The sequence below is a fragment of the Rhea americana genome, unplaced genomic scaffold (assembly GCF_003343005.1).
Source record: "Rhea americana isolate MKP2758 unplaced genomic scaffold, rheAme1 scaffold_194, whole genome shotgun sequence".
Classification (NCBI taxonomy): domain Eukaryota; kingdom Metazoa; phylum Chordata; class Aves; order Rheiformes; family Rheidae; genus Rhea; species Rhea americana.
This window is the reverse complement of record NW_028186083.1, coordinates 1,147,922-1,278,599: the sequence shown is the minus strand read 5'-3', so window position 1 is coordinate 1,278,599 and position 130,678 is coordinate 1,147,922. Positions and strand designations below refer to the sequence as shown.

At 37.0% G+C, this 130,678-nt stretch overlaps 3 protein-coding genes and 1 long non-coding RNA gene across 6 annotated transcripts in view; 2 read left to right on the top strand and 2 right to left on the bottom strand.

The window, feature by feature from the left end:
- APPBP2 (amyloid beta precursor protein binding protein 2) overlaps positions 1 to 13,492 on the top strand; it is a 22,370-nt gene extending 8,878 nt beyond the window's left edge. For both annotated transcript variants that reach the window (XM_085302930.1, XM_085302931.1), the window contains exons 2-13: positions 1,505 to 1,593; positions 2,528 to 2,679; positions 3,373 to 3,496; positions 8,620 to 8,788; positions 9,553 to 9,642; positions 10,106 to 10,173; positions 10,252 to 10,357; positions 10,692 to 10,816; positions 11,014 to 11,099; positions 11,505 to 11,695; positions 11,932 to 12,097; positions 12,888 to 13,492. In XM_085302930.1, coding sequence (XP_085159056.1) covers positions 1,505 to 1,593; positions 2,528 to 2,679; positions 3,373 to 3,496; positions 8,620 to 8,788; positions 9,553 to 9,642; positions 10,106 to 10,173; positions 10,252 to 10,357; positions 10,692 to 10,816; positions 11,014 to 11,099; positions 11,505 to 11,695; positions 11,932 to 12,097; positions 12,888 to 13,141 — 1,620 coding nt within the window. In that variant the 3' untranslated portion in view covers positions 13,142 to 13,492. The remainder of the gene's footprint in view (positions 1 to 1,504; positions 1,594 to 2,527; positions 2,680 to 3,372; positions 3,497 to 8,619; positions 8,789 to 9,552; positions 9,643 to 10,105; positions 10,174 to 10,251; positions 10,358 to 10,691; positions 10,817 to 11,013; positions 11,100 to 11,504; positions 11,696 to 11,931; positions 12,098 to 12,887) is intronic.
- Positions 13,493 to 23,988: 10,496 nt separating this feature from the next.
- Positions 23,989 to 29,823, bottom strand: CHCT1 (CHD1 helical C-terminal domain containing 1). The gene is made up of 5 exons (XM_085302945.1): positions 29,716 to 29,823; positions 28,797 to 28,925; positions 27,609 to 27,784; positions 27,005 to 27,104; positions 23,989 to 24,171 (listed from the first exon to the last, which is right to left on the bottom strand). Exons 1-5 carry the CDS (start codon positions 29,821 to 29,823, stop codon positions 23,989 to 23,991), a joined length of 696 nt encoding a protein of 231 aa, XP_085159071.1.
- Positions 29,824 to 45,736: 15,913 nt separating this feature from the next.
- Positions 45,737 to 128,294, top strand: USP32 (ubiquitin specific peptidase 32). Of its 2 annotated transcripts, none has more exons than XM_085302929.1 (34): positions 45,737 to 45,889; positions 70,096 to 70,223; positions 75,849 to 75,954; positions 76,532 to 76,650; positions 81,570 to 81,729; positions 92,479 to 92,610; positions 94,017 to 94,124; positions 94,885 to 95,000; positions 95,440 to 95,502; positions 97,341 to 97,424; positions 100,049 to 100,110; positions 100,224 to 100,326; positions 100,991 to 101,036; positions 102,239 to 102,414; positions 103,167 to 103,307; positions 106,196 to 106,313; positions 108,683 to 108,837; positions 109,996 to 110,077; positions 111,921 to 111,995; positions 112,594 to 112,732; positions 113,013 to 113,118; positions 114,331 to 114,504; positions 115,022 to 115,196; positions 115,864 to 116,015; positions 116,751 to 116,862; positions 117,436 to 117,650; positions 119,048 to 119,232; positions 120,749 to 120,835; positions 121,779 to 121,899; positions 122,579 to 122,770; positions 123,379 to 123,673; positions 124,122 to 124,555; positions 125,285 to 125,377; positions 125,913 to 128,294. In XM_085302929.1, the coding sequence occupies exons 1-34, from the start codon at positions 45,832 to 45,834 to the stop codon at positions 126,084 to 126,086; spliced, it is 4,686 nt and encodes a 1,561-aa protein (XP_085159055.1). In that variant the 5' UTR covers positions 45,737 to 45,831; the 3' UTR covers positions 126,087 to 128,294. The 2 variants fall into 2 exon arrangements, with proteins under 2 accessions (XP_085159055.1, XP_085159054.1); XM_085302928.1 differs by having other exon boundaries at positions 100,991 to 101,183.
- LOC146597020 (uncharacterized) lies at positions 70,948 to 73,839 on the bottom strand. Its single transcript, XR_014895585.1, has 2 exons — positions 73,625 to 73,839; positions 70,948 to 71,203 (listed from the first exon to the last, which is right to left on the bottom strand). It is a non-coding gene; the product is annotated as an uncharacterized LOC146597020 (long non-coding RNA).
- Positions 128,295 to 130,678: the final 2,384 nt, after the last annotated feature.

Sequence of the window (130,678 nt, the reverse complement as noted above, 5' to 3'; positions counted from 1 at the left end):
AAAGGTAGTTGTACTCCTCATTTTTTTTAATATAAAGGTAGTTGCACTCCTCGTTTGGAAGTTGCTCATAGCTGTGAAACCTGCCCAGATAATACAGCCTGTCTTACTGCTGGTAGAATATACTGGTCCTGGACACTGTGTTTGAATGKCTTAAGGAACACATGCATTAAAGATTAGGATTTTTTAAAATAACAGCCGGCACTGAGAGATGCAACATCTGGAGACAAGTGCCTGTGAGAGGCATCACATCCCGGTGTCTCTGCTGTTCCCCAGGGAGCTACTGCCTCACAGGAAGAAAAAATGGGATCCACAGCATTTGTCTTCCTTTAGAAACAATGTCTCTGTTCCACTGGAGTTCATAAAAGCATTCTTATATTGAGAAAGAAAAATACAATCTCGTAAAGCACTCTTAACAAGTGGTTGTCTCTCTTAAACACCTAAAATAAACACCTAAAATAAAACGGTTGTGCTGAAACAATCTGCTGTTCCACGTAATCCAGCATTGTGCCTCTGACAGACTTCAAGATACTACTCCAAGCTCCAGGTTTAATATCCCACAATGGATTTTTCTGCCATATCTTTGAATGATTGCTTTTGTATCTATGTAAACTCTTGGTATTTATACTATTGTATAGCAGAAAGTTTTGCAACTTAGCTGTGCTTTGCATTATGAACTCTCTCCATGTTTTGTTTTTGTGAACAAACCAAATAGCATAATATGTTTGCTCATCTGCAGATACAAATCACTTTGGGCATAATAGTAGCCATTGCTTTTAATAAATGTGCAAGTAGATTCATGTGGGTTTTCCCATTTGCTCAAGCAGGAATTATTTTTGTGAGCTCAAGTGTTAATGGGGTCAGAACTAATGCCTTGTCTTTAACTGTTTGTATTGGTGAGTCACCAGTTGCAGAACTTGTGAGCCTTTTTATTTGTTTACTTAGTTTTTGTTATAGCCTTTGCTCTAGAGGCCTGCTGGAGCTTTCTAGGATCACAGCATTATTTWTTTTTTTGTTTGGTTTTTATGCTGGCTAGCTTTTGTCATATATTTCCACCTACAAGTCTCCTAAAATCTGTTTGTGCTGTTGTGTGTTAAGTTCTGTGCCATTTTAAAAATGTATTCAAAGCATCTGGTATCAAAGAAGCTGTATACTRTAGTATTTGCAAACTTTTTAAGCTTAGACGTTGCAGTGTTTTGATGGTGCAGATAGATGTAGTAGACATTTGAAAATACATTAGTGGATAAACACTTGAAACCATTAATTAATGGAACTCTTTGTTTTTTTTTTTTTTTTTTTTTTTKTTGTTTTTTAGAGTTTTTAGTTTTTTAACACTAAAGTGCTCTTGAGTAGAGTCAGTGGAACTATGACTTTTTAATGTTTAGGTTGGTTTAGTTTGATAGTTTGAAGTCTAGATTTCATCGTAAGTAATCTTTAGAATTAAGATAAATTTACTGTGAAAGCTTGGAGTCTTAAGTGTTTAAACATATTCATATTTTTCTTTCAGCTTTACCAACAGGGCCGCTTATGCCAGCTAGGTAGTGAATTTTGTGAACTAGAAGTTTTTGCAAAGGTGCTACGAGCTTTAGATAAAAGGTAAGTATTTTAATGTATTGATAATTCTCATTTCAGCTCTTAYCCCTTGGTCTGGGTTATGGATTTGAAAAATGTCTCTAATTTTCTTGGTCTTCTAGCGTATATGATAAACATAGGAATATTTCTTCAGACTTTCAGAAGAGCTTTCAAATTGGTGTCTCTCCTTCTTCCCCCCCCCCAAAAAAAAATAAATAAATTATTTTTAAAAATCAGAACTTACAGATAAAGGCACCAAGCCATCTATGGTACTTGGTTCCCCAAATGCTTTCTTTAGTAATGCCATTCAGTCKAGGCTAACCAGAATCCTATCCTTTGTAACCCATATTGAACAGTTAAGTAAAACTTACAGATCTGTCATTATTTCCTGATATTTTAGCTCATACTAGTTGTATAGTTACAAATTGGTAGGATCTCCTCAGTTTACAGATTTTTTTTTCCTATCTTCTAATATTCCATTGTGGTGTTATACCCATAACTGGCTTTTTTTAGATTCCATTCTTTGTAATCAGAATGAGCTTTAACATCCGTGATGTTTATGGCTACCTCACTGCTCGTTTATGTGCTCTGTCTTTGGGAGTTGTAGGGTAAGGGTAAACCTGAGACTTTCCCCCTAAGTTTTAGCTGAAAGTATTGTTTACTAGTTTTAGTAATGTGAGTTGTTTGCTTTTTGCTTACACTGGAGGATGTCCTTGTAAAGAATTATGTGTATGCTCGCTTATTTGTTGAATGGTCCAACAACTGTAATCCATTAGCCTTGGGTTTGACAATTACACTTGTATTCATCTGTTTTTGCTTTGAGAGAGGTTTGGAGTTCTTTCTCTGATTCATTACTCACTTAAATTCATGGTACTCAAGAGTGAACTGATTAGAATATTTTAAAAATTCATATATAATCAAATTCTATTTTCTTTTTTCTTCTTTTCATTTTCTCCAGGCATCTGCTTCATCACTGTTTTCAGGCTTTGATGGACCATGGAGTAAAAGTTGCTTCTGTACTTGCCTATTCTTTCAGTAGACGGTGCTCCTACATAGCAGAATCTGATTCTGCTGTAAAAGAAAAAGCAATCCAGATTGGTTTTGTTTTAGGTAACTGGAGATGATAAGTTATTAAGTATTATGCTTTCTTTCATGCAAGCTTCAGTTAAGCTAATACTAATTTTTTTCAGTGTTCATGACTGGTTCCTCTTAAAGAATGTGTGTGTGTTTGGAATGTAATTTTTAGAAAACTACTTGATGTCTTAAGAAAAATGTATTGGATTTTAATATATAAGAACTTAAGGGCTTATCTTTATTATAAATATTTAAGATTTAAGGATTGTTTGTAGATGTGATACCTAAACAATGTTAAGACTTCTTGTATTGTTAATATTGGTAAGCATTTCTTGATAAAAAACTTGTAGGAAAAATATCTAATACCAAAAAGTCATCCTCAGCTGAAGGAGAATTCTTCCACTTTCCTCTTTCATTGTTGTTAGTTCAGGACTGAAGGACTGGAACTCTTGGCAGAGTTCCCATGCATAGTTTGTAGTTATATGACATTTTGTAAAACTACTACTTAAAAACAGAAGTGTGCTTCCTTTGCGCTCTTTTTCTCTCTAAGTTGTTTAGCAATGACTTTCTGTATTTTGATATGGGAAATAGGGAACTCATGTATTCCTGTTTTTATCTTTATTTGCAATGAAATRTCAGATGTGCTCTTTTCACAAGCTTTGAGCAAACCATTGTTCTCTGAAAATAGTGTATTGCTGCTCAACATTCTGTTTGTTCTTGAATTTCCAGGGGGRTTCCTATCAGATGCAGGATGGTACAGTGATGCTGAGAAGGTATTTCTTTCCTGTCTTCAGTTATGCACCCTTCATGATGAAATACTTCATTGGTTTCGTGCAGTAGAGTGTTGCGTAAGGTAAGCTCACCTTTAATTCCTATACATTTTGCTGTGAAATAACCATTAGTATATGTTACTAACTGCCTTGGCATCATCAAGCTTCAGATACTCTCCTCAGTATTCTGGTTCACCAAAGAACTTTCCCAGTTAGAGCTGAAGATCAGAAGTGCTTCTTCTACATAGATCCCTGGATTTCCTACTTATAAACTGGCAGCACAGTGGAAAAACAGTTTTGCCTTCTCTGTGATGTAGTGCAGTGTAGATAGCAGGTGCTGGCCAGCGACAGTGATCCAGTATCTCTGTTTTCAAGGCTTTTTGCTCATGAATAGATGTCATGTGTTGATGTTTGCTGAAGTTACATTTAATAAAAGTACTCACTAAATCCAAATACAATTGCAAATGATACAAATATGCAAAAATAAAAGGAAAGCATAGATTCCTGATACCAGATCCAAAGAGTTCTCTTGGTCTGTGCTGAACTAGTTAACTGTGTACTTAGGTAAATGTTCAAATGTCCAATTCTTGTGGACACCTTCATCTACAACTTGGAAAATAATTTTTACTTTTAGGACTCATGTTTGGTTTTTGTACCTGTTCTGTTTACAGGGGCTTCTGTTCAGATTCAAATTTCACTTGGACAGCCCTGGAAGATTCCTCTCAAAAGGAACGAGTGATAAAGTTTTCCTAATACTGTCTGTGTTCAACAGAACTGTTACCAAATCATATTTTGAGGCGAATTGTTCTTTCCCATCTAGTAAAATGATGTCCAAACTTGAGGCTTTTCTATGAACTGAAGTTGTCTCCTTTGTGTTCTGAATAACACAGGGACCTAATTACTGACTCTTAGTTAAGCTCAGATAGTACGTTAATTGCTTATTGAGCTGTGAGAATAGCTTTAAGATGACAGAAAGCTCCTTCATCTTTTAAGCGATGTTGTGGCATTTCATGTTTAAAGTTTGGAGTTTTGTGTGATCAGTGTGATCCTAATGATAGCTTAAATGACTTTCCGCTGCTGTATTCCATTTTTACTTTGGTAGCAACCAGTTGTGCCTGTGGTAGTATCTCCGTTATATTCAAAAGTGCAATTACAATAGCTGGATTTTATGATTGATAGCTAATAATGAAAGAGCACTGCTTAAAACTGCCTGTCATACAAGCTAGGTAAAGCTGAACTGATGCAGTATTTCATTAAGCTCTTTGAAAATGCTGAAGCCTTTTTGGATTGTTTTTGTTCTACGTGAATCTGATCTTTAGAAAGTGGGGTGTGTTTAGTCAGCAAAGCTGTAAGAAGCTCCATCAATGGAATACAAGGAAACAGTACAAAAACCAAACATGTTTAGTAAAAGGTCTAAGGAATAAGCTTTTCCCAGATAAGATGTGTCAGATCAGACTTGTGCATGACTTCCTTACTGAACTGTCAAAGCTATTAACGTTATGGCTGTTTATCTAGATGAGTTTTATGCTGGTACAGTCTGTGACAAGTATCCAAGCAGGTTGCACTTTTATTGCACTTAGAATGAAGTTTTCTGAACTGTAGATCTTAATTCCATTCGTGTAGAAACACTCATTGTTCTTGTAATGAAAGCTGATGGCCTGCATATAACATTAACTCCCCCTGGGCAGCGGTATAAATGAGGAGACACTGCTTTATGTTCAGGCATCTCAAAATCAAGTAACAGCATAGTTCAACTGGAAATRTATCAAATGAAAAGAATGCAAAACGCTTTCAGAAGTGCTAAGTATGTAAATYTGAAAACCTTTCTATGGGGAGAACAATAATTATTCTCAGCTTCAAAGTTAGAAGGCAGTAAGATAAACTTTTGTTTTGACCATGTAATCTCCACAGTAGAATATCCTGTTTTTAACACTGTGTTTGTGTTGGAGAAATAAGTTAGATGGAATTTTAACAGAACACAATTTAAGGTTTTTGCAGATACAACAGTCTTAAAAATCACTGTTCTAAAAACTAGAGTCTAACCTCTGGTTTCTTCTTTTTTGTTGTTGTTGTTCTTGCTTTTTAAGGGTGATAGTAGATGCCTTCTTTCACAGGCATCCACAGAACTATTAATACTTAACTGTTATAAAGAATGTTGTAGGATAAACAGTTTGTAAAACATGGGCTACACAAAGATTAGTAGTTGTTAAGCATGCAGGGATTCTTCAGATACTTTGTTTCTGTATGTTTGAAAAAAAGTTTCCTCAACAGGTGAGTGTTAATAGGCAAATAAATACATAAAAATGCAGTTAAGCTGTAAGGAATAAGCAATAAAAAAAATGCCAAACACAAAATACAAGATCATTAGTAGAGGTAACAAAAAGAAAGAAGTAATAAGAAATGTGGCAAGGCAATTGCACTCTGAGGGTTAAATTTCTGTTTGTAGGGAGACCATACATATCTTGCTGTGTTTCTGTCCTTAGTTATACTTAACCATGTCTGTGCTGCATCATAAGCATCACTTTTGTACACTGAAATCAACTCCCTAGCTTGCTTTCTAGGTGTTTGTCTTGTAGCCAGAGTAAGGCCATCTTGTTAATGCAAGATGACTGTTAGTGTTCCTAAGGCTAGCGGTAAAGAGGAAAGGAAGCTTTTGTTCCAGAACAGGTATTAGTTGCAGTCTGACAAATCTAATGAAGTTTGAGACTGAAAACTGTCTTTTAATTAAAAACAATCAAACAATGACAAAAACTGATCTGAACGTAGCATGCAGATTCTGACTGAAACTGAAAATTTAGCCTTTTCACAGGTGTTATTAATAGAAAGCAGTTTAAAAAGGTGAAGAAAGTTTCATGTTATCTGGGCATAAGTGGGATTTTTCTTTGCTGCACTAGTGGCAGTAAAATTATGGAGAAACTCAACAAAATTTGAAAATGTGAGATTTTTTTTCTACAAGCTTGTATACTTTCTTGCTTGTGTATAAGCTCCTTCTAGTTTGCTTGTTTTCGTTATATGTTAAACAACAAAGCACAAATGCAAGATCTGATTCTTCTAATTTGTTGTTCTATATTTGATAATAGTTTTGATTTATATAACTATCCTGTTTTTTGGAAGAAGAGTTTGATGTTTTTAGGCTTCCTGAGATGATGTGTAAATGTGTGGTTCGTAYGCTCTTGAAGAATGATTTTATTTTGCAAAAAAAAGGCTGTGCCTGAAAGGCTAGTATTGCAGACAAAGAACATTCATAGTTATTAGCATAAATGTCCTAAGGCCTCTACTCTAGCTTTTGTCTTTATCTTCTAAAATTTTGTTAGATTAACAAGAGATTTACTCAAAAAAAACCCAAATAACAAAATTCAGCTTGTATAGAGGATTGTGTTAGGTTTACCTTTTTTTTTTTTTTTTTTTTTTTTTAAATAAAAAGCAAACATCTGAAGCCAGAAGTTGGATATTATCTTTCCTGAGTGTTTATCTAAATTGCAGTACTATTCCTACTAGTCTCCATCATTCCATATGACTCGGGCTGAGTATTTTTCGTATTGCATAGCAGCTCCCAATTGAATGCCATAGTCAGAATAGTGTTTCCCTCTCTTGGGAAGCTGTAATTGATTACTTGGTCTATGTAGCTTCTTTTGAATTCCTGTCTCTCATACTTGAATGTTAGATGGTTTTTCTGCCTATGACCAAGAACTCAATCTTAGCATTTCTGCATCACATTTAGTTCTGAGACCTTTTCCAAGGAAAAATGTGGTCATTGTGCACATTTACCTAAATTTCTTGTGTTTAAATGGTAGGGATTTGCAGTTGAAAAAGTATACCTGTCTCTGTTCTTTAGCCTGCAATGGGTAAGAGAACAGTTCTGCCCTTTAGGTTTGGTTAATGCACTTTTCTAATGCTTCTCTTTTAAAGTAAATAAGCATCAGCTTAAATTTACCCCCAAAGTATTTTCTTTTCTTTTAAATAAATACCAGAAGCCAGAATTGTTACTTGCCTAGAGAAAGAGTATATTTTAGCACTGGTGTGTTTTGTCTGCATTTGGCTGTTCTGCTTCCTGAAGCTTCTGTTAATCCTTCAAATCGAAAGGCAGCAGGGTTAAAATAGGAGATGCAACAAGAGGAGGGAGAGAAGGATGAGATTTTTTGCTTAGAATTATTGTCAACTGGGCCAACAAAGTCTCTTCTGCTGTGGATGTCTAAGGGTCAAAGCCTTATGGATGGTACTGAAATTAGTTGGATCTTGTAGCTACAAGTGAGTACTGTTACTCCCTATTTAATCCAAAATTTCTCCAGTAGCCTTGCCCACCTAGAAACATTTAGGTGGGTACCACATTGCTTCCACCATTCAACAGGTGTGATGCAAGCAACTGTCATGAGAATCGAAGATAAGCTGTCCTTTCTCTCTTAAAGATGCTTCTTTCATTATCTCAGAGTACAATCACTGTTGCCTAATGCTCAGTGTGTTTTAAAACATGACTGTGTTTAGCCCAACTTTTTAATTGTGCTTTAGTATTAATGCCAATCAACAATATTGACCCATCTTTCCTGACAGACCAGAAGAAAACATTCCTTATTTGCAAATGACACTTTCTCATGTAGAATGGATGTGGTTGAATCGCTCACAAAATAACTTGTGAAACTCTGTACTGCTTGAGGACTGAGGAAAAAGCATAGGGATGTGTGAAAATTAGCTATCTCTGTACTTATTCTGTGTCTATTTCAGTTTACTGTATTTTGGAAAGGAAGCAGAGGAAGAGATKTAAGGCAGTGTATCACTGGTTTTAGAAATGGGTTTCTATCAGTGTTGAGAAGAATGGATTGTATGAAAAATGTAATGTGAGGCCACCATACTAAAGTGGTTCGAGCATTGAATATATAAAATTACATCTAAATGTAAAATCATAAAATCACTTGACATCTGCAATGTTTTTTAAAAAAAAAAAAAAAAAAAAAAAAAAAAAAAAAAAAAAAAAAAAAAAAAAAAGAAAGAAAGAAAAGAAAAGTCTTGTCCTGCGAGACACAAAGCATGGAATACTGAAATAATACTCTCTAAATAGCTTTTTTGTGTTACGGAATTCATGGAGTGTGTGTTTGTTGTGACAGCCCTGTTCTATTGTGTGTATAATATCAAGTATAGATCAATGGGACTACTGTATATTGAAATGGTTTATACAGAAACCATTTATACAATCTCTTTACATGTTCCTAAGGTTGCTGCATGTTCGAAATGGTAACTGTAAATATCACTTGGGAGAAGAAACATTCAAGCTAGCTCAGTCTTACATGGACAAACTTGCAAAACAYGGTCAGCAAGCAAACAAAGCAGCACTCTATGGGGAGCTGTGTGCACTGCTTTTTGCCAAGAGTCACTATGACGAGGTGAGTAGGGTTAGTTTGTTTTTCTTCAGGAAACCAGTGATGAAATTGGCTAGGAAGTTTCAYGCTCATTATTCGCTATATCTTTCTAGATAATATTCCTGATCTTTTTRTTGGTATCTACGTGATGCTACTAGAGGAATACTCGATTTACTGACTTGTTTCTATTTGCTGTTATGAGTTAGAACCTATGAACTCTTAACAGTACTTTGAACAACATTTCTAAATGATAAAATATAGGTTGAATTGATGAAGTATAGATTGATAGTGTATTTCAATTACCTGTAAGTGAAATACTACAAAAGGCAGTTTTATCTATTTTTTAGAAGATAAAAATGAAAAGCAGAACAGAAATAGCATTTTGTAGCTATATTGTGTAGCCTGGGACTCCAGTGTTACTGCTATATAAACTGTRGTTTTCTTTTAGTTTCTAAATATACTGACCAGGAAGCTGTACTTCACAATAGAAATTGTAAAGGTTACTTAAAGATTATAGAACTTTTCTTTTGTCTGTAAAAGCTGGTAATACATCTGTTGTAATAACTATTTTATGCTAACTTAGATTCTTTATTATTTGCAATATTAACTTTACAGAAAATGAATTCTAAGTCTGTTTTTAAGACTTAGCTGGACAAGTTTAGTCGAACATAAGCAATTTTACAGATATGTAAATATCGACAGTATATTCTCAGAGCCAAGTAATATTTTTGTTAATGTTACAACACAGTGAAGTTCCACTTACTTATGCTGGTAACTTTGTTCCACAGGCTTATAAATGGTGTATAGAAGCTATGAAGGAGATCACARTTGGTCTGCCTGTAAAAGTAGTAGTAGATGTTTTACGACAAGCTTCGAAGGTGAATTGAAGATCTTTTGTATTTCTTTTGTAACAAAATTACTATCAAGAAGGGTGAGGGTGGGTAGTGCCTCCAGAACACTTAGATACCATAAGGCTCATGAAATAAACCTGGCTATCATATTTGTCTGTTTGGTCCAGTTCAGTCTTGTGCCAGTGGGGTTTTTTCCTTCTCCACAAAAATGAGTAATGGCTGCTTAAAGGAACATCATGACAAAGTTAACATTCTGTGATGAGGTTGTCTGTTCCCATGTTTGAGCTAGACTAGGTAAACTACTACCTCTTGAGTTAATGTCATTTATGTCAGAATAAAATATAAGCTTGTTAATATGTCACTGGGGAACTTTTTCTTGAATAACTGAAAAGTCCTTTAGTAACCATTATGATATTTTGAAATGAAGAATAGTAATTAGCAATTGGGCCAGTGTCTGCTGGAGACATATATACTTTATTTTCTTRTTTAGGCTTGTGTTGTAAAACGTGAATTTAAAAAGGCTGAACAGCTGATAAAACATGCAGTATATCTTGCCCGGTGAGTAGTACCCCCAAAAATGCCTTTTAAAGTTAAGYGTAACTTTCCTCAATTTGTAATGCAAGTATGTTTCTACAGGGAGCATTTTGGAGCCAAGCACCCCAAATATTCTGATACACTATTAGACTATGGATTTTACTTGCTCAACGTAGACAATATATGCCAGTCTGTTGCAATCTACCAGGTATGCAGCAAGGCTAAATGACTATCTGATATTGATAATCTCTCAAATGTTTCTATTTGGACTCACAGCGAACTCAGATAATTAATAGTTGATTTTAATTACTGTGAAGCTTGTTGCTTAAAAAATCCTTTGGGTTTGATTTTCTTTTTGCCTGACTCTAAAATGGCTTTTATGCATTTATGTCCTGTAAATATTCTATAGATATGGACTAGCCAGTAGGGTGGAGTTTGTTTGTTTTCATTTATAATAGTGAGAGGGATTCAGAAGGGTTTTGGTGGGRTTTTTTGGTTTTGTTCTCTGTATTGATAAAATTGTTCACTTTTAACACTTTCAGACAGCTCTTGATATCCGGCAGTCAGTATTTGGAGGTAAAAACATACATGTAGCCACAGCTCATGAAGATTTGGCTTATTCTTCTTACGTTCACCAATACAGTTCTGGAAAATTTGACAATGCACTGTGAGTACAATTGTTTGAGGTATTGGCAGCTAATTTAGTTCTGTAAATGGGAAAAGATGTTCTTAAATGATGTAGATTTTCCAATTAGAATTTAAATGCATCTGTTTGTTGTACTTCTGTACTGGCTTACTGCTTCTAGTATTTTTACTAGTCAGCTGCTAACTTAAATCAACATGCGTACACTTAAACTCTTTCAGATTCCATGCTGAACGTGCTATTGGTATTATAACTCACATTCTCCCAGAAGACCATCTTCTCTTGGCATCTTCCAAGAGAGTTAAAGGTAATATTCTTTATTGCATTACTGAGACGCTTTAATATTTTATCAGTGGAAATCAGTCATTCAGATATGCTGTGGTGTTCCCTAGCAGAGGTAGCGTAACACTTCTTTCTTTCTGCCAGATGAAGCTTGCTCTRGAATACATGGTAGTCCTCAATGTTTTCTGTCAACACTGTAAAAATATAAAGAAAACTTTAAACTTCCTGAAAAAGGAGGTAAAAATATTGAATATGAGAATGTTAGGAATTAGCTGTCTGATCATACCTGTCTGAAAACTGTTTGAAGTAAACATAAAAACTGATTAGGTGTCTCCCAAGATGTCTTGGGTAGATGGCTTTCTKCTGCCTACAGTTAACATCTCTCTGTGTTTAGAGCACAGTAATAYTGGTTCTTCTCTCCTGTACCCAGCACTTATCCTGGAGGAGATTGCAATAGACTGTCATAACAAGGAAACTGAGCAGAGATTACTTCAAGAAGCTCATGACTTGCATCTGTCTTCACTCCAGTTAGCTAAAAAGGCTTTTGGGGAATTTAATGTACAAACAGCAAAACACTATGGCAACCTTGGAAGACTGTATCAGTCCATGAGAAAATTTAAGGTAGGATTATATGTTGTAAATGTAAATAAGAATTTTGAGAATTTGAAAAAAAATTGATAGTTTTTTTTTTTGCTTTCTTACTATTATGTTATTGTTTTATGTCTTTTATAAAATACTGTGGATTACTAAGCTGCTGTACAATTACATTAAGTCTTACAGTTTTCTAACTTTTTTTTTCTTTTTATGACATGATGAGTGGTGTCTGTGACTGACTCATATAAATTGGATTCCTGTAGGAAGCAGAGGAAATGCACATCAAAGCAATTCAGATTAAGGAGCAGCTTCTGGGTCAAGAAGATTATGAAGTTGCCCTGTCAGTGGGACATCTAGCTTCTCTATATAACTATGATATGAATCAATATGAAAATGCTGAAAAGCTTTATTTGAGATCCATAGCAATTGGTAGGTACTTCTTAAAATGTATGCTGTATTGCTGTTGTGACATTACAGGAAACTAAAGCCTTTTAATGAARGACTTAATGAATTGCAACATGCTTATTTGCATATGGGTTCAATCTAAACGTAATTATTTTTCTTGAATGTTCTGCTAGGGCTTGAATTTTGGAACTGTTATTTTTAGTGCTCCATCAGAACTCACTCACTGTGACTCTTGAAAACATTGAGGAAAAAATGACCAAGTAAAAGCTTGAGTATTAGTCTTTACACTACGCTTTGGAGTTGTATTTAGAACTTAAGTTCAGAATGTAATTAGATTTTGAAAKAAATGGAAGATTGTTGTGTCTGTCAGCCTTTGTATATCATAGTTAAAAATTTTTTTTCTTGCCCATCTGTCATTCACGATGAACTTACCATTGCAAATCAAAGCTCAGTTTTAAGGTGTTCTTAGTTCCTATAGTTAGCATATACTGGTTGTTACGACAAAATACATAATTGGAAGGCAAAACTCTGAAAACCAACATCAGTGCTTAAAGCTGATCTTGGACTGAAATTAGGACACAAAATAACTGACTTGTTTGTATGACTGGTAGATTCTGTGTGAATATAGCAAGAAAAAGGTTGATAGATATTTATGCCAACATTCAGAGAACTTGCATGTTGCTCCTGTTTTTCATTTGCCCTAACAAAAAGATGATGATTTTACTTTTTATCATATAATTTTATCAGTGATGTGAATAGCACCATGTTATGAGCAGATTACCTCTTAATTTTGTTGTCTTTTGGATTTCTTTAGGAAAGAAGCTTTTTGGTGAAGGGTACAGTGGACTTGAATATGATTACAGAGGTCTCATTAAACTGTACAATTCCATTGGCAATTATGAGAAAGTTTTTGAGTACCACAATATTTTGGCCAATTGGAACCGGTTGCGGGATCGGCAGTTCTCAGTTACAGATGCTCTGGAGGATGTAAGCACCAGCCCTCAGTCCACTGAAGAAGTGGTTCAATCTTTTCTCATGTCTCAGAATGTTGATGGACAGAGTAGCTAAGGAACTTGGTCAATTAACCGGTTAAAGGTTTTTGTTTGTTTGTTCTTTTTTTCCCCTCTCCCCCCACTCCCACCCCCCCAGATTACAGGGGAAAGTCATACTGTGAAATCTAAACCATGTAGTTCTCTGGGGGCTGGAATTTGCATTGAAACACTGGTCCAGTCTACTGAAGAGTGCCCATACGGATGGATGTGTGTTAAATTTTTATCAGCATGTGTATGGCATGTTTAGTTCGACTCAGATTTTGAACTTGGTATTCCAGAAAACCCCTTCTTTCTCTCTTCCTTCAAAAGAAGCTACTTTGCAGAAAATCTGCAAGAACACATTAAATAAAACTATTTGAGTCCAAAAGAGTTGCATTCTTATTATGAACTGAAGGTTTCATCAAGAGCTTGCTTCTGACAAATAGAATAAATGCTGTACTGTAAGAAATTTATACAAGAAAAGTCTTTCTCTATAYGCATTTTAGCAGAGTTTAATCACAAACATTAAGAAAAGGGAGAACGCCCTAGTCTTGGCTGCTGCCTTATGAAGAAAAGTGGCAAAGAACCACTTTGGAAAGCAACATACTCTTTGTGAACCACAATAGGTTGTTAAGCAAGGAATCACTGTATGTTGTTTCTGATCTCCTGAACTGGACCAGTGTTCATCTGTAAGTGATAGAAGATCCAGTAGACCAGCAATCTTAGTTTTCTTTGGTACCAACCAAGAGTGCTAATCTTCATAACAGGACCAGGAAAATCAAAAGTGGACCAGCCTACTAGAAAAAGTTTTGGACCAGTGGCTTTAATTTAATATTTCTGCCCCTGCATTCACTTTTACGGTAGAATTATTTCATTTAGATGTATGATCAGTGCAAAATTATATTCATGTAATAGATACAAAACTAGGAAGTGAACGTTCTTTAGCAGTTGCGATGGCATGTCTTTAACTAGTAAGCTTGTACAGATATTAATGTCAATGCCACAAGTGAAAACTAGAAATGCTTAAATATTTGCTGCAGCCATCTTATTTTCCTTTTTGAATGGGCTTACTCTAATAATTGAGGCAGTAACTTGTTTATACCAGCTAATAGTTTTGTATTACAATCCAGTTCAATTTTATGTTTCTGGAGAACACAACTTATTGTACAGTTTGCAGGGGTCAGTGGAAAATGCCAAAAAGCACAACAGGTCTTTTTTGTGATGCTTCGTTTCTACATTAAACAATAGTACAACAAGAAACTGATTCCTTTATATTAATTTAAAGAGCAGAAGTCAGCTATAAAGATCCTTTAATAATGCCTATCTTACTAGCTTGTCTTAGTTTTTCTTCTATTTTGCAGGGGGGCTGCTTTGTTGTGTGGTTTTTTGGTTTGGGTTTTTTTAATGTTGAGGTAATACTCTATTTGAAAGTCTGCGTAACATAGCAAACTAGAAACAACTCACTACTGTTACCTCAGTTCTTATTATAGTGGCACAAACAGTGCTTCTATAGTTAGGATTCTGTCAGTTTTGGGTTTTCTCCCTTCCTCCCCTATTTTCAGGGGTTTATAACTTGGTTGTGAAAGTTCAGTCCAAGTTGAGGCTCAGCAAGGAAGGTTCCTACAGGACTTGGACTGGATGTTTTGTTTGGGATTTGTTTTTTATTTGTTCATAAAATTTGGGGCAGGAAAACCTGCCTGAAGGTCTTCAGGAGAGTGCAGAGAAGAAACAGAAATTTCAGACACTACCTTGAGTTTACTGACTCTCTAAAGAACTGAAGTGTTGTAGGCAAATAGTTTGTATACTAGTGCCTTCAAGTATCTTTTTGAGGGGAGAGGCTGAATAGTACCAACTTTTAAACTCTAGTTATGTAATTAGTGAATGCAGCTTTAATGATTGCATACTCGGAATATTTTAAATGAAGCAAAAGGAAGTAGTTGCATAAAAAAAAAAACTGTGGTATTAACACTTAGGCTGCAGTATATCCTAAAAGGCTGTTCAGTTAAAATCACCTTAAAATTATGCATGGATTTAAATTCTAATTTCTTCATAGCAACTTTTGTTGCTTTTGTAAGTGCTTTAGATATTGCAAATGTATTTGGCTTACTACCATGCAAAATGTATTTAGCCCTCAATGTTCGTACAGCAGGGTGCTCATGAGTTATAAAATTTCTGAATTCTTAATTCCTATTACAACTGTTTAAACTCAAATTAAATGGATAATACTAGTATCAGAACTTGAGCTGGGGGAGCTTTAAGATTGTCCTGGACAAGTCGTATAACTTCTGTATTGCGGAAGCGTTTAAAAGCCTCAAATTGGGTACATGGATTTATGTTGTCTGAAGATACCATTTGCTTGGGGTTTCCAGTCTTGGGTCTCTGCTGCTAGTTTTTGGCAAAGGAACCTCAGAGCTCCCAAAGTTTCATTTGGAGCAGGGCACGTTAGTTAAGTGATACTAGGAAAAATGCTCTACATGAACCTTCCCCTCCCAACCTTTAACTCTCTATGGTTTGTGTCTGTGTTTCATTAGTTGCCTTCAATTTATGGCCAACAGGAGAGCTTCTGATGCAGGGCAGGTTAGGGAGGTGTTATGCTTCTGTTTGATAACCAAGCACATCAGTTAATTTAATTGGTTATTTTTTTTTCCTGCCTTATTAAACCTGCTGGCTGGATGTACTTTTCTTTCTTGCTTAAAGCTGCTTCATCAGCTTATTATGTACTTTGTATTTAGGGCTTCTCTGGAAGGAATTAAGGTCCTAAAAATCACTGAACTCTCTTTGATAATGGGCTTTGGCCAAAAAACATGACTTTGGCGAGTATTTGCAGTGATCCTTGTAGGACTACTTGCATGCCTTTCACATGACTAAACAAAGTTTTGACGTGACTGTTGGGTTGAACTTCTCATTGTAGCACCTTTGCAACTCCAGTCATGCCTCAGCATGTTAATTTTGGTGAAAGACAGCTGTGGCTAATTGCTAAAGCTTTCAAAGCACGGGAGGTTGCAGAACAACTTCGTAGCTGCCTACAAGATGCCTTGTTGCCTGCTCTGCATGGTGTAGTGTGCAACCTTGACTTAATGCTGTCCCTGCTGCAGATGCACTCTTGATGTAATATTATTAACTGTCATTTTTCTTTGGTTTTCAAATCTGTGTTTTAAATTAAGTTCTCAGAAGAAATTAGCCTTCTGTGTTGGCACGTGGGCCCTGTTTGAAATGCTGTGCTTTCAGTCATTACCCTACTCTGTTGTTGTCTCTGCTGGTACAGCTTGTTYGGTATCTTTGAGAAAGTAGGAGTCTAGTGCAGATGGGTAACTATGGACTAAAGTAAACGTACTTTCAGGGCCATATTGCCAGAGTAAGGTATGTTCCTCCATAAAGATGTGGACAGCTCCCAGATGATTGCAGTAAATTTGCAGGTGATTTGTAAAAATTACTTCAATAATATTTCGTGACTTCTCTACCAGGCAGAGCTGAAAGAGCAGAGCGTGTGTTCTCCCGTGCCTTCCTCCTCCTGGTAAATCCACACCGTGTGGCTCTTTAGTGCAGAACTTAGAGCACAAACCTGGCACCTTCCTCCTCCCAGTGTTAGAACTGAGGAATTTTCTTCCTATCTTACCCCCGAAACAAGTCTTTCATGCCTGTTTGAATGCAAGCATTGGGGAAGGGGCTATATGGGCAGCCTTGCGTGTTGGGAGAACTGATGCCTCCTGTGACTCAAGCAGCCAACTATGAAACACTAAAGTTGATTATTGGCATTTTGTATATGCACAATGCACCTACCAGTATCTTAGGAGGTGCTATGTGGTGCTGGCATTAAAAGGGAGACCTGAGGGTGAGAATCCAGTGAAATGCATCTTCAGAATTTTATCTTTTGAAGGTAAGTAATTTGATCACACTACAGTAAGTCTTCACGACTGTTGAGGACAGGTATCACTCTTGGAGAATATTTTAATAATTGTTTAAACCCTTATTATTTTATTTTTAATATAAGGTTGTTTGGATTATTTTCATGTCTGGTTTTAATGCAAACACTTCCATTTTAAAAAGAAAGGGGAGAAGGTGATGATAGAATTTTTCCACTATTCTTAGGACTCAGGCTAGTCTGTGTTCTTTGGTTTTATTTTGTTTTTTCCTTCCAGCTAGAGTTTATGGAAAGGTGGAAGTACATGCAGTGTTTAAGAACTGACAAAAGAGAAAGGGAAAAGTTGCAGAAAAGTGTTTCAAAATAAGTATATCCCTCAGTTACTTGAAGTACAACAACTAGTGACTATTTGGCTCCAAGCAGTTGTTTTTTTATGGCATGATATTCGTTATGACCATCAAGTGTCTGCTTCTGTTTCGTAGTCTTTATGTGCACTCTTTACTTTGTATAGATACCTGTTGTTTTAAGACTTTTCTTGGTTTTGCACACAGGGTTTTTGTTAAATAATTTTGAAGTTTTTTTTTTTTTTTTTTNTTTTTTTTTTTTTTTTTTTTGAATTCTAACTTATTAGGAAAATGTTCTTAATTTTAAAAAATGAAGATTTTCTTTAAATGTGCTGCAGTCTAAAATTTGCTAAAGGTGCCATTGCGCTGCTTCTTGTGGTACAGAGAATGCACATTTAACTTAATTTCCTTTTTATAGTCATACAGATTGGTAGAGTACAAAAAAAGGAAAATGCATCGTGCCTAAAACATGAATGAAGCTATTGACAAAAACTTTACTTAAYTGATAAAGATGAGATTTGACTTCACAGGCTAGCAGCAGATAGGATGGAGGAGGCCTTGCTGTTACCAGTTTCTAGGCAAAAAATCTGTTGCCTGTGCAAAAAGTGTATCCAAAGCTTTCCCCCCTTTTCTCCTCCCTGTGTTTTTATAAGAAGAAAATTACTAGCCAAATGTTGTTTGCAAATCTGAGTATTCATTGTGAGTGTTTTCATGTTTGACAAATGGCCTGTTGCATGTTTTATTTCTTGGCCTTTTGAGGATTGTGAGAAGCAGGGAAGAAATTTCCTTCGCTTAGAAATAAACCACGTATGGAAAAACTGACAGCACCGGTAATGCTTTTGTCTGTAAATCTCAGGAATGTTTTAGGCAGTGAAACAGGTTTCCCTTCAGTGATATAAGGTGCGTGCTCTAGGGTCTTGTTTAACAATATTTCATTGCAATCCTAGGTATCTATAGCATGAGTGGCCTTAGTGGGTTTGTTGAAGTGCACATTTTTTTTTCCAGAAATAAATTTTAAGATGAAAAAGATATATACTATAAAAATATATAGAGATATTTAGAAACTTGGTTTGTGGTGCACAAGTTCAGTGTTGGATCACTAAATAATTGTCGCAGGTACAATGTGTGTAACTTTTCTTTTATGTATATTCCTTTATGGGAAGCAATGTTGCCATGGTAACTACAACTTGACAATTTCTTTACTACTTAATGATGTGAATGAACTCCTACATTTTATTGAATATTACCAGGCTCAGTACTATTTTTATACTTTATTGAACTACAGGGGATTTTAATTTAATAGCATTCTAAAAAAGATGTTGCTTGAACTGTATAAAKCAAACTACTTATACAAAAACACCTCTAAACCAGAATCTCTACCTGTAGTGCCACAGTCATTTATATGAAAGTACCTTGATCATTACTAGACTTTGAAGACCACCCTACTTGTGTCAAGACTAACGTTTCATACCCTACTTCTCACAGACTGCAGTGCCCGACATTATTTGTAACCATCAAACCATACTATGTTTGTAACCAGCATTGTGATATTCTGTAACTGTATTGCTAAAATGAAATATTGACCTAATAAATATAGTGTTCCTGCATTTTGAAGTATTTGCATTGAATTCAGTTAAAACTTTGCTTTTGGAAAATACCCGCCTTCTCACTCCCTCCTATCCTTGCTCTACCATAACTCGTACACAGCTGGTTTCAGATTTGGCTGTCGTATCTGYGTTGTTTTGAACGTGGCTTCTGTGATGCTGAAGCTGGTGTGCAGCGGGCTCAGGCGGCAGCGAGTCTGGCGTTGGTTGCTGCTTTAGAGCTTTTCTACCAGCGCTACCTTTATCCTCACGCATTCAGCTCCAGTGTGCGCTCGAGCTTGCTACAGCCGAGCTCCTCGCTCGGTCCCCGGAGGCGCAATAAAAACCATGCGCCGCTTCTGGAGTGAGTTAGTCCATCTCGGACAACCAGCAGCTCTTCGCTACCCGTTGGAGCAGGAGCCTTCCGGATGGGAGGGCGGCTCGCGCGGCCCCTGTTTGGATCCGTTCCCGGGAGGGACAGCAGGTTACACGCTCGGTCTGCTGCGCACGTGGTTTCCTTTTATCCAGTTAACTTCGGAAGTATTGAACAAAAATACTTTTTGGGTAACATCTGATTAGATCGTTGCCATTACTGGGGGAAGGAGCTTGCAGAAGACTGTTTAATCCATCTTGAGCAAAATGATTTGGTTTGCATAAAACTCTGGTTGTGTATCTTTGGGTTTTTTCATCATAGCTGACCCTCCTTATCTTTTGTATTTTGATACTCCGTATTGAGTAGTAAATGTGATTGCTTTTTTCACAGCAGTTGAAGTAAAAACCTGAAAAACTTAATGGAACTGGTTATATGGGCTGTAAGCTTTGATGCTTTTAGTTTCTTAATTTTGCTTTTATTATTATTATTTTTTTTAATGAGGCTCTTTAAGCAATGCACTTTAAAAGCAGATAAAAAAGAGGCAGTATTTATAGTTGAGGAATTCAGGCTTCTCATCTGCAATCAGCTTTTGGGGAAGCCTCCTGATGTCACGCAATCCCAGCCTGCGTTAGAGGCTCCTTCTGAACGGCGGTCTGGAGCCTTGCCATGGCACAAGGGCCTTGTGGCAGCGGAAGACTACTAAAGAGGAGACGAGCACCTTGTGCTTGTACAAAGGAAGAAATAACACACACACACACACACACACACACACACACACACACACACAAAAAAAACAGGAAACCTGTTGAAAATAGAGGTATGCGGTCACCCTGTTGATTTTTGGAGGAGTTGGCAAATTGAGCTGGGTAAAAGCTGTTTTCCAGCAATGACTTTCTTCCCATAATTAGTGTGAACAAAATCCCAAACCTTGAAATCAGCAAGAGAGCTCTGGGATAACAAGTACAGCACTTTGGGCAGCTTCTGATACTGCCAAAACTTAACCATAATTTCCCTGAAACGGGCTGGAGGCAAACTTGCGAGGGACCCAGGAAAGGGCACGTTGCACCGCAGCAAATGCCGCCTAGTGCACGGGAAGGCCCTGGTGTGTTTAACCCTGCAACTCCTTCCTTTAAGGTTGGGTTTGGTTCCCCTGGACTCTCTGAAATGCCGGGAGCTCTTTCTGTCTAGCAGAAAAGCAAGTGCATCCCTCCAAGGCCGGAGACCGCGCGTGTGCTGGCGATAATGCAGATCCCGAAGGGACTGGCTGCCAGYAGACGTCGCTGCTGTGGGCCTGCAGGCAGCACGAGTATCTGTTAACTTCTGACATCTTTTCTTTCTTACTGAACAAATTTTTTTCTGCATCGTAAATTATGTACTTTACTGTCCTGAACTTGTTTTAACTGTAAACAGTGGCCTCATTGCATCTCTTCAGGTTTGTGTTTTGTTGAGGGAATGTTTTTTTGCTGGARGAGCAATGTTTCGGCTGATTCTATRTTATGCATTGGCATTTTACAAAATGCATGAAAACCTTGCTTTTTCTTAAGAGCCAGAACCAAGATTGCATAATGCTTCCATGAATTTGCCAATGCTGCATTTAAATGGAAATGATAAACCAGCCAGCGTTAGGAAATGTGCATTGAGCACTGGAACTCTTGCAGTTGAGCAGGATTCCTTCAACAGTCCTACTGCTTGCCAGCCTTCAACATTAAACAGCAGGAAAAAGCCATCGCTGTAATATTGCTTTAGGGTCATCAATGTATTCAACAGCTCATACAAAAGTTTTTTTTCAGAATATGTTGAGAGTAGGGAAGCTCAAAGATGACATCTCTCCTATTGCCTCTTTTTGACCTTCTTACCCRGGTCGTTGTTCCTGGCAGAGCTTTGTTTATCTTGGGAGCTCTCCTGTCACTTCTAAAACCTTCAAGTTCTCCTGGATAAATTCAGGAATGATCCAGGATTTGAGCAGGCTTTAATCTTGCTCAACTTCGTTTTAAACAAGTGTGACATTTTGAGGGCATACAGCGTTTTTCTGATGCAATTGCATGTGATGTTATACTTGATTTATAGAGTGTATGCCATAGAAAAAGCTCCAAACCTTTAGCTGATGGAAATATTCTATAGAATTATCATAAGAAATTCTTCACGTTCTGCTCACCCAGGTCTGTGCTGCACAAATAGTTTTTTTTTTTTTTTCACTGCAACCCTTGATAAAACAGAATTGCCCATGCTGCCTCTCTGTTTGTCCGATATTGTGTGCAAGGAAACCCTCAGAGAGAAGTGGCCTGGTGAAAGCGCTCTGTAGCTTCCAGCTCCACTGCCTCTCTCGAGCGGTTTTCTGCCTCCGCTTTGCAGAGGTGCCCAGGTGGATAGTGCAGCCCAGCACCTTAGCCCTGTCCCAAGGCTTCTGAACATGATCCAAGAGGCCCTTGAAAAGCGAGACTGTTTTTTTTGGAAAAATTCTGAAAACCGCTGGTAGCCGCTGCTCTGCARAAAGGGTCTAGAAAGGACTGGCCTTGCCCTGGGCCTGGTTTGGCTCAGATGTAAAAGCAATAACTGAAGCCATTACCAAACCATCTGATTTTTAGCATGAGGGAAGGATCTTACTTATGAACCTGAAAACTTCCACGATGGACTGTTGCCAGTTTTGATGTTTTCCTAAAACCTAGATTCTGCCCAACAAGTCTAGCCCACCCTGAAACACAAGCCAGTCAGTTTGTTACTATTTTCTTTTCTAATTATTACTCTCCTTAAGCGCTGGTTCGTGGATGAGTCTCTTCCCGGAGCAGTGAGACGCAGGCAGCCCAGTTTGGATCAACGGGCAGCAGCCACGGTGCCTGCCAGCAACACTGACATTTCTGTTGGCTCATGGCTGTTATTTGCCCAGAACAGTTAAAAATAACGAGCGTATGTGTAGGCGTTATAAAACCTTTTTTTTTTTCTTTTCTTTTTTCTTTTTCTTTTTTTTTTTTTTTTTTTGTTCTCACACCACAATGTGCTCAGTAAGAGGTCACCCCCTCTTTCGGTCTCCCCTGTGGCTGTCGAGCCTGTGGGCATCTGTGTGTCCAGGTGCGTTTGAGTAGCGCTGAAAGGGAAGGGACCCTGCCCTGGCTGGAAGAGGGTCACTTCCACGGGAACATATACGCTGTCTGTTTCATCACAAAAACTGCTCCTGAGTTATTTGGTTTTATTCAAAAAGAAAGATGTAGTAAAGGTAGATCTGACAGCTTAGATGTCCTCAAACAAGTCTTGATGCTGGTGCACCGCTGTTAGGAAACTCCAGAGTAATTATAAATAGGATCATGCGGTTTTAAATCGCACACTTTCATTTTGCTTGGGTGAAGCTGGTTGCTATGCCACTGCAAGTATTTTAGTATTTTTGCGGTTTGGGGAAATGGTGAGGACTGCTTTCACTGTGTGTTTTGTCCAGGCTGCTGGGTGATGGTACTGCATGTATCRATTTCTGACTCTCTGTTGACCTCCGAAGGTGTCTGTTAGAACTCTTTAAAAAACAAAACAAAAACAAAAAAACAAAGTAAATAGCAGGAATAACTCCTCTGAGGCCTGAGCAGCAGTACATCCTAAGGAAGCTAACACTGTTATACCCGTAGCTGTCCTTTGGGCTCTTTACTGAGTGGATGCTGCATATGGTTCAATTGCACAAATACCTCGTTGTTAGAAATGTTTGGGAACACCATGCAGCTCGTGATGCCCGGGGATGCAGGTACTCAAGCAGAGAGTAATCCCAAATTCTCGGTTTCCATTTGTTACACTTCAACTGCAGTGATTTTTAGCATTTCGTGCACTTTTAGTCTTCACTGCATTTGCCCACATAAGAATTGAGTGTCATCTCTGCTGGCTTGGTAGGTGGCATTTTCTCTATTTTTATAGGGAGCAATAAGCAGCAGAGGCTTGTCTGAAGTCAAGGAGCTGGCAGGGAAAACTCCRTACCAAGTTTTCTAGATCATGCTGTCTAGCTACCTCGTTTTTCAACTTTGAATTTATCAGTTTGGATTTAAGTGCTGTAACGTATTTTTTTTTTTTTTTTTTTTTTAAGAGAGAGAGAGATAAACAGAGAACTCGGAGAAAAGAGATGGAAAGCGGGATGGTTTGTGAGAACTCCCACAGGACATGTGATTGCCTATTTTCGAGCTGGTAAAATGCATATGTGGGACAAGCCCCGTCACTGGCCAGCTGGGGCACCTGCTTGCGGCAGAGCTGAGCTCTTCGCTGGCACTCCTAGCGTCCCTTTTCCATTCCTCCTCCAGGGTGTGCGTACACCAGAGTAAACAGGTTGCCAGTGACTCTTCTTAGCTAATCCGCCCACTACAGGTTGGTCTGCATTTTTGCTGCAGAGCATCAGTGTGTGCTGCTTGCACTGAGGTGGGCCCACAAACCACAAATATGTTTTGAGYGTCCACACTGGTATGTAAAAACATGCTAATTAACATCAACTGGCAGTGGGCAGAGGCAGGTGTGCCTTTCCCATCCTCCTCCCTACCACCTTCTGGTATTGTAGCCCTTCCTATGGCAGTTTATCTGTTTCTCTGTTTCTATGTCTGCTCTGAGATGGCAGTCCAACCTGCCCGACTTCTTCAGCTCTGCTGCTGTCCATCTTCACCTCTCCGTTATTTTGCAAAGATGCTAAGTGGTGATGGGTACGCTTGGCTAGTTAGGGAGATGGTTCCCCAGGCCAGCACCAGCACCCRCCAGCCACGCTACCTTTCAGGCATCGGTCCTGCTGCTGGGCACTGCTTTGCAGGAGCGTTTGTGGCGGCTGTCTCCTTGGGCAGGGTGTCCCTGCGCGTCGTTCGCACCCCTATGGAGTCCCCACACATCGTAAAGCTTCCTCAGCTTTTCTTCAGGTACTGGAGCTGAATCTGGGTTTTCTGAATGACAGTATAATCGCTTAAGGAAAAGAACAAATGACACTTTTTAAAAGGAATTCACGTGAGCAGATACCATGCCCTAATTGACTCTTGCGAAATAACTCTTGCTCAACCCTGGCCCCACTGGGCAGCAACRGCAATGGGATGAGACATTGCAACAGCGTCTTCTCAGGTGCTTGCCCCTCGCACCCGCTGTTCAGCTGTGGCCRGGGCGGCACCTGTGCTCTCTCATGCCGGGGCTCTCCGTGCAATCCCTGTCTTGCCCCAGGTATGCAGCCACCCAAAATCCACCAGCCGAAGATTAAACCCGGAATCCTTCATGGTGTTCCYGTTGTAGGGAAATGTTACCATTTTCCAGATGTTTTGGTGGTCATCAGTAGCTGTGATGCTGCCATTTTGCTGCATATTTTGAGTTTGGGCTCAAGCGTGCCTAAAAAGACCCTGGTGTTCAGCCCCAKCTCGTAGGGGAATCCCGTGCGTGTTCAGCCCGTGTGGGTTGCCACTGGATGTCACTGTCGGTTTATGGTGGTGTCTGCGCTGGAGGCACCTGCTGCTGCCCAGTTGGAGCTGGGAGCAGAGCTGCAATGTCCCGCCAGGATGGGGCAGCACAGCATGGCCAGGCACTTGGCCGTGGCAAAATTAYTCTAACCACCTTGTGATGTTATCAGAGTCCCTCTATAGAATCTCATTTCGGGGGAGAGGGGGGGTTGTTTTCGTGTTGCCAGCAGTCATGAAGTTTGACATTTCTCTAAAAATAAAATAATAATAATAAAAAAACCTGGGTTTGCAGGTCTTAAAAAGCAAAGAAATAATTTTGGGGGGGCTGAGGCATGCAGCTAATTTCTACTTCAAAGGAGCTTTTTGTATTGTCTGAAAGTAAGCACAGCTCAAAGAAAAATGTTACTCTGTTCCAATTCTACCACTAGAGTTAGATCTTTCGTGGTATTTCCAGTACTGAATCCTAGAACTAGAGGATGAGACCCACTGTTTAAATTCTTTTTAGAACAAAAAGGCTGAAAAGCTCAAATGCTAGGGAAGGGAATGCAGATTTTTGATCTTATGACTGGTGAGTACAGCTAACTAACTCGCTGGCTATTCTGCAAGCCCCCCCCCTTTTTTAAGTTATCAAATTAGCATGCTGGCAACCTCAATTGCAAGATACACAGTGATTCTATATTTTTATGCTCACTTATCTAAATAACGAGGTGTTTTCAAACAGCCTATTTCTGTTTTGCAGATAGGTGTTTCCAAACAGCCTATTTCTGTTTCGCGGTGCTGCTCCGATCCGCAGCCGGTTGTTTATGATTTAGCAGGGAGCTGACTGCTGTTCCCTTCCTGCAAAGGGCAAAGATGCTTATTTTCTCCCACTTGTCTTGCATAACAAAAGGCATTTGTCAACTGTTATATAACGGGCTGATTTGTCCCTGCTTCTACCAGCCTTTTTGGAAGCAGACTAGACTGCAAATGTTACGCAGGAATATCTAGCAGCCTTTTCTTCTGTGCAGGCTCCTGTAGGTGCTCGTCGGCAGGCACTGATGCGTTCTGATGGTGCACGATGCAGCATGACTAATACTTGTCACATACAATTTGATTTTTCCCTTTCTGTCCATGAAGAGAGAGAACTGTAGCGTGGGGCTCTGTTTTGGTTGTGTGATTTATTTTGGGCAAGAGAGGGTGTTTGTGTTTTAAATTTCATTGTAATACTTGCTCTTTAGGGGGGTTGTAAAGACCTAGCATGAGAGAAACGGGCTCTGCTAGGTTTGTCCTTAGCCAATGTCATGTCTCAGCGCAGGCYGAGCCTGTGGGAACGGCAGTCCTGGAAATGGAGCTAACTTGCCTGGGTAGTGTTGAGGAGTTGGAGTTACGGGAGTGAGAACATCCATTGCAGCCTGGCTTCCAAAACCTGTCGTTGTTATTTTAATATTCCCAATTAATCTTGTGTGTCTCATGCTAGCAATATAGGTTTTGTTTTGTTTTTGTTTTAACTATAGGTTCCTCTTTGTTGGAAGTATCATTTGTTTGCTTTTAAGGCCAGGAAGACTTTATTTCCCCATAAAGTGAAACCAAAAGCTGTATGGCTGGTTGTCCCCTTTCTCTCAAAATGGAAGAGAGACAGCTGTTTACCTGTAGCCTCAAACTTATTTATTGCTTTATCACTGCCAGATATTAGATGACTACAGTTCTCTCTTTAACGAGAAGCAAACAGTACTACGGTAACTGAATGAGGCCTTGTCTGCAGTGAAGTCTTCTAACTTACTGGAAATAGTTTCATAGTTGGCTCTAAAATTCCTTTTATTTTTTTTTATTTTTTTTATTTTATTGTTTTTTGCTAAAGTATATATTTCTTAAAGACCTTTGCACTTCCTGGAGTACTTAGCCTTTGGTCAGGAGAGATATTTCTGACTGGTCACGAACGTGCTTAGCTGGATTATTAACCCTCTGGAGTTTATATTCTCAGGAAACCAACCACTGTAGTTTCCTTTTTTCTAGCAGGTGTTGAGATACAGAGATTAGAGCTTTAGGAAGCACAGCTTTCATCAGAATTACCTGCTTGTTTCAGAATATAGCTCTTTCATACAAAATAAAACTAGGAATAAAATTTGTTCTGTAATGCATGACTGGCTGAAGATGCAGACACAAGCATGGTGGGARGGGATCAGGTCAACAAATAATGTCCAAAGCCATGAAACACTGCATAGGAGACAACACTATGGGTTCCTAGGCCCCAGGCAGTCACCTCAGGACTTCTCAGTAGGAATAAAGGTTTCTCCTTTAACATTGTCCAGCCATGGTATAGATAGCGTTTTAAAGCAGGAAGACCTCACTTGTTACTAACTTTCCTGTTTGCTTACCAGAAACTTATCCATTTGGTTGTTCTTGGCATATYTATACAGTCTGTGTAGTTGTCTCGCATCCATCTCCGAGAAGAGAGAGACATATCTCCACAGCATCCTAGGGAAAGGGCAATCTGTTGCCGTTATGWGTGATTTCAGACTATTTCATTTCCTTTCTAGCGCTTCTTGACAGCCCCGGGTTGTCAGCGGTGTACCCTTTGCACAAAGGTTTTTCGAAAACTTATAAACTTGTGAGAATTATTCTTCCCTAAGCACATGAAGGATTACCCATTAACTTGGGTGGCCAAACAGCAACCCTTGCACTTGCCAAGCAATGTTGTTGCCATGCAGCTCATCGAAACCAGCCTTTCTTTGGATAGCACTAGGTGCTGCTTGGCCTCTGCTAAAAATACCTACAGGGAAACGCTAGAGCTCAGTATCTCATCTCTGAGCATCCAGCACTTAGAGTAAAAACTACCCGAGTCTTGAGCCAAGTTGCTGGAAACAGAGGGGTCAAATTATGTATCTAAGTGCCTAGGTATAAGGAGCACAGCTAGGAACCCTTCAGGCGGGAATATTGCTGTTAGGGCACCGTTGCTGCTGGGGAGGAGGGTCACCTTACTTCTTCCAGTGCTTGACTTCCGAGGGTTTGCAGTGCTGCTGAAGAAACATGTTGATGTGGTCCCCGAGTAAGGTCAAGCTCTCCTTAGTGTACTTCAACTTTTTCACTTTGGTGATGTGCTGGGGCAAGTACAGCTTCCGAAGTGATTTTTTGAAAGGTCTCAAAAACTCTTTGCACTGTGAAGGAAAACAGTTCAATGTGTTGAGATGGATATGTTTAGCACTCAGATATTCTCCTTTAGTAAATAAACAGATTAAATAACTGTCGGAAGAAACATCAAGTGAGCCCTGTGTTTTAGTCAGTGTCTTCTGGGTGGACATGGAGTAAAGAAARTGGATTTGGGCTGGGATCTTCTGCAGCCTGCTTTGCATGCACAGAAGGATCAGGCCTGCAAGTTTCAGGTTTGTTCCTGGCACGATGCCCAGAATGAAGATTGTCAGATGTGAAAGCAAAAGGGAACTTAAGGATTTCCAAGACTAGAGATTCCCTTTTGACATCATAGGGCAAAATATACAGATTTCAGGCTGGTAAAGAGCAATGGTTCTGCAGGGAGGGGGAAGGGAACCTCTGCTCACACAGTTCTGCTTCCTGTGGCTGTACCCTGGAATATGTTGCAAATGCTAGCACATGACAGGAACTCAGTATGCAAAAACAAACAACAGGTTCTGGATACCCTTTTTATATATTTTTTTTCTTTTCTTTTTTTTTTTTCCTTCTCCTATTATATGCAGTCTGCCAGGACTGTGGTTATATGTGGTTATGCCACGATGCAATAAAAATGGAAATGAGGTGTCCCTCTATAAAGATTCTATAGGAACATTAGGAAATTGAGCTTTGTGATTGCAGTGTAAATGATCGAGATCCACCAAACAATTGAAACCAGGGTGCACGTGGCATTATGTGAATAATATAGCAGTAAATGTTTCAAAATACTCAAGGTATTTGAAGAGTGTTTTTGGTAATGTATTTTTGTTAATTCACTGAAAGACACTATGATACTCAGTTGCCTAGAAAACAATGCGGAGATTTAGAAACTGTCAGATGTGAAAAGCAGCTACAGAATGATGTGTTTTGTCACTCTTTTTTTTGCTCCCTTTCCCAAACTTCTGGGTTTTATTTGCTTATTCCCTCAAGAGAACTTAATGCTACCCATTTTTTTCTGGTGTTAAAATCTATTTAGTATCTCACAATTTTGAAGGTGTCTTCATCAAGGTCGTCTGTGCAGCAGATGAGCTGAGTTCTGTCAGGTGGAGCGCTCAGACTGCCGTTTGAATAGGTTGTCTTACTTGCTGTGCCAAGCAGATCCTGCTCTGTGGTCTGCAAATTGCCAAAACCATAGATTAGTCTTTCAGTRTATGCAAATCTTGCATCCTCTGTTTAAAAGGGTGCCAAGGACAAACCACATCCTAAGGCTCAGAAGCACTTCTCTCTCTATCTCTTTCTGTGTCAAAAACATTTCAGATTGGGGTTTCAAAAGTACTTAATGAAGCTAAATATTCAATTCTAATTAAAAGTCTATAAGAATTAGGCACCTACTTTAAATCCATTTTGGAAATCCTACTTTTATTAAATTACAAGGCAAACAATGGTCACTCGTTCCTAATGGCATTAATCAAATAAGAGCTGGCATTTACTTAAGTGCAAATGCATTGGCTACAATGGGCTCATTGTAATGTGTTGTACTCTGTTTCCTGCAAAACTTTCATTGATGTCAAAGGGTACCAGGACTGACCCATTACAAAGCCAGATTAAAAACAAATAATAAAAACCCTCGGCCATTGAACTCAGTACTTCCTGGTCTGTGGGTAAAATTTTCCCTTTTTGCGAAGGGAATGGCTATTTTCCCCAGTKTCAATGTCTATGTAGGTAACTCCTCTTTTGGAAAGTCAGGATTATATAACTAACTYGAATACAAGCTTATGTTGCTTTTTTAAACATGCTAAAATGTGTAGGAAGAGAAGTTTTCTTCTCTGATGTGCTCTACTCCCCTAGAAGATTACTACTACTTGCAAATTTGAGCCCAAGCGCCATTTCAGAGAGAAAACTGAAGCTGCGCTTTGCTTGTGCCTTCCCTCTGCTCTGCACTGTTCTCCCCGCCCGTGCTCACCTGGCCAGCCCTGCTCCCGACCAGCAGCTCGCCCATGCCCACTGTGGCTTTGTCCTCCTCCTCTTCYAAGCCCATCGTCTCTTCACGAGCCTCAGGGCCCTCTTCCATCCCTGGAAGGGGCCACGGCTCTGGTGTTGGGGTGCCGCCATGGCAACCTGGGGCCAGTTCTGAGTTCCACCGGCCCTGGCGCCCAGGACCCCTCCAAGCCCACCGGCAGCATGGAAACGCGTTTCATTTCGGAGAAATAAGCAGAGAACTCGGGGTTTTCCCCATGCTGTTGGTAATCAGGATGTTCAACGCTGTTGGCGGCTCCTGCGGACSGAGCGGCGGAGGCGTCCCCTTCTTGGTTTCTTCTGTACCTTGGGGCTGGAGAGCTCAGCTTGCAGTAGGAGTTTCCTGGCTGTAGGTACTCTCCATGACCTAGAGAGGGGGATGACTGGCAACGGGTAAAGAGATCTAGGACTGTTCCAGGCTTCTCAGTCTAATACTTTTCCCCAAAACCTGTTTTCCTTTCTCATTACTCCTGTTATGGGGACTCCTTTTCCCCCCTGGTTTCTACCCTGCATTCAGGGATTGGGCAGACTCCAATTTGGGAATTTTGGGGCTGTTTGTTAGTGCTACAGAGACTGCTGGTTATTTTGTGGATTATGTCTTTGTGGCTGTTCAGAGCTTCACAGAAGCATAGGCCCTTAGCTTGGAGGAACATGTGGTGGATCAGCCAGGGTTGCAGGGTGAGAATCAGCTCTGGAGGATGCCATTTCCCACTTTAGGAGTAAAGTAACTCATGGCCTGGCTGCAGGATGCCACATGCATCTGTGTGCTACAGAAACRTCCTGGGTAGTATTTTTAAAGGAGCTTGATGAAACTGAGATCTTGATTCCCATTACAATTTAATAGAAGTCCAGGGATATCTCCTTCACATGTGGTGGTGAAAGCTGGCCTCTGTGAGATCAAACTTTTCTGGGTGATGTCCAATAGCAAACTCTCCTTTTTAAAAAGAGTAAACTGTATTTGCCAGGAGGAAGTCTGGAAAGGCTTGGAGTAAAAGACTTTTTTTTAATTTTATTTTATTTTTTTTTAATCTTAGAGACTTACTTCAAGGATAAATGCTTTCAAAAAGAAAAATGTGCTGAACTCCTGTCATACCCTGACCAGTCAGACAAGTGTGGTKGTTTTGTCCCTTGTACAATTATGGCAATCACTGTGGCTGACTCAGGCATCCCAGGTCATTCCTGGTGCAAGGAGTCATCTCCAGGGCTGCGCAAAAACCTTTGCTCACCAGGTTTTTCCTGAACAGGGCGGTGCTGAGGTAACTGGTGCCCTTCTGCCTCGTGGCAGGAGGGGGGATGCCTTAGGTTGAGCATYTTGGGGCAACTCATTTTACCTGCAGAGATGCTGAGCACCTGTAGGGTCCCACTGAGCTACATAGCTGTTGGATGTAGTATCTGTGGAAAAATACCCATTTATGGACCTTRGAAGAGATTCAAGTTCTTGTTTTTAGGCTGCTGTATGGAAGTTTGGCCTTTATGTGTTATTGAATTCAGTAATGACAAATATCCATCAAAYTGTGGCCCCCTTCCCCCTTGGCATGTCTGTGGATCTTTTCTCTTCCCTGCTGTGTTCTGCCTCCCTTGTGCCTGCAGTTTCACTGCAAGCTTTGTGCCAGAAGAGCCTTGCCCAGGCTGGTGCTGAGCAGAGGCAAAGACAAGCAGCCTTTTAATGCCTTGCAGGTAGGTTTGCTTTGGCCATTTGAGGTATGTTACACCTTTTAGTCCGTAGTTGGATTTTAAGATATGCTGTATATTACTTTACACAAAATAAGGTCTATGTAGCAGAGTGAAATCGTGAAGATAGCCAGGTAAGTGTTCCTATGATGGCTTCAGTTCGGTGATTGTGGGGACTGTGTTGGAGGCTGTTTGGTGGAAAGAGATGTTGAAAGTGCTGCTGATTTCTCCACATGTTGCGCGCAACCTGGAGCACACCCTGCCACTAGATTTTCTACCTGTAATCATAGCATCCATCCTTGGTGTGGCAGGCAGCTCCCTTTTTTTTTTTTTCTTTTTCTTTTTCTTTCTTTCTTTTTTTTTCTCCTGCTAAGGTCTACACCAAGAAGTTGCCATCTCATGACCTCCCCTCCCAGACTGGGTGATATCAAAAAAACAGCATGTCTCTGGCTAACAAGAGCAGTGAAGCTGCTGCCTGCAGCATGGGCTTTTGTGCAGCTTGGCACCTAGATTAGAAGCCGTTCAGGAGCCCTAGGGACGTACGCCAGTTGCTAGCACAGGCGTAACCCATATTTGCATGGCCATATCTGTGCACTTGTGAGATAACAGCTTCCACAAACATGCTGTTACAGCGTGGAAAGGCTCTTTTGTTTTATCACGTGTACACATCATTGTTTTGGAGGATGGAGAAGGCCTTGAGTTCCCCTTGAAAATCCCATCTTTGTTCTATGTTTTTGGTATATGCCACACACAGACAGCACAGCCAATGCAATACATATACAAGTAGGAGGTAGAGATGAACTTCTCTGGACATTCTTCATCTTAGGATTTCCTTGAACTTAAGAGATGTCCATTAACCCAGTTCACAACAGAGGCAGTGATCTTACTAGTCTTTTCTGGAATTACTTGATATAATAGTAGAGCAGGAAAGGACCTGAAAGGTGAGGCTTTTTTCCACTCTTGAACTCTGTAATAATGTTCAAAGCTGTACTCTGACCAATGAAGCTGTAAGTTTTTCCTGTCTTTTGGCATTTTTTTGGTAGCATTGAGTCAGATTTCAGTTCAGTTTGTTCATCACCTAGGGTCTTGTGAATGAACCTACTCCTACAAAGATCAGCCACAAAGAATGCCTTTGAGTCTGTATCCCTGCCCTTGCTCCTCTGGAAGACAATATTAACTTCCACTTTGAAGCCTGTCCTGTTTGGAGATGGCACAAATCCAGACCACATTTATGGAGTAAATCTATCAGATTACATTGCTTGGTTAAAGTCAGTAATCCTCTGTGGAGGGTAGAGGATGGAGGAAAGTCAGGAATGCAAGTAGATTGCACATCTTATTTCTCTTAGTGAAGAAAAGGGAGCCCAAGTGCCAATCAGACACACAGTACTGTAACAGTACACCTTAGGGAAAATTTTTCGTTTTCCCCTGACAGCTCTTTTGTGAATAGTAATTTCTACCATTTATTGAGTGCCTTAGTTTTCAATGAGCTGTGAAAATGCAAACATTGACTGAATTTTCTGGTGGAGCAGCTCTTCCAGTGCAGGATTATACATGTAGCCAAAAAGGAAATATTTGTGAAGATATTCTATTTATGCTACTGTTTGTTATTTACTATTTTATGCAGATTTAGTATGGATACCATGTGTGATTTGATGAGTCAGGTTGCCTGTGCTATACACAAGCATCTAATGCAATCAATATTTGTTTAGTGATAGGTCACAGGGAATGAGAGCTGACAAATGCATACAGATGTACAGGTATTTTACATTATATTGAAAATCAGCTGAATGTACAGGTGATTTAGTTAAATATAAAAAACAAATTGAACATTACCAGATTTGTTTCAGTGTAATACCGAAAAGGAGTTGTAATGAGGAATGCTCTTTAGTAACCTGCTCCTACCAAGAGGGTGGTGAACGCTTCATTTGATAGAGTGATTAATGATACGTGGTGCAACTGCTTAGCATATGGGGTGGAGGCTTCACTAACTGGAGGTGGAAATTCCTTTCATGGTGCTTCACCATGATACAAGCTTTCACAGTTGGTTGGAGACTGGTCTTCTCCCTGAAGCCTGATGCCAATAAATACAGCTCAARTTAATAAATCTTGTATCAGTGGAAGAGATCCAAAAGAGCATTTGGGCCTTGCTCTTGTTTGTATGCGATGTTATTAAAGGTGTCTTAAAACATCACAGGAGCCCCTTTTTGCTGAGTTTTGGGAGTTGTTAATTTAATTTAACAGATGTGGTAAAGAACACAAATATTACTTATGTCCAGTGCCATATAGGTATTAAGCATGGAGCCATAAATACATTTGCATCCCTTTCACCATCTTCATCTTTTCTTGAAAAATCTGACCAGATGTGCAAAATATTTTCCTACTGGAAGATGCAGCTAGCTAAATCTTCAATAGTACCCGGTGCTACTAGTGACTAATCTCATGTGCTGGATACCTTCTTGTCAATAGTTGCATCTCTTCATGTTTTGTGCTTCCAGCAGCTTTGTTGTTGAGTTTCTCTCTTTAGACTTCCARCCAGGTGTTAGTGTACTTATTAATGGTGTTTGCTAATCTCAGGTTTTTTTAAGCTGCCTGGTGTTCTGAGAAACTGAAAGGGCTTTATCAGCTTCCTCTGTGCTTTGTGACTTGCAGCCTGTGAGAAACAGAATAGTTAAAGGCCTTCCTTCATATTATACTTGGGAATTTTTGAGGATTTTATGCAAATTGAAATTTTTCCGGTATGAACATGCCAGTATTAATGGCATGTTCAAAAACCTGCCCCTTTGCTGCTGTTCACAAAGTCTATAACAAGTTAAGTATCTTTTAATATCAAAAATGACTTAAATCCTTCTGTTAATCTGTTGGATCACATCTTATCAACTGTCTGAGGCAATAACTGCCTTGCTTATTTTCCCCTCCCTCCAATAAACTTCAGAACCTGATAGAGCAATGCCTATAGAGATGGACACCTTTAAGAAGGCTGTCCTCAACTTGGTTATGCCTGCCCAGGCTTCGGGGCACATAGTGGGAGCCAGGGCTGCAAGGGTTGCAGAGCTCTATCTGCCCATAGTAATTGTGTTGTCCTCGTTTGGTGCCTGGTGCCCTTCTCAGCATCCCACCTGGTGCTTCCTGGCTTTCTCCTGAGCCCTTGCCTGTGCACACACTGCACTGCTCCGGTGACTGATCTTCCGTTGAAGGGTGGGGGCTGCTGCTTGAGCTATTTTAAAATTCTTCTTAACATTTACTACAGATCTTGGATTTTTTTTCAGGGGAAGTTGGGTTGGGGGTATTTTTTTCTTTTTTGGGGGAGGGGTTATTTTTATGAAAAAGGAAATTCCCTTTTGGCCTACAGAATGCATCTAATTGAGAAAAGCAGCTTGACTTTTCCTTTCTTAAAACATTGAACAGCATCCTAGTGATTAAAAATAATGCAGAAAAGACCAGCCTTTTTTAATGTGATGAGTTTCAGTCCCTTGTATTTATATTGCAGTGGGATAGCTGTAGTGAAATGTAGGCTATGGTGAGAGAGGCAGAAGGAAAAAAAAGCACTGTGTGTCGTTTAATTTCTCCAATGTTCTGATTCCCTCCTACCAGCCTGGAAATGCTAAACATGATCCTTTGTCTGGCATATGGGGATTTGGAGAATTGTTGCTAATTATTGCAGTTATGCTATCTAGCTTAAATGGCTTAAATAATATATTAAGTGTTTTCATGTTCCTTCACAATAAGCTGGAATGCAAAGAGGTGCACTTTATGTTGTCTATACCTTATGGCAGGCAAAGCTTATATAATGCTTATCTGTAGGAAAAAATAAAAGGGTTTTGATGATGTAGTGATCATATAATTGCTGGCTAGGGCTTTAGATGATAAGATCCTGTTGCGCTAGGTGCTGTATGGGCACATGGCAATGAGTGTCTACCCTAGAGCCTGGAGACTAATTGCAGGACAAGGGCAGTGGGTGGCTACAGAGAATGGTAGGGGTGAGCAGCCCAGGATGCCAGGTGAGGATCCTGGGACACGACCGGTCAGAGTGCTGTTGAGTTTTTGCAGGTCTGATAGCAAAGGCAAAAAGCATCAGATCTGGAGGAGTATCACAGAAAGTCATAATCTATCTTATTTAGGTAAAACTCCTGTTATTTTAATTTAAAATTTAATATGGAATTAGGTAGAGGTTAATAAAAATTGTATCTAGAAGTGGGAACATTTCATGATCTAAAGTATTGCTTATTAAAAAAACAAGAGAGCAAGAGAGAGGGAGGCATTACGCCTTACTCAAGAATCCTTTCTTTCCTCTTTTTTTTTTCCTGGAGCAATAATTCTCTAAGTCATTTGTTTTTTCCCTCCCACCTCAACAATTCCAAAATCTCTTGCTTGAAGATCAGAATTGTCTATTAACTGCAATTGTATCTAACGATTAAATAAAATGTGAGAAGAGCATGCTGTGAACACCTTCTTGCTGCATCTAGTGTGATGCATAATTATGAAGAGGCTGAGCAATGCCAGCCAGAGGCTAGCATCTCATTTCATCTTGGGGGCAGAGGTACCACTTCAGAATGTCATAAGCCACAGAGGGAATTTGTGTCAATGATTAAAAAAAAAATTAAAAAGCACATATTTTGACCCAAAATCTGATTTAGTTCAACACAGCTCCCTGTAAACTGGCAAGGACTATTAGAATATGCTAGTAATTAACACAATTTCACCTATTTGAAAGTAAGGCATTGTGCAGACTTTGCAGATTAATCAAAATTAGGTATGGTTGGCGCTGTTTTCTCTTGTAGCTTAAAAATAGGGAGGTGAAATTTGCATCAAACCTTCAAGTATAATCTTGCAATTATGACTGGGGAGAGAGTGTGATCTGAAGACCTTCAGTTTCCTAGCTGTGACATAAAATTAACAGCTCCCTTTATTCTTACTCTCTTTTAATCTTCCTGCAGAGTAGCAAGCAAAAAGGACTCCCTAGGCTGACTTCAGTGAAATGGAGGAACCATCAGACAATAATAGGGTATAGACTGGGATTTTTCTGTTGGTATTAGCTGTGTAACATTTGCACAACATTTTGGATGCTATGAAGTGATATATATCTAGAGCTAAAAATTGAGAGATGCTGTCAGGGAGATAGGAGATGCTGTTTAAAGCCATATTCTGACTGGCTCCATGAAATATCTCAAGGTCATACATGCACCAGCTTGCAAGGATGCACAGCTGGTACCTCATCTCCAAAAACAGCAGTATCAACTAGAAGGCTGCTAGGTAACTATGTGGGTAAAAATGGAAAGATAAATTGAAACTACCTGAAAGTGGAAGAAACAGCTGGGAAGTGATAAGGGGAATGATAGAAGAAAGTCTTGCCCATCATCATGGTGTCCAAGTGCTTTATAACAATTCCAAATTGCTCCCTTCCTTGAATGTACCAATTTTCTCTTTCAAACTGCAATGATTTAGCAACCTCTAGCCCCTCTGAACTGGAGTTCAACTGCTAAGAAGTGATCAAGAATGTGCTCAATATGCCAGACCTGATTTTTATAATAGTAGATTTAGTTGAAAGGAGCTGCCAGGCCAAAAGCTTTTGTACGAGTGACTGGGCTTCTAACCAAAGGGAGAGTGAGTGTCAAAGAGTTTTAGGGATCATTTCATTATATTATTATATAATAACACATGCAAATACTTAACATGGTAGGCAAACAGTTCAATTAACCACTAATGCTTCTCCTTGCTTCATGGGAACAATGAACTCCATGCAAAAATGGGCAAAGCATAAAATGGAAGGAGCTATTTGTCTGGTAGTGATATGTTATGGTTTGCATTGAGAGTTCTCCGTAACACATCAACAGCCACTGTGTGTGCAGCTGAAATGACAGCTAAACAATCTGGACATCTACATCCTGTTGTGGCTGATGGCCGTATTTAGGGGATGAGGTGTGATATAGTGGTTTGAACAGATGGCAAGCAGTCGGACTGTTGTGTTCTAAGCTTCATCAGCAGTTCTTCATCGACTCTGCACAGATTATGGGCATCATACTAATTTAGATAATGTCACTATTAAGTGTGACACTAAAATAGAGGTTTGTTATTTTAGTGTCCTTATTTTTCTTCCTTCTGTCCCCGACCCGTCCGTAGGCTCTGTAATGTCCTTAGCTCAAACAGGGATTGTAACTTTTRGATCATAACCAGTGGTACTGGGTGCATGCCAGCATAAAAATACCCGTGTGTCTGCGAGTAGGCACCGCATACACATATGCATTTGTGGTTGTCCAGAGTTCTTTTTGCTATCTGTGGTGTGAAGTCACTGAACTGAGAAATCAGTCTGCTGGCAAGGTCATGATGGCTGACATGTTTTTCTGTTTGCAGATGTCRTTTGCTTGTTCAGTGTTTATCGTATGAAACCTTCATTAGTAAATAAGACACTTTGGCCTTCCATTCCAAAATACGAAGTGGAATCAAGGAAGGGCAAGTATGTGCTGAATTACATGAAGGCACTTGCTCCATGGCTTTTGTTTCATTGGGCTGTCCTGCTGTTTTGAGATGCTCTTTCCATTGCATCAGCTGCTGGCAAAATGTTCATAAAGTTGTTACATGTTTTATGTTTTGGTGTTGCCTTTTTTGTATACAAAAATCAAACTGCTGAGATGATGTTAGAGGCCGGTGTGCAGCAGCTGCTGATCTGAGAAGAAAGGAGCTCTCTCTTTGAAAGGGAAAGCTGCCTTGTTGTGCCGCAGTGGTAAACCGCTGCCTGCTGTGCACTGGGTTTGCTGTTGCACTCCAGGGGCAATGCAAGCATCCTCTTTCAACAATGTAATTTGGACTTTTCTGAAATGGGGTCAACATTAGTCACTTCTTGCAAAGCCACTCCTTCCATTAGATCTTCTGTTATTAATTATTTGTTCTTATTGTCACGCCGCTTCTTTTGCTGCTGAGAATGGTACTGTGGAGAAATCCCTTACTTCTATTTCTAATGAGAGCAGTTTTCTGTCAATGAGAATACAGAATTGCTTTTATCAAGCATATTTCTTCTCCCATTGTTTCTTGATGRCAGATATTACTCTTAATTTGCAGAGACACAACATTTGAGATGGGAGATCTATGTCCCCATCAATATTTTTGTGTTGATAAATCACAGCATGTTTCACTTTCTGAATGCCACGCTTTTGGATTTAGGTCTGCTTTTTTTCTTGTCGCAGTTTTCTTCAATGCTAGCAACAGCCTTTGCAAAGCGCTAGCGTTCACTGCAGCAGGCTGGTTAATTCTATCACACTTTTCCCATATGCAGCATAATCAAACAGGTTGATAGAAAATCAGCAAGGACGTGATATATAGGAAAAAATTTCTAATGCATTTTGCTTGCTTGACTTTCATTAGTTGTGGCACCTGGGATTGGAGGAAAGTCACCAGTCTGCCAAAATTTTTTTTTTTTGGGGGGTGGGGGAGTTAACTGTTCTTTGTGGGCCTCCAGTGTAACTGTGTCACCCTTCRACACACAAGGCAGCTTTACTAAGCAGAACATCAAGAGTGGAGTGTGCCTTACCCAGTTTTCTTTTATGCGCTTCAGTGAAAGTGGGGGGCACTCGCCTACAAATCTTAAAATAGATAAGAAAATGAAGGTAATGTGCCCGACTTTCTTTGGTTATGTAGATAATGCTATCAACAACATGAGTTGAAATTATTTATTGAGTGGCAATATTAGCAGCAACTCTGAGTGGCTTTAAATCTGTTACGGACTGCCTAAATAAAAGGTGTAGCCTAATCCAGAGGGAAGTGGCTGAGCAAAACTATTATTTAATCCTCTTAAGGGCTGGCAAAACTAAACAAGAGAGCCCACAGCCGAAATAAGGCATGTGGGATGCTTCCATCTACCTTGCCATCCTTTCCTGGAKAAGCTCGGGAACAGCCCTCTAGACACATCTTCCCATATCTGCTACAACCTGATGCACAGGTACGTGGGTCTTGCGTAGCTATTGCCTGCACAGCTACAGCTGCTCCCTTTGCATTGCGTTGTTGCTAGAACCCAGCTGTCTGGGGTGGAGAGCTGGACCTTTTCCTTTTTGTCCTCCCCACCCTGCTCCTGCGGCACCAATCCAGCAGGAAAGTTYTGGGCATCTGCTGCTTCTGGGAAATTGCAGGGGCTGACTGCTAATGCAGGGGCAAAGGGCCTGGCCATGTCCCTCCTGGAGGAGGCAGCAGTGTCAGGGTGGTGGAAGGGCAGATGCTTGAACACAGTCATGAGAGTGCTGGGAAGTGGCTGTTGACTGGAAGAACTGTAGGGCACGTGTAAAAAGAGAAGTGCCCTTGTACTAAAAATAAGGGGGAAAAATCCAAATTGTATTGCTCCTGAGTCCCCCGGATACACCAAGGTGCAACCCTGGCAAGCACTGCCTTCGCTAACATGTCTCTTAACCAAGGAAGGAGGTGATTACTAAGCGTACAGAATTCAGATCTGAGTATTTAGGATTAAAAAAATAAATATAGAATTTGTTAAAAGTATTGTGGGAGTTCCTGTGAGAAAAAAATAATATTAAGACTTCATTTTTTCCTATCTGCTGTTAGTCACAAGCAAGGCTATTAAAACTGAATTCTAAAAGTATGAAAGTCATTTTCTTATTTGCCTTTTTTTTTTTTTTAATTCAGTTTTGACCATGAAAGGCATGCGTGCCTATCTGCCTTTTCCCTGCACTGTTCTGTTACAAAGTTTTTGTTGGCAAAAGGGTTGGAGTACAGCTTATATGATAACAATGTGGCATAGGAGGAYTCTGGTAAGAACTGGCTTCTTTCTTCCTGTCCCTAGTTGCATGTAAAGTTCTAGCGAATTTCAACCTCTAACTACTATTCAAAACCATTTGTTTCCTGAAAAACATGGGATGTGATGAAAGTTGCAATTTGCATCTGTTGTTCTTTTGTCCTCTGAGGAAACCCTGTTTGTATTCCCCCTGCCTCTGATAACATCAGAATTAGATTGGCAGATAATGACCTGAGTATTTCTCTCATTCATCAGTTAAATATAATGCAGAAGATATGCAAGTTTAGCTATGAACACTGCAGGCCTGTGATAAATGAATACTTATATCTCTTCCACCTTTCACTCTTTTCAAATATTTGAGATGCGTGCTGTTGCATTCCGTCTCGACAATCCATGAAGCAGCAAGGTGCAAAAGTTGTCTYATGCTTGTACAGTACCTAGTGCAGGATGTTTCAAACTTGCACTAGTGGCAATAAAAAGTGCATTACAGATGAGAACCATCTCTCACAATTCTGTACCAAGTTTCCTTCCAGTCAGGTGAAGATAGTTCTGTTAGCTGTGTCTGTGTCAGAGTCTGGGGATCTACATTTCAAAAGCACTTTAAATGTCTTTTAAAAAAAGAAATCCTAATGCAGTGAGTAAGACTTACTTGACAAGAATCCATTAAATGCAATTACAAATTCTATTTTTATGTTTCTGCTGAGACCATCTGAGAAAAGTAAGTGTACATGCTTCTAGCATGTACCCAAGGTAGATAAATAAATAAATAAATAAAGGTTTTAAATGCCTGGGGTGGACTTCCCCTCCCTGTCTCCAGTTCTCTGAAGCATGAGAACAGATAAGGAACGGGTTCTTAAATATGACAAACTGAAACTCTGCCCCTTAGTCACTTAAACAAACCCTAGAGGATTATTGTGCTTCCTTCTAGCAGATTTGATTTGGATGACTAGCTGTTCACTTGCTGGAGTAATTAAAACCCAGAAAATTCCTTTATTGGGGTCCTAATATGCAAATGCCTAATGATGACCTATCTCAAAGCAAATTTTAGTAGAATTCTGCTTTATATAATTAATTTGTAGTAATAACACTATACAAAAAATAAAACTAAGTAATGATTATGGGGAAATATTTATGAGATGTTGGGAGACAGAAAATTTTTGGAGCTATGAACTGCTATTCTATGGAAGAAGGAAAACAGATCCTTTCTTTGATCTAGGCCTTTTACATGGGTCATATCAGTGTCCTAGCAATTCCTCCTTCCCCTCAGGCTATTTTTTTTTTTTTTGTCTGTTGGGCCATTGCTTCCTATACAATTTTTTAACTTTACTTTTAGCTCTCTTTGTTTACCTTTTCTTATCTCTGTGCTAAAAAGTCCTATCTGGTACTAAGTACAAATATGAAAGAATATCCTAATGTCCTAATGTTTTATATCTTTTAGATCATCCTCAACATAAAGATTGCCATTATTCCAGAGAATGGAATATTTACATAGAACAGTATTATACACYTACAAATTTTTAAGTAGTTTACAAAGATCAGCTGATGCTTAAAATTTTATCGTGGGTGGGGGTAGAAGGGAGACGCATGTTGGGAAAAGTAAGACAGGGATTTAAACACAAGTGATAGAGCTGGGCCTAGAACTTAGCTCCTGTTCTTGTCTTTAGTGGATTTTAACCCAGGAAATCTTAAGGACTATATCACTTTTTCCCACAAGTGTTCTTGATTCACTGTGGTATTTTCCTCGTATTGACTCATCTTGTTTGAACTCAGTTCTTACCAATGCAACCTCAGAGATACCTTCTCTTCAGCAGATGCCCTTGCCTGCCTCTCTTTGCTTTCTGCCCACTTCAGCCTTGACCCGCAGTTGAAGTCTGGAGGTTTTGGGGTTTTTTTTCCCCCACTCCTGCCAGCCTGCAGACTATGCAACACCACCTCAGTGACTGGCACCTGCTCTGCCATGAGAGCAATGTTGCTGCACACCTCCTGCAGCACACTTGACACTCACGCAAAGCCACTTATTAGAAAAAATTTGCTAAATGCTTGTGGATTAATTTGTGATTAGTGAATAATTAAATAAATCAAAGCAATCAAAGGAGCACGTGGCCAGTTACAGCTGCCTATGTAGCACTCTTCCAACAAAACAGAGAGCTGAACTCATCTAATACAGGTCTAAATTTACTGTATCTTAATTTGATTTACCTTTGACATAACATTTAAATAGTAGCAACATTTATAATTTTGTGCTCCTCAATAACGCTTCATTAAAAACTTACTGCCAGATCTAATCCATGGTTAGCATACAAAGTCTTATCTCTAGGTACCTGCTTCAATGCCTCTGAGAACATGCTTAATTTAATCTGAACAAAGATGCTGCCATCATAAGCCTCCAGTTTGATTTTCCAATCTAAAACATCTTTGTTATTAAATTTGGTGCAAGCCATAGTGCATACAATGGATACTGTAAATTATTTTAAAGTACTTTTCAAGCAAAATTCTGCTGCTTGTTAGACACTATTTATGGGGCACAAAAGAGATGTCACTCTAGTTTGGGGTTTATTAAATGTCATACAAAAATGAAGTATTAGCCTAAACTTAACCAGTTTTGAAAAGCAGCAAGCTTTAATGCAAGTATTTTCTTTCCCAAATRTTTAAGTATATACAGATTTATTTTTTWWAAAAAAATCTGACTTATTTACTATTGTTCCCATCTACTCTCCTTCCTTCCTGCTAGTCAGTTGTCTGTGGCTATAYTTTAAGTTGGGGTAGAAGCTTCATACTGGAAAGCGGAAAGAAATAGCTGGGATGGCAGATAATGATTTGCAATTACCATTTTAGAGGTTCATCTTATGATTTATCAAGTGAAACAGTTGCCACTAAAAATAATCTCTGCCTGAGAACAGGTTTTGCGTATGCTACAAGCACAGATTCTGTCAAGGCATAACAAACAAAAAAGGGAATAAYTTTGTAGAGTGTTGGTGATGCCTTATCTGAAAAACGGAATAAAACTCTGATCTGAAACTCATATAGAAGGAGTCTGCTTATAATTGGTGGAACATGCACTTTTTAAAGTGAGGCAACTAGAAGAGCCTAACTTGCCTGCTCTTCTGAAGTGAAAGCTGAAAGSAGATTGGTGTCTGAAATCATACAAGAAAAGCAAGCAACTACTTGAGGGTAAAGCTTAATGCTGGCACAAACATAAGCTGTCAATTAAYAAATTTAGGCTGAAATTAATATGAATATTCCTAATCATTAGAGGTCTAGAACAGCTTTCTAATGTGAGTTGTAGGGACAAAAAAATGTAATGGCTTTTAAGATGGAATTCTCTAAGTACATGAAAGGACTTATAAACTGTGGCAGTTGCAATAGCATCAGATGGGGATCGTTGTCCCAGMAGGTCTCTTCAGTCCTATATATCTCAATGAAACAGGCAAGAGTGAACATTGTGTTGCCTGAGCGTGTTATGTCTGAGGTATGCCTTGTTACTTTCAGTGAGGTTATGAGTTCAAAAAGAACAAAAAAAGTAGGATAGTGAAGAAGGGAGTTTAGACAAGGATAAATTGTCAATAGTCATGGAGAAATCAGTATGAAAACTGAGGAAATTAGTGTGAAAACTATGGACAGCTGTCTTACAACACCACTATGGCTGCTTCCTGTTCTAAYTGCTTTCTGTAACTGCTCTATCAGTTTGGGTCTCACTGTATCTCAGCACAGCTTTTTGCTCCAAGCAAAATGGACTCTGTATCATTATCTTTGTAATTCAGAGGAACAACCAAAACAAAAAGATTATTACCAGGCACAAGATGACGTGGGCGCACCACAGCGGAGTCAGGAATTAAACCATATCTTCTCAGTTGTGAGTCAATACTTTAAAAAAGTGATCCATCACAAATGAAGTATGGTACAATGAGCACCATTGTTAGAGGCTGYGGAATACTTATTTAATCACAAGATTAAAGGGAAAGGCTTCTCCAGCTGTTTCTGATATTATTGCCAATTTATGCTTATGAGCATCAAGYTGCCATGTTGTTTAATTCATTCTGCCAAGTATTTAAAAAAAAATCTGYATTTAAACTGAAGTTTGTTTGAGGGGAGGGGCTGTAAAATGTATTGAGAAGAGATATGTAAAGGAAGCGTAAGAATAAGAGGGTATAAGGGAACTCGAAAGTCAGGTTTAAAAGACTAGTATGTTTGAACTGGCTGTGGATGAAGTATGCTCCCAGAAATTTCACTTTTAAAAAACACCATTTCCCTCCTCCCTCAACTCTCTGATCCAGAGAGGCAAAAGGYTGGTTGTGGCAGATGTTATGCATGAGTGTAGCAATTACTTTTGTTGTCACCAATCTAAAGTAAAAGACAAATCAGATGATGGCAGAAAAGCTACAAGGAGGATTTACAAAGCTAAACTCACCTCCAGTGTTTTTGCACTTTAGTAGTGTTAAATGGGGACAAATTTGGCTTTCAAGCCAAATTCTCCATGAACAGCATTCCTGTCATTGCATATCAGATACGAGTTTGGCTGGAATGTTTGCTGTCAAATACCTACGCACAGACTTGCATCAACGAGGAACAACTTCTGCTTGACCTTTCTTTTAGCTCTGATGTGGTAAGATCATGCTGTAAGGAAACTGAAACTCCTCTGGAACGACGTGAAGGTAGTGTAGTCCCAGGCTCTGCTCTTGTACAGGAACTATCCCTGGAAGGAGCTGCCCTTGGAAATGCGTGTTCTCCTTCCACGTCCTTTCTGCTTGGGAGTGACCCAGCGTACAGAACTAGCCTTAACATCGTATCAAAGTCGCTTGGGAAATGCTCCCGTTCTGTGCATTGGCCTGAATACAAAGAACAAATATGCTAAAGGACAGCAAACAATAGAAGTATTTTTGATTGTTTTACAATTCGCTCTGTGTGTGTTTCAGGCGCTGAAAGGGCGTTTTCTTGCCGGACCGGGCTCTGCCCACTGCCGCGCCACACCGGCCGCCCTTCTCCCTCGAGGACTCTGTGAGACCGGGACGCAGCAAGCGCCCAATTTCGAAGCGGGCGTGGACGCGCGCGTGGGGGGAGAGCGCGCCTCCTCACAGGGCCTTCCTCTCCCTGACGGACGCCGCCGGAGGGAGCCGGCGTCCCTRAGGCGCTCGCCCCGTTGCATAAGCGCAGCCGCCCGCGCGCGCTGCTCCCGCCGGCCGCGCCTCACGGCCGCCCCCTCCGCCCGCAACCGCTGAGGCGGGAGGAGCCTCGCGCCAGCGCCGCTGCCATTGGCGGGCGGCGGGCGGGAGGCGGGGCCGGCCTCGCGTCACGTGAGGCGGGTGGCTCGCGCGCCCCTCTTCCTTGGCGGGCGCGTGGCGTCCGTTAGGAGGCGCCAAGGAAGAGGCGCGCGCGCGGTGGTGAAGGGGGGGGGGACGCGGGGGAAAGGAAGGGCGCGCGGGCGGCAGCGGCGCCGCCGCCGGGCCGTAACAGTCCTCCCGCGTCACGTGACGCGGCGGCGGGGCGGGCGGGCGGTCTGCTCACGTGACCCGCCATGGAGGCGGTGGCGGCGAGGGCGAGCGGCCGCCTCCTCCCCGCCCCCCCCTCCGCCCGCGCCCTCCGCTCCGGAGTCGCGAGCGGCGCAGCCCGGGCTCCGCGGCGCCGAGCCGGCCGGCCGGGGGAGGCCATGGACTGAGCGGCACCATGGGCGCCAAGGAGTCCCGCATCGGCTTCCTCAGCTACGACGAGGCCCTGCGAAGGGGTGAGGGGGCGCGGCGGGGCCTGCGGGCGGGCGGCGGCGGGTGCCCCCCCCCGGCCCGGCCCGGCCCGGCCCCTTCTCGGTGGTGCCGGGGCTGTCAGCCCGCGGCGGGGCGAGGCGGCGGCGCGGCGCCGCTGGCACCACCATGACAGACCCCGGGCGGAGAGGCACTTGCGCCGTTGCTTTGCCTTAGGCTCCTTCCCCGCCTCTTTCATTTCCTCCTTCCCCCTTCCATTAATATATACATTAAATATAGATATATACATTATTTTAACCGGGCGGATCCTCCCGCTCCAGCTGCCTCCCAACCCCGGTGTCGCCCCCGCCGCCCCGAGGCGGGCGGGCTGGCGAGGGCCGAGACTGCCGGACCCTGCCGGTGCCTCGCAGGCCTTTGCCGGGCCCTTCCCGGCTCTCCGAGCTACGGCAGGGAAGCGGCGTCGGGAAGCCCTGGAGCGCCGGGGCTGCCTCGCTTCTCCTTCGGCAGCGCTGCCTGTCAGGACGCTGCTTTCGCGCACACAGCGGCTCCTCATGTTTACTTGCTGCTGGCCATGACAGGGAGTGCAGGACCTGCATCTCTGGGTTGAAAGGTAGATGTGGCTTGTGCACTGGATTGCACAGGCTGTTGTGTTAATCTTGCTTYTAGATTTTCCCCTGGAAAGAGGGACTAGAGGAGGAAAGCACAAGCACGTTAAATGATGAACGCTCGTAGCTGCAGGGTTCCAAGACGACAGCAAGCTGCACCCTGTCACCTACCTTTCTCTAGAACTGATATCTAAGTCCAAGGACAAAGAAGGATGGTGATTAATTGGTAGTAAATGGTTGGCAGGGAGGGTAATTTAAGAAAAAATATATAAAATTGCTGGTTTGCTGTGTATTGTTGGGATGTAGTTTTAGCAGTTCACCTGTTTGATATTTACAACACTGGTGAAATTCATCAGCTCAGAGCAACGCATGGCTGCCCATTTTTTTCTGCTTGTGTCTAGGAGGCATATAGTGATTGATGGAGGCAAATTGGGAGGAAACACTGAGTACCAATTGAAGGGGAAATGCAAATAAACATGAAATAGTATGCTTATTAAATCTTTTCTAATTTCTTTTTTTCTTATGGTGGAGCTACTTAAGGATATAATGTGAAATAGGAAACGGAGCAACATACTCTGAATACTGTCAAAAAGAAGAAACAAATATATGACTCACACTCATTTTCATTATAGGTCTTCAATATAGCCTTGAAACATTTCACTTCTAGTGGAAGTATATGAAGTCTTTAAAAATATGAATGTATATCTTTTAAGGAGGAACTGAAGTCATAAATGTAGTCTAGTGGTGTTGTAAAGTTGAATATAACAGAAAGTGTTTGAAATAAGTTCTAGGGGGGGAAATGCATTCATTTGGTCATGCCATGTCTTCCAAAGTTCATAAATAAGAAAACATAAATGTTTTGAATTTTAAAGTTAGGTTTTTACTCATATACTACTTCAAAATCTAGGAAGCTAATCTAGAAGTTTCATAATGAAAAGTTTACTTTACAAAAAATTACTTTAATTACTATTTCAAAGTATTTTGCACAGCAGGTGCAATTTTTTTAAATGTTATTCTATCTGTATGAGGCTTTTAATACTGTTTTTCTGTAGAACAGAGGTTCTTTTAGACTCTAATAGAAATTCATGTTTTGCTAAATAACTATGTTGTTTACTTAGCTAGTGAATCATTGTATGTAGAAAACAGGCTAGTTACCAAAACATCATTTGTTAGGGTCATTCTCAGTTGCACAAAACTGCTGGTTCTCGTGGCATTTCTGTGGATGCAAACAGTGAGTGAGGGCGGCTGAATGTACAAATATATGTTGAGAAAACCTCTAAATATATTTACATGTAATTATATGTACCTTCTTAACATTTTTGTACTGGTTATTAAAGGATTGGAAAGTTTTATATTATGTAATATTATACAAATACTTCAACTATGAATTCTTCCTAGGTAATCAATAGCAGTTAACTATATTTCCAGAAGCAGTAATCATTCAGAATGCTCTAATCATACTTTTGAGACACTAGTTTTCATTTCAGTTGTTCAGAATATCTGGAAAAATACAACGCATGCTGCTGGTTCTGTAAAGTTTACAAAATAAGGCTGATTTTTAAGTTGAGAGTGGCAGCAATTTTATTTATTTTTAATCTCATTTTGGGAGTAACCAAGAAAAGTGAAGGTGAGGAGAGCTTTTGTGGTTAAAGGCTGACAATATAAATAACTGTTGCTGAAATGTGGGTTCTGTTCAAGGAGATTAAAATGTGATGGTTGTCTAGTGGTTTATTTTTATTTTATTTTTTTTGAAAACACCCTGGAGCATGAGACAGGGCTGTGATTTTTCTGCTCTTGGGCACAAACAGCCAGAGCTGACTGCACTGTGAATGAGGTGCCCACGTGGATGTGCATGGTGAAATTGTCTTGTATTTCCCAGCACAGATTACATGGAGTCCTGTTAGTCTCCTTTTTTCATTCTGCTCTGTAAATCTGTGTGTGTTTGTGGTGCTTTGGAGTCAAAGCATGGGGTACTTCTGAAACGTCTCATGTTATGAATACTACTGAATTATGGTAAACTTTATTTTTGATAGCCAGAGGCACTGCTCTGCCTGTTGTTCTGGAAAAGGTTATAGATTTTGACTGTGCAGTGATCACTGTGTGAGCTCTCGCTGGCCCTGAAGAGCTCACTCTGAGGATGATAGTCCTGTTTAAGGAGGTGAAATCCGTGTGCGGTTTGTTATAGATGAAGTAAAAATAAGTGCTTTCACCAGTATCTTATGCACAGTTTGGAATGTTTCGTGAATTCAAGTTTGTGATGGTCAAAACTGTTAATACGGCTCTTGGATTTGTTGCCTTTTTTGCTTAGCTCTAAGGTCCAGCAGCCTTTTCTTTTCTTACAACAGTGCTGTAAGTCAGGCAGGCTTCCCTAGCTCAATCACTATCCTCTTTTGGTTTTGGTGCCTTTTTCCAATGTACTTTTCTACTGCCTTTCTCTTTGTTAGGCTACGTGACTGCTCTCTCTTTTGAGAATTTCCCAGTGTTAGGTCTTGCCTTATGCTGAGTAGATATCTGTCTGAAATCTGCCTTATCTTCCACTTGTTCTTCCAGCAGCCTCAACACCTGATTCCTTAAAGGGCTGTCTTTGGGTCCAGGTGACATTGTAAAAGGAAGAGCTTTCTCTTACAATAACATCAGCTGTAGTGCAGCAGCTCCTGCTTTATGTTGTGTTGCATAGAGAATACTTTAGTAAGGATTCCTCRAGAAAGAGGTGAGTACATAGCATTAGTTGGTGGCAAGTTTATTTCAGGTCTTGAAGAAATTTATTTTCCAAAAATTGTTAATATATGCTGCATATGTAGCTTTTCGAGCATAATCACAGACTTGGCATGTAAATTTATAAAGGTGCTTGAAAATTATGAGTGAATGCTGCTGAAAGAAAGCAGGTCATGCTAACTCACACTATTTTCAGCTTATATGTGCTAAATATTTACTCAGGTAACCACTTTAACAAAATAAATGTTGGTGAATGATCATGGATCAGTAAAACTTGTGCTGGAGAGGAAGGCTGGGTTTTCCATAACTAATCGGCTAAAAGCGAAGGAAAATTGCTCTTGTGTGYGTGCTGGGATGAAAGAAGGGGATATCGCAATGACATCAGTGTAGTCAACAAGCACAACGTTCAGAGAAATGAATGACTATTGATAGGTCTGTTTCATTGTGTTTTGAGTTTGTGCACAATGTTTTCYAAGTAAGAAAGAGCAAATGTTGTGCTGTCTTTGGAAAACATATGTGCAATTAAAACACCTGCTAGTATAGAGGTGGAGCTTACAGAGTGTGAGTTTCACAGGATTTGCCTCTGAACAGGTCATGAAGTAGTATTTTCAGAAGTCAGTTTTCCCCAGTTTGTGTATCTCAAAGGCGCTATCAACCTGAGGACAACACCACGCCCTTCAAAACAATGAAAGCCTGCTGTAATCCATAGAAATGTTGCTCAAAGCTCTTTCCAGCAATGGCTAATATTTTATGATGGACAGAGGATAAATCTTGCTAATGACCTTAGAAAAATTGCTACATTTGTTTTATTTAAATCAAGGCGTGTAGCTGGTGCCTGAACGTTAACATCTTCGGGCATACGGATCTAATAAATCTTCTGATAAAAGGATGATGGAAAACTTGTGCAAACATATAATCATCTGTTTGAGTTTGTCCTGATCTCAACCTAGTGATCAATTTGTCCTGATTTCAACATAGTCCGTGGATTTTCAGCCATAGAGCCCATATAGGAGACTGCTTTTTGTAGCTCCTGACTAGGAAACTAACTTTTGAAATCCTGGATGTGTATTTTTTTATATAGAAAATGAATAGGGATGCATTTTAATGGTTTATTGGATTTTCTTATATTCCGTGGAGGCAATTGTTCTATGTCTTTTTTTTCTCATCTCTAAAARGCAATACTTGAATACCTGAGTAGATGAATGTTCTCCTGCTGTTCTTCAGGACATCTTATTTTTAGGCGTACAAAGCTATATCCTTATGTTTAAGGAGGTTTGAATGATGTGATGAAAATGCCTAGATCTCTCTGGGTGTTTTTGGTTGGTTTGTTTTTCTGCTATCATAATTAATAGAATCCACTACTGAGACAGTCTAGATTATTCAGGCAGACTTGTTATGTCAACCGGTATCAGATGGCTTTAGGGCTCTGGCATATGATTAAAGCAGGTATGAATGCATAGTTTCACACTTCCTGTTTATGTATCTGTAGAGCTGAAAGTAGTCACTCAAATTCAGAGTGGTAATTATTTCACAACTTTGACGTTCAGTTCTGATGCTTGTCTTGGGAGGATACCTCAGTAGTCTTAGTTCAATATGTAATGGCCAAGTGGCTTGAGGAATTTTACTTAAACTGCCACAAACTGATATTGCAGACTATTATTAGAAGAGAGATTATTTACCTGTAACTCTTCTGCAAAGTCACAGTGACCACTTTCTCTCCTTTTACTTAAGGTTACAAGCTTAGMAAAATGAACTAGATCAGCGGTTTTCAATCTCTTCTTATTTGTAACTGCTCAAGTTATTGGCTATGAAATGAGAACATTTGTATCTTGAATTTAAGTCAACTAATAGTCAGTTTCCTTTCCTAGTACATTTTGTGGACTTTAGAAGTTTTTTATGGAATATTGATTGAAAACTTCTAAATTAGAGACAGAAAGCATAGCRTTTGGCTCAGCCTTCTGAGAGTGCTGTGGTTCTGAAAGAACTGATTTTGACCACCCTTTGGTRGTACCTTTCAGTGATTTTTTTTTTCAGGTGATTCCCAGGTAAACCTGTATCAAGTATGGCAGTAACTTGGTGAGTAAATTCTCAAATGTTAGATGTATGTGTAATGATGCAAGTTGGATAGAAGAGGATTTTAGAATGCAGGCATTCCATAAGCAARGTTTGGTTGAAACCCTTAAAACCTAGAAGTTCTTTGAAATTTGATTCAGTAAATGCTGGGGGACATCTGATTTCTCACTTGACGAAATGTAATGTGTCCCTAAGCAATAGTACTATCTTAATATTAGATGCATTTTTATCCTGTCAGCAGGTGACTAGAGATTCAAATGAAAGGAGTCAGGAAAGCTGCCAAGCAAATGTAAATAGATATTATCATTTCAGCAGTAGATGCTGGAAGTTAAAGGATAAGCTGAACAAATCCTCATTTTGAGTAGTTAAATATCTTGGTGTAAACTAAAAGTACACAATCAGACAATTATATATGTATTTTCTTATATTCATGTTGTAGAGTAAAATTGATTACTCAGAATGCTTTTTCATGTTGCAGAATATATGCCTTTATTTTTCTTAATTTATATAACTCTTCTGCTTTGTTTTTCATATTTTAATCAATGAAATCAAGTTATGCAGGGACMTTTCTTCCTAATTGGTTTCATTCTCTAGTTTTTACTCTCTTAATAGCAGTGTACATGTATATATAGTGTGTTTGTAATATGTTTATATAGTATGTATGCAACATGTATATATATTTAAATATAAATCTCCAGAGAAATTGTGCAACTTCCATCCTTAGAGATTTTCAAGATCCAACCGGACAAAGTCATAAGCAATCTGTTGTGAGTTCAGCTGTAAGCACAAGGTTGAAGTAGATGACCTCCTGAGAATCCTTTCCAACCTGAGGGTTTCTGTGAAATATTTCTGTTTATCTTGAATTTTGTAAAGTCTTGTGTTTATGAAATATAACTTCAGGRGCCTGTTCCTGCCTACCTGACAGTGTCCTAGAGAGATAACAAAATAGACAGAAATTGAGAAGCTTTTCAGAATGATATGTAGCGTCACTAATGAAATTTAAAAGAAAAGAGGACCACGTGAATTCTGTTATTCTTGACCTGTATCAGGCKCTCTGGCCTCTGGCACTGTGGGAGAAATCAGTAAAACAACCCTCTTCCCAGTCTTCTGTTCAAAGGGAAGCCAGCCTACTGTCTCATCTCATAAAATAACTGAAGCATTCAGTTCTTTAGTACTCGAAAAAATGAGATAGTATTTAAAAAATGCACTTGTGAAGGGATGACAAGCTTTGTAAGAAAAAAAAAGAACATAGCATTAACAAGTTATGTGATTAGGTGAGACAATATGTCTACTTAAGTCTGTAAATCAAGAGTATTTGTGCAACTGCTGCTTTGTGATACGATTGATTTTCTTTTTTTTAATATATAAATATATATATATGAAAAAAATCAGACATTTCTTATGTCTGTCACTTTTAAATGACAGAATATCTTCTGAGAATTGAGTATATATTTTTGGTTAGTGAGTGAATTGACATCCTAAATAATTTGGTGTATGGGGAGTGTTAGATTAGTTATCCTTTAGATCTCATGAGTCTCACATCCTTGAGGTTTTGCGGTGTCTGTATGACTTAGCTACTAATTGTGTTTAAAAGAATCCTACTATCTGGTCCAAAAAGTTCTAAATTCACTGAGCTTATAGAAAAGAAATGGAGGAAGCATAGAATAGAAGTGTTGTACTTCCAAATGCTTTAGTTGTTTTTGTACACTAAGTTATTTCCAGGACTGTTGGAAGCCAGAGCTATTCAACTGTTTTTTATTAGGGCCTACTGGGTTATTTAACAATAATCTATTAATTTTGGAAGATCTGCTCAGCAGGGAGCTGTGCATCCGCTTAAGTCCTGGTGGCCCAGGTAGATGCTGTGCTCCTCTTTGGAGCTGGCAGGGTTGTTTTGATGCTGCTGACAGAGGAACAGGGAGTGCACTAAGGCTTGGTGTCTTGATGTGGGGCATTACAGAGAAAAGTACTTTATCCTGGGCAGCTGGGAAGTGGTGTTCTTGAGGAATGGAAGCATGAGAGGTTTTTCTACCTGTCCTTCACTGATACTTCTYTGCCTTAATTTTGTAATGTGTGGTGTACTTGCCATTCACTTAGTTACTGCACCATAGGTAGTTAGCTGCGCTAAACTGTATGCTGATAACTTGCAGAGTTATTTTGACTAACATACGGGGTTCAGTGCAAGCTACTGTGCAGCACTTGATTTAAACTGTTAAGTCTTCAGGTGAACTCCAGTTAAGTGTTCGCTGGTAGCTGGGTCATACAAGGAATGAACCAATGCAATGGAGAGTGTTCTAAAGGCATGTGCAGCCCTTCCAAGTTTTACCCATGTGTTTTGGTATGGCATTATACAGTCTAGTCTTTGATATTTTTCATAGGAAAAACTGCAGATTTTTCAAGTTTAGGTTCCTGTATAAGCAAGAAAGTTTGGGAGTTTAATTCTAAATAAGCTTTTCATTTTTTAAATATTTTAAAACAAGTTACTTCTTAATTTGTTATATAACTTGAAGCATTTGCTTTTTCTTTAAGATATACTTAGTCTAAATGACTATGAATATCCATGTGATGTTGGCAGTATTGAAGAACTACAAAAAGCATCTTTAACATTTAATTTTCATATGAAAAGGTCGTTTACATAATGAGACAATGAAGCCTTTGGGCAAAAATGAATGTAGAAGAAAACTCCATTAATGTAGATTCTGCTGAAGAGTTTGAAAGGGTTTAATTCACAAAACTTTGAATACTATATTACTGTTAGCACTTACTGGAATAAAAATATTCTGCTTGCCTAAAGAGGGGCAAAATCCTAATGCATATTCACTTTTTTGACTTCTTCAGGGACATCTTGTTTTTGTTAGTGATGACTGTTTCTGTATAACTTTAGTCTGTTCAGCCTAGCTGTATAATACTTAGCATTTCTCTTCTACCTAAAGAATCTTAACACCTCTGAGAAGTGGGTTTCTTACTAGCTTGTGTTTACAAGTGAGAAGGATTTTTATAGCCCTAGGTAGGGACAAGTTTGGAAAGAGTGCGTCTATAAACAACAGTTATGTTAAACTAATACAAAATCTGGTCTGGGTTTCTGGTTCTTAATCAGGCTGTAAGTGTGGTCTCAGATCTTGATTTGAAACAGAACCTGCACTTAGTTTTTATAGTGATTTGACCAAATCTGTTTAAAAACTGATGCAGGTTGTAATCCATGACAGCATTATTCCTCTATGTAAATCATTAAGTCACTTTTCATAAGGAGAATAAAAGCAGACAATGCATTATTTTAGTGTAATCCCTGCATTTAATTAACGTTGAAAATGTGACTGACTTTTAGGAGATAGAGATGTATATTGGTTCAATAAATTATTTAATAGTTTAGAAAATATACGCTAACATGTGCAACGGGGACTTTAATTTTAAGGCAAAACAGAATATGCCTGAGAGGCCTGAATGAATTACAATCAAGGCAGCTCATAGTGACCTGGATTTATTTACCATTGTATGCATTACTTAATAAAAAAATGGCAAAAGCACTGAAACTGTTACCTCCACTAAATCACTGCCTCTGCTGAAATCATTAGCTATCGTGGATAAGGTGACTTGGCATATCAAATGACACACTGTGATCTCCAGGGATTTAAAATTCTCCTTTCCCTTCCCCTCTTATCCTATCAGAGCACATAACAAACCTTTGCTACAACATGAAAACGTGCTGATGAGGCTAATAACTTACTGTGCTTACCACGTAGCATATTTGTGGCAAAACAGCAATCTCCATTCTGGAGTGGTGCTTGCGAGCCGCACGGGTTAATGCGTTTACCTGTGCATTAAGGCCGAAAGCAGGGCAAACCACTCAGGGTTGCTGGGAAGGGAARTCACTGACTGGGAGAGGAAGCTAACAGGATAGCCGCTTGCTTGTAATAGGTAGCCTTAGGAAAACTGAGAGGACATGCAGAAACATCCTCTGGCCTTACACCTTGTCCAAATACTTTAATTTTGAATTTTAGTATGATTTTTAAAGAATTAATGATACCTTCTATAACTTAGAAAGTGATTCAACTTCTCTTCTGGTCAGGTTCTCTACGGTCCCGTGTAACGAGCAGTAGAGAGGGGCAGTACAGAGCTGATCTGGAGTGAGGCGCTCAATCATCAGAGTGCCACACTATGTTTCTAGCCATCAACTACAAAGGAAAAAGGAAACTATACTTTCCAATGTCTTACGTAACATTTATTCTGATGATGATTTTTTTATGTTCAAATGCTGAAGGTGTTTCATTTAGTCCTGTAGATAATAGCTGATTGAAGCTATGCAAGGGTGAAAATAAAGATCTAATCTATCTCCAAAGTGAATTCCAATGTAAAATTTTGTTTTTGACTTTTGTTTTTGGCTAAAGAAAGAACTTCAGTGATCGTGCAACATTAGATTTTAAGCTGTAGAAAAATGAATAAAAGTAAGTAAAACATTATTCTGTGCTTGCAAGTTCTAGAGAGGCTTTGCCCTTGATATTTCAGGAATAACATTATATTTGTATAGAGTCTGAATCGGACCCTGATTGGACCTGAAAGCTGTGAGGAGAAGTAGTGTCACCAAAGTAAGGGGTAGTTATGTTTGGCTTAAAAAATATTCCTTGTCCTTTAACGGAAGCACTAGCTGCATCTTTCAAATTCATCCTCACCAGACCTATGTCTTCTATCCAAGTTGCATAGATTTTTTTTCTTAGCTGATGGTTTTTCAATTTACATCCCTCTATACAATTTAATATCAAGTATTCAGTATTTAAATGTGTCTTTACACTTGTTTGTATTTTGAATTGGTATTTTCTGATCTAAATTTCTAGTGATGATGCTCAGGTTTTGTCTYATGGCAGGTTGCTTTAGCAGGAAGTCACGATCTGAAATTGATAGTTATATGTTACTGTCATGATGGCACTCTGCGTATAATCATAGGACTAATTTAATTGGAATTTTGTAATTGTTTTAAATGATCAATGTGATTACATTGGTTCTGAAAACTGCTTTTAAAATTTTGAAAACATAAATGAAAAAATTTGGAAAAGCCTCAAACTGGAGCAGAGCAGGAAGTGCCAGATTTAGGAAGTCTGTAGACAAAGAGAAAATAAACGTGAAAGTGTTGGGATAATAATTATGAGCTCTTCAGTTTTGCAGATTGAGTTTTTTCTATAAATAAACTTTAATATGCCACCATGAGTCTATTCTGGGCTGGAGAAGTACTTCCTTTTAATCCGTATTTCTAGTAGTTAAGTGATGCCTGGAACAAAATCTTACTGTGTTGGAATTTTTCTAGTGTTGTAAAGAATTTTACCACATTTCACCTAGCAGTATGATGCAGTTAAATCCTGGATTTGAGTTTAAAAATTAGAAAAGTGGTTTTGCCTTTCAAATATCTGAAACAGCATTGCTTTAAGAAAAATAATCACCAGCAGTTAGTGCAGTCAGTGTAGCCTGCTCTCTATTCTGTGATGATGTTAATGGAGGGTGTTATCGATGGAAAAGTAATCCAGCAACTTTTTGGTGTCTCTTTACCTTTCTTGCAGATAATTATGGGATTTTTCTTTTCCTAAAGAATTACAATCAATCTTTTTGCAATAACTAATTACCTGCCTTTTTGCGTTACCTGATGCTCAGGGTTCTCTTCTCATCACCTTGCTTGAAGAGTGGTTGTATAACACTGTGTTAACCATTCTTATTCCCTGAATATTGAGTAAATTAAGAGCAGAGATGGGTTAAAGAAGGAAGGAAGCATAATAAATGCTAGCACTAATATAGAACACTGCTAGCTAAATATCTACAAAAGCTATTACCTAAACAGAGGTTAAAAAGCGGAATATAAAATATTTGATAAATATTTTTATAGAAAATGTTCATAATTTATTATGCAAATATACTGCCTTTAATAGAGACTTTAATTTTCGTGGGGGATATCTGGTAGATTCTTCAGTGGGAGACTCCAATTGCTTAAGCTATTCAGGGTGTTGTAGCTCTTCAGGATTAAGTCATTCTAATATCTCTTCTATTTCTATACTTCCTTTGTGAAAAGAAGTTGGTTCTGACCATACCATCTGAAGATGGTTTGACAGAGAGCATATTAGATGGTGTATCCAAATACATGTTGTTTTTTTTTTCACTTAGTTTAAAATTTTGGAACAGTAACTGTTATCCATCTGGATGTTTAGAATATGTTGTGATGCTATAGAAATGCTTATAAAATTGAAAAGCACAGTCCAAGCTGGTATCTCTTGGTTGTTAATCATACAAATTAATGATTATTCTGTAACTTTACCTATTGATATGATGAATCCTTAAGTGTCTAAAAAGTTATCTGTCATATTCCTTTATAATTCTTTGAAGTTCCTGTGTGAGAGTTGTAAATATCGGTGGGCTATACAGTGCAATTACTTGAGAGTCAGAAATTTGAGAGTCAAGTGGTCAGATAATGTTTATTACTGGATGTCAAAATGTGACTTCCAAATGAGTAACTATTTTTCTAATTGCTTTAGAAATTAAGACCGTCTGAATGGTCTTTGAATCTTTTTTCATTCTTCCTTTGTCATAGTACTTTAGTATACTGAACTAGAGCTCACTTTTTTTTAACTACCAAAGACTAATCCCTGATTAAATGCTGGATCAAAACTATACCAGCAGTCATAAATTATTATTCCTTCCCTCTTTCCCTTGTTGTTTTAGTACACATTTATTTCAGTAAGTGCAGTGAATGGAATATCAGCTTGTTCCTGATTTAAGACAAGAGTTCTTGTTAAAAGAGCTATTTGCTAGTAAAAGAGTTAGCAATTCAATGATTATAACTAGATGTCAAAGTTAATTCTTTTGTAAAATGAAGGAAAATTCACACTTTGAGAAGTGCTATGTCTGAATGCTCAATAAACGAAGAGGGACTTATGTGGTGAATATTCATTACAGACAAAATTAAAAACTTGATTGAAAATGAATTTGCCAAATCCAGGTAATATAGAAAATAGACTATCGTGCCAGTTGTGTAAGTAAAATCCTGGCTTAAGTAGTGTCTTAACAAATTTTACATTGATGGTGAAACTTAGTCAATGTGAAAGAAACATCAAACAGATGGAAGACTCACCTTTCCCGGGCAGGAACCCAGACTGTTGGAAAAGAATTTGAGCCAATCTTCTATTGTAGATTTATCAGATCAGTAGTAGCTGGTAATCTTACTAAAACTGATAGTCTTCCAGTTATTAGTCTACAAGGAGGTAGAAAACAAGGCCTTCCTACAAGGCTATGGGAAACACTGCTTTCCTATACAGAAGTCACTGATTATTCTTAATTTTCAAGCTTAGTCTAATTATTTTATCAAGGAACAGTACCATTTTATAGTATAGATGCATTAAGAATCTGGACTATTGGAAGAGAGGATATGGAATATTTGTTATATTAGGATTTATTTTGTAGCAAGCTCCTTAGGTGTAGTTTGCCTTTGCAGTAGTGCCTTAAACTTATTTCCAGAGTATTGCTTGTACCTAAAGAAGACTGAATTCTCTTGAGGGACTATTGTTACCTTTGGTTTTGAATTTAGTAGTGTTTCTTTGATAAGAGTTATATAATTTTGTGCATCTTAACAAGTGTAAGTATCTAGATGATTTTTCTGGTGGTAATAAAATGGAAGGAACTTTTCTGAATCAAGACAGAAGCTGTTCTTCTCTGTGAGAATGGATGACTTTAGTCTATTTGCAAGCAAAGCTGACAGAGTGCCAGCACAGAAGAGCAGAGTTTTGCTTGTGTTCTAAATCAAGCTAAATATCCATTCTAAATATTGAAAAGTTTGAAAAATTATCATCCTAGAAAATCATGTACCAAATATGTAAAATATGAAGAAGCATCAGAAGAATACAGTAGTAGAAATGGAAAGGAAAAAAAAAAAGGAATGAAGATGTTAGAAACTGAGCAATGAGCAAGCAAAACTGAAGTCTTTGCTCAGATGAAGGTAAGCATCCAAAACATAGTTCCTTACTTTGAGGGCTTCCCTAACCCGCTAATTCATTTTTCTGCATACTTCAGTCTTCCCTTGGGAGGAAGAGGAGTTCAGGACTCCTGTGGATGTGTTGCAGCAAGGAACTGTGCTGTGCTGCAAGATGGCTTATGCTATATGTTTAAAATTGCTTAAAACTTGTACCTTCGCCTCCTCTCTCTTTGCTTTCTGCACCGTTTCCACACTTGGCTGTGCTGATCATCCCTTTTGTAGGGGTGGCAATAGTTTATTCAGAGCATCTAGAGCAATACCAACACGTCCTTTTGGAGGAAGCGATATGTGCTCTGACAAGGGCCTGTGGCCTGGAGAGGTGGCATCCCATGATTAATCAGGACTGGAAATATCTTTCTTCCATCACTAGGAAGGAGTTTACCAGTTCTTTAATTGATACAGTAATTGCTTTTGCCCTTAAGGTTGCAGTCTGTTGCACTTAAATTGGCAATATTATGTGATAAAATTTACTTTGATCTCCAGAGGCTTCTGAATTTTCAGGTTCTTTCAGCTTTCTTCTGTGGCTTACAGGGTTGGATTGGTAAGCATATAAAACTAGGCTCTTTTAATTCTTGAGGGTATAAAATATAGCCAGTAAGCTTTAGCTTCTCTGATGGTGGGAGGATTATTTCACTGTTGGGGCTATTATGTAGCAATTCCCATCCACACTAGTATTATGGGGAAGGTTGTCACAGAACCTGTGCTGATTAGCTTTGCTTAAAGCAAACATAATCCAAATAGCAATGTGACAGTGTGTGCCCTGATGGAGGTACTTTACAGATGGATAAAACAGGCTAATAATACTTAATAACATTCTTTTTTGAGGATGGTAGCTGTGAGAAGTAAGCTCTTTGAAGATTAAAACTGTCACATAAATGCTAAGTATTCATGTTACAGAAAATTGGCAAATCCTATTGTAATAACTAAATCTTCTTCCACTCTCCTCATGCAAGATGTTAAACCTTTGATATGCATTATGGTTAGGTCTAATAGAACCAAGAGGAGCTTTATCCACGGGATGAGCCTCTGCTACCAAAAACCAAAGAATAGATACACAGAAAAARGTAAAAATGGCTTCAATAATTTGAACTTTAGAAAAAATACCCAAACTGGGTTGGTGTTATCTTTAAATTCCTGTTGCACATGGTTATTAGTAAATGTCATGTTAAGACTGTTAAGTCTTTAATGAGATGCAGTGTGTAGTTCAGATGGTGCCCTTCTTGATATTCTGGTCATGAGAGATTCCTTAAAAGAGAGCTAACTGTTTTGGTTTTGGAGGTGTGTGAGTGGGGGATTTTGTGTGTGTGTGTTCCTCTCCCCCCCCACCCCCCCCCCCAAAAAAAAAAAAGGGGGGGGGGGAAGGAAAGAAAAGAAAAGAAAAATATTATGGTGAGTTTGAGGGTGGGGTGGGGAGGGAGAGCTGCCTTTTTCTTTTTTCTTTTTTCCTTTTTTTTTTCCTTTAGTCATAGATGGTTCATTTATCTCAATTGCTTTTCCTGTTTGGAATTACTCCTAAACATGTTTTACATTACTTGCACCTTTTACCTCTTTGAAGCTTTTTAGTAATTGATTTGGTTCTTGACAACTTCATAACCACAGCAATTGAATCACAATAAAGACTAATAAAAAAAAGTAATAAAATTTTTGTATATAACTAGGATGAAGATTCCTGGGGGAATAGTGAGCAAGTGATTACAGGGAAGATAATTGTCTGGTTAGAGAATTATATGCCCTGTGAGTTTGATATTGAACCTGTAAAACTGTCACTTAAAAATCAAAATACTAGAATTATTAAAACCAGAGCTTGAAGTCAGGAACAGCCCAAGATAGGTGAATTTTGCTTTCTGAAGGATGTTCAAGATGTCTCTTTATATAAATACTCAGTTTTGGTAATTTCTAGTATAGAATTGAATGTTATGAAATGCTGTTGGTTGCAAATAATTACTCACCTGTGTGGCATGGGTTTTTTTTTGTGTGTTTATTTATTTATTCTTTTTTTTTAGGCATTGACATAGCAAGCTGTTTTTTATCCAGTGGTGACATTAGGAATTCAGAATGTTTTCCCCTTTTGTATAGTATTCTGGACATTTTGAAGTTTACAATTATGGGGAAAAGGTACYAGCCCTACTAGATGTATTTTTAGATGCTTTAGTCAAATGAGCTCAAAGTTTCTTGACCACTCACCTTAACTGAACTTTTTATCCTGTTTTTTCCTCCTGCTTATGTTTTTGTTTGATTTTTCAGCACTGCTGATGTGTTGTGATATGCTACTTAGATTTATTCTTTTAATGGTCACCTGTAAACAGGAATAATTAAATAATTTGACAGCATGAAAAGAAATTAAAGTATTGTAGGTTTTGATTATCAAGATTTTATCAGCCTTTTCGTGCTGTTASTGCTACTCATACTAATCAGTGATGATTTGCCTGTCAGTTCTATTATTTAGATGTAATCACAGGTTACCAACTCACTGATTTGTTTTCAGCAGTCTCTCTTTTTATAAAACAAAGGAAAGAAAACAGATGTATTGTTTCTGTGTCTAGTTTATTATAGATTATGTTAATTGGCCATAGGTTTATAGTAGCTATGGCAGRTTAGCTCCACCTAGTCTCAGTTAAACTACTGGGATTCAGTCCTTTTCAGAAATTAAAGCAGCTCCCTTAGTAATAGTTTATAGTACTTTTACAGAATATCTCAGTATTTGGGAACTATATGAACCTTTGTCAAACATCCATTTTATGTAGACTAGAATTTATATTAATTTTAGTGGTGAGACAATTAAGATAGGGAGAGGTTAAGTGTCTCTTGCCTGGGTGTCTCAGAAAGCTGATGTGAAACCATTAGACTAATGACTTCAAATGCTGTGGTTTTATTGCTATCCCTTTCTTGAACAGACAACCGTATGCTTTTGAAGGCTGTATCAACTTTTGACTTTCACTTCGTAGCATTTTAAGCAATTTTGTTTGGATTCTGAAGGTAGGGGAAGAAGCATTGTAAAGGAAGATATTGTTGGTGACTGCTTCTCACTTCCCTAATAAATATTAAATACAATTTTAAGATGTATTAATGGTGCTTACTCTCACTGCATATGTCACTGGCAAGGTGGAGAGTAATTATGCTGTGTAAGCTCTAACAAATCCTTTAAGTCTGACTAACCATTTCTTTTTAACCTTTAGAAAAACACGTCCTCCCCCTTCCCCCCAATTACTATTAATTTCTTACGATTCTTACAGTTCAAGTATGAACTGTTCCACCTTAGGCAGCAATGGTTTCCCTTAAACTTCGTGTTGCTCCTCTTCAGTGTGTCTGCAAACCTTTGAACTTCTTTGCTAGGGAACTGGAGAGCAGCCATATGCTGAAAGGTGGGCTGTTGGTTCTTGCTTTAGGTGCAAGCTAGTTACTAGTGCCAAGCAGAAGTGGTGGTTCATGGCAGTTCTTACATTTTTGGCCTCAGTGTTTTTCCTACTGTTGCATCATTAATTTTTCAGGCATATTTCAACTACTTTGAGTGTTAGAATGAAATATACTGTTGAGCTAACATGTAGATACGTTGGATTGGACTCATTAGTCTCTACCTTAAGAAACTATGATGGATTATGCAATGTAGGCACTTCCAATAGTGAGGRATTGCCTTTGATATAACTAATTTCTTCTAGCTCTGTTCCCAGGCAATGAACAAGCAAATATTATTAGGTGAATTTAGTTACATAGACATATTTTTATGATGACTCCTAATAAAAAAGGTTTACTAACAGTCTTGTAACATCAGAGCAAATTTTGCTGAGATAGATACTTGCTCCCCACCTTGTCAAGTTTTAAACAGGTGTTTGTTGTATAAAATTGCTTTGTAATGTGCCCTTTCTCTTAAAGTGATAGAGATTGTGCTGTATGTTTAACCGCTTATTACTCTCAATGCATTTTAAAACTTTCCAAGATAAAGGAAAGGAGGAGGATGTGGGATTAGTGCTACAGGATGTGGGGAAAAAAAGCTTCTAAGATTAATAGAGAACATGTCTGCAGAACATGATAGAGCTCTACTGTAAGGGTTGATTTCCTCTGGCTTGGTGTAGTTAAACATARTTTAAGATACTTCTAACAATGTTACTTTAACATTGCACATTTTGCTTGCTCAATCTGTAGTATCTGTTGCCTGAAGACAAACTTTTTGTGATAAGTAAATTACTATTTTATGTTTTATTTGGGCTATGTTTTTTTTAATACAAAATAAACTTTAAAAATGAGAGTAGTTGAGCAAATGTAAGTGTTGCAGGATTTGTCTTAGGCTCTTCATATTATTAACTTTGATTTTATGCACTCCTGTTAAAATTTTAAGTGGGATGAGGAGGAGAGCAGTAACTTCAGCTGTGTTCTGTGTCTCTTTTTTAAACAGTGTATTAGATATAATGTCCCGTCTGTGGGTATCTAATATCAGGCTTCTACGTAAACATTAGGCTTCTACATTTGTAGATGGTGTCTTCTCAGAAATTCAGGCCAATTTATATAGGTGGCTGAATACGCATTTAAAAGTSTAGAGTTGGGCATCTGGCTTGAATAGTTTGAGCTATAGTTTTATTCTAAAAGGAATACTCTGGAATGACTTGGTGATAAATATGTGGAGTGAAAGCGGGGGAAAGAGAGCAAGTACCAGCATGAGATTGTTTTACTGCACAGTTGCTTTCAGGAGGCGTTACACTAATTGTTAGCTGGACTGTTGTTTATTTAGAAAAAAACAAAGTAGRATTGTAAGTCCATATAAACAGCATTAGGTTTAAGTAACACCATTAGACTAAAAATATTCTCTGCAATTAGATGAACTGGGGGTTTGTTACAATTACTGTGGGTTGGAATGAAATCTTTAGCTGAGGTTGCATGGTTTAATTTAAACTTTATTAAACACATTGGAGCTCAGGTGTTCCCTGGAGAGTGGGATGCAGCACTGTTAAACTGTCTTTCACACTTTTGGAAATCATCCAACAGAAGTAGCATTAAGAAGGTTTCTATTAGTGAAGTCGCCTTGATAAAATGACAGTCTGTGACTTTTCCTTTTGTGGAAAAGACCTTTTGTTTCAATAATGTTATTTGGAAGCAGGCTTYCTTTTAATAAAATATTACTTTTGTATGCAGCTGACTGAGTCAGATATAATTTTAAGAAACAGAATATAGTGTCTAACTGTTGAAGCTTTTTAATATTTTGAATTAGAGCTTCAAGACTATAGAAGCAAATGTCTTGCTATGATGTGTCAGGAATTAGGTGTGCAGTTCCAGTCACTTAGCTAYATTGCTTTCACTACAGTAATACTGAGGTTGTGCTATGTGTTTTTGGTAGGAACAATGTAGAGAAAGTTTCTGCTGTGTTGACTATCATAAGCTTATTTTGGAAAGTCTTACATGTTCTGGTTTTTCCACTGTCAGRTTATGAATACACCACAGTATATCTGAAAGAGTAGTGTCTGTCTGTATGTATAAYGAAAGTGGCTTGTGAACAGTCTTTTTCTGTATATTTATAGATGACTGTCTTCTGAAAGTGTTTAGTTGGACTGTGCCTTTGGAAAGTGTGAATGTACTTCATGAAGGAACTTCAATGTATGAAACAGAGTTGTTATTTTTAATCCTACCCTTAGGTATAAATGTAGTTATCTCCATGTTTTTGTTTGCTACCACTCAAATACCTATTTATATGTTATTTATTAYTGTTTTTTAACAAATGCTTCTTTAATTCATTTGTAAAGTTGATTGACGAGGCAAACGTTGGTCAATCACTGAGCAAGCATTTAATGAGCCTTCTAAGTCTTTGATTAAAAAAGGGAGAAAATWGTCTTAAAATTCTTTCTTTATACCTTTTCTTCTCTTTATTTCCTGCTTCCTCCCTCTAAAAAGAGATAGAAATAAAGAAGCATATCACCAGTGAATACAACTAAGTGTGACTTAGAGTTGTAGTCTGGAAGCTGAGGGCCAAGGTTGACATCTGCCTGTTAATAGTGTAAAGCTCGCAACAGGTAACATTTTTGGTCTTAGTTGGACTACACATTCAACAGAAGAATTTGTGGAATTGAGGCAGAAAAGGTGACTTGTGGGTGTATGTTTCATTTTTTTAATTATTATATTAGCAAATTGCTTCTGGAAATGTCACTTTCATAAGATAAGTTTTAGATTTATTTCCTCTCTGCAAGTCATCTTGTTCTACCACTAGGCCAAATAATTGGCATTTTGATGTTGGCATTTTGCGTTCAAACATTTTATTCATCTTCCAGGGTTAAAAATCRTTGATAACATCTTTGTTTTCCACTCTGCTTGTTTCAATAGTATTTGCATGTGTCTGGATCTAAATGTATAAAGAACTTGTTTTTATAGAGCTTGCAGATGATTTCAAATGGCCTACATTATTCATTTTAATGTGTCTCTGGGAAGGAATGAAAATAATTATCTTGCTTGCGATTCTATGACCTGTTTTGTAGTTTCTACATGAAAACARTAATATTAAGCAATCTCTAGCACTACTAACTTGCTTTTGAAATTAAACATAGACTAACAATATCAACTTACAGTCTTTTTTTAGGGGATATACTGGCAGTTCTTTTTGAAGGTGTTAGTAACATTGGTTGAACAGTCCTCCTCTTCCCCATCTTCTCCCCAACACCCGACTCCATCCCTCAGGAGGACTCCAGTATGGTCCTTATTATAAGCTAAAGAATGTTAAATAGAAATTTGGTTGTGGGAAATAGGATTTAGCCAACACCGGGAAGGGCCTTAACATCTTGTAGCAGCTTRGAAAGCCTGAGGCATTGAGAGCAGTGCAAAAGTGGAATCTGAAGTATGGAATTTYCTCACTTTTATGTAAGAGAAAAATGATACTCAGGTGTGCTAGTCTGTTAYGAGCTCATTTAGATGCTTGAAAATCATATTGAAGGTCAATTTTAGTTTAGTTCAAATGAGTTTTAGGCATTYTGAGTAAGTGTTATGCGGAGGTAGGGTATCTCAGGTTCTGTTAGATGCTTAAATATGCAGCACAATAAAACAGAAATAATGATACAGTGAGACCTGTTTGCCTAAAGGCTTTTTCTGTATTGTGAAACTGCAAAACAAAAAAAATCTACTAAGGTTAAATTAATTCACTGCTCTTTGTTACACTGAAGTTCAGCACAGGAAATATTGGTATAAGCAGTTCTGTCACCAGAGAGGTAGTTATGTTTCAGTGACTCCTAGAAACACGTAACTTATTAAGCACTTAAGGATGTAAGGTAGTATAAAAGAGTTCTGGAGTACTGATATAGGCTACAGCTTAGGTTGCCAAATTACAAGTTGCTTTAATTTCTACTAATACAGATAAATCTCAGAAAGGAGTGATCAATAAATTTAATGAATATGAAAATACTTGGCTGACTAAAATCACCAGTTCTAGCACATTGCATAAAGTCAGTTGATGTTTATTGGATAAATAAAATTTTCCATTAGAAGAGTAACTGGAAGTTTTACATGGCTGTGGGGTATTGTATGTTTAAACTAATTTGACAAAGAAAATAGTGCACAAGTGTAGCTCTGCAAGACTCTACCTGTGTTCCTGGTGAGCAGTTTGTATTGCTGTTGCAATAACYGGGAACACCAGTGACAACAGCTGGAAAGTAGCTAGAGTTGTATGAAGGGCTCTGCCCAGAAATGGCTGATTGCCAGCGGGGCTGCAACACTGCTGTGCGGGTGTGCAGCCCGGTTCCCGCAAGCAGAGCCTCCCTCCCTCCCTGCTCCCCACCGTGGTGCTGCRCTGCGGAGATGCTGCAAGGAACGGGAATGGGAGACACAAAATGGGTAGTCAGAAATCAATACTAGAGCTGGGATTTTTTTTTTCATTTATTTTAAAAATACTACTCCTAATACGTAAGTAATAAGATAAATGCTACTATTAATTTTGTTTCCTAGTGGAAAAAAGAAACTGTGGTCCTAACTTGAAACACATTGTGATAGTGCTAGGACTCTTGAAAGGAGAGGGAAAGGGAAAAAGAAAATTTTTGTGCAAGCAAAAGAAAGGAAATTAGATCTCTGGAAAAAAACAGATTTTGTTCTTAATCAGAAGGCTCAATTATGTGGCTCTTATCAGAGCATACTTCTCCAGTTAAATGTGCAGATGGAATGAGGCCTAAAATATGTAATTGTTCAGGTTTGACTACAGCTTGTTATGTTATGAAAGCTTCTAAAATTGTTCTGGATATGTATTGAGATATCTTTGAGGGTTTCCCCCCTCCCTGCTTTTATGACCAAAATGCTTTTGTGAGGAGGAAAGAGAAGTCAATGATAGGAAAGTCCCACAGAAGGTTTCTGTACAACTTCAGCCTTAATTAAATGCTAATCTTTTACCGACAACTGTACGTATACAAACTTGCCTGTTTAACAAACAGAAAAAAACATACTTAGTATTCAGATTCAGCAACATAATATGAGTAATTTTTATGAAAAGTCTTTGCATTTTACTGTGCAGTCAGGAAACGAAACCTGAAATATTGTTCAACTTGTATGATTGAATGATATAAGAAAACTGATAATGATAGGATGCTATATGCAGCAGCTGTTGTTCATGTTTAAAATTTATATTGCAATAAGCGATAAGTAGGTTACTTCAAAGTCTGTTATAATGGGTAAAGCCTTAAGCATTTGGTTAGTTAAGATTTTGTATATCAACTTCTTMGCTGAATGACCACAGAAGAGTTTCGATTAGTTGATGAGGAGTTCAAAAAGTATTAGTAGAATGGAAAGAAAAAACCCTAGAATTCCGAGTCCATTTTTATTGAAAATGGATGTGTGTGCATATAATAAAAATACAATAAATTAAAAAGAATTATCGAAGAACTATTGCTTAGATTTTTGTCTGAGACCTAGATTGTGTGCTTTATTTGCCAAAATACTGAAACCAGTATCTTCTTTTTATTGGKCCCTTTGGAAATCTCAGGTTTTTACTTTATTGAGCATTACGTGGTGGTTTTTTGTTCCTTTTGACTGAGGGTTACTGCAGTTATGCTGCGTGTAAGGGGTGGGGGGAGACGTCGGGTGAAGTCTCCCCCTGTGATGGGAAGATCTCTTCTGTTAATTTCTTCCACATGTTTGTGAGAAAGGCTGAGGCTTGAGGGTCACTTACTTTGCAGAATCTTTCTGCCTCCCATTTCCTAAATTCAGAAGAGCTTGGGGGTAGGTGGATGGAGAATGTCACTTAAAACTGTAAATATCATGTCTGAGAGTCTGTTTCCAATTAGGTAAGGAAATTCTCGGAAGAAAACTAATTGATGTGCCTAACAAAGTGTTCTAGCATTTGTTAAAGCATCACATTTAAAGTCATAAAGAAAGGAAATGAGTATATGTACAGATGTTAATATGAAATGATGACATTTAAACACCATATATGCCAGGTAACTGTATTAGATCAATACTCTTCTGCCATATAATTGAACTTTATTTTATCAATTTTGATGGTAATAGTTTGGCTATGTCTTTTGCCAAATTCATACTTATTGGCAGCACCAGTGCAATACARGCTGCACTTCAGGTTTATTTCTTAGACCCATAAAATCTTTTTTTTATAATAAAATTTGRTGAAGAAAAAAGCTGCAGCCCAAATCATTTTTTTTACAGAGTTGTAAAGTTAAGTCACTGGTCTGTGTAAATATTGACTAGGATTAGAAYGAGAAATGTTTTAACATGATTTATTTTTAAAGAACCGTTTTCTCTTTTGATGAATTCATTAATTGAAATGTAAAAGTTTGAGTGCTGTGTGAAGTTTGGAGGGGTCCTGTTTTAACATGGCTCGCCGAAAGGCTGACACCCTTTTGGGCATGTCAGTGTTTTTCTGTCTGGCTTCTTGTTTCAAGGGAAGRAGAATTGTCTTATTATAAATACAGGTAAACAGCTATCGCGTACAGCATAACTTCTTTAGGCTCCTGGATGGTAAATAGCTCTTTTTACAGTGTGGTCCAGGATATAGTATGTTATTTTCTGCAACTTGCTTTTCACAAAGCCCTTAGATTTTTTTTGGTGGGATACTTGAAAGCATACTTTATGCATGTGGAAGTAATGCAGTTCCTTTCCTTACTGTGGTCCTCTGGGGCACAGTTTATATATACTTGCAAAATATGATATAGAGCTGATTTTTCAAGAAGCTAATGGGCAGATATAAAGGAGATTTCTTCCAACTTTTCATGTATACAGTTTGTAAACATGTTTGAAAAGGCTGTAGCTCGTAATCAGTTTTTGGCTGTGCAAGAAGGGTGAAGAATTACATTTAGTCTAAAATTTAGCTATAGTATTCCTGTTAAATTCATGCTTCACTGTACTGTCTTATGAGCCTGTAAGTGGCAATTAAATATTTTTTTCTATAACAAAGTAGACTGCTTGCTAGATAAGTGCTTGAAGCATTCTGTTGGAGCCATGCGTAGTAAATGTTGACCACTGTTGGTTACAGATCACTTCTCTAGCCTACATACAATGTAAAATTGAATGTAAAACTAGCTTCCTTTTGCRTGACAATGATGGTGGTTAATTTGGAACAGGCATTATAATATGGTATTGTAGTTGGAGATAACCTGTGCAGTGAACTGTTATAATCCTTGATGCTAGCTTTAGTTCTACTTGACTTCTCTCTCTCTCTCTTTTTTTTTTTTTGAAGACTAGATTATTAGATTTCATTTTTCCAATAGCCAGATTTTTCCACTAGTTAAGTGAAATCAGGCATATATTTTTTTCTTTTTTTATTCCAAGGTTAAATATGTGTAGGATTTGAATATTCTTGAGCTATTACATCTTTACTGAATGCATCTCTCTCTCTCTCTCTTCCTCTCCTCCCTCCCTCCCCCACTCAATGCAGTTACAGACATAGAACTAAAGCGACTGAAAGATGCTTTCAAGAGAACTTGTGGACTCTCATATTACATGACCCAACAGTGCTTCATCAGAGAAGTCCTTGGTGATGGAGTTCCTCCAAAAGTTGCTGAGGTAACCTCCTTTGTACTTACCTCTTTTTTTTTTTTTTTTCTTCCTGCAGATGTGTATGCAGGTGATAAAGTACGTGCCTAGTTAGGTACACAGCTAATTTAATTTCTTTCCATTTTTCATGCAGTATCAGTCTTCATCCTTTGTCTGAGGATAATGTGCCAGGCGTGGACTGGGCTATTACTCATGTGCTTCACTGAGCTACTGGCTCAAACCCAAGTAATAGGTCATCTATCAAGTGAATTACACCTAAATATCCAGATGTAGATTTGGGGAAGTGAAAGGTTGGGAACGGTTAACACTATATAGAGCTCATATAATAGAGGACTTTATTTACTGTGGAGGTATACATGCTGCTGGTTTCTCTCAGATTCTGTTGGCTTTTGCTTTGTTTTCTAAAGTGCAGATTAATCTTTACAAGCTCTTAAAAATTTTATTTATAGTAAATGTATAAATGAACTGGAAAATATCCAGAAACAAAATATGTTACATGGGTATAAATATTGTGCATATAAAATGAAGTAGTAATACTATCCTGCACACATTCATGTTTAGAAAAATATTTTCTTTCATAAAGTTGCCTCTGATTTGAGAAAGAATTTAAACTACTGTTGCTAGAGAAAGAATAAGATTAGCCAGACCTTTCAAATGATATTTTGCTCCATGTCACTTCTAATCACAGCTTCTATTTCTGGTATCTCCAGTGTTACTGACCTCACAGGCAGCATACAAGTCTTCCAGTTTTATTTAGATAATGTGAGTAGTGAAGTATGCAATGCAAAAGGTTTAACAGTGTGAAATATAGTCCAGTGATATTATTTCGTTGTGTRGTTTGAAGACTTACTAAGAGGAATAGCTATTTTATTTGTAAAATAAAACAGCTCTTCTAAGCTGAATCTTTTCTCTGTTCTTTTTTCTCCTTTCACTTCACTCCCTTCTCACTTCTCTTCAAGTGTTAACAAAGACAGCAATCTTACTTGCTTCTGTAATATAGTTGAGAGCTTGATTAATGTGGATATTCAAGTACTTAACAGGAAATACTATAATATATATTAGTACCTATCAAATTAAAAGAAAGTGTATGATTTGCCCATAATTAAAGTGTAACTTCGGTATTAATTTCTATACATGTTATCTGTATGCTTTTACTGTTAGTAACCCTTACAATAAAAGTAAAAATGTCTCCTGCACTACATATGATTGGTTTGAAATAATTTAAGATGTCTAGAATTTTAAATTAAGTTCATTTGTACTTTTGTATCCCTTTTATTCCAGTGTTAAGGATTAACTTATTGCTTGAATGGTATAAACTTTGTGATCAGGAATAGAAACTATGGATTTTCAAATGCTGTCTATCAGATGATAGACTGTTTTAATAAATCTGTGCTTAAGGACACAGCTTTGGTGAAGATTATCTATTTTAACTGTCAGTTCTCAGTTTCCAGTTGGTGAAGTAAAATTAATGGAAGAGTCACAGTTGTTCTGATATGATCTCACCATTTGGGGACATTGACATCTCAAAATTTCAGTACAGATCATGATGAACTTCTAGTATTCATATTTAGCCAGTATATTAACTATATCTGTGAGCTTGAATATTGTAAATTTGGATAAAAGACAAGGTTGGCTTCTACTCTTGTTGTAAAAAGAAGTGAATACACTTAATTTTTAGTGGACAAAAGATGAGAGGTGTAAAGTTTSATGGGGCCAGACTCTTTTCAGTGGTGTGATAGGACAAGAGGCAACGGGCATAATCTGAAACACAGGAAGTTCCATCTGAAYGTAAGGAAAAACTTTTTTCCTGAGGGTGACTGAGCAGTAGAAAAGGTTATGGAGTCTCCATCCTTGGAGACAGTCAAAAGCCGTTTGGACAGGGTCCTGGGCAGTGTGCTGTAGGTGACCCTGCTTGAGCAGGAGGTTTGGACTAGGTGATACCCAGAGGTCCCCTCTAACCTCAACTGTTCTGTGATTCTGCAACAAACTCTACAAAATATCATTATGGTGATTTGSTGCTCTCAGCAGTCTATTTCTAATTTTACTGAAGGTTTTCATTTTTATTTGTAGTCTGCAGAATATAAATTGTCTGTACTTAACTCGTTCAGTACAGTGTGGCACCTTGTCTCAATCCCATCAGTGAGTTAAGGTTAAATGTTAAGAGTTGCATAGAACTGTTGACTATTGCTATACGTTTTTCTTTTTTCTTTTTCTTTTTTTTTCTTTYTTAACCAGTCCTGCTCTTGAGTTTATGGGGCAAAACAACCATAGTCAAGAAGTCTTGGAAGCCTGAGAATGAGACAGAGAATGCCATCTTCATTTACAGTGCTATAAGTTAAAACTTATTTAAATCAACATAAATTCTTTGAGAGTTATAACAGTGCAAGTAATTAGAAACTGAGTCCTGTGACTTCTCCTTTCTCCAAACTCTTAGGTACTATATAATTTTAGTCAAATCAGCATTTTTTTAAATAGAAAAGAAAACATGTGGTTCTACTTTTTAGTTATCTGTGAAGGATAACAGGTTAGAAAAAGCAATCTTTTATTATAAGTTGTGATGGGGAAACAGCAATTTCACTGCTTCATTTACTCATGTATCTCTCTCTCTCTCTCTTTTTTTTTTTTTTTTTTTTTTTTTTTTTGTCTTGGAAGTTCCATTAATGTGAAATATAATAATTCTATCCCATTTGGGGTGCTAGTGGTGGGGGTTTTTTTTATTTTGTTTTGTTAAGATCAAAAGTAATTATATTAAGACTTAAACTGTAGTGTTCAGCTGGGCAGCTGAGCTAACTGTGTATTTTTAAAAGTAGTTATGATTCCAATCTTTAAATTACTTATTTTCATGACTGAAGGAAAATCACTTACATACATAGTATAGCCTTGAAGGCATCTTATGAAATCGGAATGATTAGAAAGAGAAAGTGTGGAATTCAAATCTCTGCCATGACATTGTCCGTGAAGCATATACAATCACTGTGTCCAAAGAGAGCACAAATGTAGTTCTAGTAATTTAGCCCCTCAGTATTTGTAGTGGATTAAACTGAAGTAATAGAAGAGGATGATCTGAACATCCTGTGGAAAGTTAATCTACTAGGGCAGTACTGTGTCTTAAGCATAGTAGAATGAAATTGCAGGTTCTATATAGTGTCTCCCCTAGAATGGGATCCTTCTGTATTATAAGCCTAATTTAAATTTACTTGCCTTCAGATATCTTGTAATAGTCTAAAAGTATAATAATGAAAGTTGAAGCTTAGATAGAAGTTAGATAGACCAGGAGAGGATGGACCTACGGTAACACACAAAACTGTATCTAGGTAACTGTTTCCAAGGAATCTATCCGATTCGGTGTTATGTCTGCTAGTAATTGCGATGGTACTCAGGTGAGCAAGACTTTTAAAATTTTTTCCTACYTTGTTGCCTGATGTACTTTGAAGGTTCTGCTCTGCTTCCTCTGGATGGAATGGCAACACTGGTAGGTTTTCCACAGCCTGTAAGCGAAGCATAAAGTGCAATTGCAGTACTTAATATAATATAGCTATTTTGTCTCAAGTATTTCCTTTTCTTGTTTCTGCCACTACAGTGCTGTGTGGCTTAGCTAGATCTATCTGTTGCGGTGCCCTTGACAGGCCCATAGCTGTCTTTGCCCACTTCCAGTCCTGTCTTAGTTTTTACTTGAAATGGAAAACTACCTGAGATAGAGCTAATGACTCACTCATGTGACTCTRGTATTCAGCTGTCTCTTCCACCCTTTCTTTACTTGTGCTGTAAGATTGAGAATTCTGGTGGCAGCATTGACGTTGCTGTTATTGGAGGTTATGGGGGCCTTTTAGGCCCAGAATCTTTCTGCTTTTAACTTACTGACACCTCGTAAAAGCCTCACTATGGTGTTATTGCACCTAATTACAGTGCTTCCCTCTAACTGCTGTCAGCACGGTCCCATCATGAATCAGAAGTTTCTGAAGTGTTTCAGCTTATGCTCACTTCATGATTTACAAATATTTTATTATTGTAAATGATTAAATTAATAAGAAAGTGAAGCTTTCTCTTACTAATAACAAGTAGTGATCAGCAGATGACCTCAGAAGTTGTTGTTTTTAATRCTGCAGGAAGATTTCATTTTCTCTGAAGTTTCTTTCCAGTCTTCAGCTGTTTATTTTGAGAGAAATAAAATCTATTGTAACAAATGTAGACCTAAGTTTTGCTTTATCAGTGTAGAAGGCACAAATTCTGTTGAAGTACTTAACAGATTTCTTGGCTTACAGTTAGAGTAACAAATACTGATGCCTGTCAGGTCTTTGGCAAACAGCCTGCTGGCGTATAGACCTGTGTGAATGATATGGTACTTTTGTCTGTCTTGGTTTGAGAGACATGGAAATTTAATTTTGCAAAGGACTTTCAGGCTGTTAAGGATTGGTTTCCTTCTTTGTAATGTTACGCTGTCCGACTCCTTTGAGAGGCCAAATTGATCAAAGATTCCCCTTGATTAAGCAAAATGTCCTACATCAGTGTGGTAGGATCTAAATGTTCTTTTGCAATTGAAATGTCATTTGTTTTTCATGAGTTATTTTGAACTAGTTCTACAGTTGGTTTAACTCTGGATACTTACTTCCACATTGAAGTAACCCACTTTCAGTGAACTGGGTTAGCGAAGCCCGATAACAAAAATGATTAGTTCAAATCCAACTTGACTCCCTGATTTCATTCATAGTCCTGTTACATGAATGATTGTTTTCATTCAGGAAAATGGGAATAGGAATAAAAAACAATAATGCTTGCTTTCATATAAGAAAATAAGAATAGATTGTTTTTTTAAAAAAGCAAYGCTTGCTTTAATATATGGTTTAGATTAGCAATGAATGGGGAGGGAGAAGCTGGAAAGTACTAAAATACAAAACAAAACTGCAGAACTGTTAATTTCCGTGTGTGTGTTATTTATGAGAGGATCTAATACACTGGTAGGTTTTGTGCTGTAAAAAATGCACAGTCAGAGTTCTTCTGTGATACCTTATTCTCAGTGAAACAAGATCAACTTTTTGTTTTATCCTGCCTCCAAGTTAAGATATCAGTCTCTCATCAAACTGTGTTGCATTGTTTTATGTTTCTTAACTATGCCCAAGAGATCTTTTTTAATTTTATTCTATAAAGAGGAATTCTGTGTATAATATTTCTTATCTTAGTGATTTATTTCATGTTCTCTTGTGTGTGCATGTTTTCCATCACGGATGCTTATATAGCTGAAGGTAAAATCAGAATTATAAGCAAGTAACGAAACTTGCTGGGGAAACGATTAAATGACACCTGTGAATGAACAAGAAACTACCTTCATTGGAGGATTGTATTAATTTCTTTTATATGACTATTTATGAAAAATATCTGCCTCTTAACAAATAAGTCTGAAATTTCTCTCCTGAATTTTAGCGTGTCCTAAAAAAATGGTTTAGGATTATAGGTACTGGGAAAGCGAATGCAAGTGTAACACAATTTGGTATTATAAGCGTGTTTGGTTGAATGTGAGACAATAAACCCAAAAACAGAGCACTGGTGTAACTTGTGTCTTTCAGTGTCGTCATCTCTGTTCTCCCCATGTATTTTCCCAGTTAAAGATTTGCTAACTTCCCTGTTCTGTTCTTCTAGGTTATCTATTGTTCATTTGGGGGAATATCCAAAGGGCTGCACTTCAATAACTTGATAGTTGGATTAGTTCTACTTACAAGAGGCAGAGAGGAAGAGAAAGCAAAATGTAAGTAGTGTAATTTACAAGTGTAAAAAGAGTATAGTGTAAAATAGGTTTTCATGAAGCAAGCTTGTATTGTCATGTGCTCAGTAACTATTTTTGTATGTGACCACCACATACATGGTTGCCAATGCAGTATAAATTTTAGACATTGTTAGCGATATATCTTGAAATTCAATGCATTTAAGTTTCTTGTACGTAAAGTGGAATGTTTGTTATTTCATCATGAATGTAAATRTTAAGATTCTACAGAAAGACTTGAGCATTGCGTGTGGGCAGAGAAGGGTGGACAGCACTGATATTTTTCAAAATGAATAAAATCACCAGCCTACTGACTTCTGTTGTTTTGTCATCTTGTTAATCTGACTTGATAGTATTTACTTTCCCTTTGATTTGTGGGTAATGGTAAAAGAAAAAGGAAATATTTCTCAACCTAAACTTTGAGCTGTATTGGAGTTGAATGAGTCTAAAAGTTTGTAGTGCTTTAGTCATTGCACAGTTTTTGACCTTATCAGCCACTTTAAACTTAATGTTTGAAAAATGTAACTGCTGTAGTTGCTTAAGCATTTCTCTTCTTCCTCAGACATTTTCAGTCTCTTTTCTAATGAATCTGGGAGTTATGTTGTCCGTGAAGAAATGGAGAAGATGCTGCATGTGGTTGATGGGAAAGTCCCAGAATCACTCAAGAAATGTTTCTCTGAGGTATTTCATAAAAGTTTTAGCCTGCTGCATTTACAAAAATTGAAGGTCATTGTTACTTTGAGCAGTTTGTTTACCCTATGCATGCAAATTGACCTTGTTCAAACAGAGTATAAGTTTAGAGTTTTTATCTTGCATCACATGTGATTTGCATTGATGTGAATAGCAGTTTTGTATATAAATGTAAGTGTAATACGTTTTACTTAGTATGCTAGTTTGAAAGATACCATTTCCTAAGGTTAATTGTGTTACCGTATTTAAAAATTAATATTGCTAATGGGATTTTCTTGATTATTGTGGGCATTTTGTTGCAACCAGGAAAGAAATCTTGAATACAGATCTGAGAGGGGAAAGAAAATGTTCTCACAGGTATAAGAAAGCCTACCAGCAGTCATTGTTTAAAAACAGGAGTTTTGGAATACAATCCTAGAATGAAATAGGTCAGAAATGACCTCTGAATGTCTCCTGTCCAACCTCTTGCTAAAAGCCAGGCCCATCTACAGCAGAGTGCTCGAGGCCTTGCCCAGTCGAATTTTGAACATCTCCAAGGTTGGAGATTTCACAGCCTGAGCAACCTGTTCAAATGTTTGACTGCTGCCATTGTGAGTATTTTTTTTTTCTYATGGTCTTTTACCAAATGAATCTTAAATTTCATATGTAAAACTTTGCACTTTATGTGTGAAAGCCATCTCTCTCTAACTCTTAAATTCAAGAAGTACCTGCTAGTGATAAGTGTAACAGTCCTTGAATAGATGGCTAGGCCAAGAGTCTGTGTTTGAGAGCACTTTACTATTTCCAGTTACATCACTGATTTGTTGCATTCAACAGAGAGCTTTGTAACTTTTGTATCATTGTGTCTGCTACAATATATATATTTATGGTTTAGGTTGGTTGAGAGATGTAGTCTTTGAAGCTCAGTGAACTCCTCCCCTAAAATGGGCTGTATTATATTTAAATATTCACTGATGCTTCTTTGCCAATACTAATCCTGATGAATTGTCAGGTTTATTTGATTCAATTCCTGTCCTTTCTTGTCAGAGGAGTATAGACCAGCAGAATCTAGACATTTCACTGAAAAGCCGTTTGAGAAGAAGCTTCATTTGTGGGTTTCAGAGTACTTGATTACTTAAATTTTAATTGTACTGTATTGAAGATAACAATAACTTTAYGCTAGAAGATGTGTAAAAGGCATTGGCCGAGGCAGACTCATTTATTCTGATGGCTCCATGGGCRATGATTACAGTCTTCATTCTTGGCTGAAACCTCGAATCACATGTGTACTAAAGTCCAGTTTCTGGAGCTGACCCACTTCAGTGTTTCCTATTTATAATTTCCCATCAATATGATATGATCAATTGTGCACTAAAAGTTAATTGCATACTGTCCAAGAAATTTAGAAATACTTTATGAAGATGTTGCAGAAAGAGAAGTATCTATGTGACTTGATACCATTTTCCCTTTCAAGAAAATGCTCTATATTGATTTTCTTTGAAAATTAAAATAGTGTAATAACCCTCTCAGGAGAACTTGCTGGCCTGTTAATCATACTAAGTCATTGCTGGATAGTAAGAAAGTTTTATGTTCCTGTTGTAGTAAGGCCTGCCTTCCTGCTGTATGGCAGATGAGTTTATGCTTTCAAGGATGATGTTTATAGGGACTTTAATTCTTTCCTGCAGAATTATTACATGTACTCAACTAGAAATATGAGCTTTAAAATATATCTGCCTTTGTCTCCCTCTTGTTTCTGAAACACAGGAAACAAATTCAATAGTGGTATCTGTGTTGCGGTAGTTGCTTAAGTTCCATCATGGCTCAACTGTAAACATTGCTTGTTTGAAATGTGTTGTGTTCCCCCTGCCCCAAGCCTTCCTGTCTCTCATCTTCCTTGTTTTTCTAATCAACTGAAGCAACAGAAAATCTTAGAGAAACACGGCACAATTTTTACTGCATTAAAAAAAAAAAAGTGGAAAAAAGGTGGAGGAAAGGTAGAATGGAAAAGGTAGTTAAAAACAAAAAAAAAAAAAAAAAAAAAAAACAAAAAACAAAACCCCCAAAACTTATGTCTAATCTAAGTTGCTATAGAAATGAAAAATTACATTGTGGGGTACCTTTTGCTTCTCTATTCACTTGGTAGTGGATTTGRTTTTACTTAAGTGGTATTTCCATARTTGGTTAAATCCTGTGAAGTCCGAGTGTTGGCTTACCCTTTTCCTCACTGTCATTCATTTCTCTACCCTTGTGCAGGCTCAAGCGTTCATGTGACTGCTTGATGAACTGGACTGGGAGACTGATCTGGCTGAAAAGTAACCCCTTTTTCTGTAACTCCTAATCCTCTCGGTTATTTTTCAGCCAGATCTGTTTTGCTGCATGGCTGCACTAATGTGACTGCTATTGCAAAAGAGAAGGGAGCAGAACAGTGCTGGGAGGAAGAGGGTAGGACTGTTGCTCTCATGAGTAGTGTGGATTTATACAGGTTAAGTTGAAGATGGAATACCAACGTAGACTCCATCCTGACTTCCTTGAATTACTAGCATGTGGAAGTCTGTGATTAGTAACTGTAAGTATTGGGGGATTTTTACTTTTTTTTTTTTTTTTTCACATACATCTAATGGATTAGTCTGCCCTGTGCGCTGCTATCAAGTTCAATTTAATTAGAGGCAAATGAGTGAGTAGCACAACTCCCAGGTTTTACAATGGAGAAACAAATGAATCATGTTCATAAATTGTGCCTTTCTTATCTGTTTGSAAGATTAGGGAGTCTTTCTCTTCTGTGAATTATTAATAAAAGCTGCCTCCTGGTAAAATTTGTAATTTTGATTGTTTTTGTTTTGGTTCTAATTTATTTTGATTTTTCTCTCTTCCTCCCTCTCGCTAGGTTATGTATTTTTTATTTTAAATAAATGATTGAGTGAACCGAGGAAAGTAAACTACTTTGCCAAAGCATTAAAAACAAAATCTCTGTAGATATTAACTGGTAATTCTACAGTTTGAGTATGTTAAATTTTGAATGGCAGTGATCTGCATGTGAGGAAGTTTTGTAAGCATATTACTGAGGATAGGTATAGTGATTTCAAAACCAGAAGTATAACAAGTAACACAAAGATTTAGCTCCAGATTGAGGCTTCCACGTCTGGAGGCTTTACTGTTTGGAACTGTGCTGATTTTAGCAGGTCTGTGAAACTTCCAGATCCTTCATAGTTTGGTGAGTTGTTTACCGAGGCATTTTAAGGCCCCTTAATTTTTTTGGATAATGTGTGTAATTCTTGCAATAGAGTAGAAATTAAAAATTGTTCTCATTTAATTTGTACGACTTTATCAAGTAATGGTGGAGACAAGCAAATTGTTTACTTGCATATACTTAAAGGAAAAGACGGGTAAAGAAATAGTGAATTTTGCCTATTTGAATCTTACTGCTAAACCTTTGTAAAACATTTGAAATATTTTATTACCCGAGACACGTAGAAAAGAAACACCAAACCTTTTACTTTTCTGTTTTCATCCCCCATATTTCTATGCTGAGGCCATAATACATGTGTAGCAGTTCAGATGCAGTTTTTTGAAACTGAGTATTCTAAAAGGATATTCCCTCCTGACATTTTTTGGTCAGTCTTCTATCATAGTTCTGTTTATTTCTGAGATGGTTAGGTTAACTTCTGTACCACATTGGTAATACAAGAAGGTGTAGGGAAAATTCCCMAAAATGATACAGGGCTGAAAATCTAGCAATGAGCACAGTTTCCTGCATTTATTATTAAGAGGAGGGTCAGAAAGTGACTGGATTACAATATCTACATGTATTTATCAGAGAAAATGTTACACTAGAATATTATTCAATCTTAGGAGAAAGCATAAAGCGAACCGGCCTCTGGAACCTGAAACAATCAATTTTAATTAGAATATGAAACTTTTTTTTTTTTTTTTTTTTTTAAAGCAGTGATGGTGATTAACCATTTCAGTAATCTGCAAAGGAAGTAGCAGATTTTCAGTTTTCTCCAGTTGGCAGTTCCAGATAAACTATAGCTTAAAAGCAAATTGCTGGATTCTATAAAAATATAATTCAGTAAAGTTTAATAGTTTGTGATATTAGGGAGCTTTAACTAGTCAATGACTTGAAACCTTTTATAGTTTGCAACCTGTGTTTATTTCCCATGGATATTAGGATTTCTCTGTAATGAGTTTGTCTATTGATAAGTTAGTTAGTTTTGTGGCTCCTGTAGAAGTAATCTGTTGATCCCTATGGTTTCATGGCCACAGCCTGAAAACCGTTGAACTAAATGGTTTAAACAGCCTCCCCAGCATTTGAACTCTGTGAAATCTGAATTTTTGTGTATTACTGAACACACAGTTCCATGTGAGACAACCAGCAAGAGAGACTGAATTACGAGATATTGCGAATGTCATGTTGACGTATAYTCTTAAATGTTTTCTGGTTGATAGACGGGAGAAGTTTTATGTGCTACTGCATTGAATAACTAACAGTATGATTAGTCACAAATCTGAATTTTTATATTAGGTGCTTGTACACTTGCATAGGTATAACGATGTTTATGGTACAGCACCTGTTGTTTGGGAACAAGAGCATTAGTCATAACACATTTAAATTCATAAAAAAAAAAATGTTGTTTTGAGTTGTAAGTAACCATTTTTTTCTCATAATCTCCTTTACCTGCGGTTCAGAGTAATTAACTTTCTAAAGGCCATATTGAGTAGGTGGTTGAAACAGTAATTCAGAGAAGTCTAATTTCTCTCTCTCTGTTATAGTTCAGAATAAAAYGGAAAACCAGGCATGGTCTCACAAAAATTATTTTAGTACTTATTTTTATAGGAGACTGTCCCATCTCTTGTTCRTACAGCTGGATGGTTCCTGTTTACTGATACTTAGAAAGGAGAAAGAAAGAACTCACTTCTTATTTTTCTCATAGGGTGAAAAGGTAAACTATGAGAAGTTCAGGATTTGGCTATTACACAACAAAGATGCTTTCACATTTTCTCGTTGGCTGCTCTCTGGAGGTGTGTATGTGACACTCACTGATGACAGTGATACCCCTACCTTCTATCAAACCCTTGCTGGAGTGACACATTGTAAGTAATTGATAGTTCTTCTTATGCATATTTTTAAAAACCATTTCAGAGTTCACAGACTTAAACTGTTGCCTTGCAGTAGTTGTTCATTAAATCTAACTACTCTGATTAGATACATACAGTTCTGCTCAGCAAGATAAATCTATTTTGCAAGCTAATTTGTTCTCTGCTTTTTGTGCTGTGACATGTAAAACATTGTTATATACAAGGACATAGTGAGTCATTATTTATAAGAGATAAAAGTAGTGAGATTACAATGCTGCTTATAGAAGCTGACTACTAAATAAATTAAAAAAAAAAAAAAAACTTTGATAAATACGTTCCTCTGAAGGAATTTGACGTTAATACAGATTTTGTATTTACTCTTTTAGATACAGTATATCTCAAAACTATTGATGCAGTTTTGAAAATAATGCTTCTCTCAAAAATAAGCATTACTTCCTAATCTCTTTTTCTGTAGCTTTCTTTCTAAGCAATGTTCCTAGCATGTGATGTAGTCAGGCAACTAAATAAACCAAGCAGAAACCTCTTCAGAATTTACTTATTGAAATGATCTCAAAAAAACAAATGCTTTCTTATGTCTATGTTGATGTAAAAGAAGAAGCAGCTGTGTTTTAGGTTAAATGTAAGAATAAAAAGCTGATAAATTATACTTTTTGTGCAAATATAATGTTATTATATGTATATAGTATATCTTTTACTATAATGTAAAAGCTCCTAGGGGGTTGCCATATCTTTAAGGGAGGAATGGTGTTTCCTATTAAGATATCTGTAATTTTAGCAGTCTGGTTCTGCTTTGTGCATTGTCATAGACTTCCTTTGGTGAGAGCGTGGCATATAATCTAATAGGTGGGGTTCTTGAATAAAGGTGTGTGTGGATTTTTTTCTTTGCACGTGTGAGTTTTTAAGTTTTAAATACAAGCRTTAAAATCATGTTGAGATCATCTGAAATGAAAATGCATAATACAATTAGAAGTTTACAGACAGGTAATATATTTACGTTGTATGAGAGACTGCAGTAGACCTTGAGGTTACAGAAAATGACTAAATAATATGAAGTCTAATAGACAAAACAGAGAACGGGCAACAGCAAAATGAAAAAGACCCTCCTAGAATTGTACAGGCATCAGCCATGGTATGAATCTCTCAAGCTGCATCAAATTGAGCTGTGCTATGCCTCCAAACCTGTCAAAAGTCCTTTGCCCTAGGTATTCAAGGAAAAGTTCAGCCCAGGCCTCTGGATATTAGCTTGGAGCCTTTTTTTTTTTTTTTTTTTTTTTTTTTTTTTTTTTTTTTTTTTTTTTTTTTTTTTTTTTTTTTTTTTTACTATGCTTTTTGCAAAAAAAGTTTTTATTTACACTGAAACTGAGATTTATAATAAAAATTAAAATTTTGAAGAGCTACTTTTAAAATAGATTTTATGCTTCATACTTAATCATTCTCACTTTTTATCTTTTTAATATGCCTGTCAATGTTACTGTCTGCAGCCAGGCCCAGCTATTTCCTTTGTGTGTTGCAGATGTGCAAATTAAATAATTAAGGGAAGAAAGGGTCTTTAGTCTAAAGAGGATGATATTCTACTTTAGCCCAACCACACCTAGTTTCTTGTGTCAAGAGGAAAGCCTTTCTTCAGTTTACTAGATTAAGGATTTTTTTTTTCACTTCTGAACCAAAAATTTGAGAAATTAAGACTGAAGGGCTCTAAGTAAAAACAAAATTAAGTGTGAGCAAGAGAGAAGGCCTGTTAAAATGAGAAGAATAAGACACACAATCTGTTATGATTCTTGGAAAAGTTCATTTTAGAGGGTCCATCTTACATTTGTTTCTACAACGGTATAATTAGGTTTTTTATTTTTTTCATTTTGTAGAGTGTTTTCACTTTCCCCTCAACTTTTTCGGCCCTTGTCTTGACAGAATTTTAGTTACTTCAGCAGTCTCTGTCAAATTGCCTGAGGTACCCCTGTTTACCTTTGAGCCTCTCTGATTGTAGGAACCTGTCAACAAATCGGGGTGACCTTATGTTAGCATTTCAGCTGTGCAGTCCTTGCCCGAGAATGCCTCTGCAGGAGCTGTAGTTTTTGTTTTCAGTCTAATGGGGATTGACCTCTTTAGTTCTCAGTTAGCTCCTTGAGATGTTCAACTCTGCAGTCTCAAATCTTGCTTAATTGCTCTTGCATATATTGTCACCCTTAYGAAGTAACTGTCTCGCTCTGTGTTTAAATTTTTAGGGTAGGCTCGGTGATCATACCTCAGCATGGTAGTCATCTTTGTTGAAAATGTTAACTTTGAAATCAGCTCACTCTGCCTCTTGGAAAGTTTTATTTTTGTAATTCTGATATTTTAAGACTTAGAAATACGTTTTGTGTATTTTGTTTTAGTCTCTCTGTGATCAAGTTGGTGTATAATAATAATTTCATAACACTTCTGTGCATTGCTGCGTCTGATACTGTAAACTGCTACAGGAGGAAGTGGCTGCTCTTCCTCCTTTTCTAGGAAACGTGCATGGCTGCTCTTTTACGTGTGCTGGTTTGTGTAGCTATACGTTCTGCTGGAGAAATTGCAAGATTTTTAAAGCCTCATGAAATATTTGCAGAAATTTGTATCTCTGAGTGTTTTAACACAAACTGTATGTTCTGAAAAAAAAATCATAAGATACTTGAGTTTTTGAAGTGATTATTGTCTTCAAGTGCCTGTCAGATCTGAGGTCAAGCTGTTCATTGTATTMGAGAGTTGTTTTATTTATGTCTTTTTGAATGTGTAAAATGATTCAAACTGTATAGTGTCCACAGGTTCCGTATAATTAACTAAATTTGGAGCTTATGTTACAGAGTAGGTTTGGACCTTAAGATAAAATTAAATTATTATTTTCCAGTTAAGTGTGTAAATAAGTAGAACACAATGTAGTTCTGCTGTCTGTATTTTGATGTCAGTGCCAATTCAGTGTCTTTCAACGAATTTAAGATGGTAAGATGGCTGCTGGTGAACTAACCTGCCTCCCACAAATCTGTACAAATGCTTTTTTTTATGAAATGTCTAATAATCTACTGTGTAATTTGAAGCTGTGTAGGAATATCATGCAACAGATGTGAAAGTAAAAAAAAGCGTGTGTGTATATATATGTTTATATTTATATATTGGTGTGTCAATCTGAATAATAAGAAATTTTAGTATAGCAGTATTCTTCCCCTAGCTGAACAGAAAACAGTAGGAGCTGTTATGACAGTTCCTTTTCTCTAAACAGAGGCTTGTTCGCAATGCTTCTAAGTAGGTTAATAGTTGTCTTCTGGGAGAAGAGTGAGAGAGAGAATCTTTGGTAAACCTACACAAACACTATTAGGGTATAGTGAAAGACTGAAGGTTTTAAAATCTATTCTAGTGTGAAATGAAAATTAATTTGTAAGACTTCCTAGTGCAATTTGCAAATTTAGCACCTGGGTGCTGGAATCAGACCGCTGCGCCCTCTCCTGGGACGTCAGTCGGCTCAGGCTGCAAACCCTTCTGCTGGCCCTGCCTCCTTCCATCGTGTACTTGCYATTAAATGCTCTGAATAATATGTCAGAGACTAGAAAAATTGCCGTAATAAAAATAGTGAAAGTTATTAACATTGATTTAGAAACAGATAGCAAACACTTTATTGCAAAGCATCAGTGACTCCATTTAAATTTGTTTAATGAGGCAAGATATCAGAGAAACAAAGGCATTCTAATTTTTTACTTGTAAATAACATTTGTTTCAGAATGCAGATGACTTTAATTATATTTCTCAACACATAATTAGAAATTAAATTTTGAAGTTACAGGAAGTTGCATATACTTGCTACTTTTAATCAATTTTTTTTCCATTTCACTTAAATCATGAATATGAATCATTTCATTTGAAAGCTAGCAAAATAACTTAAATTTCTCTTGGACCTTTAGTATATTTTCCCCCAAACAGTTTGAGGGATATGAGTCTCTCCTCCACCTGCATAATGACCTGCTAGCACTAGCTTGGATTTTCTCAGTTTTGTAGTATGAGTGAGTATTCTTGGATTTATTTTTTTTAATGTCATATAGAATAGAAATATAGTGAAACATTTAAATCAAAGGTAAATTCTGTCAGAGGCTATGACTAACACTAAAATTCTTAGTAGGAGAATATTCCCCCAAATCATTACATGCCCTTAATAATTACAAACTAAACATCTAATCTCCTTTGGTACCCAAGTCCAAGTGTAGTATTCCAGTAATATAACAATTCTTGGCCACTGGGGGATGTCATTTTGTTGCATGCTGTGGCTGCTTAGTACTCTTTTAATTACAGGAATAGAGCTGAGGTCATTATGCCTGCAAAGTACGGCTTTCTGCTGCTTAATTTAGCAGACGGACAAATAGGAACATGAGAGCGACACAGAGGAGTCTCCYGTCTCCCTGGGTGCAGACCCAGTGAGTGACTATTATTCTTTCCATAAGATATGGAGCCTTCCCCCCCCCCCCAGTTGTTGTTATTGGGAAGCTATTCCAGTAAATCTTCTACATGCATCTGTAGGCAGTGTGTTATCTTTCTTTTTCTGTCAATATTTTCCTTGATCTCAGAGAGTCCTCCTTCTCTTCCCTTCTAAATCCTTCAGCATAAAGGCAGATGACTATTGCATTTCTTGGCCTTTTTGTTAAAAGTAAAAGGAGCCTGGTTGAAGGCTTTGTTTCAGACAAGGTGCCTCATCTCTGTTTATTCATCAGAGTTGTTTTCTGCATCCTCCAGTTTCTGCTCTGTCAGGCAGTAAGTTGCTGTTGTATTCCAGGTGAGACCTCACTGATTTCCTTCACTTGGAAATATTTCTTCTGATGCAACATAGATGTTTGCCTTTTTTATGGCTGGGTCATTTTGGTGTGTCTCAATATCTCACATGATAGCCTCTTATATTCATGTTCTTCTCAGTCATTTTCAACAGGGAAAGGTTYCCATTTATTATAGAAGTTACCGGTTTTAAACTGACAAGCTGTAAAATTGGTACTTCTGTGCTGTTGCTCCAGCTCGTGTGTCAATGTAGCATCCTGATTCCCCTTTGAATTAGGGCCTCTCTTCTGTCATCAGAAAAATTCATCAACATGCCCTTGCTTTTTTTTGACAGCTCTTACTTACTGAGATCCAGTAAGACTGTATATAATGGGTATAACAATTATATTTTAGAACACATGATTATTGCTACTTTAACATAATAAATGAGGGGAGGTCTGGATAACCAGAAGACGTGGCTGAAGTGCAAGAGTGAGTTTATGAAACAATAAGATATGAAATTAAAATTAGATATTGTGAAAGTAAGCTCTCCTGTCAAAGGCAAGTTTATAAAACTATAGATCTTTATAGCAGTATCAAGCTGCGAGTCTGAAAGGTGAGCAAAATGAGGTGATTCCTTAACTTTGCTCGTATTAAAAGTCTGTCTAGGTGCAGATTCCTGTTCTGTAGCATACCTAATTAAGTTTTGGCACCCACATTTGAAATGCTGTCTCTTAATGATGTGTGTAAGACTACTATAAAGTACTTCTGGTATCTGTACTATATGGTGCTTTTTTTCCGTCCTTCAGAGGGGCCTTTAGCTTATTTAGTTGTGTGCTATTTTTTCCMCAAGTGTGTGTACACTTATGCTTCGGGACGCTTGTTAGTGTTTTGTATCTTTTCCTTATGTGTTCCCATCTTATAAAGGCACTGAGATGCAGGTACTGTCTTTTGCTAGGCAAACGGCCAGATGCTAGTGGCCCAAGAACCTTGGCAGAAGTTGTGATGCTCGCTTATGTGTGTGTCCTGCCCTGTTTTAAAAGAGGGGGGGAAAGTATATGTTACTGCAGGCTGGACCAGTAAGAAAGCCCTAACGTGGCTTAATCTGCATCTTGCCGCTTTGTTATCCTCTTAGTTCCCAGGTTATTTGATGTCTTGTAAAGCAGCTCTCTATGCCTGAGGTCCCAGAACATTCTCTTAAGTTGATTTGAAAGTGGCAAGCAACTGTGTGTGTTCAGAAATACTGTTGTTCAGTCCTCTGGTTCTGACTCAGCCGTCTGGTGATGAAGAGCCCTTTAAATGAATGGGACCTGGGTTTGCTTGGAGAATATCATGGTGAACAGAAAAACAAACCAAGCTTCAGTTAAAATGTTGGGAATATGGTATGCTTCTACTGTTGTGAGCCAGAGAGAATTGTGCCATTAGGTGGGTAAAAATTACATTATTAAAATATGCTGAAGTCTTCAGTTAATTCTGATGTTATAAAGAGTTATAATAAATATTGCATGAAGAAGACCATATTTTTTATTTTTTTCTAAGCAAGAATAATAATCATGGCTTGCTACCTATGTAACATTGAAGAAGGAAATATGTTTTATGAAAAGGGCATTAAATTGAAGGATGTTTGTTGTAGTGTTTATCATGATGTGCAGTTGAATGGTGGAGAAGCTGATTTTAAACCTAATTATTTTTAGTCGATTTAGTTTCGCAGGTGCATATTCTTGCTGAAAATTCTTTATTTACTGTTCTTCCTTTACCATATTGAAGAATAACTTGAGATGTACTTGACATTATTATTTGATTAAAATTCTGTAACTACTACTCTTATAGAACTTGAACTATAAAGTACCATTTTATATTTTACAGATCTGAAAATTTTTCATGTTTTTAATAGACAAATGATGGGAGGAGTGAAGGAAGAGTATAGGATAGTAAACTATTGGTATATGCTCTAAGCTGTGCAAAAATATTGCTTAATCATGACTTAAACTTCACAGGTGAATAATACCTTAGTGTGATCGCAAAGAATCATATCACATATAATTGATGAAAATAAATACTTCATTGGCCTAGAAAATCAGTCTATTCCAATACTTTGGAGCCTATTGTGTTTACAAAATACATTTTTTTAAAAAAATCGTAGGTTATTCAAAATTTGCACTACTGAATGAAAGTCCATGCTTCCTGAAGTGACTTGAACATTAGGAAAATAAAAAATTTTATACTTTGAAGAATACTTGATCTAGATAAAACCTCTTTAGAAAAAAGATAGCTTTTATCCTACATGCTAGTATGTTTGGATAAGTATGGTCTGCTTTTATCATGCTTCGTTTAAGCTTTAGTGATAAATATGATTTTACATGTATATCATAAATTACAGGAAACGTCTAAAAATGTGGTGTCGGTCAAACCATTATGAATATGGATTATGAATACTGTGCACTATTTTTACAAATTTATGGTGTTTTGTTTTTTCTTTTGATGCTCCAGTTTGTATGTGCCAGTTGTAAGGAAATTGTGTTCACTATGTGTTTTTGGATAGTTGACATGCTCAGTGGGTCCTATGTGTCTGAAATGGAATATATAGGCCATTAGTTACTTGATTTTATTTTGTTCAAATGTAATGAAGAATATATGATGCACTACATATACTGAAATTGATTTACAAGATTATACGCAAAAAACCCCACTCTGGAGAAATGGAATTACCTAGAAGCTGGCTCTTAACTTCAGTGTTAAACACATTCATATGTGCTATAGCGGTAAATCTTTYTGTGTTTTATGTAATTTAAACTATTATAATGGGCTACTATTCATGATACTGTGAATGAAAAGTATTCTTTTGTCACAGTTTTACTTTCAAAATGTATTCAGTTTAAGTTGTTCAAGCCTGATTAATACAAAAAATGTTCTTTTCTGCTTTGTCAGTTTTGCTTTCTAAAATGTTTGACTTTTCCTTGTGGGAGTGTAATCAGTACACTAGACGTATCTTGTCTATGTTATCAACGTAGCACTTCTTATCTTCATATTTAGCATCCATTCTTTTGAATATGATGATTTGGAAAGCTTTGTTTCTTGATGCTCTTGTAATTTCAGTTGCTGCTTGACAGAAATGCAGATAAGATGTCTTCTGATAACCTTTCTTTTCTGAGATTAAATTGATAGAGCAATAAAGGTAGTACTGTAGATACTAGCCATCAAGCACAATTAGTAGGTGGAGTAGAACCTAGCTTATGCTAGAGATGTTTGACAATATTTTATCTTGTGAGATTCATGTTTCAGTTCTTAATTATTAAAGGTAAATAATGCACCTGCTAGAGAAAGTAACTGTCTATTCCTAAGGTTTAGGTGTTAAAGCCAGGGTGAACTTCATCTTTTCTGAATATTCGTGAAATGTTGAATCWTTTCAAGAACGAAGCAGCCAGCTCTGTTAACACTGCAGCCCTGTTAACTCTCTTACTTCCTAATTTTAACTATGTGTGGTCACACAGCTAGTTTAAAAGCAAATGAGCTGATTTACATGCTCATCTTCAACAACGTTAACATATTTGTATTCGCTAATGAAAACAATAACAYGTGCGTGCAAATTTTCTTTAAATATAAGAGAATAAACTTGCCTTTTATAAGCAGTTGTTTAGATGCTGTAATGGTTTTACAAATCTCTTCATGTACTTAAGATTCTGTTTCACAAAGTAGCTTTTACCTTTGATTTGTTGTTTTTTATTTCTGGTCTTGAAACGCTGAATTTTTTTTTTTTTTTTACATCTCTTGCAGAATGCTGGAAATCTAGTCCTAATGTGATAGCATGTGAGCGAATTGTTGCCAATACTGTAGCACCCTGATAACTGTAGACAAAACAAGATGGAGGGAAAGTGCATTTTATCTGGCAGTTTTTCTCTCATCTGTCGATATTCTCACCATTGTGGGACAGGTGTGTCATTAAGTCATCATGACATCCCCATTTTTCTGAGAATACACCAGATAACAGTACATTTTTCTGCAGTCTTACTTGACCATTCTACTTAAGCTCATGAAACCGCTTGCAGCTGTGGCACAGTCTTCAGCATCAACGATGCTGCTACATGCTGATCTTCAAAGGATCATATATTCTATTTCTCCTTCCTGATTCCTAGTAGAATAACCTTCTTTTATGTGTTTAGATTATTGCTTTCATATGTATTACTGCAAATTAAGAGCTAGGAGATGTAAGCCAGATAGGGAAATTATCCAGCTTGAAAGTACTTTTTCAAGAGGGGGAGAGAAGAAAGGAAATCAGGCTGGTTTTCAGCTGGATCAGTTCCCTTATCTGATTTACCACCTTAGCCCCATAGCTGATACTAGAGCAAGTGAGGATGCTGCACCTTATGCCTGGAGTTTAAGGGAAGGGTAATGCATCCGGAGCAGCCTGAACTTAGATTGGCTTAACACACCCCTAAAAGTGTGGTGTTGGTGTGGCTGTTCTGCATGGTGATATATGGTCTGTCATGTGGTTGTGCCAAATGCACGGCGGAAAAGGACATTTTCACTAGTGTTACTAGTGTTCACTAGATGTCTCTTCAGACCATCTAAAAAGTACTTTACAGGAAGGTGCAGACCCTGCATATTCCTCCACCTGCATTTCAGATTTTAATTTTTTGTTATTTTTTTTCCCAGACGTTATCCTGATGCGTGCAAAGCGGTTTGCAGTGCATTATATTGTGCATTATATTGCATGCTTGTTGAGTTGTTACAACCAGTTCACGCTAATTATAGGTTACCTAAGTTATTACTCTGATTTAATTACTACCGTCAATAAGAGAAATAATTAGAAAAAGAAACCAATAAAATTTCATTTTCCATGTGGTCTTTTTCATCTCCTCTGTTCTTAGGCTTTACAGGATTATTATTGTTTCTGTAGACTAAACCAGGCCAAATAGCTCAAGTTAAACCTATTAGAAAGCTGGCATGGATTTAAAGGCTCAGAACCATCTGGGAATGGGATCACACGTAGTGGTTCTTAATATAGACAGCTCTGTCATTACATATCCATTGGAGAACCAATTAACTTGCACTGACCTAAAGCAGTGTTGTGACACACTTGCATATGAAAAAGGTTAAAAATACTGTTGAGCAGAAAATATTTTTTCTGTTTTTGTTTTCATTTCAAGGATAGAAATGAGACTCCTAATTTTTTTTTTAATACCATTTGTATATGATAGTTTGAAAGAAAACTCAAATTCTTGTGACAGATTCTTCTACTTTTGCTAGCACTTTATTTTACTTATTGCTGTTTTTTTCTTTCTTTAAATTAGATTATAAGTTTCTCAGCATAGTGTGTCTTCTGTGTTGGTACAATTACTCCTCAAAGTTGGCTGAGTCTCTTGGTGCATCTCTAGTTTAAATAATAAAGTGAAATTAAGTATTTTATATGGAAATAACTAATGTTGGAATACTGTGTCTAGATATGTTAAAATTTAGCCTTACTGCTATGTATGTAGGCTAAAAATTTCAAGGATTAATTTTCCAAGAGAATTCAAGCTCTAAGTTGTTCTTTTTCCATAAAAGTTTGGGGATGTTTTTTGAAAGCTACTTTACATCCTTTCTAGGGAATTTAAATATTGAATATCTTATGAAAATATGATATTACATACATAATTACCTGTGCAATTTATGAGGAAGAAATAAGCTTCTTGAAGGAGACAACTGGAGCCTTTAGCAGTGAGCAAAATTCATTTATCTGGTACTTCTAGACACTTACGGTTACATACTATTGATTTTATACTCCTAGATATCAAACAGTTTAGATGATTCTGTGAGTAAAGAAAGTAAAATTATAACTTTATTTCTCCCCAACTCCTTTTTCTTCTTTTTTCTTTTTTTTTAATTTGTATGTGCTGGATCAAAATATTACCACAGTTTCCCTCTATGAAGAAATAATGGTGCATTTTTATTTAGTGTTGAGCTCTAACATGGTCTAGATATTACAAAATTCTTTTATTTCTATTGATTACGCAGTGGAAGAATCCGACATCATTGATCTTGAAAAACGATACTGGCTGCTAAAAGCTCAATCAAGAACTGGACGTTTTGATTTAGAAACATTTGCCCCCTTAGTTTCCCCTCCTATTCACCCATCTCTGAGTGAAGGTATGAAACTTTGATAAAATGTTTGATGAAGTGATGTTGATGTGGGCTTAAATACCTGATGTCTTCCAAAATATTAACTTTAGAATTTTCAAAGTGGGCTTGTTTCTTTTAAAGTTTATTTTAAGCTTAAGTTAAGGAGGTTCATTTCTCTGAGTTTTAAATGCTTGAAAATGACAGGTGTCTGAGAATCTGTGTTTGCTGGGAAGTGATCCTTTGCATGTTGCATTCTTCCAAGTYGTCAGGAAATATGGCAAAAATATTGTATAGCTTTACCTTGTAGTTTCTTGGCGTTTTTCATTGGGTTCCTAAAGATTTTGTAATGTGACAAAGTAACTTGCTGTGCCTGAAAGTAGAAGCACATTTTTTTTTTTTAAGTGACAAATGCCAGTTTCATCTGTGAAATGACAGTTCATTTTGTGAGGAGCTGTATCATACAGTCAATGAAACAGTCTTCCTTCATGGTACAAAATAAGGAAGATCTGTTCAGAAGGATTAATACATTGCAATGGAGAGGCATTAATAACCAAACTGGTCTTTCCAGTTAAAGCCAGACTTCTAATAAGTGGAGGTTGCAGTTGTCTAATTGTCACTTACTGCACAATGTAGACGTTAACATTCCGCTTCCACAGTGTATCTTCAGTCCTAAAGTGACAATTTTTTGTCACCAAGTCATCGGCTTTATTGACAAGTGTCAACTATAAGTAGAAACTGGATAGTTCATCTGCAGCAGATGCAAACTGTTAGAAAAGCAGGATTTATACCTAAGCTCAATTTGGGGTATATTCCCAAAAGTGTGGCCAGAAGCGTGTTGTATCTGCTTAGTAATATAAATTCACACAGCTGCTGTGGGGAAACTTGAATGGTTTCTGCTTATGATCTGTCTCTCCTGTAGATAAAGTGATTGAGTTATTGACACTAAAAAAAATACTTCATGCGGTAAAAAGTGTTGTATGTGCTGAATGAATAAAACTTTTAGGACAGTGTGACTGAAACTCCTACATCCCTAGGGCCAAATTTGCAAAGGTATTCAATGATTTTCATAGCAGTCTGTAGCAAGGCACTTTGGAAGAGCCATCCTGACGTCCAAGTACCTTTACTCCTTTAGTCCTTTAGCTCTTAGGAAAATGCTTGTCAACCATGCTGGTTTAGATGCATCTTACTATGAATCAGTCAATACAAGGAAGGCATGTGACTGGGGCGGTTGTTTAGAATTCTACATTTTTTTCTTCAAAATGCCCTTATTAGTGCTTCATTATCTTTATTACTCTTATCAGGGATCAGTTATAATCATGAGTTTGTACCTRTCCTTGAAAAAGTAAACTATTAACACTTCATATAAATGCTAAATATTATTGACAGCTGTTTGGGCCAGACTCCATAACAGCAGATGCTTCTGTGATTTGCAGGTTTGTTTAATGCCTTTGATGAAAATCGGGACAATCACATAGATTTTAAAGAAATTTCATGTGGGCTGTCAGCATGTTGCAGGGGACCCTTGGCAGAAAGACAAAAATGTAAGTGTGCAAAAAATTAACTCTTAATTTTAAAAAACTTCCTCAATTTGAGCAATTAGGTTTAGTTGTTTCTAGTTTTAGAAATCTTTGCTACTGAACAAGTGTTTATCTATGGGAAGTGACAGACTTAAGAAGTTGAACTTAGTTGAAATATAAAGGTTTTATTTTATAAAAAATGATTAAGCCTAATTCAGTATATTTTTTTCTGTGGCTTTATATAAATAATAGACTTTTGGAAAAAGCTTATTATTTCRGAAGTTTTCTTGCAATGTTAACTCATCATGATGCAGAGGTGTGTATTTCAATACACAAAGTGGAAAATGCAAACATTTGCCTGTTAATTATGTATAATATAAAGCAAATCTACTTGATTTTCTTATGGAAAATAGTACCTTCTATCTTGTTTACTTTCAAATTTTCAGCTAGTTCCCTGCAAGGTTCCTGTGTTTTGAAATACCTTCATTCTGTGCTTTTCCAGCTATGTATTACTGCAACTTAAGCCCTAACATTCACTGGAAATTTTTGGATGCACATATGTTCCTTGCTATGTCATGTCAGAAAACACAGCACAAAATTGCAGGAATCTAGATTTCAGTTTATTAAACACAGCTGCTCCGTTTCCTCACTACCATACACACATCCGGCCTTATCAAAACTGTCAGCACTAAATCATGTTCTTGTGACTCTGTAGACTTTCTGCAAGACAAAAAAAATCATTGAGTAGTTCTAATGTACAAAAGCAGTATTCTTTTTTTCTCAGTTTGCTTCAAGGTTTTTGACATTGACCGAGATGGTGTGTTGTCTCGCACTGAACTAAAAGAAATGGTGGTTGCACTTTTAGAAGTCTGGAAAGATAACCGTACTGATAAAATACCTGTAAGTCATWTCTGGCTTTTTAGTCACTTGCTCTTGTTTCCTAAAGTGATCCTTCAAAATGGTGAAATTAGAAATTGATTTTCTGTTTCAAAAGTGAATGTTGCTTAAAGGTGGTTTCAGTGAAATACACACTACTTTGGGCTATCATAACTGAGTAGTTAACTGGATATAACATAACTTACCTTTCATAACTGAGCACTACCATTAACCAAAGTAGAATCACTTGGCTATAATGTTGGCTGTTCCTTGTGACAGAAGGAGACCTCGGGTACAAATATGTAACTGCTTGGAAGCACTCATTTGTGAGTTTTATAGCGTATAGTGCTATAGTATATCATCCACATTTCTTGCAGTTTATTTTTTTTAATTCAGAATGCATATAGCTCTGGAGTATACTTTAAGCATTTAACTTGGTTTCTTGGTCCATGTGTTTGTCAAGGAATTGGACATGGATTTGTCTGAAATTGTAGAAGATATTTTGAATATGCGTGACACCACAAAGGTAGGAATTCACTGTTCTTTTCAKGTCTTTTTTTAATCTTAGTATAWTCAGTTTAATTCAAGAGACAGATAAAATCTTACCGTTTCCTTAGGGTAGAGATGTGTCAGTAAAAGAATCTTTTTCAATTAATGGCAGTTCTCCATTAAAATTTTCCACATTGTTCTATTAGAATATGTTTGAATTTTATAAGCTATTTTTATATATGAAACTAAACCAAAAATACCTGGCCAGATGAAGTAGATTTGAACCATATGCTGTTTACTAGACTTTACTGTGCATAATTAATACCATTTTTTACTCTGATACTTTTTCTGAAGACATTTTTTTATTTCATGTTAAAAATGGTCTTAAGAAAAAAGGGATAGTGTGCTAGTGTAACTTATATTTTATGCTATATGAGAATATAATTATCTTCGTTTAGAACAGGACTATATTAATTCAGTAGAAACTTGCACATTATTATCAAACGAAGCTGTTTGCACAATATATATGTGTATGAATTTTATATACACGTAGTGAACTGTATACCACCGTATGATCTTAGACCTAAGCATCTGTGAAACTGGAGCAATCTGTTCTGACTGTCCTGACAGACATACAGAGTAACAAATCTCTATAGTTTATTTAGTGCTTTAGAGTTAGTTTTGTAGAATTCTTTAATTATGTTCTTRCTTTTTTGAGGTAGGCACCACCATCTGCACATAATATATGGAAAGTTGTTTCCGTTATTTAATCCATTGTTTCACGAATTATAAGAGGCAGAGTGTCTGGAAACTATAAAGTATTTAAGAAAAACTATAAAGAATGGCYGAAATGCTTAATTACTCCTTTGAATAATCACCTTGCCTGCTTGTATTCCAACAAAGTGGCAGGCAAATATTTTATTAGAGCTCTCTTATTACCAAAGCAGTAGAAAATATGGCTTTAGTAAGCTTTCTTTCATCCTTCAAGGTTTTTTCCTGTTTGTTCCTTTAATAAGAATAGTATATAAGTAAGCATATTGCAGTCTCATTTCTCTGAAATAGAAGAGACCAAAGTTTGCAGAATATCTTTTTCAGTGAGTCCTGAATGTAGCGCCAGTGTTTCTCCAGGAACTRTGGAGAAAACAGCTTGTGGGAAGGGGCAGAGTAACCACTACTGCTGTAAAAATGATTATGGATTATATTATGTTATCACAATATTAAATTGACCCTATTACTGTATTTTGGGAAATCGGGGGGTATTCTGACAGCGGTCAGTTATGCTACTGTAACTTTACAATGACCAGAATTCATAACACTTATGTTGTAAGTTAGGTCTTTTAGGTGTCTCGTTGCCTATTGAACACTTATTTTTCTCAGCCTCTTTTAGTTAAGACCATAAAGACTYGTTGCCTCAGGATTTGTTGATTTCCCAACACACAGGGATAATGTTGGGTTTCCATATGAGTGCAGGTATCTATATGTGCAGAGCTTTTTTGGAAGAGCAAAGTTTTAGAGTTGTTTTGTTTCCTACAAAATGATTGCGCTGAACAGTTGCATACTGCTTCTGCAGGTTTCATTGTCTGAGAAAGTACGACAGCCACTGAGCATGAGTAACTAAATCTGAAGGATGTAGACTAGGAGCAAAGATGTGCTGTGCATAGTTTGTTCTGTGTACTCTGAGAGATTTTTGATTGTTTAGGTTGCATGTGTTAGGCTGAATCTAGCATATCTGGATTTTTCTTCTTTCATTGGATCAACCTTTATTAYAAGAGTGCTAGATATTAATTTTTTGACACATTTAAATAGCTTTTTAGTAGAAATAGGCTAACGGTTCGATACTTTTTATTCTTTTCCCTTTCTTGCCCTCCCTTTAAGATTGGACATCTAACTCTAGAAGACTACCAGATATGGAGTGTGAAGAGTGCTCTGGCCAATGAATTTTTAAATCTACTTTTTCAGGTATATTTAGAGAAATTTTAAACTTGAAAATTACAGTAATCAACTCATCTGGCCATGAGATACTGCATCAGTATTTGTGCCAACATGATTGGTTTTGTCTGTGGCAATAAACGGTGTGTTTTTGCAAGTGTGCATTACCTTGACTAAGTGATTCTATGTTTGATTATTATTCTTTCAGTGTATGGAGATGCCTAAAGCATAATCTGTTGAAATGAATGTAGTGTAATGTTTATAAAGTGAAAGGAAATGTCAAGTGTATCAGCAGTTACATTTTCCCTTAGAAAAAGGCTATGTTCCTTAAAGGGTTGTTCTTCCAAATCTTTTCAAAGAAAGTAACACAGGAAATAAGGAAAGGTGCTGCTAACTCTTTGTTTTCTGTAAAGGCTATCTAAGGAACCTTTCGTTGCTTTCTGAACAGATAAATCCTTGAAAGCTATGATATCATTTTACTATCATGTTGCAGAAGCTGGGGGTTAACGTGTACTGGATTTTTTTTTTTCCTTTGAGCTTGAATCAGATTTTTAAAAATCCATGAAACAGTCACATTTTAATGCTTGGCTTACTTTTTGTAGAAAGTAAACCTCTAAGAGTATTTTGATTCAGTGTAATTTATTCCTTACCAGTTTTCCATAGAACTTGGTGCTGTCAGTATAAATAATAATAACCCTGATAGTCTTGAAGATTTGCTCAAATTTARTATTCACCTCCAGCCCTCTGTGACAGTCTTGTTTCTTCAGTGAGGGTGTGGTAGAACCAGTGGGCTCCATTCTCATCAGTGAAGCTTAATCAGTTAGTCAGGTTTTAGCAGGAAAATATTTCTTCTGAAAGAGATTGTGTGGTATTTCAGGAAACAGTAAATGATTATTGCCAGAGCCTGCCTGAACAGTGTACTGCTCGTTCTCCTGGTTATAATCCTAGACTACTTTTCAGCCAGTGTTCTGAACTATGCTTTTCCTAAAAGTTCAGGTAGCCTGAGTGAGAATAGTCTAAGGCCATCAGCTATACTACAGTTAAAGAGAATAAAATCAAAGTTCTGTATTTTTATCACTAATCGCATCAGTTTTTGCTCACCTTTTGAAACCCCCTTAAAAAAGGCTGTCTTTATCATTGCACTGTCTATTGTCAAACGTCCTATCATAACTTGATGTTGATTAACTAACAAATATCTATACATATTGGGGATAGAATAAAGGAACATTTGATAGATTTGTCTTAATGATGATTAGTTGCAGTTGTTCCACATTGCTTGTTGGAGGTTTCATCAGCAATACATCTGCAACCTGATAGAGTAGATGGCTTTTCATTATAGGTTTGTATTTTTAATTTCCTTTAATATCTTTACCTTATGAGGCATCCTCATCTCATGCTGCAGACTGAACAGCTCACTGTCGCAGGAGGAAGTCTCCATTGATTTGTCAGGGCATTTATTTGAACTGTCATGAGGTTCTCTGTCTCATCTGCAGACAGAAAAGCTAAATAGTGTTAGTAAAGCACATTGGAGAGCTTTTCAACAAATTGGTTTGGTTGCAGCCAGGGCAGTTTATCTGAAGCAGCTAACACCAGTACAATGTAACATCAGTCTAACAAGAAACATCACAGCCAGCTATGTTATGTGTGCTGGAAAATCTGTTGCTTCTCAGCAGCTAATGGCCTTTGTTTTATTCAGGTTGTGGAATGGTCTCACACTGTAATATAAATTTAAATAAGATATCTTACTAGTCATTAGAAATCTCCAACCGAGATGCAAATTGATAACCTCAAAAGAGATGTAAGGAGAAGACTATAAATCATGTTATGAGTAGCAACCAATCTGAAAAGTCTCTTGGAGATGAGACCGCTGACCCTCCTCCCTACACGGAAAGCAAAGACAGCCAAAGGGTCTTTTTCTCTCTGCTCATCACTCTGTACCACGTGCTGGGTGGCTGGTGGGATGTGTTGAGGGCAGCTCTCTAGGAGGCAGTGCCTTTTTCTTCTACATTGAAAACAAAAAAAGCCGAAAGAAGGACCTTCAGACTTTCAAAAAGCTTTCTATGKTTTTGAGAGCAGTTTCCCTGGTGACTCGTTGAACTCATTTAAACTTCTCCTTCAGTCTGTACAAATGCTGTTTCTCTTTTTAGTCCTTTATACAASCAGTTCTCTTCAGTGTTCCTTGTTTCTCCATTTTCCTCCTTCTTTGCCATCTTTTTTTTTTTTTTAAAAAAAACATTTAGCTTATCCTCTTCCTGCAGCTTGCATTCTCCACATTCTGCCTTTCCTGTCCCCCAAGTACATATAGTTGTKTTGTCTTTTTGGACATCAGATCTATTTCTGTGGTCTTTCATACTGTGTGCTTTTCTTAAGACGTGGAAGTAAAGAAAATTCATTTTATATTCACTGTTTTGTCTTGGGCCATTTGGCGTTCTTGATATCTTTGCCTAAACAGTTGGAACAGGTTATAAATCTGGTAGCTTTAAAATATTTCTTCTTTAGTGATTTGATTTAGTAATCTTGCTATATAGTTAAAAAGAATTTTCTGTAAAGTGTCATTGAAGTTGATTTTTTTTTTTCCTTCTTTACTTTCGTTATCCTAATGCTTGTTTTCATAATGGCAACATTTGTAATAAGATTTAGCTTTCTCTTTCCAGGTGTGTCATATAGTTTTGGGGCTACGACCTGCCACTCCAGAAGAGGAAGGACAGATTATTAGGTGTGTGTTTTTGAAATCTACGTAAGATCCAGTGCAAAGCATGTTCCATTATTTTCAAAAGAGAGATTTGTAATTTGCATGATTCGACTAATACTTAAATTCCCTCTGTGTAGAGGCTGGTTAGAAAGGGAAAGCAGATACGGCCTTCAGCCAGGGCACAACTGGTTTCTTATTGCAATGCCATGGTGGCACCAGTGGAAGGAGTATGTCAAATACGTAAGTATAATGGTAATATATATTGTATATGTGATTCCTTTGTATTTGGGAGTGTGCTCATGAAAAAAGAGTGGAGAGTAAATGACTGCTTAATCAGCAATGCTTGAAATTAAGCATCTTCTATCTCTTAGTGAAAAACAATTGTTTTGCTGAATCATTGTCACAGAGAGAGCTTTTCACTGTAATTTCATTAAGCTGTTACCTTTTCATTGGTTTCTTTCTCTCTACCTCTTCTGATTTTAAAATGTTGATGGAATCAAAGTTAGGGAAAACTAAAATGTTGCAGGTTTGAGGGAAGAATGTTTTTTGTAAATGCACGTGCTATTTTCACTTAACTATGAAATTCAACAAGGACAATTCTTCAAATTGTTCAAGTCTGCAATTATAGCTGTTTAAAAATGATTACCTTAGTTAACTAGACAAAGCAAAAATTCTAATCTTTCGGATTTTTTTTATATTATATGTAAGAGTTTGTCCCAGGTTTAAGAATCTTGGCTGATTTGTTTCTGTAGATTCTTAATAAGTAGATGTAGAAAACATTTTTCTACAAAGCACATTGTGATAGGTGAAAGTAGCAACATAGCTGTGAATTGTGGTGATGATTTGGCAGATGTTAAATATCTTTGATTTATAACTGACTTTTCTACTCATCTGCCAATTTTAGGATTCTAACCCTGTTGTGATAGAGCCCTCATCTGTCTTGAGTGGAGGTAAGAATTCACTCATAGCTGCTGCAGCCAGTACTTCAGAACAGAGAGAAGACAAAATAGGAGGTCTTAATTACTGCAGTGCCACAGAAGAAAAGTGTTCAGATAACATATCTACTGCATCAGAAGCCTCAGAGACTACTAGCAGCAGTAAGCATAAAATCGTATTTCTTGGAGGTTTAATGTAGGACAGATTTTGAGAAAACTAGGTACTGCATGGATTCCTGCAGACTAGAGATGATGACGTTTAGGCACAGAAGTGGCCTACATATGGATTTTGGTTACTTAGGCTGTGGTAGGTAAACGAGAATAGTTTAATTTAAACAAACTAGTTCACCTTTTATGCTATGATTTGTTTCCATAATTGTCATTAAGATAGCTTTTGTCCTATCGCTGTTTTCTAAGTTCATCTTTTTTCCCCTCCCATTATGTTCTTCCTAGCTCATTGTTAGTTGGTATTGTTCTATGTMTTCAGTGAGCTGACTTCAGATACTACAGAAAGGAAAGAAATAGAAAAAGATCTAGGAAAAACATATGTTCAGTTTTACAATGCCTATGATCTTGTACAGATTCTAGGAGCCATCTTTGTAAAAGGACAAGAGATTTTCGTGTTGACTTTCAGTCAGTTCTTGTGAGAATTTGAGTGTTTTTTTTTTCTTATAGGACAGTTGAATATTAAATCTGTGTGAATATTAAGTCTGTGTGTTACAATTGTATCCTTATTTTTAGAATAGATGAATTATGATGATCCTTTCTGGGGTGGAAGGTTCAGGAAAGGGCCAGAAGGGAGGCAAAGTTTTAGATTACCAATTTTTTTAAATCTGAGATATGAATCTAGTGTTCCATTTAACCAAATGTAGTTCTATATGAACAGAAATACTTTGCCTTTTCAGGGAGGAAGAAGTACAAATAAGGCATTATTGCATGTGTTTTGTGTCTAAAATTTTCAAGGGTTTGATTTGGTGATATTCAAACACAGACAAGCATATGCCAAACATTTGAGTATACAAGCCTAGTTATGCTGTGTTCAAACCAGTATTTGTGTAAGCATCTGCTTTAGTATGCAAGTCTCTCGTATCTACTTCATTTTTGCTGAGAGTGCAAATGTATGTGTTACTCTGTAATTCAGAATAATTGTAACTGATTCATTAATGTTTTATGGACTCAAAGTAAAATAGAGAATTTTTTCTGTTGTTTTGTTCCAGATACTCTTTACTCGGGCACACCGGGGACTGATACATGTTTTGCTAGGCAGCATAATACTTCGGACAATAATAACCAGTGTTTGCTTGGAAACAATGGAAATAGTTTGCTACAACTTAATCCTCAGAAACCAGGAGCTATTGATAATCAACCCCTCGTAACACAAGAACCAGTGAAGGTAAATGTAACTGATTCATGTGAATATGGGAAAAGTATGTTTTAACCTTTTTTAATTGTTTTTTTGTTACTTGCTGTTGGTTTCAACTGAAGTCTAAATTAACATTGCTTTGTCATATATCAAAGTTCACATTTTACTCTTATTTTGGGGGGGGGGGGAGAGAAAAAAGGTTCCACTAATGGGGATATTCTTGAGTATTTGGTAAGAAGATAAACATTCAGAGTGTTCTTAAATAGCTTCTCATAACTTACAAAAGAGAAAATGTTTCTGTGAAAACACAACTTTCAGCATTACTCATAAAATATTTTTATAATCAATTTCTTTATTGTGTTTTCAATCTAAATAGCATACTGCTATTGCATAAGAGCCAGAAAACTGGCTACATAGTAATACCAAATTGATAGTCCTCCAGTATTTATATTAAACAAAACATAAAATACAAGTCAGTACCATCAGTAATGAGTAAGATTTTTCTATGCAGTATCCCAAATTGTCAGAGTAGGTGACACAAAGAGGAAGCATAATAGGAATTTTGTATTTGACAACCTTTCAGAAGAATAGTAAATAGTAAAACTGAAGCATTAATTATTGTTACATTTAAATACCATCTTTCACTATGAAAAGTAGTTTCTAATTGCCACTTAGAAGTATTTTAATAATCAAAACATGTTTTGTATTCATGAACTAAAATTGTTGCAGCTGCATACTATTTTCTGTATTTGAGRTTTACCAAAATCCCTTTTTGTTTAAAGGCTGCATCATTAACAATGGAGGGTGGAAGATTAAAGCGATCTCCACAGTTGATTGAAGGAAAGGACTACATAATGGTACCAGAACCAGTTTGGAGAGCTCTTTATCATTGGTATGGAGCAAATCTGTCCTTGCCTAGGCCGGTAAGTTGTGAATATAGCCACTATTTACTTGGTGTAACTGCTGAAATAATAAGCTATTGTGCCTGAGCTCTTTCCAGCTGCAGAAGTTAATCTTCTAAGGTCACCTCCTACTTCATCCCAAATGCTTAGACTGAATGAAAAATCTAAAGAGCAGACTGGGAAGAAACAGTTTCAGGAATGGACATGGACATAATGTCGTGGATGTTTACCAGGAGGTTTGCAGGTTTATGCTGCAGGAAATACATTGCAAAGGGCGGTGGTGATAAGCATTTAGAACTAAAGCTTGCATGCTTTGAATTATTAATCTTGAATTTATCAAAAATTAGACTGGAGTTAATCAAGAAAAACTGAAGTAATTTATTCACTTACTGGACTATTCTATTCACAGTATTGGAAACTTTATTCTGTTTCTGTTGAATAGAAATTTATTCCATACAATGGTTTCTTGTTCATTGTACAATGTCTTATGTAAGAGCTACACTTTATCTGAAAACAGAATGAGTTTTTTTGGTGGTAGCTATAGAGATTAGGTGGTCACTTCTTGAGCAGCAGGATTTTAGTGGTTAGTCTCTGTTTTTATTTTGGAAGAGCTGCTTTCATTGCAGCCCATGAATTAATGACCTTTGGAGGAAATACAAAAGCAATATTCTTGTAAAAGGCTATTGTATGAAAGAGAAACTTTAATAAGATGTAAATTTGGATTTAGTGACCAAGTATTTGAAAGTTCCCTCACCCTTTTTATAGCACTTAAGGTGCCAGCTAGATACCAGCACTGTGTGTGGATCTGTACCCAAAACATTTTTTTTCYTCCTCTTCCCCACCACTTGCCCAAATGCAGTCATTATTTGGATACGACTCCTTCAAGTGAGCATCCGTATCTATATATTTTTTCTCTGATATGTCTGATGCTGTTGAAGGAGCTTTCAGCCAGTGACATTTCTTGGCATTGTACTTGCATTTCCTACATCTCCAAAGGGAAAACTAGCCTGCATCTCTGAATAGTGTGTGACTGTGCCAGACAAATCCTGGCTGAACTAGCAGCCCTGAAATTGAAAAAACATGACTGAAGATACGAGGAATTTCTCTTTTGAGAGGGATTGTATTGCTCAAACAAAAGATACCTTTAGTGGAATAGCCGGAGTAATTCTTGTAGAATTTTTGTTTTGATTCCTGATGCTGTGCCTAAGTTGACCAAGATTTCTCTGAGACTTGACCAAACGATGTCTAGACTTGAGTGCTACTTAAGAAACCTCTGTTATTTTCTCCAGACATGTCTGGATATTCTTGTATCCCTTTAGATAGCCTAAACATTTTCTGGTGACATTAGGATGCTCTGGTCATAATGGTACTAAAAAGTCGCTTAGCAAATCCTACTCACTTTCCTTCAGCTTTATGTTCTTCAGTAGAATTTACCTCGTGGTCAGCTGGTATCTTAAAGTCCCTGGACTGCATGTATGGAGTAGATTCTTAGGAAATTGTAAAGCATTTTGGATCCTGTTAGATGAAAATGTTTATGTAAGACAGGCCTCATTTTAAAATGTTTTGATTCCAAACAGATTTTAAGCTGCTGCCTTTTTCAATGTTTTTATAGTATTCAGTGTTACAAATGAGAAAAAAATAGCTATAGGATTTTCAACAGTTTGGTATGTTAACCACGATACTGGCAATTATTTTACAGTAAAAAATTACTGGCTTCTGTTATTCTCCTCCCACACATTCTCCATGGAAACAAACACCTTTCATAATCCAGAAAAGGCCACATCACTTTAGACATAACACAAACTAATATGCTTGAGATTTTCACTACAGCCTTATTAAAAAGGAGACTATTCAGAAAAATTGTTGTGAAGAGGCTCAAGGAAGAAAATGATCTCTGAATGACAGAATTTGAGTTTAGGGGTTTATTCCAGTCTGAAAAAAAGATACAGAAAATATATATTAAATTTGGCTTTTTGGTCCATAATCAAAGAATATTCTGACAGTTATGTGAGCATTTGAATTCTTGGTGATGATGATTTGATTACTTATAACCATATATATGTATATAGGCACTTAAAATCCCAATCTCTCACCCTGCAGTAGGGAAATATTATGTGTTACTCCTTTCCAGAAAAGGTCAGCGCTCAGTTGTTTTTCTTGTAACTGACGTTTGATACCAAACACTTTAATTCCGATAGTGCAGTATATTACTTCTCACAGCTTAAGGTGAGTGTTTTGTTCTGGTTCACGTGTTCACAAAAATAGTCTTCCTGCCATTTATATCCCTTTACAACTGAACAGATTTGGATTAAAAAAAAATTTTGTAGGAATGGTGACTAGAGTAGCTGCAGTAATGTCTTGGGTGGCAATTTCATGTTTTTCTGTGAGTGTATCAAAATGTGACAAAAGTAAGTTTTAATATATCCTTATAGTAGTAAACTTTATCAAGGTTTCAATTGGATCCTATAATCCAAAAACATCAGAAAAAAATCTTCAGAATATGAGAGTTTATTTTAACATTTGTGAACCTTTTCATTGTGCAAGAAATACACTGAGTAGAATTCATGAKGTTTGTTTTAAGTTCATGGATATTTCAGGGAATTATAAATGTGTTCTTTCCCTAGAACTGTACAGGAAGCTATGCTTTCACTAAATGAAGTGTTTGCTTTTGACAATCTGAAACTAATAAGCTTCAAAAAGTACTTCAGAATCAGTAAATTAGTGTTATCCCTGAGGATATTTGCCTAAGACCTCATAAGAACTTCAGAAGATTTCTTGTCTCCTAGAAAAACATAACTTTTTTTTTTCTCCCTAGACCTCTGCTTTAATCATTACGTCCTGTTCCTGTTAGGATTTCCTACATATTTGGAACAGCAGTCTCTAAAGTGCGTTTTAAATGTCTTTACTAGGTGATCAGAAACAGCAAAACAAATGTGCCTGAACTAGAGTTATTTCCTCGCTATCTGCTCTTTCTGAGGCAGCAGCCTGCCACTCGAACACAGCAGTCAAACATCTGGGTGAATATGGGTATGATGAGCCTGAGAATGTTTCCTCAACATTTACCTAGAGGTAACTTAAGAATGCAGCAAGAATACAAAGTGCGCAGTTTCTAAGAAAGCGAGATCCACAACTGTAGAAGCTTGCTACCACTGTGCTTGTACACCGGCTAATCAACTGTAAGGCACAATCAGCATTTTGTCAAAATTTAAAGGCTTTCTTCCTGTCTCCTTCTGGAAGGAGGAGGTATGAGGGAGCATTGTCAGTCAAGTCAGATAAGTTGCATGGTTACTGAAAATAGATTGGTTAAATGAAAGTGAGAAATGTGTACTCATGAAAGAATCAGCTAAAAAGGGCAAATTTCTTCATTGCTATTGGCAGCTAATTAAGTAGCTATAGAATACATGCATCTGTATATTGGAGTGTGTTTGTATGTATGTGTATGTATATATATATACACATATATTATATATAAATGTGTGTGTGTATATATATATCTTTCTCTGGTAGTACAGTACTGTAATAAATTAAAATGTTGATTAGCCCTCAGCTGGTTCTTAGTTACTTGGGCAGCTAGACTTTCGATGCCCGGAGTTATTTAATGCTCTTTAGAAAGAGATTAAATTAGTGGAATATGAAGACTATTACTTGATGCAGATTGCAAGCTAAGCATAGTAGTGTGAGGAGAAGGAAGTGAAGGGTGTTTGCTGCAAAGTATAAACTTTCAGTTAAAACATGTGTGCCATAATTGCAGTGTTTGTACTCACCAAAAGATTGTACAAGTCATGGGTTATAGAGTAATCTTTAGGTTGTAGCTTTTCGTACTTTCAGAAGAAGTGTTGCAGGGACTTGCTTTCACTTAGCAGTTTGTATGCACAATTGTTGTACTTAGCTGTGTGCAATGGGTCTGGGGAAATACCTGATTTTTATATGCATGTGTGTTTACATACACACCAATTAGACGACCATGGTAGCATACATCTAGAAATAGGCTCACTTGCCTACTGTAAATTAAATTCTAGAGACTTATTAGGGTTAGTGTGTGTTTGAAATCTCATGCAGATGCTTGGTTTTTCACTGCTTTGATAGAATCTCATTCTTAATGTGCAGATAGTGGCTGCCTGCTTGATCAAGTTCCGCTACAGAAACTGCCTGCTACCCAAATTCATTTTTCCTACTTCGCCAAGTACAATTGAAACTGCTTTATTTGGACATCCTAAAATGCCCAAATTCGAATAAACAGGATCTTCTGCCACACCAAATTTGATCTTGATTTGGAATTATTTTGCTCTGCACTAATTCATTTGTCCAATCAATTATTAATCTTTTTGAGGTTTTTCAAATGTGCTTTCTTGCTGTAATCTTACAACTAATCCTCTGATCCTTAATCTTAGAAAAAGCTTTTATGTTCTTTAAAAAAATTAGTCCTTTGCCTGGTATACTGAAGCAAAACTGATGCTTTGCTTACTTCTAAGATGATTACARTAGAGTTTTACTGTTCTGTCAGATTGCATGTATTATTGTGTCTTTTCATATGATACTATTTAATTTATTTTAAACTTTTGATGACAAAACTAGAACGATACTGCTTCTGTGTTACTTAAAGTAATGCAATTGCCCAATCAGACTTCTCTGTATAACGGAAGCTTTTCCATAAATATATTACAGACTTTTCTATGGAAGGTGGGAGCTTCCTAAGATTGAATTGAAGAAGCTCAAAAAAGAAAAAGATGTAGAGTTGATCTCATCTGTTTCAAACTGAGCATTTGCAAATTTTTGGTTTAAAGATGAGCTAATATTATAGAAAACAGCAACAGTCTTGATTAATGGAATTGTTTTCAATTGCAAACGTAAGATTGTTGTGAAATTCTGGTCAAAGTCCTAGGTGTATGCACAGAATATGTTTGCAGAACATGAGTTTTTCTAAAGAATATTTTTGTTGTGAAATGTGAAATCATATTAAAGTTATTACGTGAAATTATATTGAAAATTATTATTTTCTGATACTCTTAGAGAAAAAAAGTTTGTTAATCAGACAATTCTGTTAAAATATCCTGTAAATTACTTACTTCCTATGAGAATCTTAATATATCGATTTTCTATTACTTCTGATTAGAAGAGAAATAAATTAATCTGCTTTGTGATAATTTTGAATAGGAGATAGCAAGTTTGCTTTGTGTTGTGAGGCATCTTAAAGGATCAGTAACAACTAGATTTCAATCTAACCCGTAATTTTATCTGTAAATAAAAAGAGTAGAACTGTGTAGTTCCTTTTCACAAAAACGACTTGGTGTAGAGGACACAGTAAGTTATTGGTGATCAGTTTTTTACTTCATTTTGCATATGAGTATGCACATTATGAACATCGTCTGCTTTTTTTCTTCTGATTGTGAATCCAGGGAATGTACCTTCACCTAACGCTCCTTTAAAAAGAGTGTTGGCTTATACTGGCTGCTTTAGTCGAATGCAAACTATTAAAGAGATACATGAATATCTCTCTCAGAGACTACGTATAAAAGAAGAGGATATGCGCCTTTGGTTATACAACAGTGAGGTAATGTTTGTGTGTGTGTGTGTGTGTGTGTGTGTATATATATATATATATGTATATTTTTTACAGCTTTTGTGTATTATATATCTGTATTCTTTTCCAGAAACTGTTGAACGTTCACACGCAGCAGAAGTAATGAAACATAAGTTTCTGATGCAACTTAACTGCCTAGGTTGAAAATTCTGGGCCAAAATGTGTAAATAAAGATTTGAATCTTGCCACTTGTGGTTTGGAGTTTTCTGTGCATTCCAAGCAATGAAATTTAAATCTTAGATGCAGAAAATTTGTCTTTTGTTTTCCTGATAGCCTGCCTCCTACATATTATTTTATCTTGTGATTCACTTAAAAATTGGCAATCAGTTGACTTATTCAAAGGCTTGATGAAATTTTTCATCAAAGGAATTATTTTAAATGAAATTGAAAATACGTTTTTTTTAATCGATGCACATGATGTTGTAGACTTCTGTTGACACATCAGCCATCCAAGACCTTTTCCAAAGTTTGTGTGTTGGTACCCTTTTACACATAAAACAACCATCATGAAATTCAGTGAAGACAAAAGTTAGCAATTTTGTCTTCTGTCCTTGACAGTGTGATTTGAGACTTTCACACTAGTGGATCTTAGCACACAGTAATATGCAAGTATACTAAGTCTTTTTTTTTTTTTGTTGTTGTGTTTTGTTTGCATATACCTCTGGGACCAGCAGGCTAACCCTAAACAGCTTTGCAAATGCAGTAAATTAATTAAATGTTAGAGAGGTATTTGAATAAGTCTAGGAGGACTCAGGAGAACAAATCACAATAAAAAAGCAGCACGTATTCCTCCAGATCATGAAGTGTTTTGAAAAACACCCTTTGATTACAGCCCTAAACATGCTAGTTCTGTAGTTTCAAAGAGAATGTTTTATGCCCCTTTTGTCTCAAAATTTCCTGGTTCATCCAGTATGCAATTTTTCTCGTTCTAAAGAAATATCATATAAAATTTAGATATTGACATAGAAGCTTCTGGAGATTAGTGAACTGCTGTTAATGTGGGTAGGAAACTCTCTTACATGTAAAGTTATTAATACGATTTAGAATTTGTTGCTTTGAGATTAAATTATCCTCTGATAATTTTAAATCTACAAATAATATTTATATGAAATATCTTTCATCCTGCAGAACTATCTAACTTTGCTGGATGATGAAGATCACAGATTGGAATATCTAAAAATCCAAGATGAGCAGCATTTGGTAATAGAAGGTATGAAGAGGCCTATAGAGTAGTCTATGCACTAAGAGCAAGTACAGTTTGATATGAGTGTATGTGTGTGTGTATATATATATATATATATATACACACGCTTAACAAGTTATGCATATGTGCTATAAACACAATTTTTGCCTAAATATTAAATCTTTGAAAATATTTTGGGAAGGAAGTGTGTGTAAATATACATCTGCTTGTATATACTGAAAGCAGTATGGGAGAAAATTCCAAAGCTTCAAATAATCCACTGCTGCTACAGTAATAACTGAAACAACAGAGACAGAATGAAAGCTCTGTGATGCATTTGAGACTTTTAGGTTATTTGATTCACTCTCTCCTTCCCATTCAACCCCCCCCCACACACACACAGACACAAACTAATCACACTAATTTTGCAAGAATACAGGGTACGATATTTGCAGGAACGTGTTGTTAAGTACAAAGTAAAAGGTGAAGAAAACTGCTTGCATGTTTCAGTCCAAACAGRTTCATTTTTAAAATTTTCATTATAAACTGCTCCTTTTTCACTTCTGGAAGTCACGTTTGGACTTGACTGACTGTCCTCATGGTGAAAAAGTTTTTCCTTAACTCCAACTGTTATCTCTCTCCTTTCAGCTTATGCCCATTGTGTCTCCTTCTTCCACCGTGCACTATTATGCTAGGCAGTACTATTAATCGCACTGAAAATAGGCCTTTGGCAAAGGTAGAAGGGTGCACAAATCAGCTGACTTTTCAGCTAGTTTGACCTGACTTTTGTCTGATTTCTCAAATTTGGAAGCATAATTGTACATACTTAATCCCCTGTACTGTTGCCTGTATATTGCAGAGACTATGCCCATTTTAAAATGGGGGAAAATCGTATTTAGAGGAACTATGCAAAAGTGATTTTGCATTGGTTGTGTACAAGCCTCACTTGATTTGCTTTTATGTTATACCTCGAGTTGGTTTGCTGAATGGCATGGCCCTTTTTGCCATTTGGCTCAGTTCATATTTAATCATTTAAAAATGATTCAGTGACTGATGCAATTTACTGTGTATCTGCATTAATCCTAGAGTAGACACAAAGGAAGAAATAGGAATTGATGGGTGGAGAGACTGACTGTACCTTTCAGTACCAGTTGAGACAAAATCCTGTTTGGTGAACAAACTGCCTTAAGTCAACACTGCYGCTGAAAGAAGCAGTCTGCCCTCCCTCTGTTATGCCCCTTTCCTTACCTGTGGACAGCTACTGGACACCTATCTGATGAACTGACTCTGAGAAGTGATCTAGTGAAAAGTAACTCCCTCTTCCTCTTTTCAGCTAGGTCAGTTCCCTAAGCCAGTTTGCTGCATGGCGACACAAATGCGTTGTGTCAATGCAAAGGAAAGGTTTTATAGAGGGAAAGGAATCCATGACTGCGGAAGTGGTAATAAAGCCAGTTTAGGAAAGCTGAATTTTTTTCCCTCAATTTTGCCGTGAAACAGGTGAAATTTGTCACTATTTTGAAAAACACTTGACTCAACAAAAAAACATTAGCAATCACCCATGAATTGAAGAGATGCATTCAAGTTTGGCGGGGTGCCTTTTAAAAAGTTATGATAATACCTAAAAAGATTTGTTATGCGACAGAGAAGAAATCTCAGGACTTCATCCTGTATAAGTTGCTGGGATAATTAATGATCGGAAATAATTGAAAAGAAAACTAACAAAAATAATAACCAACTAAAATAAGCAAGTTTATAATCTCAATTTAAGTAAATAGTTGAAAACTTAATTAAATCTATTTAGCTGTATAAACTCTCTGGAGTAGGTTTAAAAAAAGAATCCTTACAACCCTTATACTGTATTTCTTTCTAGTTCGAAACAAAGACATGAGCTGGCCAGAGGAGATGTCTTTTATAGCAAACAGCAGTAAAATAGACAGACATAAAGGTAAGTGTTTCAGCACAGTAATTGAATTATGATGAAAAGAACAATTCAAGATTATATATAATGTTAAAATAATTATTTTTAATGTAGGTGCTCTTAATGTTGAAAGAGGTCTTTTATGCCTTTGCTAATTTGCTTGTTCTTTCTGTGTTATTAACTTAGATGCTGGAAATGTGTGAGGGTTGTTTAGGTGCAGCAGTAGCAAATGGAACTWAATTCTGGATTTTGTGTTTATTATTTTGCTTTATTTCTTTAGGTGAAGAATAGTTAAGTTCTTATCAAATGAAAACAGAACTTGCATTACCATAGTTTTATACCTGAAAATAGTTCGTTTGGCTTGTATAGATGGCCATGCTACATCAGACCTGACAAAATGTGGCTGACCTCAATTTTTGTTGACTGAAGTAAAATTGAGAGAGTTAATATTTTGAACAGACTTGTCCTCTGTTGCCTTTGTGCTAACTGTAATCTTGTAATTGGGAGCAGATTAAACTGAATAAGTTACAATTAAAAGTTCATAAACTGAACTTTATTAATAATCCATTGTGGATTAATTTTTCACTTATGCACAGTTGTCATAATTATATTTTATTTCTCTCAGTTCCTACTGAAAAAGGTGCTACTGGATTAAGTAATCTGGGTAACACATGTTTCATGAACTCTAGTATCCAGTGTGTCAGTAATACACAACCTCTAACACGATATTTCATCTCAGGAAGACATCTTTATGAACTTAACAGGTAATCTTCTATTTGAACCTATTAGCGTTTTAGTTGTGTTAACTTTTTTTAATTAATTTCAGCCTTCAAAACTAGAAGCATGAATAAATCTGATTAAGCTTAGCGTTACCAACCATCAGCTATGCAACTGATACCAGATTAGATATACCAAAATACAACTTTCTTTGTTTCCGCGAGAGTTAAAACAGTTCAGCAAGAAGCCTTTGGACTGCTTCATTGACCTCTATGCCTGAACTTTGTTTAAATTTTAGTGTGATATTAATGACTTCTTGAATTCTAGGACAAATCCGATAGGAATGAAAGGACACATGGCCAAATGCTATGGTGATTTGGTTCAGGAGTTGTGGAGTGGAACTCAGAAGAATGTAGCGCCGTTAAAGCTGCGGGTAAGTCTATAATATATTTTATTTATTTATTTTTTGAATATCAACAATTTTTAAAAGCACTCTTCTGTTTTCTGGTGTTATCTGTATTGTAATAATTCTGGGAAAGCCTCCTCAATGCTACTTAATTATCATATTTCATATTTGCTTTGATAATGTATATAAAAGTTAGCTGTAACAAAAAAAGAAAAAATGTAACATGTTTTTGCTGTTCTTATTTTAAGAGTTTGATGATTAAAAAAGGATTTATATTAAACTTGCACATCTTTTTGAACTATGTAATCTACAAGCGTACTGGAGGCAACCATATCGCTGATATTAATTATATTATGGTGCTGCTGGTAAAGTTAGACTACATACTTAGTTTGTCAGTTATCATTCATGGTGACCATTATTCATGATTATCATTCAGCTTATTTAAATATGGAAGTCTGTGCTATGTAGGGGAAAAAAGCACGAGTCTGTCATTAGCTTGCATGATTAATACTATAGTATTCTTTTTCAGTCTTAATGCAATTAGTCTTTAAATCTTCTCTCAGTTCTCTTGCCTTCCATTCACAATAACATTGAACTCTGTGGCCATTTTCAGCCATATTTTGAAGAGATTTGAAAGACTTAAAGATAATTACATCCCTACAGCTTTGTTAAAGTTAATATGTAGGTACTGGGCAGAGAATCAAATAAATATCTTCACTAGAGAAGGGGAAGGGAACTCATGTTTATATTCCATGTGTCAGAAGTTGGCTATGACATCAACGAGCATATCCTGGGCAATAAGTTGTCATGTATGTTATTCCACACTGGTCACAGATTTGCCATTTCTTGTCAGTAAAGAATGTAGTGGAGATGTTCACCAAAGAGCTGTGGGGAGAAGAAGATGCAATCTGTAGGTAACCAGGATGCATTAGTCCTGGCCCTCAGGGAACAGCTGTTTGTGGAATATAATCGTGGTTCAGTGCTGAAATGTTAAGTTCAGAGGAGTTACCTCATATGAATTGAAGGTTGTGATATAAGATGTGGATTTTCATAGCCCTTGTTAGGTATGGAAGACCATGCATAGCCTGTAAGTGGTCTTGTGAAAGCATGGGGAGATACCATTAACCCTGGCAATTGCATTTATCGTGTTGGTTGACAGCATGCATTTTTCAATAATATTTTGATTATTGTTACAAATTTTGTCACATAACATTAAATAATGTTTTGGCTCTTTTATAGTGGACAATAGCAAAATATGCTCCAAGATTTAATGGTTTTCAACAACAAGACTCACAGGAGCTCCTGGCATTTCTTTTGGATGGCCTTCATGAGGATTTGAACAGAGTTCATGATAAGCCATATGTTGAACTGAAAGATAGTGATGGTCGACCAGACTGGGAAGTAGCAGCAGAGGTATGAGTTAAGGTGTTTCTAGTAGATAAGTGCTAAGAGGAAACTACTTTATTTCTTAGGAAAGCTAAAGGTGTTGATGAGAGGTGCTCTAGTAATACTATTGCTATACTGTCTTTTGAAACTTAGATCTGTGATTTAAGAAAACTGTTTCACCTTTGAACTGAAAATGAATTTGATTTTATATTATACAGGTAAAAAGGAGGTACTTCACAGTCATTTTGAATGACTCTTCTGAATGTGCAATACCAAAACTTTTCAAAATACTTCACAGTCTTTTCAGAAGCTTTTTAAATGATCTCATACCTTGGTTATTGTCTTAAGAATGAACTTTTCTTTACTAATATTGAAACTAAATATTACCCATGTATTATAAATTAGTAAACAACTTCTGCAGGAAAATACTTCAGTTCCATAGGCTGATGAAGCTCTGGAAATATCCAGCATATTCTCCCTCTGCAGTTCTAGCAAGTAGTCTTCAGTTTCTAACTTTATTTTATTTTTCTACACTTTATCTTAGGCCTGGGAAAACCATCTGAGAAGAAACAGATCCATTGTCGTAGATTTATTTCATGGGCAGCTTAAGTCACAAGTAAAATGTAAAACTTGTGGACATATAAGTGTTAGATTTGACCCTTTCAATTTTTTATCCTTGCCTTTACCAATGGATAGCTACATGCACCTAGAAATTACAGGTGGGTAGTGGTTTAACACCCTATATACTTGTCTTTCCTGAAAATTATAAATGCAAAACAGATTTTCAAGGAACAGTCACAAAACAGATTTTGTTTGTGTTAGCACTTACTAGCAATGCAGTTAAATTTTTAAAAAATAGTATAGCTATTTAGTGTAAGAGATTAGACTAAGAATTTTCACTGGAATACAGTTAAAGTAAAATCTTTTGAAACAAGCATAGATGATCCATTTTCAATTTTGACTAAAGTACATAATACATAAGATCTCAATCTCAGTTTTGCATGTTTTCCTTCTGGTCAATGAAAATTTGTATTGTATAGGTTGTCTTAAGTCTGTCTAGAGGAAAAAAAGGGGGGAGAGGGGAAAGAATACACAAACAAATTACTTTGTGGGATTTGAATTATTCTATGAAAAACTCATTCATTGTGGGAGAAGAGGCAAAAGGAATGGTGATAAAAGAAGAAAATTTGAAACCATTTTCTATGACCTAGGCAGTTGGAGATTTTTTGGCATTTGTCTTTGTGGACCTTGAAAATTGTCTGATAATGAAAAAATGAACAGATCTTAAAATGGAATAAAAATGTTTTCTAATAAGTAGATACAATGTATTACTCTATTAAATTTTACCTGGTTTACTGACTAAGATATTTCTTTTTCCATTTAAAGTAATTAAATTAGATGGTACTACTCCTGTTCGATACGGTCTGAGATTAAACATGGATGAAAAATATACAGGTTTGAAAAAACAGTTAAGTGAACTCTGCGGGCTAAAACCAGAACAGATTCTACTTGCAGAAGTGCATAGCTCCAATATAAAGGTAAAAAGGAAAAAAAAAATCATTGTTGCAACATAGTTTTGATATTTCTGATTATTTGTGTGCATCAGCATACTCCGTCTTTTTGACACTGTATGTTGCCTACAGGAGCCCTGACATGACTTAACTAAAAATGTAGTAATAAATTCAGCTTAGTCAAGTCTGAACTTTTATATCATTTTAAAACCTCAATTTGGCTTACTTTAAACAGATTTAAAATTGAAGGCAACTGAACCATAATAAACCACTTGTAACCAAAATGAAAATTGACATAGAAGCTTGCAAAACTTTAATTGAATTGATTAGTAATTATATGTTTAGAAAAAAAAGGTAAATCTTCTCAACATATTAAGACTCAAGTTAAAGTACTGTGATGAATTTAAACACCAAGAGGCTGGAAGTATAATGAATGACTGGCTTAGATTTTATGTATTGTGTATGTGTGTATATATATACTTTTTTGCTGTCATTGAACAGGATTAGAACTACTTTCAGAGGGTAGAAATTGGGTGCTTTCACTCTGTTTAGAGAACCAGTAATAGTGCTCTCRGATCTTGCTGCAGAGATCTACAAAGTCATGTGATTTTTGGCTCTCCTTTTTCCTTGTAGCTATAAAAAAGCAGATAGGAGAGGAGAGATGAGGTGATAGTTGTACTGTTTGCAAAAGAATGAAATATTCTGGGTCACAGATAAAAGTATGTGTGTGTCTCATTAGCTTTCTCTTTTTTTTTCCTGAAGAACTTTCCTCAAGACAACCAGAAAGTCCGGTTATCAGTAAGTGGGTTCTTGTGTGCATTTGAAATACCAGTTCCAGGATCCCCTACATCAGCATCAAGTCCTATGCAGACAGGTAAAATGAAACATACTTATTTTCCTGTTCATTTAAAATGCACAGAACTTAGATACTGGAGAAATTCAGGAGAAAAATGTTTCTTAGTAATTTGGGAGCAATAAGAATTAAAGAGACAGGTAAGTCACAGCTCTGATCCACAGAAAAACTGAGCGATCTCAATATCCACTGATGGTTTGTGATCCTGTCTAGGATCATGCCTAGGATAGGAGTCTGAAGATCACTATAGACTTATTTTAATGAAAATATTTTTCAAATAATAAAGAAACAAGAAACATGCAGATTGGCTATAAGGCAGGACATACTTAGAAACTAAAGCTGAGTATCATGCTTCCATTTTTTTTTTGTTTCACTGTTTGTGATTTCATATATGGATTGTAAACAATTCTGTTATTTCTTGTTACTGCATGCTCTGAATTTACACAGTTGTAAGGAAAGGATTAGATATTGGTCTGAAGGAGAATAGAAAATATTTCATGAAATACATTGGGCAGAATGGAAGGCAGAAAAATCGTATTTGTTGTTACCAGTTCTGGTTGCTGTAAATTGTTGAGAGTAATTGTCCATCTACAGATCTCTCAACTGGACCATCAACTAACGGAGCACCCAATATAATGATGAATGGGGACCTTCCCAAACCAACCCTAATTCCAAATGGAATGCCAAATACTGTAGTGCCATGTGGAACAGAACGTAATAACCTTGCCAACTGGACTCTCAATGGTCATGTACYCTTGCTTTCTGATAGTCCATGTACAGGGTATATAATTGCAGTCCACAGAAAAATGGTGAGTAGATTCTGCATTCTAAGTTATGTGTAACATACTTTCCCAAAGTTAGCGTGGTTTTCTTTTGAAGTCCGTGCGATTAGCTTATGTATATTCCTAAAAAGAGGGAACATGAATACACATTTCCCTGTTAGGCATGCACGTAGTTCTCTTTCATGGATTTAATTTGTAATGGCTAATGTTGGTGTATTTTTTCTTTCCTCAATATTGACGTGCTTCCCAGTTCTTTAACGCTGACATGCATACTTGGGTGTTCACTGACTCACTGATAAAATGTTCCAGGACTCTCTGAGCAGGAAAAAAAAAAGTGAAATTTATTTCTTTCCCATTTTGTGGAACAGCCTTATTTCTTATACAGAAATAGCGTGAAGATATATAGCGCATTTGTGGGTCACTCTGTTAGTATGAACTACTCTTTGTAAAAGCCTTTGTAGCCAAGTTGAAATCTAAATATGAAAGCTGGGTGACTGGACACCTCAAACAATCTTGCTTTCTGTGCATATTCTGTCTCCAGGCTTTAGAATTGGTTGACAGTTAGAGCCTAGTGGTTGTGGGCTCTATCTCTTTACAACAGGTTTGTGTTGGTCTTTTTTTGCTTTGGTTTCTCAAGYAGTGGCTAACCACCACAATCTTGATTGAAGATTTGGCAGAATCTCTTAGGGGAAGCAGTGTAATACTTTTGAGCAGTTTCTGCTGTTAGTTATACAGCTTACAAAGCGTTAAAGTTACGTGTGGAAGTTATGCCAGGAATCCATGCTTGTCGTTGTCAAAAATTTTATCAATGGTGTAGATCAGTTGCATAAAACTTGTGTAAGGCTCAGTAGCAGTTTACTGTACCTCAGTATCATTAGGTCAGTGTGTTAAATCCCTTTTTTTACAGATGGAAAGAGTGAAGCACAAAGACTAGTTGATCTGCTTGGAAGTGTACAAGTTTGTAGTGCCCAAATTAACTTCCCATTATGTTCTTTACACATAAAAGTTTTCTTTCTCTGGAGGACATAAATTTGCCTAGTGTAGAAGTCATTTTGGGACAGATATTAGTATCTGTCTGCATTGTAAAGTTACCATATGGTGGTTAAAGTAAGAAAATTTGTGTCTTTTGAAATTAAAAAGAAAAGGTATGTGGTTGAAACACAGGCTTATGTTAAGCATTGACATGGTCTAATGCCACAGTATCATAAAATACAATTAAATTTTCAGGCGGTTTGAAGTCAGTGATCAAAATTCAGCTTTTTAATATTGAAAAGATTACTGAAATTGAATACTTTTAATCCAACTAATAATTTGTTTAATTGCCAGAGACTGAAATGAGGAACAAGGTCAGCATTGTAATAATTAGGGTAATGTGAGTTAATGCATACTTATACATGAGTCATTCTCTTGTTTCACGTGTGCAGATGCGGACAGAGTTATATTTTCTTTCATCTCAAAAGAATCGTCCTAGCCTCTTTGGAATGCCACTAATTGTTCCTTGCACTGTTCATACACGGAAAAAAGACCTGTATGATGCAGTGTGGATTCAGGTTTCCAGGCTTGCTAGCCCTCTCCCTCCTCAGGAAGCTAGTAATCATGCACAAGACTGGTGAGTATCACATGCCAACCTTTGACTTGAATCATCTAATCTAGTGGTTTAGATTCCTTTAGAAAATTTAAAAAATGCTCATTCTTCATCTTTTATCCGTTTTAAGTGCTGAAAACACCTCCATGGAATGAATGTATGGTTTTTAATGTATAATTAAGATTTAGATGTCAACAGTTGTAGGAACAATTGCATGTGCTTTGACCTCAGATGTTTTCTGCCTGCAGATTCCATCTAGTGGGTTATTCTTGTAGGAAGTCATTTAAAAGTCCTGTGATTTAATAAAGACAATAAAAGGCAATATAGTAGCTTTGTGAAAATAAGATAATTTTCAGATAGCTTTCTAAATGAGACTGTATTTAATAGTGTCTTCTATATATTTAATTCTCTTGTGAAACTGTTTAAATTGTGAGGGCTCTTTTAGGGGGAGAGCTTTCTGTCATTTGAATTCTGCGTTGTGGCTGATGATTTTGATGCTAAGTCTGATTCTTTTTAGAGAATTGGTTCCCTCCTCTTTCTTCCTCTCCCAGCCTCCCCAGACACACACAAAAGCACTGTATCTGGAATTTGTAGGCTAATTGTTGGGGCAGAAGGAATGGTAGACCAGGTCTTTTAAACTGTGATGTCTGCTTCCATCTGCACACCTGCTCACGATTGTGTTCACCAACGCTTAGTACGGAACGAGACGCATCTGTGGAAATACTTTAGATGTTCYTGCTCAGTTAAATTCCTGTCATCATCAGAGCCAATCCATGTTAATGCAGTGTGGGCATAAATGACAGATTCTTAATGATTTAATTAAATAGACTGAAAATTTCGCCTTTATTTGGGGATGTGTCAATTTGTATGCATGAGACCTGTCCTTTAACAGATTTTTCTCATTATGCTACTTCTGAGTTTTATCACAAACTCTTTTCTCTTTTCTTGCTGAGTTGTCTCTAGTAAATAACTTTCTCACGTCTTCAATATATAGTGATTTAATGCTTTAATTTCTTTCACTATATAAAGCAATTTATGAGTGACCATTTTCTACCTGGATGTGCTGCTGTAAAACTGATAGTCTTGGCTATAGCTTAAATGATTTGTGTGATTTGTGTTAATTGATTTGTGTGCCCACCAGCATGTGTCAAGAAAACTTTGCTACTGTTGATGCTTATGTGGGATCTGTTACCTTCGCAAGAACTTTAAAAATATTATTGAATTTTCCTTTCTCTTTAGTTTTATTACTGTGTGTAAAAATAGTGAAGAAGTATTGATAGTAGTGTGAATGTGTGATTGAGGTATATTTTAATTGTGCCTCTTCTTTGTGCCTAATGCTATGATGTGCATGTTTGGAATTCAGACAACATAAAGGCAGATCCTATTTTATTATATTATGTTTAGTGTTTCTAACCATTCAGATTTTTTTTTGGGGGGGGGGGTGTTTTGGTAAACAGCAAGGGGTAATGAAGTAAGGTCAAATGTAATAGGCAATCTGAATGAATGCCCATGTTTCATGTTGCATTCTCTTCTGTTTCAGTGATGACAGCATGGGATATCAGTATCCGTTCACTCTGAGAGTAGTTCAGAAGGATGGAAACTCCTGCGCTTGGTGTCCGTGGTACAAGTAAATTGTCTTTTTTAGCTTTAAGCACGGGGTCACTTCAGCAGAAATGTAGTTTATGATAATGGATTTTTGATATGTTTCAGAATAGAGGTAATGTCAAACAATGGGAGTCTAGAATCTAATCTAACTAGAACCCCCATGTGGCAGACTTTCACTGCAGAATTGCTTTTATGACTTGAAGAGCTGAAAACTCTGCTGACGCAGAAAATTTAAATTAGGAGATAGGCATCAGATTATCAAAAACCTCTTAACCCCTTCCAGTCTTCCCTGTTCAAGTGTGTAAATGTACAGGGGCACATTTGTATATATTTAGATGATTTATGATGGTTTCATATGACAGCAGACTACTCTGGGTGTAAATCATTTACCATTAGCAGTTTCTGTGCGTTTGAAAAATAAAAGCTAAAATGGTCAATAGATACGAGCCCCGGGAAGACTTCTGGAATTTTTCCTAAACAAGGATATGTTAATGAAAATCCTAGACTGTTGCTGGAAGATATTCAGACCACACACTATACCACACAATATACTATATATAAAAAGGTGTCTCCTACAGCTAGATAAATAGTGCATGTTAGCTATCATATTGTAGAATACCTGTGGAGACAAAGAACTGTAGTAGTGTTAGAGTGGTAGTTAGTGTTGCTCAGCACTCTATGCAGAGCAAGTGGTCAAGATCAAGTGATTGAGCTCACCCAAATGCTTTAGTGTTTCATCTCTATTATGGAGTTTTGTGGCAAAATAGAGAACTGCCTTGGATATCTTTACTGGAAAAACAAACAAACAAACAAACAAGAAAAAAACAAAAAAAAGCAACCCTCTTACACTGAGGGCAAGGCCTGTAGCTGTGGAGGTGTATCTAATAAGGAGCAGAATTGGGGTGTGAATTAATGTAAATCTGAGTGATTGCAGTTTGTTTATCACGTCTAACTTTTTGTTTTAGATTTTGTCGTGGCTGTAAAATTGAGTGCACAGAAGATAGAGCTTGTGTTGGAAATGCTTACATTGCTGTAGACTGGGATCCAACAGCACTCCACCTACGCTACCAAACATCACAGGAGCGGGTAAAATTATGGCATAAAGCCTGCAGTGTTTGAATGTTAATAGCTCTGAAACACATCCCATTTTACCAAGACTAAGTTTGGAAGATACACTTTTTCTTTTAGTGATCTCATCTATTTATTATTAAACTAAAGGCATTAGTCATTGAAGAATATATTCTGGATAAACCTATCTTAGTTTTAGACCTCCTACATGTCTATAACATGAAAGTGAGTCTTATAAGACATCACAGATGCATATTTTCTGGCTGTTTTAAATTGCTTTTGGCCTACTCGCCACAATATAGTGCAAAGTATGTTAATTTGGTACACTTTCGAAGGATACCAGTGATATAAATAGTTGTGTGTAAGTAAATAAAGTTGCTTCACTGAGTCTACAAAATAGAAATAAAAGTAAGCGCACAACTGAATTAATCTAGAAGAACTATTCCGATTTGTGAGTTGAATTCATAAACTAGTGCGTTGTGAGTATGCAAAAACTAAGAATAAGGACAGCACATTATCTGTATTCTTCCATTTCATAGTTGAAATAAAATAGCTGCTCAAATTAGTACAGCTATTTTTGGATCTCTAATCTTAAATAACTATATGATATATTTCTCCTATGGTACTTTAAATACAGCCTTCCTCTGAGCAGTTTGTATGTTTTCAAGTCAGATTAAATTTAATCTCACCTCTTTAGATTGTAGAAGAACATGAAAGTGTTGAACAAAGCCGACGAGCTCAAGCAGAGCCCATCAATCTGGACAGCTGTCTTAGAGCCTTCACCAGTGAGGAGGAATTGGGAGAAGATGAGATGTACTACTGTTCCAAATGCAAGACCCATTGTTTGGCCACCAAAAAACTGGATCTTTGGAGGCTTCCCCCTATTTTGGTATGATCTTGTATAATTTTCCTCTACAACAGCAGAAACAAAGTACATTCCTCACAAATTTTGAATTGCTAGGTATTTCTCCTTTTTCTTACTAAATAAGAAGGTTTATATTTACTTCTATTCACTGTCTCAGCAGGGGCATTAACTTTGTTTGCGTCATGCATTTCCATAATGCAAGCAGGTAACTCAAACCTCAAATTCTTGTGCATCTTTTTAGCTGATATATTGCAGCAAATGGGTTGCATTTTGCATTCTCTTTGATCTGCTCTGACAAATTCACATTTAGGCAGTCTTTCTTGGTAGCACAGTCTTGATCTTTGATGTAGTTACATAACACCTGGGTGTGTTGCCTTTCATATTTGTAGGTTATACACAGCGCTGGTGACTGAAGTGAAGCAACCTTTTCTATCACTTTCCCCCTGAAAATATTATTTCCGTATTTTATCAGCTTGTACCCAAAATCAAAATATTCAAATAGTGTTATTACTTTTTATTAATACATGATAAAATATTTATGTTTCAGGAACAAAAACTTCTTTTAGCAGTGAAATTAGGTTGTTGTGGTGTAATTGCCCTCCTTTGACTTTTTCTATCATGTTTCTGCTTAGATCATTCACCTGAAAAGATTTCAGTTTGTAAATGGCCGCTGGATAAAATCTCAGAAAATTGTTAAATTTCCCCGGGAAAATTTTGACCCAAGTGCCTTTTTGGTACAAAGGGATCCAAGTCATTTGCAAAGAAAACAGCTAACTCCCCATGTTGATGACCTTCCTGATGCACGGACTCTCCAAGGGGAGTCTAGAAAAGTAGATCTGCAGATCACTTACACAGCAGGTGAAGGGGATGTACTGAACAGAAGTCCATCTTCCCTTAACACTACTACAGTCTTGAATAATATCAAAGGTAAGTAATAATTAGGAAATAGAGCACACTCCAGTAAATGCTGTTATTTGTGGGGGGGCGGGGAGGGGGGAACGTCCTCTTAAAAAAATGCTAGTATTTTGTTGGCCAAAGAATTAAATTTATTCTGAAACACTCATTTTCCCCTGCTGTTTCCCGTGGGAAACTTAATGAAGCATTGCTATGAAGAAATGAAGTTACTCAGTGATGTTATTGGTACTGGCATTGTCTGTTCATGTAAGTGGACCAGATTAAGAATGAGGAATGTGCTTCTGCATATAAGTGTGCATGTGTTTGTGTGCACACAGACAATCCTATTTTTATATACCACTCATAAGCTGCAATGAAACAGTGGATTTTCAATGTTTGGTTATTGAAAGAAATCTTTTATTAAAAAATCTAGACCATATGTTTACTTATCTTTCAAGTCTGTATTTGTCTTTTGTTGCAGCATCTCCGTCTTTGGGAAGGAAAAGTGGAACCAGCTGTCCTTCAAGTAAAAACAGTAGCCCAAATAGTAGCCCAAGGACTTTAGGAAGAGGTAAAGGGCGCCTGCGGCTGCCACAGCTAGGTAAAAACAAACTGTCAAATAGCAAAGAAAATTTGGATGCAAGTAAAGARAATGGTACTGACCAGGAACAGAAATATACTTCTGATCAAGGTGATGCTCTTACTAGAGGGCAGATTTTTGGTGGTAGCCAAAGTGAACTATACACTGCTCAGGACACTGAGATGACTTTAGCCAACGGATACATTTGTGAGCAGAATGCATATAGTAATGGAAGTRTCAATGGTCAAATTGATAACCACAGTGAGGAGGATATTGCAGATGACCAAAGAGAAGAAGCTTGTGTTAACCCTATTTACAATCTATATGCAATTTCGGTAAGTAGATATTTAAGTAAGCTGATATGTTTACTGTTTTTGTTATGAAAAGTAGAGATTTCTTGTCAAAGATAGCAAAGTAGAGTCATTGTGAGCAAAATAAAATTGCCATAAAACTGAATATAACTGAAAAGTATATCTGCATAATGTTGTTTCTGCTTGAATTTGTAATCTCGGTCGGCGTCATATAATAAAAAAAAAAAAAAAAAAAAAAAAGCTGTGAAGCACAGCACAGTCGATCAGAATTAGAATGCACTTCTCAGGTTGTCTGTCTCTTGCTTTTATCAAGCAGGACTTTTCTGTGTGCTAATGCTTGAATTGTTTTTAGGTTTTTGTTTTTAGATGGGGGGAAAAAGGAAAACAAAAGAGAAACAAGATTTGGTAGTGAAGGAAAATGATAAAGGCATRAAAGAGGTAGGAGAGGAGGACTGGCCTTGGTCTGGCTATGTTGAATTGCTGGGGCCAGCATGCATAAAATTATTTTTGTCATATACAGTATGCTGCATTACTACTTTAGAGAGAAGAGGTTTATTTTAAGAGAGTCTGTAGCATTTAGGCATCTTTGGCAAGTATAGATTGTCATGAACCATTGTTACTTATGGAAAGAATATGAATTTATCATATTATTCTGTGAATTCTGTGTTTTTGATGTTTCATTCAAAATTCACTTCTTTTTCGTTTCTTTTTTTTTCTTTCCCTTTTTTCTTTTTCTTTTTCTTTTTTTTTTAGTGCCATTCAGGAATTATGGGAGGGGGTCATTATGTTACTTATGCCAAAAACCCAAACAACAAGTGGTACTGCTACAATGACAGTAGCTGTAAGGTAAATGTTTTATTTTTGTAAGAAATATTTTTTTCCTTTGGTACCTAGAATCAAAGAAATGCATGTTTTTGAGAACCGTTCTTTGAAACCATGGGTAGCTCAAAATCTACATCAGATGAATATTAAAACTGTCAACTGAAATCATATGTGAGTTTTTTCATGTTAGTATATATTCATCAGCTGCTAACATGGGTAAGGAAAGATACTTATTTTGTACAAAGATGGAAAAGTTATTGAAAGTGGAAGTCCAAGAGTGTTTTTTCATTATGCTAGCTGTTTTGTATTCAATTACTGAATAATTAAGTTTCAATATCTCTAACTATTTGCACTTGTCACTGAAAATTCATTATGTTTTTCAAGTAAATAATGGAGCCTGATAACTAATAATAAGGGAGACTGAGAAAATGTGATTCTTCTTGCTGCAAACTGCTGTTTTAAAAAAAGACAGTTTCTAGGGCCAACGCGTGTGTTGAAGTTCAGTGTCAGTGACGCAGTTGTGCCATTGCGTATTTCAGGAACCTTTTTTGTTTCGCAGGAATTGCATCCCGATGAAATCGACACCGACTCTGCCTACATTCTTTTCTACGAGCAGCAGGGGGTAGACTATGCACAATTTCTGCCAAAGATAGAGGGCAAAAAGATGGCAGACACAAGCAGCATGGATGAAGACTTTGAGTCAGATTACAAGAAGTACTGTGTTTTACAGTAAGCAGGTGATCTTCCGTGGACTGTTCTGAGAGTGTGAGGGATAACATGCTGAAACTTGCATTTGGCGAAAATGTTAGTGAAACAGTTAAGCTAAGTGTAGTTTTTGTACCTGGGATATGAAAGCACAAAGAGAAAACCCTAATTAAATAGCAGTAAATATAAAGATAGTATTGTTTTGTTCTGTTATCTCACTACATGTTCTAAACATTTCTGATGTTAGACATCAGGCTGAAACTGCCATTGGCCTTTAAATAAAATGGTTTGAGAAAAGCCAACTAGGACCAAATAAGAGCTAAATTAAATAGTCCAAATAAGAGCTAAACAAAGTAGTGTAGAGTTTACCAGTTATTCTAACAAAATCCTAAGGCTGTCCTTAGACTTAAGATAATGGGGAAAAAATTGTAGTGTTGTCCTTGGACAGCATGATATTGCTACCTCCTTTTTCCTGCAGTTTTATTGCATTTTATTGGCAAAACAAGGAAAGCAAGAGAATGAAAAGTGCACGAATTTAAAGATTGAATATTGAGAGTTAGAAATGTTTCCAGTTTTGCCATCACTAATATGTGTCAATTGCTTTCTTTCTGTATGTTGGGAGCACAACCAAATCATAATTTGAGAGGAGATTAATTTCTGCACTTGAATGKTTTTATTATAATTGTGTTTTCTCCACGTGGTGGCTGTGCAAATCAACATGTTTCAGGAATGACTTTTCAGCCTGAAGAGTGCTATTTTTTTTTTTTTTGAGTGCTATGACTTTTGAGATGCCTCAGAAAAGAAACTTCAGGTTGAAGAGAGTAGTTGTGGTTATATGCATGGTGTCTTAAAAAGTGCACATTGCACGAAGTGTTCCCAGCTTTTGAAGGAAAGATGCTTGAGCTTATGTTTCATGACTGGTGTTGCTTTTAAATTTGCACTTTTAAAAATTCATATAATTAAATTCAAAAACATACTTTGTTTTTGTTGTTGTAAGGGCTCTGGAGTGAATGGCTGTGAATTATCCACTGTGTATTTCAAACAGATAAGAAGCTGTGGCTGTCAGGTAGCTATCGTAGCATTCATGGATTTTTTTAAATTGATTTCATAATTTAATAGGACTTTTTTCTTCAAAATTTGGTTTGCCTTTTTCAAATTCTTTCTTGCAACAGGTTATGCATATACTTGCAATTAAAACAACTGCTTTCCATGTCCTTGCAAGATGCTCTTTTAAGTCAGCAGGCTAATTGTATGAAGGAAAGCTTGATCGAGTCTTAGCAGAGACTGAGGAAGAAAAGATGGTTGTTTTTGAGTAGGCAGTTCTTTAAACATTTTCGGTGTTAATTTTTTGCATATCTGAATCAAGATTAACAATTTGCTCTTTCAGCCTTTTATTCTTCAGCTGAGTCTTAGAAGCTTACTAATTTTATCAAGACATCTTCCAAATTCTTTAGATTGTCTTCACTAACAAAATTTATAACTTACACTGTTGATCTCTGAAGTTAATGTTTGGCTTCCTTCTAATACGCTTTACAACAACGCCAAGCCTACTGGTAAGTGTATAATTTCCAGAAAGATCTGAGTTTTATCCATTTAAGAAATTGTATCAGCTGGTTTTGCTGTCTTTACTTATGCAAAAACCTCGCTGTCTTTATTGGAGGTTGTGCCTCTGTAAGGACAGCAGATCAGTTCCAAAATAAGTRTTGTCGAATTTGTAAAGTATTGCTCCCTATCCTGTATGTTCTCTTATCTTCAAGTGGTCTAAACCTTGAGTCTGAGGAAAAGTAAACATGAATTGTAAAATTTTTAGGTTAGAAGCTCTTTCAGTGTCCATTTCTCTATTCCTCCCTGCGCAAACTCCATGAAAAGTGAAAGGATTTCAAATGATTTACTTTAAAATGTTTCATTTAAGCAGGTAGCACAATCTACTAATGTTATTTGATCTTCTGTGTTTGTTACATTGGTTGTAATTAATTTTTTTAATTAAATTAATTCATGAATTAGTAGTAAATTTATTAAGTTAACTAACTACATTCACTTTGTAAATTATTGTATAAAACTTATTGACAATGCACTGACTTTAGAGAGATGTTATGTACATAAATACCTTGTAAATAAAATAGTGTTGATGTACTGGAATATGAGCTGTATAAAAAAAAATATCGGTAATTGTATATGGAGTGAACCTGTTTATCTGTAACTATATTATTCAAACAAATTAAATACTGTGGATGCAGATGAAGTGTCACCTTTTGTCARCTTCTTTTTAATAGCTGTTTTTCTGCTTTGAAGTTTCTGTAGAGTTTTCATTAACTTTAAATATTTTTATAGATGCAAAAGATTGAAACATGTAAGGAAGCATACCAGTTCTCTGCAGTTTGTCCAGTGTATCTCTTGGAAAAGCTAACATACTATCTTGGTACTTCTAAATTTTGATTTTTAAGTTGCTTCTGTTTTCCGTTTTAAGTATGTTCTGCTTGTTTTTAGAATTAGTCCATTTAAGGCTTTTCAAAATGTGTGCCTGTACATGAGACAGAGAGAGAGAGAGGGAGATGTGTTTCCTTCTTAGAGATAAGTCTGAAGATCTAGTGCATTGAACTGCATTAATTCAGTGGTTCTCATTGTTTTGTGGCATAATAGTGACAGATCCAAAATGAGACCAGTGATGGTTTAGAAGCAGAGTGGTTGCACGTGGACTTCCTAGCTACCTACCTGTGAGAATCCTTCTGCAGGTTATTAGAACAGACAGAAAAATCAAACACCTATTTTAATATTGTTGCTTTATTTTTATATATGTACTTGGACAATTAAAATCTAGCCTGTAATAATTTTATTCCCAGGTTCTCACAGTGATAAACAAAGCTCCTTTTGAGCCTAAAGTAGGGAAATATTTTACTTTAAAATGTTCCAGGAATAGAGGACATAAAATAAAATCATGCAAAGATTTCTGTTATTTGAAGGGTTGAGAAGAAGTTTTGAAAAAAAAAAATCACGTAATGGACTATACGCTTAGCTTTTCCTTTGATTTGGAACTGTATTGGTGTCTGGTGTTCACAGCCACAGGATGGCAGCGTTGTCTGCCGCCTTGGATRAGCGGACACTGGAAGCCTTGTGAGCGTGAACCTTAAATTCTAACCATAATTCAGACTTCTTAACATGCTCACAAAAAAGGAAAAACTTATTTTGAACCTCTTTCAGAGAGATAATAAAACAGTATTTATCTGCAGCAGCCATATTCTGCATATTATTTATTAATGCAGAGTTTTGTCTTGCCAGGAGGACCGATTTCTGAAATTAAAGTTTTCACATTATAATATGAAGTAAATAATGCTTAGTAATTTGGGGGTTAAGAATTTATTTTATTTTATTATAGTTGATAACTTGTGCATTTTAAATCAAGTGGATTATCTGTTTTCCTCAGGTGGAAACAGCTTTCAAGATAYGATTCATACAAAAGGCACAAGGGAGCAAAAGAAAAGATACAGGTGAAAAATAAATATAATTCATAATAACAGGCAAAAAACAATGCATCTTTACTGCTTCTGTGTAGATACTTATTAATTTGTTTAAATAGAGAATTCAACTGTTCCATTAGCCAGCAAAGGAAATTCGTTCCTGTACCTTAAAGGAAGAGAGTCACACGTTGGTAGTACACGAGGCCTTAGTTTCCTATGATTCTATTTTGTAACCTGTTAGGTCTCTAAAACCATAGAATAATCTGGGTTGGAAAACAGGAGGACATCTGGTCCATCTGAATGTTAAAAGTGTATCTCATTTCAGGTATTATAATTATTTCCTGTATTATGAATGTCGTAAATACAGAGGGTGATTTCTTTTTTTTTAATACAGATCTTAAGAAATGTGTTTGCCATTTACTCAGCCATCACCGTTTCAGTAGGTTGCTTTGGTTTCTGAGCATTTTTTTTTCTGAAGGGGAAAAAACTTGAAGCCATTCAGAAACCCACTTCTAGTACCACCTGAGAAAATAAGATAGAGAGACAGTATAAACAGAGATTAAGAATAGCTTTTTAGGAGCATGTGCTTCATCACAAATCCAAATAATGCTAATGGCAAAAACTCATTGAGGAAAAATTTGCATAGGATATAAAATGGGCAAGGTAAATCCTATTAGAGAACTGGCTCATTGCTATATTATTGCTTCTAGAGGAAGAACTCCCTGCATATTTCCACAGCACAGATTAAAAAAAGGGAAGAGAAAGATATAGGAAATACTCCATCTAAGAACATATTTCTCTTTATGCGGAGTTGAATATAAGATTTGCTCTAGGATATTTCCAGTTCATGATGAACATGTCTATTAATACAATTTAATGTATGCCAATGTATTTTGGTTGTATCCTACTACTAGGTTTTAGTTGATGTGAGATYTGAGATTAACAAAGTAGAAAGTCAAAGGCAAAAATATTTATCTTTTGCTTACTCACTGGAGGGGTAACAACTGAGGTACAGGAATAAGAGGTCAACATTGAAATTACTTTTGCTTGGAGATGAGAACTTGCAGCCAGATTGCAATTGGGAAGTAATACAGAACTTCAGCAAAGTGTATCTTACTGCTTGTTCATGGAACTTTATCTGAAACTATCCACAAAGATCAGGGAG